Below are 144179 nucleotides of genomic sequence, written 5' to 3'. Positions count from 1 at the left end.
TAAATGCTCTAATGTAGATATTCCATTTGCCATTAGTGACTGACTTTAGCTGACTCTGACGACGTCATCAGGCCGCCTCCAAATGCGTTTTGACAGAGTAAGCCCCCCAAGCTCCGCTCTCCATCGACGGCTGCAGTTAATCTCGGTCGATCGTCAACGTTCCATCAGCATCATTGGCATCAGTTTGCCAGCAGAGTAGCTCCCCTCCAAGATTGTATCTCATCAAAGGCGCACGTTTTCGAAATTACCGTACTAAGTGGGCGTCTAACTGTGCCACAGTCGAGATACCAGTGCCAGTATAAAAAAAAAAACAAAAATCCAGTCTGAGCCTATTCCTTAGACTTTGTCAGTGTTTTTGTGTGCGTTGTTTACCCTTCGACCTCCCACTCCGGCAATCTTCCTCCGCCTCTGTCTGTACTCGCTCAGTCATATTTCAAGCGCTTTTTCAAATTTTCCACGCTTGCTTTATGCAATTTCTCTCCGCTGGCAGATTTTTCCATTAACACTTGCCAACAAGGAGAGAAAAGAATTTTCTGAGAGAAAAGAATCTTTAATTTCTTACATTTTTACATAAGAATTTTTGCAAAAATACCACCTATGGTATATATCGTTCAGAACACTGTGCTTAAAATAACAACTTTATATGGAAAAAAGGATATAATAATAATGAAGAAACTACAAGCTTTAAGTTAGAACTATAAATATATGAACAATGAAATTAGTGGATACAATTTTAGCTTATTTGTTTTTTTTTGCTTGCTTAATGCTATTTTAGTTTTTCACATGCAATACCTTGTAAAACCACTTAAATTAAATTAAATTTAATTAGATAATTAAAATTGTTTTAACGTAAAAAAAAGAAAAACAAATTGCAGTTTAAACTTTGTACTTGTGATAACTCCCATATCTCGCAGTTTGGTGTAATCTAGCAGCGGAAAGCCAATTTTCCCCCACGAATCGCATTTGGAAAATCAAAGTCAAATATGTTTTATTAAAAATATTTTAATGCCATTAAGCATTAAACATCAGCCAAGTGTATTAACCCCTGATGGGATCGAGCTGGATTTCGGGGGATTGTAGTCTTTGGTGGGGGGACCACACCGAAATGGCTTGCTCATGACCAGCGGCGAGGTCAGAATGCTTTTCCCGGGGCCAAAAAGCCCGGGGCTTCAGGCTCTTTGGCGTTTCGCATTTCGCGCGGCGTTTTTTTTTTTTGCGCCAATGGGTCGGGTTCAATTTTTGGTGCGTTATCTCTGGAAGAAGATGGAATCGGAAACAGGGGGTCGAGGAGGCAAACGATTTTCCTCGAGCAACGCACAAAGTTACACCGAACAAATAATACAAAATTGTTTGTACCTTTTTAATAAGCGAAATCTTTGCATCTTACATTTCTTCCTTTCTTATAAAACTTTTCTAAACTGTAAAACTTTACATTTTTATAAGAATATAATGCTCAAAGCTTCGGTTGCCGGCTAGTATGACAGGAATTTAGCTGTTTCATATTACAAATCTTACTCAAATTACTTGCACCATTTTTTGTTTGTGTAAAAAAAAATGTGGCTGCAAGTGTTGCATGTTTGGCAGCCCACTCGGCTGATGACCAGCTGCAGTTTTTGTTCCCCACAGAGCCGTGCACAGTATCTGGCTAATTTTCTTTAGCTTTTCCGCCCCGCCACTTTTCCTCCCCTTTGCAAAGATGTCTGCGTGCTGTGGCTTTGCTGTTCTAAAAATGGCCAGGACTAAGAAGACTCCCGCAGCTCACGCAACTCGTGCTTCACGATGTCCTCTCCAATGCAAATCTCAGCATCTAAATCGGAGCCAAAAAAAGAGGCTGCTAGAGAAGGCTAGAGAAAACGGGGATAGCAGAGTGCAGTCAAGAGACAGGAAAAAATGTCTGCAATGCTTAAATAAATAAAATGAAGAAATTGTAGAATCACGACTAAGAAGCAGCCGTAACTGAAGCAGCAACTGGAATTTCTGGCTACAGAGAGCAAAAGCTATGTCGAAAAGCCATATTTTAACGTTAAAGTTTAATTTAAACAAAAGCCTGATTCATTAAGTGTACTGAATCAAATCGCTTATGTATCTTGAATTTTAACTTTCCAAGGGCTACAATATTAGCCTGCCATATAAATCCTTGGATTTCTCTCTGTGTTTTTCCATTTCGGGACCCTTATTCCCAGTGGCTCTTGCTTTAGGTGCTGCTGGTATGATTTTCATGACAGTGATTTCATTAGGAGGTTATGCAAACAAACCTTCCAACAATCGCCGCTGATGAGGATTTTCTCTGCCTTTTCTCCCCATTTTCCTGTCTCTTGCAGATGAATGAAAATTGTTGCTCATAATGTGCCGTTAGAAGTTAGTATTTACTTGCTGGATAACGGCAACATTTGTAAGTGGTGCAGTGCTCGACCAGTGGCTAACCAAACCAACTGCCCAACCTCCTGTTCCTGTCTACTCTGCTTTTTTATAGCCGAATTTTCACAGAGGCGACGACGACGTCGACGACAACAACTCGCTGTTGATCTTATCGCTGCGTTTAGCATTTAATACCAAATTTGTTTTATGCAAATGAACCACAGCATCAACACTACAGTACTGCAACCAGCAACACTTGGTGACAAACTGCAACAGCCAAACGGCAACCGAAATCTTGTCTAAGAATTCCGCAGATTGTACAGAGAAAAAACATAAATAAAACATGTTATAAATATATATTTATAAAACAGGTTTTAAATATATATTTATATAAATTATAATATATAAATATTTAAACATCAGTTTTGTTCTCATTTTAAGTGGCTTTGGGGTTTGAACCCAGAACCCATTGCTTTTACGATGTTGATTTGTTTTTGTTACTATTTTTTTTTTAGTTTATTAAAAAAACTCTTATCTTGGCCATGACTTATCATGCTTCCACCAGTTTCTTATTCGATTAAAAGCGATTTCTGCAGCACAACGATACAATTTTCAATATTTTCAAACATTTTTCTCTGTGCAGCATTAGATCTGAGATTCTTTGGTGGTTGCTGGTGGTGCATTTTTTAATTGATGCTTAACCTTGAGGGCGCAGAATCGAGGTGCAATTGGTCGGAGATTATGTTTCCCCCATTTGCTGCACCTCGGAGTTTCCAGATTCCCAGCTGGCGATAAGAAATCCGATTTGGATTCGGAGCTGTGGCACCACTGGTTGCCAAAAAAGTGCGATTAATAAATCTTTTTATGAATTCAATTTATTTTTTACGATTTCTTAAGTGTGGCGATTAGCGGGAGATTGCAAAAGGGGGGAAAAGGGGGGGTCCTTGCGTGTTTCATATATAATCAATTTTGGGTGCTGCTGCAGTTGCAGCCGCAACTGTTTTGTTGCAACTGTGGCGCAGTCACACGCTCGGCTTATCTGATTAGGCTTCAATTTCTCAATTTACCAATTGATGTGGATCGGGGGGTCGGCTTGGGGGCGTTTCCTGGCCGCGTAATTTGTTGTTAACATTGAACTTTTCATGTTGCCACACAAACTTGAGAGTTGCAGTCGCGTTTTAGCTGAAAAAGATTATCGGATTGGAAAGAAATACAAAATTGGTGATAATATTTGTGAAAAATTATATACATTAGTTAAGATTGAGAAGTATAATTGTAGTTTTTTAAATGCTAGAATAATTCGTAACCTATCGGTTTCATAGTGGCTTACTACTATGTGTTTTAAGCTTGCCAAATTCCTTAACGATTTCTATGTTAGCTATTTTCTTTTAAAACCTATAACCAACGTTTTAATTTCAAGGCGACTTATTTCTACAAGTTTGTGGCTTGATTCTTTAAATCAAATTTTTGGTTTTCATTTTTCTCAACATGTTTACTAGTTTAGTTTGTTACAACTTCGTGTAAAAAGCTGACTTAAAACTAAACTTCTAGAGGTCATAACCTAGGCTTAAAGTTACTGTATTTTCTATTTTAGTTTTACTTATATAATGTATTATAGTATTCCCAAAATAATTGATATCTATTCAGCTTCCCATTTCTATGGTTGGTTTTTTCTTTAGTGATCTGAAGTTTGCCAGATCCAGATCGTGGTCCACTGAGAAGGAAACGGACAGGGTTGGGTGCTCCCTGGGCCCATGATTTTTCCGCGAATTTTCCTAGTGACAACGACAACACCTCTCGCGGTCGACCACTCTTTCCTTCCTCATGGCTCTGTGAGCTGTTCTTGCTGCGGTCGTGATTCAAATGCCAGCGCTGCTGTTTTCCACAGTCAAGGCCAAGCAACAAAGGGCCGGGCTAAGATCCAGTACCTCACAATGGGACCGCGGCAAAGAGCGGAGGCCATAAATTAATCAAGACCGGCTTGGGCTGGGTTTTTTCGTTTTTTCGGCCATTCGCTTGTCGTCGTTTGCATTTCACAATTGTCAGGCAGACATCCCAAACGATTTCGATCCGACGATCCTGGCTCATTTCCCAGGCTCTACTGGCGCACTTTTGCTTTTGCTCTGACTGAGATTCGTCCACTGACAGGCTTCGCTTTGCTTTGCTTTGCTTCGCCTCCTGTGCAGATGCTCTTCTCTTTGTTTGGCTGCAATTGACAGGCTCCTTCGACATTGTCGGGCTTCTGAAGATTTGTCCGCCGACCGGCCAAAGATAATTTATGTACATCCCCGGCTCTTTGCATACACAATATCCAACGCGATCCCATTCTGCCCTGCCCCCTTTATGCCATATACCTTACCTTTTTATACCTTTAACTCTTTGGTAATCGCTGGCGCACTTATTTTACTTTTACTTTCCCGCACACTTCATTTGAGGCTTCCTCAGTTGCTTGTTGGGACTCGATGACTTGAATTGGCCAGGAGATGGCTTCAAAATGCTCCGGCTACTGGTGCTCTGTTCCTGCATGTCTTTTGTGGCGAAACAGAAGCCGCCGTTTCACAGTGTCATTGTGATCATTTGTATTTAATATCCCATTGCTACAAAACTAAGTTCTCTATATTACTACACCGGTCACTTTGCAAGATTGTTGGAGATATTTAAAATGGTTACGTTTGGGCTAAATCATTGTTTAGTTAGGGCTATACAAATTTTGCAAAACAATTATAGGAATAAGACGTTCATGGCTTTTGGAATAGTAAAAATAAATATCTGACTATTAAATACAAAAAGGTAAACTTAATATTTAAACTAAATGTTAAATCAAAATATTAAATACAATGTATATTAAATTTCATGATTTAACAATAAAATATTTAATTTAACGAGGAAAATATTATATTTAAGTTCAGTACCATTTCGCACGATTACGTGTCGGTAGAAATGTAATGAAAAATGTTTAAGTGAACTTAATAAAGTTTATAAAAATGTGTCTAAAACCACTGTCCTTTTGAGCGGCGGCTACTGTGGCAGTCTTTGTCTTCTTCCTGATACAACCCCCCTCCCCCCTTTGCCCACTTAAGCTTCCTCTTCTTCCTTGAGGAACCCCTGGCCATCCGGAAAGTTAGCTCCCTTTCGTTTTTTGTTCTTTTTTTGAAATATAACTCCTTTGTCCTGTCAGTCAGGTCGCTTTCGTTTTCGGTTAATCCCCTTTAAGTCTCCGCCCCGTGTTTTCCCCCTTTTTGTCCTGCTTTGCATATATAAATTCATCGGTGTGCCAAGTGCAACGTTCCAATGTCCCGATCGCCAACACAAATCCGAATCCCAATCCCCAGACCATTGCCATTGCCACGGCCAGTTGTTGCAAGTTGCTAGTTGCTGCTGTGCATCTGTCGCTGTTAGGGTTAATGTCAATTGCAATGCCAGTGCCATAAATTCGTGGCCCGCGAGAAGCAAATGAAACTGGAAGAGAAGGCTTATACAGCTGGCCCTTGGTGATTCTGATTCTTGGACAAAATCTGATCCCCGCCTTCCATTTAATTAGCCACATCGTGGCGGATATTGCTCCTCGGCTTTGGTTTACTTTCTAAGCCGCCGAAAAGTGTTGACCAAATAATCATTACTGACAATCACGAAAAATCCACCAGCAACTAGCAACACACAACCTGCAACTAGCAGCAACCACTCGAAACAGCAACAACATTTCAATATCGTGAGCAACACAAACGAAAAAAAAAAACAATTTATACAAATCCAACTGGAAAAGTAACAAAATGCCAATTAATTGCCAAATAGAATGTTTATCTATAAAATCGCGACAGCAACAACGGCTGCGTGAAGGAGTTACAGCAGCAACAACAACAACAATAAAACTGTTAACTATTAGTAAAAGTTAAGCATTTGTGACCGTAACACATTTGCCAATTGCATTTCTTGCTGTGGATTATTTGAGGCGGACAAAACTAACTGAGTAATCTACACATAGGAAACTTTTGGAAGAAGTCATCTACTAGCAATATTCTCATTAAAATTAAAAGTTTAAATGTAATGTAAAGTCCTGGTATAGAATATTCAATTTTTTGTAAAAGGGTTTAAAAACTTGGGTCTACTTTCTTTTCTTGTGCTCAACGAAAATTTTCCACAGTGCAGAAAGCCAAACAAAGCATTTCACTGGTTTTGGGCAAAATGTAGCTGGTGTTCGATAGTTGCAAGTTGCTGGTTGCAAGTTGCAACTTGGGTCAGGCAGACGCCTGCAATGGTGACGATCTAAACGAGCAGCGTGCATCGTCAGGCGGCATCTTAGATGCTCTCACACAGATACTCGCACACACACACACACACATTCGCAGGGCACACAAGTGCAAATTAGAGACTCTTATACATATGCAAAACATGGGGCAGAGGAAAGTCGTGTCGCCAATGTCGTTGCTGCCTACACTGGGAAAAATTCAAATAAAATCTCTTGTTCTGCTGAAACCAAAACACTTTAAACAGCCATGTAAAAATAAAATGTAATTTTAACTTGTCATTTTCTCAGTACAGCGCTCTTTGTAATTTTAAGCTCTTGTATGGTTAAACTTTACAGTCATGTAAAACTGAATATTTTTGATACGAGTGTATCGCCGGTGGTGCTGCCATTGTAGTTTTTGTGGCTTGCGGATTAAAGAAATGGCTTCGTCTTGCGGCCAAAAAAGAGATGGTCCGAGTGAGACAGAGGCGTGACTTAACTGCAACTTAGATTTTAAATGCCATTTTAATAGCATCATTTGCACGCGGCTAGCTTGTTAGCCCCTTCGGCAGATCTTGAATAGACGGACTTATCAAGTGGGTGATGCCAACTCCAACTCCAACTCGTGATCAGAACCCGCTCTGCTAATGTATCGGAACATTCTCTAAGCAGACAAGAGTGTTTATATATAATTTAAAAATGTAATATAACATTTTGATACCATTATATTTATTAGTACTACTGCTTTATTGTTCCTCTTCCGCAGCTTGGCAAACAAAAAAGTTTCTTTCATTACACAAATGTTTATAATAGTGGCCGGCATATAGATAAACACAGTGTAGGCTGGGATCGTTATTGGGTTCCCCTTCATGCCAATTCAGAAATGAAGCTTTCTCTCCGGAGACAAAAGAAATGTACTCATCCTTTGTCGCCAGATCACTGATGTCCAGCCAATACCACTTAGCATCTACTTTCATACGGATGAACGACAGTTCATTCTCGTCCTTGGGGGAAGCCAGGTGACCGCCCATCTCACGACATGTGCTCGCCGCACTAAACCAATCCTTTCTGACGTGTCTTTCGATATAGAAGTTCCTTGAACCCAATTTCTCGAATTGCGAGTGGAACTGAGCATTTGTCGAGACTTTCTTCTTGTTCTCCAGAGAACACATAAGGGCATTAGTTACTTCCTGCAAGCTGGCTTCCATCTCTTTTTGATCCAATTTATCCATCAGCGTTTTTAATTGACTGTCTATTCTTGGCTCTATCAAATTAATTTGTTCATTTGTGTTTGCCAATAGACCTTCAATTTGGTTTAATATCTTCTCCGTTTGGTTGGGGTTGACAGAGCCTTGCGGCTCCCTATTTTTCGAAAGATGGCTAAGGAGTGGAGGCAGATCCACAAGACAAACATCACCGAGTTGTTTTACTGGATCGTACCATGGGAATTTGGGGCAACTGGTTCTGGGGACTGCTGCTCCAATCACGAATTTTTCGTAAGCTCGATGTGTTTCCAAAGTAAAGAACACGTATAACAAATATGATGCGCACTTTAACATAGTTATTGAGTATAAGTTGCGAAAGAAAATTATTCTGCCGAATTGATTCAAAAATTTTTTTATATATCTGCGAGATCTAGTGTGAAATCAATTAAGAGCTTATAAACCATAACGATTTTCGATTTAAGCGCCTTAGCGTGAAATGAAAAATAATTAATATGCTTGATAGGGATTTCTTTTACGATTTTAGTTTTTTAGACTAGACTTTCTGTACTAGGCGAAGTAAGGTTCCGTTTTTTTTTTTTTTTATTGAAAAAAAGGCTTTAAACTTTTCAACTTTGTGTGTCAGTTCTTGCTTGTCAAGGCAATTCTTGTCCGATGATTACATTTCCGGTCAAGAACACACAAGAAAAGTTATACAGAGATGATGCCCCTGACCAATTCACCTAAAATCGATCAAAAATCGTAGAAAAGACGGTGGACAAACGGTACGATCATCGTACGGTACTGGGGCATGTGCTATCGTTATGAGAACCAACTGCCTCCCGCTACCGCTCCCCCATCCTTTTTCCTTCTTTTCTGTGCAGCTGCAGCAGTAGCAGCAACAACAACATTAGAATTGCTAAAAGCCACTCAAATCACCAGCGGACAACAAGCAGAAATGTTAAAACGATCACGTTTTTCTGCAGCAACAACAACAACAACTGCAGTCTGGAAATCCTTGCGCTTGCGCTGGAGAAAAACAAGGAAAAATCTCAGCTGCCGTTGACATTCCATGATTCCCCCCTTTTTTTTTGTTTTTTTTTTTTTTGTTTTTGCCAAGAAGCTTCGCGCATGCTAATTTCTTTGGCTGGGTAGCCCAACGGTTTTCCAACTTTATAGATGGGGCCCTCGATGGCTAACTGTAAAAGGCAACGCAAGGCAAGTGAGCGATGAAGCATGAAAGTCCAAGCAGAATGTGTGTGGTTTTGATACCCTGTAGGCAGAAAAATTTATAATTTAAATCAACTTTAAAATAAGCTAAAGAATTAGAATTGGCAGGCTACACATGTTAATTCCATCGCTCACATTTTTTTTCCTAAAGGTGATATTTTTACTCCCCCTAGCTTTCTTCATAAACCCTACCCATTGTCACTCGATTCAAATGATTTTGGCAATGTATTGTTTTTTTTGTCATTGGTTTTATTTGCTACTATTTTTCTCTGTGTTTTCCTGAATGTCTCCAGATTTTAAAAAACGAAGCAGAAGAAGGGGATGTGAGGGGATATCTCGCAGGGTTCCAAAATGCAAATGAATGCCGATAATTCAAACGATAAGTTTGTCTTTTGTCTTGTTTGCAGCTACCGTTTGTTGTTTTCCTTGGGTTTTTCTTGGCTTTTTTGTTACCTCTGTTGTACTTGGTGTTGTTGCTGCAGCTCCCGCCTAGAGCCAACAACCATTAAGAAATCCGAAGGGAAGGACTGTGGGGCGGACGAAAAGAGCCAGGACCATGATCACGATTTTCAAGTTTCGACATTTGATTGAGTTTTTTGAACTAACGAATTTTTTTTTCGATACTTTTTTTTTTTTCTTGCTTTTTTCTTTTAGTTGGGTTTTTACTGTTTGTCTTATTCAAAGAGGTTTGATCTTGGTGTGTGTGTGAGTATTGTCGTGATTTTGTGGGCGTCTCGTAGCTCGTATCCATATCTTGGATATTGCTTCTAAAGAGCGTTAATTTGACACACAAGTAACCCAGGTTAGTTTTCATAGATGAAATGAAAAAATGTGTTTTGGCATTGGTTGCTATAAATGGGCTCACTATTTTCTTTGAAAATAAACATCGTATTTTTTATCGTTATCCATTAATCTTGTACTTATTCTTATTATATAAATACCATCAATCTTGACTCAAGCTCTTGTTAATTAATAATAATTTGTACTACAAATTCAATCAATTTACAAAATAAATCGTAGATAAGTTTATCAGTCGAGCAAATTTCCAGCCAAAAATTAAATGAACTTAGATTCAAAGTCGATCTGAGAATCCAGGCCCAAGGACCAGTACCGAAAGGAAACGAAACACAAATGTTAACTCCACATTTTGATAAAAATATGACAAGTTGGCTGTCATTAGTCACACAATTAACATATACAAATATCGTCGATGGGAAGGGACCGAGTGGGGATCCTCCGACCCGGTCCTCCAGCGATGATCACGTAAAAGAGAGGAGACACGCTGACTTCAGCAAATTGTCAATTACTCATGCGATGAACGAAAGAAGCTTGGTAAAAATTTCATTCAAATTTCAGGGGTTTTGAGGGGCTTTGAAGGGGTTTCAGAGGGTTTCAGGCAGGGAAACGGGGAATAGAGGAATCAGAGAGAAGAAGGACCAGCCCTGTCCAGTTGCCGAACCTGAATCGCAGGCTTTATTTACAGCAGCAGCTGGACCGCCTGTCGTCGACGACTGCCTTTTAAAGCATCATTAGCAGCGATAATTAGCGCCGTGCAAACGACAGCCAGGAGATTACCTCGAAAAAGAGACGAACACTTGGAAAAAAACCAAAATTATTGTTCTATAAATCTTTTCTTTGTACTATGTAGGTACTTCATAAATTTATAAATAATTAACAGTTGGGTAAAGTCAATTGAAATTAATAATCTTTAATTAATAATTAATAATCTTTGGTCTAGATTGTAAACTAATTTCATTTGAAATCCTATCGATAAATGTATTTTATTATGTGTTGCGAATTGATCACCAATTTACTCAAAATTGTAAAGTACATTTTAAATTATTTATTTTCCGTGCACAAAAAGTAAAGACATAGTTACCTCTTCAAGCTCCCGACAACAGCTATTTTGGCTAATAAATTCAAAATGTTAAACGTTTTTTTCGTCGATTTCCGTTTTGCGCCGCGTTGGCAAATTCGAAACTCGTGAGAGATTTTCTTAGTACTTGTAGCAGGTTGCTGAAAATGGTGGGCGGAAGGGGGCTTAAGGGGGGGTTGGAAAAGCTGTGCTTCAATTTTCATTCAACTTCAGCCCCATGCGTAACTTAAACGAATGGTCAGCTATTTGAGAGAGAGAGTTGCTGGCTGATGTGATATAGCAGTTGCAGTGGCAATGTCTTGCTGCGGCGCAGTGCTGCTGCTGCAACTGATTGACATGTTAATTAGTCGCTTACATGACAGCAGCTTGCTGGCAAGGCATTGCCCAAAATGCTAATTTACACATTGGGTAACCGCTGAGACGTGAAAAAGCGCGGAAAATGGAAAATGAACCCGGCTCCATCGTCGAGTTGAGCAATTTATAATTGAGTAATTTGCCAGCGACTGATTTATTTGCAGATCCCCAAACGGGATTAAAACTGTATGTGTATCCCGTGCAATGCGAAGCGCTGAGAAAATAAGATCAAATGGGCCATAAGATGGATTTATTTCGTGTCATGACAAAGCAGCATGTCTATACATTTCGAATGGAGGTGTTGAACTAAAAATGTACATTTTACACCGAAAAGTTATTATTATTAAACTTAACAATATAACAAATTATATTTTCGCTTAACATATCTGGGTAAAGCATTTCCACTTGGCACAAACTCATGACTCGTTACTAACTGTAATAGCCGAGGTTGGAAATTGCCCATTTTACGGTTGAAAAGCTTAAAAAATAAGATCAAAAATCTCAACAGTAAAAAGAAAACAGAAACAGTTCCTTAAATACATTCGCCTTCTTATGTTTTTAGTATCTTAATATGTTTAAGTACGCAACCTACTTTTTGTACACATTTTTGGTTTACGACCTTTACGGAGTCCAGGCAGCTGATCAGTGTACCCAAAATCCACTAAAACGTCGCGGAGAAGTCTGCCTTGTGGAACTATCGCCAGTGCTTGAGCACATTGCAAACAACAAGCAGAGTTTATCGGCCGAAACTCAGAAAAAACTAAGCAGGATTGAAGGTCGCGAAGAAGACACAATTGGAAAACTGAAGGCGGTTCAAATAACGATAGAAAGCAAATTGTTGGCAGTGGAGGCCAAGATGTCAGTTTCGGGCGATTTGAAGAGCCTGTCATCGTCCGTGCAGGAAACGCAAAGAGCTCTACTCGTTTCGCTAGAAAGCAACCGCGTGAAGAAAAATGGTCAAGTCCCCAAGGGTTTTCAGAAGATTGGCTCGAGGTACTTTTACATCGAGCAGAATATGGGACTCGATTGGTTTGGTGCGGCCAGCAAATGCCATCAGATGGGCGCTCACCTGGCGACAATCCAAAATCAGCCGGAACTGGATGCTATCAGGAAGAAAACCTCCTTCTCGAATGACTTTTGGTTGGACATCACCGACCTGGCCAAATGGGGCGAATATATTTCCATAGCCAGGGGGGAAAGACCACCTTTTTTTAAATGGGACAAAAATAGGCCCGAGGCTAAACTGGACCAGCGTTGCATTACTTTATTTAAAGGGAAAATGAGGGATGAAATGTGCAGCAAGACTTTATTTTTCATTTGCCAACTGGCGCAATAAGAATTAAAATTATTATAATAAATATTATAACATTAAAAGCTTTCATACGTGCCGATATAATAAAATTATCCGTGAATTTAAAACGTCTAAAGAAAGTAGGTCTTAAAATTACAAACATTTTCTGAATTCGAGAAAAATCGTCATGAAAGTCAATTTGGTAAGGCTTAAGGAAGATTTTTTTTTGTGGAACTTCATTAAATTAAAAAAATAATAATTTAACTGTCATTATATGAATAATTTTGCAAAGATTGCAAGAAAGATTATCGGTGCTGTATATGGAAATGTCTCATTCACTTGCGTTGCGAATTTTTAACTAAATTTCTTATACTTAAGATATAACTTTCGTAATATTTTCTCTTTAAGGAAAATTTGAATGAAGCATATAAAATATTAAGCTAATACACATTCGTCACTACATACGAATTCGATTATTACGGCTTATAACCTTGTTAGAAGGTGTGACAAACGAGCTTAGAGGTCCTCAAGAGTACCAAAATGAATCCAGAGTCTATAGATAATACAAACTCAAAATGTTTAGGTACGCATTCTATATTTTATTCGCATTCGTCGTTTTATGCGATCTATATAAAGCCCTTGCTGAAATCAGGAACCATCAGTGTCCCGAAATAACACCTCACGACACACTAAAAGAAAGCGAGGAAGTTTGTCTAGTGGAACTATCTCCACTGTTTGAACACATTGCCAACCAGAAGAGGATTGAAAAAGGCGGTGAATATTTATTTAATGAAACGCAGGGAGTGCTGGACAGGATTGAAGGCCATCAAGAAGTCATCAGGAAGCAGTTGATGGCCTTGCAAGACAGGATCGAAAGCCAACTTACGGAGCTTCTGGATAAAATGGATCAAGAGGTCAAAATAATGTCCCAGAAGAAATCCTTGGAGGAAGCAGTTAACGCCCTTCGCCATTCTCTAGAGTCAAAGGAAGTTCCCAAAAAAGGCACATTCCATCCTCAGTTCGAAAAGGTGGGCTCCAGGTACTTTTATATTGAGAAGAATGTCGGGCTGGATTGGTTCAGTGCTGCGAGGCGATGTCGTGAGATGGGCGGTCACCTGGCGGCACCTAAAGACGAGGATGAACTCAACCTCATCCGTCAGAAACTCGATTCCAGGCGATATTGGCTGGACATCAATGATCTGCCAAACAAAGACGAATACATTTCTTTGGCCTCCGGTGAGGCAGCCCCTTTTTTGAAATGGAATAAGGGGGAACCCCTTAAGAATCCTAATGCCCACTGTGTTTATATATATGACGGACACTATTATAAATATTTCTGTATTGATAGGAATTTATTCGTTTGCCAAGCCGAAGACCCCAAAGATCATAATGAAAATGATGATAATAACCTCGATAGCAAAAAGGGAAGCAATAATACGAATGCTGAAACTCATAATAAAAAAATATTAATGTACATATAAACATTAATATAAATGTAAATAAGAGGAATGAAACACAAAAAGAAAATCCTGAAAAAAATGATAAAAATGATGAAAAACTAAAAAACATAATAAAAGAGGAAGTCGACAGGCTAAAAAAAGAGATGGAAGAAAAACGACTAGAGGAAGATAACATGAGAAAAAAAATAGAGGAGGAAATAAGAAAGGAAAAGGAAATGCAAGATAGAAAAAAAGCAGAAGAAAGAGAAATAGAAGAGCAAAGAAAAAGACAAGAGGAAAAAAAAAAGAGAAGAAGAAAGAGAAATAGAAGAACAAAGAAAAAGACAGGAGAAAAAAAAAAGAGAAGAAGAAAGAGAAATAGAAGAGCAAAGAAAAAGACAAGAGGAAAAAAAAAGAGAAGAAGAAATGGAAATAGAAGAACAAAGAAAAAGACAAGAGAAAAAAAAAAGAGAAGAAGAAAGAGAATTAGAAGAACAAAGAAAAAGACAAGAGGAAAAAAAAAGAGATGAAGAAAGAGAAATAGAAGAACAAAGAAAAAGACAAGAGGAAAAAAAAAGAGAAGAAGAAAGAGAAATAGAAGAACAAAAAAGAAGACAAGAGGAAAAAAAAAGAGAAGAAGAAAGAGAAATAGAAGAACAAAGAAAAAGACAAGAAGAAAAAAAAAGAGAAGAAGAAAAAAAAAGGAAAGAAGAAGAAGAAAAAATAAGGAAACAGAAAGAAGAAAAAGAAAAAAGAAAAAGGAAAGCAGAAATAGATAAACAGCTACAGGAAATAAATCTTATGATATTTCCGAAGAGAAGGGTATGTTATTTTTATAAGTACTGTTAACTGGTACTGTTCGAATTTTTAAAAGTCTTTTGTAAATAAAGTAAAAGCTTATTTCCTTTATTAAATTATGGTGTATAATGTTAATGTGTCACCATCAAAAAAGCTATTTAGGACTTCTAATATATATGCGCAGAATTGAAAGTCTCCCGTTATGGCTTAATCGAAATTCGAAAAATAGCGGGGAAAGTAAAAAATTTCGGTTGGTGCTGTAAGGACCGGTGTTGCAACCTGTTGCAGGTTTTTTGGATGGTTGCATTCTTGTTGAAAAAAATCGTCTCATCGCACCAAAACTTGCTATGAACCCGATGCGGAAACACTGATTTTTTGCAAAAGGGTCCAAACTTTTTTTTTCTTGTTTTTCATTCACTGTTATATCCTTGCAGAGGGTATTAAAATTTAAGTCAGAAGATTGCAACGCAATAAAAGAGACATTTGTGGTCGTATAAAGTATATATATTCTTGATCAGCATTACTAGGAATGTCGATCCTGTCATGCCCGTCTGTCCATTCATCTCTCTGTCCGTCCGTTTCTACGCAAACTAGTCTCTTAGTTTTAAAGCTATCTGCATGAAATTTTACAAAAGTTGTCTTATTTGTGCATGTAGTATTCAAGTCGGAACTAGCTGTATCATATAAATAGGTACAATCAAGAAAAAAAATTTAAAAAAAATAAAACTGCTGTTTTAAAATTTTTTGTATAGCTTTTCGAAATAAAGTAACAGTTTGTTAATTTCAAATTGCGGTTTAAATTTTATTAAAATCGGACGACTATATCAGATAGCTAACATAATAACCGGAAAATTAAAAAAAAATTATTTTTAAAAAAAATTCTTTTGGACATTGGACATATATACACATGTCTTTTGACATCGGTATTTAAGTGCGATCGTTATGGTTGATAACCTTGTTAGAAGGTGTGACAAACGAGTTTAAGGTTCCTCAAGAGTAGCAAAATAAATCCAGAATCAGTTCATAATACAAACTCAACATGTTTAGGTACAAATTTTATATTTTATTCGCATTCTTCGTTTTATGCGATCTATATAAAGCCCTTGCTGAAATCAGGAACCATCAGTGTCCCGAAATAACACCTCACGACACACTAAAAGAAAGCGAGGAAGTTTGTCTAGTGGAACTATCTCCAGTGTTTGAACACATTGCCAACCAGAAGAGAATTGAAAATGGCGGTGAATATTTGTTTAATGAAACGCAGGGAGTGCTGGACAGGATTGAAGACCATCAAGAAGTCATCAGGAAGCAGTTGATGGCCTTGCAAGACAGGATCGAAATCCAACTTAAGAAGCTTCTAGATAAAATGGATCTAGAGGTACAAATATTGTCCCAGAAAAAATCTTTGGAGGAAGCATCTAACGCCCTTCGCCATTCTCTGGAGTTAAAGAAAGTTTCTGTAAATGTCATAGTCATTTCTCAGTTCGAAAAGTTGGGCTCCAGATACTTTTATATTGAAAAGAGTGTCGGGCTGGATTGGTTTAGTGCGGCGAGACAATGTCGTGAGATGGGCGGTCACCTGGCGGCACCTAAAGACGAGGATGAACTCAACCTCATCCGTCAGAAGCTCGATTCCAGGCGATATTGGCTGGACATCAATGATCTGCCAAACAAAGACGAATACATTTCTTTGGCCTCCGGTGAGGCAGCCCCTTTTTTGAAATGGAATAAGGGGGAACCCCTTAAGAATCCTAATGCCCACTGTGTTTATATATATGACGGACACTATTATAAATATTTCTGTATTGATAGGAATTTATTCGTTTGCCAAGCCGAAGATCCCAAAGAACATAATAATAATAATTTCGATAGCAAAGTGGAAAGCAATAATACAAATGATAAAATTCATAATAATACGAAACTTAATATAGGTATTACCATAAATATTAATTTAGGAAAAGAAAAGGAGCGAGAGAGTAACAAAAAATCAGAAGACGAAAAATTCAAAGCGGAAATCGAAAAACAATTAAAAATAAAAGCTGAACAAGAATGGAAAATAAAATTAGAGAAACAAAAAAAAGAAAAACAAGAAAGGGAAAAAAAAAGAAAAAGAAAAAAAAAATAAGAGAAGAAAAAAGAAAAGAGAAGACGAAAAAAAGAAAAAGAAAGGGAAAAAAAAGAAAAAGAAGAAAGGGAAAAAAAAGAAAAAGAAGAAAGAGAAAAAAAAGAAAAAGAAGAAAGAGAAAAAAAAGAAAAAGAAGAAAGACAAAAAAAAGAAAAAGAAAGCAGAGAACAAAAAGAAAAGGAAGAAAGAGAAAAAAAAGAAAAAGAAAAGGAAGAAAGAGAAAAAAAAGAAAAAGAAAAGGAAGAAAGAGAAAAAAAAGAAAAAGAGGAAAAAGAAAACGAAGAAAGAGAAAAAGGGAAAAAAAGGGAAGAAGAGGAAAGAAAAGAAAGAGAAGAACAAGACAGAAAGAGCAAAGAAGAAAAAAAGAAAGAAGAGGAACTCAAGAGAAAGAAGAAACAGAAAAGAAAGATGAGGAAAGGAAAAAAAAAGAAAAAGAAGAAAGGGAAAAAAAAGAAAAAGAAGAAATAGAAAAAAAAGAAAAAGAAGAAAGAGAAAAAATAGAAGAAAAGGAAAAGGAAAGAAAGAGAAGAAAACCAGAAAAAGAAAAGGAAAAAGGACAGAAGAAAAAATGTAAAGGAAAAAAAAAGTGTAAAAAAAATAAGAAAAAGAAGAAGAAGATTCCGATACGAATACAGATACGAATTATTATAGCTATGATTATTATCCTAGTCTTACATGGTCACTTAGTCCCGATTGGAACTATTTATATTACTGGTGGTAAACGTATCCAAATGGCATGTTATATACGCTTTGATAACTGGCCAGCTTCTATCCTCAATTTTAAAAGTAAAATTATCATTGGTAAATAAAGTGGAATCTTATTATCTACATACAATCAATAGTTTTTTTACGTTCATTTTTCAAAAGAATTTCCTTTCAGCTACAATACCAAAAAATATTGTTTTTGAATAACTTTTATTTGGAGCATCGGATTCATAGCCAACTGGGTTGCATTCGGCGTTTACTTTCAAGGAAAACGCAACCTGCCTACAAAACTGGAACTCTCCAACCAGCAGCTGCTCCGATTTTTAAATGTTTCTCATTTCGCATTTGCGTACTATGAGACAAGTTTTTCAATAACAATGAAAAACACAGCTTTTTCTTAACTTTTTGTAAATTTATTGGTTGGTTTAATACATTCCGATATTATGCTTTGAAAGGTATGCCCTCAGGTAATTTCTATGGACACGCTCATATCACATTTATCTCGATATATAATGCTCAAATTTTCTTCACAAATCACATAGGAGATAAGTTCTTCTTGAAATTATTTCTTGACCTGGAGGTATAGTGGGTATAGTACATTTTAATGAGTTTGAAAATACATTCTTTGTTTTTCTTATCTTATCTGCTTTGGAAAACAATCATACAAATTTGAGATTATAGCTTAACAGAATCATTTAAACTCTTGGAAAAGGTGACTAATATTGTAAGGCACCGAACAAAAACCGTCTCAAATCAGACATTAATTTTCTTTAAATGGCTTTGTTTTTATTAGCAAGAGAGATGAATGACAATTTTTTTTTTAGCAATGCTAGATGTTATTATCTAAAAATCATTTAATAATGTATTACCAGTGCTTTTGGGGAGATCCTGAAGCAGTTCGGGCTTGAATTACAGCAGTTTTTTGTCATTGCTAACTTTGTTTCTCTTATCAACCCGCAGTTGAAGAAACGATCCCCAAAAGTGACTAGCGAGTTAATCGCACTAATGGATTTTAAAAACCCTTGTAATTCTGATTAACTATTTTAATATTGGTATAATTCTTGAGTAAAGAGCCTCCCAATTAAACTAAGTCCCATCTGAACCCATTCACTTCAACTATATCATATTCAGCGCCCACATATTCGTAGTAATAGAACGGAGCAATTGAGAAATGCGGATACATCGTCAACATTTGCGACTCTTTTCGTCGGGACTCCTCTAATGTTAATGGTAATGTCTGTTGGCGGCACGGCAATTAAAAGGCACGCTCTGTTTGTTGATGTTGTTGCTTGGCTCATTGTTGCAACGGCAGATGAAGCATTGAAAATCAACGATGTCGGCAACAAGCCAGCTCCGTCTTAGTTCCAGGCCGAAACCTATGCTTCATCTTTGGATCGTCTGTCTTCAGTCTTAACTCGCCGGTCCTAGGTCCCTCTTGATTCAACTCTAACAATCAACAAATGCGCACGATTGCGATTGACTGAGGGGAATCCGAGAATCGAAAGAAGGGGCGGAAAAATGCGAGAATTGTGCGGTGACTGGGGACCGACAGAAAAGTGCAGGGCGACTATCGACTGTTGGGATCTGTGTACCGTAAGTGATGTTGGTGTCGCCACCTACATCTTGAATAGAGACAAGAGACGACGACAACCAGATCTCTGGCGATGCACTCAGAAAACTTTACTTCAATATGTTGCAAGTGAAATCCTAAATCATTTTCGATAATAAAAAATCAAGGTAAAAGAAGATGGAACAACTATTAGATACCCGTTAATCAGCTACCCAATTTAAAAAATAAAATCTAGGCTGGTAAGACAATCGATAACACTATCGATACCATCGATGGTCGAACCATTCAGCAAATATCGATAGTTTGGGCTTACCATCGATACTATCGCCCTAGAAAAATATATTGCGGTACTTTTCTGGGAACTTGGTGGCAATTTTAACTTTTTTCCAGTTTTAAAGTTAATGTTAATATTTTATTGAAGTTACAATTTGCTTTGTTAACCAACGTCAAATAGAAAGAAATAACTCGGAAAGAAGGGGCGGATGGAGTAACCTTATAAAAATATAGGAAAAATGATAGAAAACATCAGACACAGGTAATCTATTATTTTAAAAAGTAAAATAACTTGTTGTGCAGTGCAGCATTTTAGGGGGAGCCTATCTCTGTCAGCGGAAGTTGTTCAAGAACTTTTTTTTTGATAGTTACTGTTGCACATAATAGTGCATCATTTTCAAGTACTCAAGTACGAGGGCTAGACACAGTTCTTTGATTAGCCAGCCGGCTGACATGGAGATTTCACCTCAATCTCGCATTCCCTTATTTTTTGTTAACATGAGCGGAGGGCGTTTATTGGTATGGCAAAGTAAATTGCATTGAATGTTAATTTCTAAAAAACCAAAGCGCCGTTAGTGGGACAAAGGGGGGCAGACAATGGCGCTCCATTAATACCTGACAGGACAGGACAGGACGGGACAGGACAGGAACTCAAAACCGAGGCTCAAATAACGCTCAAAGCTCAAAAGCCACCGACAGGCTACATAAGACTTCGGAGGAGTGGGCGCATTAGTTGGCTTTTGTTTTGGGGCAAACCCTTTTCGCCTGGCTAGAGGCTACAACAATAAATAATAAAATGTTGACACGACAACGTCATAACCTTTGAACGTGAAAATACAGACCACAGACCCAAATGGGAGAGACAAAGTCGAAATATTTTGCGTGGGCTGTGGACTTTATCTCCTTCGCTCTTCTCTTTTCGCAACTACATTCAATTAGCCTCTTCCCTGAATAGTATTTTAAAGCAAGAGACCCACTGAGGTTTCGACCTTCACGCCACATTTACCCGATTCGATTCAAGTTGAGTTATGTCCAACTTGTAAACGTCGCCCGATAGGCATCTTTTCCACACAGTAGCGGCGCCCAAGGGGAGCAATTCGTATCCATGAATATATATGAAATGGTAAAGGCAAAAAGAAAGTGCAGAAAAAGCTAGTTTTAGTTTGCCTTTGGAAAGGATTGTCTCAGTTTGATTTAAAAGTTACATTTGAAATCCGAACAGGTCTTAATAAAATATGAAAATTTATCAGGCAAAAGTTGATTAACTAATCCGTTTGAAAGATTTTTTAGAGGTTGCTTAAGGTGTTCAAACTTTATAGCCAATTAGGCTTTGGTCATTTAAGCTAAGGTTAGTAAATATAAGGAAATTAATATTGTTAATTTTAACTTACCATATTCTTTTAAATTCGTATATTTATTATTCGCACATTACTCTGTACTGGGAAGTTTTAAACTGGCACATCCCTTTAATATAACAAATTCGGGGACTACGCACATGGTGGTCATAATTGGGAGCAGTAGTCGAAACAATGGCGGCTTAGATATCGCTGCAGGTGGCACTTTCGAGGCTTCGGCTGCAGTGCGGCAACTCACAAGTTGGCAGTTGCCAATTGGCAATCGGGCACACTGGTCGCCAAAGCCAAGCGGCAATTTAGCAATTGAGCAAGTGAACATGTCGCCGGCTCATTACAGGCAGCCAAAAATATCGCGGCTGCTGCTGGCTTATGTTTTTGGCCTGGCCTAATCGCAAACGAAATCGAAAAGCGAACAACCAAGGTGCACTCAATTGGTAAGGAAGGGGAACCCGCTACACAAAAATAAACATTTATATGGTTTTTAAAACGGATACAATTCCGACCATATAAAGTATATGTAGTCTTGATCAGCATCACTAGGGGAGTCGATCCGTCCGTCCGTTTCAACGCAAACTAGGCTCTCAGTTTAAAGCTATATGCCGAAGTTTGCTTTCTTTCTCGTTATATACATTTTTTCCCCAAAAATTCAAAATTATAAGGTTTTCTGTACCTACTAAATAGACAGAAAAATGTATATGTATATTTCAATTAATATTTTAATATAAATATTTTAAAATATCACATGGATCGCGTTTTCTGTGTAATATACTTTAATCATATTAAGCTTTTTCTTTCTCTGTAGGAAATAGTATGGCACTAGGTGCCGGAGGTTCTCTCTGCGATTTGTTTCTTGACTCTGCGGCGGCCTCACATCAAATCAAATTAAAACGACTGCCTGTCGATTCGACTGACTTTGATTTTCATTTCGATTTGCTGACAATTTTCAGCCGTCGAGCTTAGTTTTTGTGTGTCTTAATTGGTTGGTATGATAAGATGTGTGTTCATGTTGATGTGGCTGCCATTTGGTTGCTTGGATTGAGGTTTCACTTCTCGATGCAGATAATGGCAATTAGCTGCGAGGCGCGGGTGAAGCCGAACTTTATTCGGGGACACGCAAAAAGTGCCCGATCCCAGTTTCCTTCACCATCGCACCCGTTCTATCTCTTTGCATAATTCTCTCATTAGTCAGCCTTTTTGCCGGGCCGTTGTTTTCGAAAGTCGAAGTTCAAGTTTTTAAACCGCAACCAACAGCAGCAGCAACATGCAACAGGAGGCAGCAACAGCAACAGCAGCACAAACAGTACCAAGCCAACACCCTCGTCGTGAGTGGACCTCGATCTGACCAAATACGGGTGAAATAAATCAACGGACCGAGCACTAAACGATTCTGCCCCAGGGCAAATATGAAACATAAGCCAAATTAAGCAGCCCGCCATCGCTCACAAATCGATCAGAGCCAGCTTTTCATTTTGGTTTCAGCTTCGAATCAGCTATGTAGATTTTTCGTCCGTTATTAGAACAATCTGCGAGGTGTGTGGGCATGAGGAAATGTGTCAACGCTCCAAAAAAACAAAAACCCCAAAACTTAAACCAAAAGTGAGCCTGGAACTGGAACTCGCCTGGAGGCGACAAAATATTCGCCTTTTGTTATGTAAATTGTTTGTTTCTGTTGCACCCTGTAGTTTTTTTTTTAGAGCGTATGTGTGGCTTCTGAAAATAGATTAATAACTAAATCCTTAATGGTTAATGTGTTAAAGCTTACCTTTTCAGACAAAAATATTTTGAAATGTTTAACTTCACTTGTCAATGCTTAAAAATGTTTTTTCTTTTTTATTTGTATTTTGAAATTTGTTAAACTTTCGAATAACAGTATACAATATGTAGTTATAGGGAGGTTTAAAGTCGCAAAATTGGTTTTTCATATATTCACAATGCCATGGGAATGCAAATTTTTTTTTGCTGCCTCAAATATTTTGCCATTTTGCATTAATTTTGTCTGCCCCTCGAGATTCTCCTCCCGAAATTTTCGGTGGCCCAGTCTGAGGTTGGTCGCCCAACCGGTTGCCGGTCGCCTCATAATTCTGAATGCAGTTTGTCTGTCGTGGGGCCAGAGTTGTTGGTTATTGGTTATGCGGTTACTCGGTTGCTGTTTTGCCTAATACGTGACTATCATGTCATAATAGCGAATTATTAGAACTTAATGCGGTCACAAAACGATGTGAGCCCGGTCTGAGAGTTGAAGAGCTGATCGCCACTAGTCTGTTCCATATTTAACTGGGGCACAGGCCCATCATTTTTTCGAAACCTAAATGCTGTGGAAAATGCGTAAGATCTGAGCGCCTCCAAATTCAAATTGAGTTCCAAAATGTTTATATTAAATACAAAATTTATTAAATACTTTATATTTCCTTAAAAATAAATGTGATTTTGGAATACGCCATTACGATTGCGTAAAGGTGCGAACAATTTGATTGCTGCCTTAGGTTTTGTTGATCCTCCATAATTTAAGCGATTGTCGCTTTTTAAATTCCCATCGGCTTAACCCACCTTTTACCACTGGGCGTTGCTTGGCTTTCGCCAACTAACGATTTGGCCTATAAGCCCCCAGCTGATTAGTAAAGACGGCTTGAATAATTTCCCAGGTAGATCTCCACTTTGATCTCCATCGGCGAAAAGCTGTAATAACGGTGATCATTCGACTTTTGATTGAGCTCGCCACGATGGAAGATTAGCTTTGGGGGTAGATCGATCGAACTGTTCAAAAATGTCTTATGGTTGTACTCTCATAAAGCGTATTTAAGCCATTTAAAAAGCTTTTGTACTTATTTTTGTTAGGTCATGCAACTAATTCAAAAGCAATGGACACACTTAAAATTGCTGTTATTATTACGGGGAAATATAAAAACCTTAATAAAACTTTTGAAACCTTTTTTTTATAATTGTAAAGAATACATAACTTTATGATCGTTTGTAAATTTTGTTAGTTTTTTTTTTATCGTAATGATCTTTTAGCAGTGTTATTAAAAGTAATCGCAACTAAAACTGATATTTTCGGTGTCATAAATTGCTTTGAAAACTATAACTTTTGAGAGTATTTAACCTTCAGCATTTTACAGTTTGCTTTTTAGTGTTTAGCCGATGTTGATGGTTTTTTATGTCTTGATTAAGTATACGCCGCGTGCTTATTGATTTAGTTTCACTCGAATAACGTTTTTCACGCTTTTCTCAAAAAGTGGACTGAAAGGCAGCGCTGCAGCCATTAAAGCCATTACCTCGGGAACACCTGCACGATCTTCGATCTGCGATCTGGCTGCTTTTTGGCTCGAATGACTCGAATTAAGGCTCTCTGACACTTACATGTTCACACTTGCCGGATTGTTTGTTTTGTCCCTGTTCAGAGACTGATGTATTTTTTTTTTTTTTTGGTTTTTTTTGGGAGTTTTGTAATTCTTTATTTCGTGGCTTGGTATTTTTGACAACTCCACAAGTGTTGTCTGTCCTTATAAGGGATGGCCAAGAGAGAACCAAGCGAGGGGCCAGCAGCGATTGGGGGCGTCTCCTCGGGCTCATTTATTTAAAAACCGCCGAGTAGAAGAGGGGCAAAGAGGCGTTAAGTTTCATGTAGGTATTGATTTCCATTTGATTTGTCGCTGACTGCCTCTGCCTCTCCACTGTTTTCTCCTCCGCCAAGAGCCGTCCGACAATATTTCACAACATTTCACCTCATTAATCAAACAAACTGCAAGGGTCCGATTTTAACTGCGAACTGCAACTTCGAGCCTGCGACTTTCGACATATTTTCGGCAAGTGTCAGCGGTTTACAGTTAGCGTCGAAATCGGCATCGCCATCGGCATCGGCATCGGCATCGAGAGAACGCTGACTTTTTAATTGATTAAAATGAGAAATCGTTACGATATGTGTGCGCTGATTGTGCGGCAAGGATCTGATTTCAAGGAGCAGTTTGAGCAGCAGGATGAGCCCGCCATTGCGTTCAGATGGGAAATGACAAGTGGACGAGGATCGGCAGCAAAGCTGCACAAGGAAAAAAATTGCAAAGACATTTTGCATTTTATAATCCTCTTTTGTTGTTTTTTTTTTTTATAAATTACAAAGTATCGTCGAGACTCAGATGCAAGTTACGTGTAATCAGAATTTTGATTACTATGTATCTTTCTGAATAACTTGTGAATATATCTTAAAAAAAACTTTTATTTTCTATGTTTTACAGTTTGAGGTACAGTTCAATCTAAAAAGTCAAATACTTACATTTTCTCCCTGTGCTTGGCAACTTTCTATAGGGACACAGGAAATGAAATTCGATACTTTTGTGCATTTGTGTTATTGTTGGTTCTGCGAAATGCAACGCAGAGAAAGACTCGCAATAATAAGCAATAAAAATTCTTCGGATTGGATGGATTTTGTTTATGTGTCGAAGATTTACGAGCATCGGCGGCTTATCCACTTTGATGGGTCTGTATTCGGGCCCCGCAGTCCCCCAAATCAGCCATCCCGCGTAGCCTAATTGTGCCTTTGATGCAACTGTTTCGCATATTTGCTTTCTATTGAAAGAGTCGTCCCCGCTTGAAGACTCGACCTCTGGCCCCAAAATGCGAGCCGACGATCGCCGACAACTTTTGTACATTTCTCGGTAAATTAACTGAATTTCTGACCTCGCAAGGGAGAGCTATCCAAAAAAAAAAAAAAGAAGATCGAAGAGAGAAGTCCAGAAAGAGAGGCTCCAACGACAAAAGCGAATCGTTAAGAGTCCAAGGATCGCATAACTCGCACCCCTCGCCTCCAAAAACTGTTGCCATCTCTCTGCGCTGCAGTTTCAACTGTGAATATCCGAAAAAAGTCAAAGCAGAACCCCAAACCCAAACTCAAACTCAAACCCAAACTCGAGCCAAATGTTGCCCAGTTTCAACTGCTGCAGCTGCTCTTTGGTGGGGGGAAATATGCGCAAACTGCTTGATGTCCACTTAAAAGTGTCAACGTGAAATTCTTGCCAGTCCATTGCAAAAAAAAAATAAATAAAAACAAACCAAAAAAGCAGACAACTTTGTGAGTGTTCCCAGTGTTTTCTGTGTAACGAAGGGGCATTGCGGTCGACTTCTGTTTTTCTTCTTATATGGTGTCGATATTGGGGAGAAAAATCGTTTAATCGCTTATTATAGAAATCAAAATATCAGGATTCATAAGCTTTGAACATGAAAATTCTAAACACATAACTGTGCTACACAAATCCTTAACTGTGGAGAATTTCATTTAAAATAAAAGACACGTGTCTTACCCACATACGATTTACCTTGTGTGTTCAATAAAAATTTGTACACCACACACAAACATCAGAGAACTTTATTAGTTTTTTTTATCCTAAATTATTGTTATAGGCATACACAAATAGTAAACATTTCACTTCATTTCAGTACACATAAAAACAGTAACAAACAAACAGCTGAATAAATTTGCAACAACAAAAAACTTTTAAGAATTAGCGATGCACTTTTAAAGTATAATGTTTTTATTAAATAGACGTTCTATAGCTCAAGAATTCGCGATTTTTTGTATGTCCTTCAATATTATTTTTTCTTAAATAGTAAATAACATAAAGTATTTGACATAATACTCAGGTTAAAAGTAGATGCATTTTAACCAGCTTGTTTATGACACAATATTATACAAATTGAAGATTGTTTGGCCATTTTGCGAGTCTTCGCTCTATTCTAAAGGGAATCTTTAGTTCGTCTTCGCTTTTTTGTGGTTTTTGTTATTTGTGCTGCTGCTGTTGGTGCTTTCCTTCCTTTCTGTATATATATATAAATATATATATGTGTTTTTTTTGGCAGTTGAATTGCGCCTTTCGCCAAACCATTTTTGCTCATTTATCTTGAACTTTTTCTCCTTCATTTGGGGCCTCTGTTTCTGTTTCGGTTTCTGATTCTTCGCTGCATTTCTGTTTGTGGCTTCTCGGGGGCCACTGTTGCAGCATTTCGGGAATTTGGGTTGCTCCTTCTTAAAAAAATATATATGTGCTTGCCCGAATCCAAAGCCATGTGTGCTTGTGAGTTTTGGGGCATTTCTGTTGGTTTCATTTCGTTTCGTATCGTTTGGGCTGGCTTTTCGTTTTTGGTGGGCAACAAAAATATCACACGAGTATAATTGAGTTTGACACAATAAATTGCTCATCGCGGGACAAGAAGCTGCTGGTGCTGCTTCGGCCAATCCCCTCGACTGGCTGTTGTTGTTATCGCTGACCTTTAAAGCCGCCAGCGCGCTGATTTATAAATTGATTCTGCTTAACTTTGTGGCACAGCGGGTAGCGCTCCTTGGGCTACTTGTACACCTCTCTTTTCTTCGTGCCCGCAGCTTCAGCAGCCGCAGCAGCAGCAGCAACAGTTGCTGCAACACACCAGCAACACACACATCAGGCACATTCGCTGCAACAGTTGTCCAAGCTGACCAATCTGCGCTGCCTCTTTTGATTGTGGCACATTAACACATCTGATTGTGAGCCCGGCTCGATTGTGATGCCTAAGCGAATCTTTAATGAGTCCACACAATGCGAGATCATGACCAAAAGTCCGGGGGATCAGGTATATTTGGACAGTGAGAAAAAGCCGATGAAATGGGTCCTAAAATTTGTCCTGCAATTCCATTTGAGCAATTGAGAAAGACATTATTTAAAATGTAGTTATTTAGAGTTTATGATCTCAATTTCTTTAATACCTTGAGGCTATCTTCTTTAACATTTATTAAAATGGTAAACTGTTTGGGTTTCTATTATATATATATATTTTTTTTTTTCTGTGTTCTAAAATGTTGAGATCCCTGAAATCAAGACTTTTCAGCTGACAGTGACGACGGCACGAATATTTCAATTAACTGACAATCGTTTGACCGAAAATGAAGCCCACTGAGCTCCTTGCCACTGAGAAATCAAGAAATCGAGAGATCGGCAACAGCTCTTGAGGAACTGCCTTCGAGTGTCAGCAAAACTTTGAGAGAGACAACGAACGAGGCAGACGAAATCCGCTGGCGAAATGCGATAAAATGCAAATCTCTCTTGATGTTAAAAAGACGCCAGCCAGCCAACAATTCAAATCCAAAAACGAAACCAAAACCATGGATACCAAGATTCCAAGCCAAAAATCCAAATGCAAGCGACAAAACAATGGCAGCAAAAATGGCTTCGCTTGTTGCAATGTTGCTGCTGTTGCAGTTGCAATGCTGCTGCTGTTGGTGGCACATCAATGTCAAAGGAATCGACAGTGCTGCTGGGGGTGGTGGTGCGGTGGTTTCTCAGCGGCCAGCAGACAGGAGACGGGCTAATCTTCATCAGCCGCCGTTTGTAGTTGGCGCAAAGTGTAAGCTCACACAAATCTCCAGAGAAAGAGACGCAGAAAAAAATCTGGGAGAAAGAAGAGGAAGAAGTGAAGGAAGGCGGCAGGGAAATGAATGCAGGAAGATGGATGCAGCTTTATCTGCTCAATAGATGGACATTTGGATAGATTGTTCTTGTTTGGCTTTGACGTTCGCCAAGCAGCCTTGGCTTCGCTTCTCCCCCTTTAAAAGGCCCTCATTTCCCCGGATCCAAAGTTGCATTATGAGATTCTATCATCGCTTCATCGGTGTGTGTCCAAATTGTTTGGCCACAGTAGCAGATGCTTCGTCTTCCTATGTTCCTGATCAACACAGAAACAAAATATTGAACTCAAATCCGTTAACCGTTGAACCGTTAAAAAATTATACAAAATTTATACTTATTACACAGTTTGACTTAATGGTACCGACTCTGAAAGGATTTTACAGGCAGACTACTTATTTATTTTATTTTTTGAGGCTTAATAATAACTAAATTTAACGTAATTGGTATTTTCAACAAATCCAAGTTCTCTGTGTTATCAATTTAATATGCTTTTAATTTTATTTTGTTATTCTTTTTGCAGTTACTTGATGTTCTTAGAGTGTGGCTTGTGTCCGATAATAATAAAACAAATTTATTTAATATTTAATACATTTTAAGTTATACAAATGGAAAAATAGCCCACCAATGCTAAATATTCTGCAAGTTAAATTAAAAATGTAAGGCTTTCAATAACTTTCAAGAAAATAATTTAACTTAATCAAATCAGCAAAACATAATTTAATATTAACAATATCTTTTTTTTTTAACTTAAGATGACCCTATTTCATATTTTCTTACAGTGCAGCCGTCAAAAGCAGCTGAAAAAGAACAACTATTATTATATTTTAATGGCTACCTTTGTTGCAGTATTGGGATTGGGATTGGGTTCTTCGAGTGGTTGGATAGATGGATGGCCGTGTGGTGACTGGTTGTTTGGTTTGGCGGATGATTCTATTGCCATTATGGCGGCGAATGCGCTATGCGCTTGTTCCATTATGCGGCGTTTGCTTGTCAGTCTCTAATGGATTCTGGATCTTTGACTTGTGGATCAGCAAGGAAATACAAGCTTTTTGGCTGCGATTGGCCTCATCTTTGGTGGGTTCATGTATTTTTTTTTTTTTTTTTTTTTTTTTTTCGGCGCCAGTGCAGTCCTCAAACGTATCGAATTACATTTGGCGTCTGGTTTGGGTTTTTTTTTTTTTTTCTTAACCGTCGGCGCTCTAACCTTTGATGCAGCTCATCTGTGATCTCTTATTCAGGGCCTTTCGGTCCTCCGCAACTCCTCCCACATCAAACGGAAACGGAAATGGCCAGCTGAGATCTTGGGAGGAAAAAAAAGACCGCAGGAGGTTTCCTTTCGTTCGTAAAAATCTGTTTATTGTGATTGCTGTCTGTGGCGGGGGAATCCTTCTTCTTGTCCCGATCATTTCCAATCAAGCCGGCAATTAGCAACCCCCTCTTACCCAATCTCGCATTCATTTCGTGGCAGCAATTATTTTCGCATTTGTTGGCCACTTGCGAATGCTAATGCCAATGATGCGGCACTGAAATCGTAATCGGAATGGCAATGGGAACGGGAATGGGAATGGGTTTTGGGATTGAATAAGGAGAGGGAATGAAGCTGGGAACGAGCTTATTAGTGCAGCCATTGCCATTGCCATAACTTTGGACAATAAAACGCAGTCGGGACAGAGACTTCAAAGGATTCAAAAGTGTTAAACTGACATGCAAGATGAGAGGCAGACGCAGTCAGGAAAGATGGCAAAGATGAGGATTGTGAGCTTGTACAGAGACCAGGATGCGATTGGGGCGGATGAAAACCCTGGCAGCACTAAAAAAAAATGATTAAAGCTTCAGGATGTTAGACTTTAAAAAAGCTAATATATGATTGTTTTTTTTTTTATCTTTTTAAATCAAATTTGAATGTAATTTTTGTTTATATGTATTGCTTTTTATGACTTTTAATCAGAGGGGTCACGCTGTCGTAATCGTAAGCTTTGTGGTATTTTTTTTTTTTTTCTTTTTTTGTGATGCTGATAAGACATTATGTTTCCTTTTTCTATCGCTAATCTAAATGAAATTAGTTTTTATCTATTCCTTGACTCTAAACTGATATTCGTTGTATGAAAATATTAAATTTTACACCATAGTTTTTCTAAGTGGGCTGAGGTTAGCACCGATGACGGACCTAAAGTCCAGCGGATTGGATTGGGGATGTCGACTTGGGCACTGCCCCGCCAGTCAGTTTAGCGTCACCCCCTTTTGCTCGACGCCCCTGCTCTGCCCAAACTGACACTTGCAATGAAGACATTAGCCGCTAATGGAATTGTTATTAAGCCGCAGAAGCGCGCCTCTGGAAGAAATCTGCAAGCGGAAAGAAGGAGAAGAACAAAACCGCAGATCCGAAGAAAGGCTCGGGTTGATGGGATGGTGGATGCGATTCTTGTTCGTTCTCTCGCTGCTGCAGCTTTAATTTGCTCATCAGTGCGGCCATTCGAGTTGGAATAAAATTATTATTGTATTTCATTTTGAATTTCATATGTGGGATTTGGTCCTCCCCTACTCCGTTTCTCCGCAATGCAGTAATCACTTTATTGTGAGCGTGATGTATTGACAAATTATAAAAACATAAGACGGCAGGAGGGTAAGATGAGAGAGACTGGGGAGATCTACAACTGAATTGAGCCTTAACACGCATTCCGCAAATCACTTATTTTGCAATCAGAGGAAATCCAGCTTTACTGGCACCACTAGAACCACTAGCACCACCACCTGGCCCTCTGAAAGTGGGCAGGGCTTTGGACTTTGGTGGCGGAGCTGTCGAAGTCCCGATTTGACAGGCCTAGTGAAAAATGCCCGGCCCTAGAACAATGCCAAGGTTCGATCTACGTGCGCATACTTGGCGAGCCACTTAAATGGCTTTAAAAATAAACCAAGCCAGATCCACGGCTCAAGCCAATTTACACTGGCAAAAATAAATATAAAATAAATATTTATGTTTATTAAGCCGACGATTTTTTCTATTCCTCTTAGATATCCCATAAATTCATTAATTATTTATTTGAATTAATTTGATTCGAACAGACGAAGTCTTTACATGTTCCTAAGACAATTTCAAGTCTTCCAAATAAAATGTAAAATATTTAATCGATCTGATCATTATTCTCATTTTCTTTAAGTGCATTTAGGACATGGGCTTAGCCTGAGCCTTTTGCCTTTTCCGGCTGGGGCCCATAACAAATTAAGGTTTTTCACTTTCCATCTTTGTTGTTGTCTGGTGTGTACACACCCCAAAAAATGCGTAGCCTAAATGAATACCTAGGCAGCGCCAACAACCCATAATCATAATCACCATCATCATCATCATGGTCGGTTGTGGTTCCTTAGCCTCCATTTCTGGCGAATCCACATCCAGGTGGCTTCGCGTTATTTGTATTCGCTGTAATATGAATTGACTGCTACTAATTATAACCACGAGCGTTTAGATGCCCTTCTTTCGACTAAGGATAAAGCTGAACTTACGTTTCTGTAAAATGTGACCGAAAAAACAGCAAACAAGGCGAAAGCTAACTTCGGCAATGCGAAGTTTGCACACACTTTTATTTAAATTAAACATTTAACATTTTATGATACGGTTTTTTAACAGCTTTTTAAGCATTTATGATTAAAAACAATAAAGTTATTTTGATTATGAACCTATCCCTTGAAACAAATTAAATATTTATTCCTTTACTTTACAAATTGATTTAATAGTAATTTGATAATTTAATAAAAAAAATACTCTTTTATTTTAATTGTTAAATTCAACTTACTAAAAGACATTTCGATGAAAAGAAATTCACTAACTATACACTTTTTGCTAAAACCCAAGCCGAAACACCCAATCTTTTCGAAAAGGTATTAAAAAGGAGAGAAACATATTTTAGCAGTTCCAGCTCCGCATTGTTGATCTGCTGCAATTGATACGAGCGCAAGTCGAAGACTGGCAAATGGAAATAACTCAACTGGACCTCAGGATCGAGACCCGAGACTGAGATTCAGAGGGAAGCTGCGACTTGGGTTGCGACTGAGGCAAATAATGATAATGACGACAGGCAAGGGCGCTCGACGGGTAGGTGGTGATGATGATCCAAGGCGGAGGTGTGGTGCAGGCCAGAAATCAGCAAGAAATAAATGAGTTCATGCAATGTCTTTGAAATGAAGACAAAGTGGATGTCGGTTGTAGGTTGTTTTGGCTTGTTGTGCTTATGGTTGGATTCTCAGATCTTCTTGGGCCTGTGAAATTGTGCTGGGAATTGTCGGCAGAGTGTCTAGATGAGCCACATCCTATCGGATCTAGGAGCCCAATCTCCATTTCGTGTGTGTTTGTGGATTTCATGAGTCCACAAAAGCTCAGTTTCTTTGAAGCAGAAAAAATGCATTTCATTGAAAAAAAAACACCCGTTTTAATATGTTTAATGATTAATATTTAACTTTTCTTTTTAAATTTATTTGCTTACAGTGTAAGCAATGCCTCTGCAACCTCCTTGCGTGAGCGTGGTTGGCCCTTTTCCTTGCCTTGCTTGTAAAACTCCCAAAGCGAGAAAAATTGAACGCTCCTACAACCACTCATCATACCCACGTGTGGTCTCCTCTCCCTTTTTTTTTTTGCTTATAGCAAATTAATCACAAAAGTCCAGGGCATTTTTTATATTTCGTTTTCATTTATTTTATTTTTTAAATATTTATTCTCTTGCTTTCGTTTAGCTATTACAAACTATGGGCTTAGCAACTAGAGGATTCTTAGATTGGTGAACATTTTTACAGCTTTTTGCTAGAACGTAAGAAATTACACAAGTAGCATCACACACAAGTGAACATACACTACGATCTATAGCTAGGCATGTACATCTATAAGTTAACTGGTAACTAGGCTATACTTAAAGAGATTCCTCTTTCGCTTCATACGTCGATCCTCCCTCGTTTCTTTTTATTCGTTGGTACGTTCCCATTTTATTTCGGTTTTATACAAGGGTTTCATTTTGTTTGCTCCCCGATAATTACTAAAAACAACTTTTTACAATTTTCCCCTTCTCACCGTAGAATGAATTGGAATGGAAATGTGAGTCGCAGCCTGATCTGATCCCCTTTAAACAGGGATTGCCGGCTGCTTAAGTGCACTTGGTTTGCTCCCATAAAACTAGTTTAGGGTTAGTCCTACGCTACAGCTACAGCTAAAGTTACAGATACTTATATGGGATACTTAGGCTACAGATACAGATTCGAGCGAATTCGGTTCGAGTTCACTTGCTAGTCTAGGCTATAAATGCTTACAACTTATGGCTGTTCTGGCTCCTGCTGCTCCTCGCTTTTTGGCTTTGTGTGCAAGCAAGTGAGTTTCAGAGAGTCTTGTTGGCTTTGTGGTCGTTACTGTGATTGCAGTGCATTCATGCCCCAAAGTGCAGGAGTGAAGCTACTTGAATTTTAAAGTAAATTGTTTAAATTGCTTTACAATAGAAATATCCGTCCATGACGGACGGAAGGACCATCATAACTAAATTGCGATTCAGAGACTTAAAACTTTGTTTGTTCTGTGGTACATACTTTAAACCCAAACATTTTATTTTGTTTACCTCTCAGTGGGGCTTTTTTGCACTACAATCCTAACTTAAATTGTTTATGAAATATATATACAGTTATAAATGGGTATGATGTGTACGTATGTGTTTGTGTATGGGTGAGTCGGGATGGTGCAAGTAATACTATATGCATGTTTACATCCTCGTGCCCACATTTCCCCTCTGACTGGGCTGAGGGGCGTGGCCGTGACGTGGCAGCGAGACATGAGGCAGATGCGTGGGTGGCCCCGCCCCCAGAGGTGAAATGGAGGGCGACCTTGTGGCCAAGGGCGACAGAGATGGTGAGAATGATGGTGACATCGCTGACGAGGTGCTGAAACTGCCACTTGCCTCATGGCCAATGGGCGATCGTGGCAAATGGGTGGGGGCCAGACTCAAATGGGGTGGCAATCTCATTGGCAGATTAATGGCCCGCGGCGCCACATTGGTGAGAAGGGGGGGTGGTATGTGTGTTGGTGGTGCCAAAGGTGGCGGTTTCAGCACCACACTTCCCGACGAAGAATGTTTGCTCTTGGCGGAGGAGGAAGCTCCACTCCCACTGTGCTCCGATATAGTATCATCTTTTAATCTGGCTATTTCGGAGAACACATGCGCCAGTGGCTGATATTGAGGTCCCCAGTCGAGGAGGTAGTCCCAGTTGTAGCTGCCCGCCAGTTCCTCCTCGCTGTGGACTATGGAACTAAGGGAGCCACCCACGTTACTGCCTCCCACAACTACGGGCACCGGAACTGGAACCTCTCCATAGCTGCTCATCACACCATGACCATGGGTGATGGCCGTGCCAATGGTTCCTATCGAGCCCGCCGTGGTTCCCGCGTCATCTGCACTGCTCCCTATTTCCGAACCCGCTCCCGTGACATCGTTGAGCTTGGCGTAGATCAAGTTGGTTATATCCGATCTAGCGGTGGCATCGTCATCGTGGAACATGTGCATCGGGTGACTGGAACCAGCCATGCTGGATGCAGCTCCACCGCCACCGCTGGGATCGTGGTCTACGATGCCCAGACGAGCCAAGTACTCCTGGGTATTTTGCACAGATATATCCGAGATTCTGCCACCATCACTGCCTGCGCCAGCTCCTCCGTTTCGGTGATGCAGTGGTCCCTCGTTTATCATACGGATCTCCTCATCCTCTCCATCATCCTCCGCCGATCCTCGTCCGCTGGAACCCGACTGCTCAGATCCGGATAGCTCGGAGGTTGTGGCTGCCCCGGAACTACCGGCATGAGGTCCAAAGGGAGGAATCTCGTCGTATTTGGGAGGAGCGAATTGACCAGAAGCCGCTCCCGCCGCACCACCTGTAATTCCCCCTCTTATGGGTATCGTGTCGAAGGCACTGGGATCCACGTAACTATTGGAACTGCCCACACCCACAGTCTCTGTGCTCAGATGCGGTTTGACCACATTCCTCGGCTTCCGACTTCTCATGTGCATGAACAGAAAGATTCCGGCGGCAGCACAAAGGACCAGGAGAAATGCTACCAGTAGACCAATGGCCCAATCGCCCATGGAGCCGCTCGACGAAACACCAGCACTGGCCAGATTTGTGCCTGGATGGGCCAAAGGATCCAAGGCGATCTCGACAACAGCCATGCTGGACAGAGAGTTGTGGCGCCCCGAAGAAGCTGAGATAACCAAGCTGATATCCCGACTATCCATGTACAGTTGGTCATCTCCATCCAGTTTGAGTTTTCTCTTGATAAGAACAGCACCACTGCTACGGTTAACCTTGAAGTGCGAGTGTGGAGCACTTAGTTGGTAAACCACTCGGCCATCTGGACCACTGTCGCCATCAGTTGCCGTGACTTGACCCACTACGAAGCCCTGGGGCAAAGCCACCGCTGCCGGCAGCACAAATCTGTACGTACGCTCTGTGAACTGCGGAGTGAACTCATCCCTGGACTCGATTTCCACTCGCACAGCTACTCGAGCTTTTTTGCCACCCATGTCAGAGGCTTGGAGTTCCAGATCATAACGTTGCCTCTGCTCGTAGTCGAAAACGGAAGCGGATGTAACCAATCCACTTTCCGCATCCACTCGGAACAGTTTCCACGAACTTTCGTCGCTGGGAGCAGGAGCAATGCTGTAGTTGAGTTGTCCAAAGGGTCCCTTGTCCAAATCACTGGCATGAGCACGAAATACAGAGCTACCAACGGGTTCATTTTCGGCTAGGAAGTGAACATATTCAGAAAGCGGAAACTTGGGTTCATTGTCGTTCTCATCGTGGAGTTCCAATCTAAAGGGTTGCAAACTGCAAAGAGGTCTCGTGTGATGACTATCGCAAGCTCGGATAATGAGCTCATAGCTCTTGGCCCCCGAATCGTAATCTAAGCGGTTGTTCACAAAAAGTACTCCACTGACGAGATCTATTGTAAACATGTGCTCATCATTGCCAGAGGTTATGTCGTACACCACTTCTGAGTTCGGGGTGTTCTCCTGATCAGCATCGATGGCCTGTAATTGGGCTATGGAATATCTCAAAGGAGCTAGTTCGCTGATCTCAGCCTCGTATTTGGCACTGCGGTCGAAAATGGGGAAGTTATCGTTGGCATCCAAGATTGTAATGATCACCGAGATTCCGGAATTGGAGCTGCCAGAAACTGCAGATCCATGTGGATGGCTTAAAACCAATCTTAGTTTGTACAGATCGTTGCGTTCTCTATCCAAAGACTTGACCAAAACAATTGATTTGGACTGTAGCAATTCAAATTTGGATTCCTCATTTCCAGAGGCAATGACAAAGGATTGATCGAGAACATCCTGCCCCAGTTGGAGGACAACTGAGCCCAATGGAGCTGCCTCGCTGATCTGGGCCCTATATTGATTTTGCTGGAATTGCGAACGTCCTGAGCCATTGTCACTTGCCTGAACCCTCAAAAGTGTAGAACTTCTCATGATTGGTTTTCCTGCATCCTTGGCTGAAATTTGGACAAAGTAATCTCCGCTGGCGGAAGTTGCAGGCTGCAATCTACTCATATTGACCGAAACAATACCATTTGATGGGTGCACAGAGAAGCCATCCAAGTTTGGTTCAATTGAGTAAGTAACCTGGGAGTTTTTGCCCTCCGAATCTGCATCAGTGGCATTGACTGTTAGGAGCTCCAAGTCCATGTAAAGACTATCACTGATCTCGGCCTTAGCTGGCATAATGGCAAAGTAAGCCGGTGGCTGTTGGGCCAGGAATATCGGTGCGTTATCGTTTTCGTCATTCACCCGAATAGTGAGGATAGTGCGAGCTTCATGGGCTGTATCTGAGGCAATCACCTCGAGCTCATATTCTTGCTGGAGTTCATAGTCCAAATGTCGTTTCAAGATGAGCTTTCCACTATACCGATCTAGGGCGAATATGGACAGGTTTTCTGTTTCCAATGTTGATTCGCTGCCAAGACGATAAGTCAGAGTGGGATGAGTATCCACATCGTTGGCTGAAATGGAGGTTATTACAGCTCCAAGTTCAGTGGCTGGAAAATAAAGAAGAGCCAAATAGGGAAGAAATAAGATTAAATGGGAAAACAAAATCAAACTCTATTGCGGGGAAAACAAATTTTAATGGGGCAAATTTTTTGTATAATATTTAAAAGTTTTCAAACTTACCTTCACTGACACTGACGAGATTGTTTGGGGGAAAAGTGGGCTGGTTATCATTCACATCGACGATCTGCACCCTTATAGTGGCAGTGCCCGTCATCTGGGGGACTCCCTCATCTGTAGCGATGATTTTGAGCTTGTAGATGTCACGGATCTCGCGATCCAACACGATGTTGGTCTTCACAATGCCACTGAAAGCGGGTTCAATGACGAATGCATTGTCGTGGTTGCCATCGACGATATGAAATCTTAGTCGAGCGTTGGAGCCTGCATCCGAATCGAAAGCTTGAACCTGGGCCACGAAAGTTCCTTTGCTATTTCCCTCCGAAACGATTGCCACAAATTGCTTTTGCGAAAACTGTGGACTGTTGTCGTTCTCGTCCTCCAGTTCGATCACCAATTCTGAGAAGGCGGCCAGAAAGGGAGCCTCAGTGGTGCGAGCTACCACAACCACATGTATTTCATTGGGCTGGCTGTTGGTCAGGGCAAAGGATGACGATGTCAGGGCCCTTTGGGATCGGGTGGCATTGTTTGTATCCTCCTCAGCTGATTCGTCAATTTCCTGCTCATAGTGCATAGCTCTGCCACGATTCAAGGCTGACATTGAGGGCGTGGCAAAGCGATCAAAGTCGAGAAGGTGGGGTTTATTCACCCTTATGTCGCCTGACAGTGAATCTAAGGACAATATACCGTCTTCATTGCCAGCACCAAACGAGAATTGCACCTTTTGGCGACGACCATCGCTTCGAAGTGCCACAACTTGGATAAGTTTTGTGCCCGAAGGAGAATTCTCCATGATCTTGACCCTATATGTTTCGTTTTGGAAACGGAGAACCGGCGATCCTTGGTGCGATTCCCCTACTAGAATTTCAATGAGACCCATGCTGGACTGGGGGGGATTTCCCTTGTCCCTGGCCATCACCTCCAGTTGCAGTAGTTTTCCACTCTCACTGGCCAAGCTCTGTGAGGCACTTAAGGCTCCCGTGCTGGGATTTATTCGAAACTTTCCACTTACGGCTGAGTTTTCTGCCTTGAGGGAATAAACAACCTCTCCGTTGCCACCCAAATCGGCATCATGGGCCTGAACCTTCAGCAATGTTTGACCAGGTTGAATGAGAGCTGGGACCTGTCCGATATAGGGATATCGCTCGAATACGGGTCTGTTGTCATTGACATCCAGCACATTGATCTGCACCGGAACCGAAGCTGATCCCACTTCATAACGTCCTCCGTCCGTGGCCAAAACCATGAAGCTGTAGCTCGCCTGCAGCTCGCGATCCAGTTTTCTGTTTTGGGAAAGGAAGAGAAACAGAAAGGGGAAACCATTCAATTAATGGCCTGAACACGATCAGTCGGCGATGGGCGCCGCTTGCGACACTAATTAGGTATCTCTGGGAGCCTGCTCTCTTATTTATAATATATAATCGTAATCCCACCGACAATTAGCCACACGAAAGGAATCGCAATGGATCTAGGCAGGAAGAAAGGGAAGAGATCTGACAAGGCGGTTTGCACTGAAAGAAAAGCTTTAAAAGCTATTCAAAATATTTTAATATCGCTCCTTTGATATGCTATAACTCCCAAATGGTTATAGTGCGCTGGATAGGAACATCGCAATTGGTTATGTTTTTTTTTGATTTTCAATGATTTTAGTTACTTTAATTACATTATGTCCCATTTCTACCAGTGCATAGGGCTCGCGGGCTGAATGGTAATTAAGTCATTTGTTTGTGGTCTTCCCACTGGAGATGCACACTCGCATTAGCATTCGCCTGGCTTGAGTTGACTTGAGTTGGTTTGATCTGCGGCTTCAGTTGACTCGTCTTCTTTGTGGCCAGAAAACTAATCCCGGCAGTCAGGACGGCCTGCCTATCGCTATCACGCAGCTTTCGAGCTCCCCTGGAACATGTTTGCTGCCACAAATAATAAACCTAAATGATTACAATCCTTCGCTGCAGTTGCAGTTAAAGTCGCTGCAGACGGAAGGCAGTCGCCGCCGCTATTCCACTCCACTCCACTCCCCTCCACACCACACCACACCACACCACTCCATTCCATTCCGCGCTTGCATGTTGGCCAATAAAACGAATTTAGCAAATTACAAGCTCATCCCGGGCAGAGGGCCATTTTATGAATTGAATCAGTCAAACTGAAGTGGAGGAACAGCGAGTTGTCTTGTCCAGTGCGCCTCTGCTCTACCCTCTGTCTACCCCACCCCGTGTTTTAGGCTGGATGAGAAACAACAGCAGAAATGCTTTCAAGGGTCAGTCATCAGTCCGAGGTAGTTGTTTTTGATCATCAGGCGCGGACTTATGGTCGGTAAAGAAGGGGACAGGCAGCCAAGTCGGGGATTGGGTTATCTTTCACTAAGAAAAATTGTGGTTTACTGTGGAAAACTTCTTATACACTTTAAATTAAATTTAAAACTCAAAGCACGTTTAGCATCAGCTATCCAAAAATGTTTATAACATCCCACCTATAAATGTTATTATTTGGACGCATTTATTAAATATTTCTCGCAGTGCAGCGGTTAGCCCTAAGCTCTTGACTCTACTGGCTTGTCCATCGTCAGTCAGTCAGCTAAGGCCAGAAAAAAAAAAAAACGAAAACTAGCAACATCGGATTGGACAAGCGGCAAGCGCATTTTTGTCTTTTTACCCTGTTTTGTTTCTCGGTTGTGTAGACGACCGCAAAGGCAAGTTTTAAGTCCAGGCTAGCCAGCAAATCCAAGACCAAGTTTCAATCCAGGTTCCGAGTTTCAAGCTCCCAATACCACCGATTGCAAGTCCAAGTGCAAGTCCAAGACTAACAACAACGTCACGAATTGTCTCTCAGTCCGTCTGATAGTCTGCTCTACAATTCTGCTCTGTTTGCCATTACCTCTTCATGTGGAGCTGGAGCCCCCCGATCCCCCAATCCCCCGATCTTTATTCTTGACTCTGTTCTTTTCTTTGTATTTTTTTTTTGTGGCTTTTTGGCGGTGGCGGGGATTTTGTTTTTATTGTTTGCCGACAATCAGCGAAAGATAAAAATTGGTACATGACAGCGGATCGCGTTTGTATAAATGGCAACACTGACGCTACTGTCATTTCGAGTGCCCCCTGCATGGCAACCCTTCTTCTTTATTTCTCCCTCCGATTCCTCATGATCCCCGTAGGTACTCCTTCTCTTCCTCACCGATCTTCTTTGGCCGGAACTGAGCAGGAGCTATGTCAGACGGAACAAGCAATTGTTGTCATCATTGGTTGTCAATAAGCATAAATTTGCACCGGTGGGGGCCCAGAAAGGCCACAAAGAAAATGCAGAGAGAAAAACTCTCAATAGGAAATTAACAAACAAAAGCCAATTAAAAAAATATATATAAAATAACTGACAAAAAAAGAAAACAGAATGAAAGAATAAATAAATGAAATTAGGAAATATTTCATTATATTGAAATCATTTCAAAACGTTGTTTATAATGATTTGCAGGAATATCTAAGCATTAACCCCTATTATTTTTATTTGAGTAGGCCTGGCTTAAGCCATTTATTTTCTTCTTGTGCACAAACAGCAATCGAAGAACACACATAAAAGGACAACGACGCATTTAGGATCCACGTTGCAGCCCCACCTTAAGCTATTTATAGGATTGTCTGTAGGAGTAGAAAAGGGCAAAAAGTAGGCAAAAGTAGAAAAGTAGGAGGGGCAGTGATGACAGCAGACGGATTCGCAACATTGTGGCTGGATGCGTAGGACGAAGAGCTACGTCCTCGGATACATCGATTTCCATGCCGCATTAGCTGAGGAAATTACGGCAATGGTTTATGTCGCGTCCTTTCTGAGATCGGGCTTAGTGATAAGATAAAGCCAAAGCAATGACCCACAGATGCTCAGGAGAGGAACTAGGTACAATCCAACCAACTATGTATAAAACTTACCCAACGGTAGTAATTAATCCGCTCTGGCTGTCGATGGCAAACTGCCATTGGGTTTCATTGGCCAACGAGTAAACGAGTCTGGCATTCACGCCCAAATCAGCATCCACGGCATTGATTTGCACCACACTTGTGCCCAGCGGTGCGTCCTCCTGCACGCTGGCAATATATTTGCTTAGCTTAAACCGCGGTGCATTATCGTTCTGATCCTCAACGAAAACAGTGATGTTACAGTGTCCCTGGCGACTTTTCGGTTGCCCCCGATCCGAGGCCTGGATCTGCAGAATGTACATAGATTGCTGCTCCCTATCCAAAGCTCGTACACTCAGCTCTCCAGACCGAGCATTGATGCTGAATTTGTTGCCTTGATTGCCGCCTACAAAAATAGGATAGTATGACACAAAAAAAAATTGTAATTTATAATCATGATTTTTAATACGATGTTTTGTTGGTTAAGTTATAGAAATATTAGGTTTTTATTAATTCAACATTATATTGTAATTTCCCTACCTGTAATGCTGTAAATAAGATCGGAGTTGGGACCTTCATCCAGATCGCTGGCCACCACAGTGTGGATAACACCCGGTTCGCTGTTCTCCGGAATGGATAGACCATAACACGATCCTGGTCGAAATTCCGGAGAATTGTCATTGACATCTCCTATCGATATGTAAACAGTTGCCACATCGAAGTGCTGGCCATTCGATGTTTCGCCATTGCTGTCCGAGGAGCGCTGTTTTCTTACCGCCGAAGAGGCTGAGGTGGCCAGGCGGTTGGCATCCCTTACGTAAACGGGTAGGACATAACTGGCTTTAGACTCGCGATCAAACTGGCCACGCGTGGTAATAATTCCTCTTTGCCAGTCTACGTGAAACAGGTCGTTGGCCACGCCATTGGGAATCTCGTAGCTCAGGTTAGCTGTGAAATATAAGAGTGTATATTGAAAGTTTGAATAAAAAGATAAATAGAAAAGTTAAAAGTTTGGCCAAAAAATCTTAAAAATCTGTAAAAAAAATCCTCACCATTTTCTCCACCGTGAAGTGACTTTGCAGTGACCTGTAGGACGAAACTTCCACTGGGAACATTCTCCAGTATTGTGGCCCGATAAACAGCCTGCAGAAATCGCGGTGGATTATTGTGGCTGCCTTGAACGACAAGCTGAAGATTTAAGAAGCTTCTTTTTGACTCCGGTTGACCATGATCTTTGGCGCTGATAACGAGACTGAATCGTCCATTTTTCTCAACATCCTCGGCGGCAGGAGGCAGTGACTTAACCAGCTCAATAACTCCTGTTTGGGGATTGATTCTGAAGCGACCCTCGCCATTTCCACCCGTTATTTCGTAGGTGAGGCGTCCATTATCGCCAGAATCTTTATCAACGGCCACAATATGTGCCACATTCTCTCCAATTCTAGTTGAATCGCCTATGAAAAGCGTGGCGGATTTTCCGCCATTTGTATTCGGGGAAACGAACTGCGGAGCATTGTCGTTGGCATCCAGAACTCGTAATCTCACAGTCACCGATGTCTGCAGTCGGTCTGGCACATTCGAAGATTGATCCAAGGCTTGCACAATGAGCAGGTACTCTTGCACAGCTTCGAAATCCAAGGGAGCCTGCAGACTGAGGGATCCTGTCAGGGAATCAAGACCAAAAAGCGGCATTGCCTGCTCCTGGCTCTCGTTTAGTTGTGGAAAATAACGCAGCAAACGATACTGCAGTTCTCCATTGGTTCCAGTGTCCGCATCCGTGGCCGTAAAGTTGTGGATTATTGTGCCAAGGGGAGTGGCCTCGCTCACCTAAAAAACACACATAGAAAAACAATAAAGTTTAACAATTTAAACCTGCGGTATCAAGTTTTATGATCAGTGATTAAATTCGTTAAGAACACAATTTCGTTGCATAGGAACTTTCTATTTAGAGAAATTGGTTGACTTTATTACAAAGTGATGGTGCATATAAAAAAATAATATTTTACTTGGTATTGAATATTGTGACCATTCTGCTTTTCTTATTTATTTAAAAAAAAGTTACCGTTATCGTTAAACGAAAATATTAAAAATGTGCTTATAAAAGATAACTAAACTAAAAACAATCATAAATTTTACTGGGCTTAAATCCAAGCAAATGTTGTTTTTTAATTACCTGAAGATCAATGGGATCCTGTGACCATTCGGGTGCATTATCATTGACATCTGCCACTTCAATCTTCACCGTGATGGCGCTACTCTGCGGATTATTGCTGGCTGTGGTGTCCAAAGCTCTGATTTCCAACCTAAATTCCGATTGCACCTCTCTGTCCAAGAGACGAGCCACAACGAGGTTCCCCGTGTGACGATCGATGTCAAAGGCGCCCTCAATCAGGTCCTTAGTCAAGGGATTTAGAGTGTAGGTAACGCGCAAGTCCTCAAAGGACTCCTCCACACTATTCCGGCTCACATCCGCCGGACGTTCGCTGGGGCTGATGGAACCGACCACATGGCCCACGACGGCATCCTCGCGTACCTGCGCAAATACCAATTATAGATTATTTTTGTGGCATATTAAGAGGAATGAGAAGGAGGGGCGGCCGAAAAGAGGAGGATTGCAGACCTCTTGGGTCGCTCTACTTGGACCTGGTTGTTGTTCGGCGCGTATCTTAATCTCAACAACAGTGTTGAAAATCCAATCTTAAAGCAATATTTCATACTTCAAGATTACGAAGGCAGCAAACATTTAAAAATTTCATTCCCCCCACCCCAAAAAATAAGAGAGGCGAACAGAGCAGAGGAACCAGAATCTGGAGAGGAAGCCTGTCGTCCAGTCTCAGGTCCCAGGTCCCAAGACTCAAGTCCCCAACCAATGGCATTAAAAAGAAATTATGCATTCCGACCAAGTTGGCGGCCCCGAAAATCACTGCAGAAAAATGTTGTGAGCCATATGAGCAGCGATTTTTTTTTTGTGGTGGGGGTAAGGGGTAAGAATCTCCAAAGACAGAAGAAACTCCGCAGAAGAATTTAATATGCAAAACCGCAAAAACCGTTCCAAGAGGATCCTCACAAAACAAAAATGGAACAAAAAGACGAAACAAGAAAGGTTCTTCTCTCCTGCATTGGGTATCTTTTTTCATAAAATAAAAACATTGCAAATATTATTTGGGTCGCCAAAATGGAGACACAAAAATGACAGTCACGAGATTTATGCCCCGCCAAGATTACGCAGTTGGCTGCTTCAAAAGGCCGTTGGTGAGGGGGTTCATCAAGAGCAGTGCACTCAAAAATAAATCTTTTCGTTTCTTCTATCTTAGAATGTATGTGTCGAAAAAGTATACTTTTATTCTTGTTTTTTTCTTTTATTATCTGCCACATTATTAGTTGGATTGTTATTTGCTTTTCCACAAATATTACTCTTTTGGTATTTAAAAAAAAAAATGTATTTTTTACTTATATAACTCTTGATTTATATGTATAGTATTTTTGAAGTAACATTTTTTTTATATCATTGTTTTGTGATATTTTTGTTTTAAGCCTAAGCCTCCTGTTTTTCCTGAGTGCAACGTTAACTAACGACTACTGGAGGCTGCGGCTTGTTCATTTCGGTTTCGGCCAAATTATGCACAGAGCCCAACCACAAAAATGGCGCATGATTTGTTGTGTGCTTTTATGGCAGGATCTACAAGGAACGGAGAAAAAAGGGTATAAAACCCCCGGGGGTCGAAGGAAGGAGTGCGACTGGTGGAGGGAATTGCTTAATTACATCGGATTTATTTGTGGCAATCCGTCGCTGAGTAATTGGCATCACCCGACGACCGCGGCTTTACGGCGGAGTGCATCTCTGTTAGTCCAACGCCAACGCCAACGCAAAAGAACAAAAGCCGAACGAGAATGTGGAGCGGTATCAAAGCGAACGGCAAAAGGCCGACTGAAACGCAACGAAATGTGTCAATTTTAATTGTGGCCGATGCGGATTTAAGGGACGCACGAGGTCCCGACCTGGGGATCCTCGAGTTCTGTAGTTCTCTGCACTGGAAAAGACAAACCCCCTGCTCCCTGACAGACTGCCTTTGCTCTCAGAGAGGCAATTAAATGCATGTCAAAGCGTCGCAACCATCAGCGGTTGAAGCCGCGTTTCAGTCGGAATCTGAGGAAAATTGAGGAACGGAGGAACCCGGAGAACCGGGTACTTGGAAGTGGAGAGTATGCAAAACATGTGCGAATCGAACGTGATAAAAATGTTAAAGGGTTCCCAAGCGAAATGAAGGGAGAAGGAGCGGAGCAGATCACCATGCCAAAATCTAAGCAAGTGAGTTCCACGAGGCACGAGGCGGCTCCTCCTTTAACTTCCTCCATTCTCTGGTTCTCTGATCTCTCAACTGACGTCTCGAATCGCACTTAATAGGCCTGGCCGAGATCTTCCCCTTTCTGGAGGTGGAGGTGGAGGAGGAGGGGGTGACTTGTCACAGAGCACAGTGACAATTACGCGTTCGCAATGAAAACGCCGACAATGGAAGAGGCGATGCAGTGCACTGTGAAAAAGAATGGAGTATCATAGTACAGCGGTCTCAAAGGAACCAGTGGTCCCTCGAGCCGGATTAAAGCCCTCGAACATTTTGATTATGAAAATTTTCCCTAAGTCAGGGCTGACTTCTCTAGTTTATATAACACTTTGGTAATTCGGTAACCAAAAAGTGTTTTTGGCAAAGTGTAAGTTCGGCTCGCACAGTTTTAAATGCAAATCGCGACCCTTCCCACGTCGTGGCACTCTGTGACATCTGCTTCCGAGCTCTTTAAAGGGGCATGAGTAGGAGGGGGGGTAGGAGGAGGCCGAGGTGACCAGGAAGGGACTCTCGGGTAGAGTCGTGTTCTCGACCATTGTCACGTGAGGCTAAGGCTGCGGCTACAAATCATCCGCTGCAACAAAGGCGGCAAGGCAAAGGCACTTGGCTAAAAGCGAGGAAACTGGAAAAGGCGACAAACGCGCTGCTCACGATCGCAGAAAAAACGGTCGTGTAAAACTAGAAGCGTCAAATAGACAAAAGTTTTCCATGAAACCAACTTTGTTTCCTCATCTTCATCCCATCCCATCGCATCTCGAATTGACCCTCGCATAAATCTAGCACTCACCCTAAAGACCAGGCTAGAGCTGGTAAATGTTGGACGGTTGTCGTTAAGATCCAAGACCTCGACGCGCAGCATTCGCACTGTTTCCCTGGGCGGACTTCCGCCATCAGAGGCGGCCACACCCAACCGATAGATGCTTCTCTCCTCGTGATCCAATACCACTCGAGTTCGGATCACTCCGCTGCTCGGATCGATGCTAAATAGTCCGTGTCCATCGGAGTCGCGACCCTTGACAATCGAATAGGTGATCGAGGCATTCTGCCCGTAATCTCGATCGATGGCTCGAATGCGCACCACATCGGTTCCCGGTGGTTGCTCCTCCCTAACGCTAACCACATCCTCCTGAGGATCGGCTATCTCGGGGGCATTATCGTTGACATCGCTAACGTGGACGCGAACGGGAACGCGGGCACTTCTTACTGGGGTTCCCTGGTCACGGGCCTCTACCACAAGGTCGTAAAGCTCGCGGAGCTCCCGATCGAGCGGCTCTCGGGTTGTAATTTCACCTAAAAAGGAGAATATAAAGGTTATTGCTATTTCTCGAACTTAAACGTTTAACTTGGTAGTATTTCTTTTTAATAGTATGTTATTACTGATCTATAATGAGCTAAGTGCATTTTTCATAAAGAATTTCTTTCCTTTTAGGCCAAACATTAGGCTCTAACAGTTTATGTATTTATTTGTATGTCAAATATTAAGTTATTGAAATTTATCAAAACCATGAAAAACTGGCAAATAACAAACTTTAATATTGTGATCTTAACTTTAATTAAGAAGTTTTTTTGCCGTGCTGACAAAACTATAATATCCTATACTGGTTTATTTGGAGAAATACTTTTGCTGCACAAAGGCAGAAAGAGGGGAGTGAATGCATCGTTGCCTCCTAACTGGGTCGCCGATGATTAATGCCCCCGAAAGAAATTCATGTCATGCGAGTGCCAGTGCGGAGTGGAACTTGTTTTCCAGGATTAGCTGCACGAGATTTCCATACTTAATTTAAATGAGACGAATCGGAGAGGTGTCCTCTCTACAGTTTGAATACCGCTCGCCTCCAGCGGACACGCACATGGATGTGAGGCGAACTTGGACACGGACAGTGGCTGGATGTCAGACCAATGATATTCCATTGACGGATGAGCTGACAGCGTTAAAACTGTTGTTGCCCGAACACTAATGGTCAGGCATCGCATCGGGCACCGCTTTTGAGACCCGGCCGAGATCTCGGGTATCTTGGCGATCGCATTTTATCGCTTGGCAGGAACAGGTTTGCCATGCGCTTGATCTATGGGCCAGTGGTGAAGCATGAGATGCACTCAACAAAATGTAAGCGAAGTTTATTTAATTTTTGTAATGTTTCAAAAAGTTTTAAAATAATATTAATTTAGATAAAATCTAAAACAGTGTTCCAATCTGTTTAAGCACTACACTTGAAGTAAAAGAATACAAAATCGGTATACAAATTATTACAAGAATTTCTTTGCTGTGTAAGATATGTAAGCTGGATCTCCTTTAGAGTTTGAGAAGGAGTAATGAATGACCGTGGGTCATGGCTGGTGGCTTGACAGTTACCACCGCCACCGGAGCCGCGTTGTGAGTGAGTGAGTTGTTCGCTGTTAGAGCGGCCTTAATTTATAGCCAAAAGGAAGGATGCTCGACTCACCTGTGACGAGATGCACCTGGAAGCTGGAGTTGGCCGGCAGCAGGCTGTATCTTATGGCCGCATTCTCCCCCAGATCAAGATCGCCGGCAGTCACCACTCCCACAACGGAGCCACGCCTGAGGTTCTCCTCAATCCAGAATTCGTATTTCGCTTTCAGGAACTTGGGATCATTGTCGTTGGCGTCCAGAACTCGCACCATAACCCGCGTTTTGGCATGAGCAGCGGGCGTGCCATTATCCGTGGCCAGAACTGTCAGTTGATAGCGATCCCTGGTCTCCCGATCCAGCGGAGCACGCAAATAAATCCATCCGGAGTTGGGGAATATGCCAAAATGTTGCGCCACATCCGAGCTACTAATGGAGTTCGTGACATTATCGACTCCGGCATCCACAATCCTATAAGTGATCCTGGCATTGTTGCCCGTGTCCAGATCGCTGGCATTAACCTGAATAATCTGCAATAGAAGAGAGGCAGAGAGCCAAAAACAAAAGTTAGAGCACTGAATACCAATGGGGGAACGAGATTGGGAATGGGAATGCATCAATCATTTGGGACCGAGAGCTGTGTATCTGGCAAACCTCTGGAGAACTCGTTTCCGATGGCAAAGATATGAAGTGATTTTATGATCAAAACTAGTTCAGGCCTAAAGAACGCCGAACACCGCACCGAAAGGAGCTGAAGGGAGCACAAGAGTATAGTAGAATCGAATCACTGGAGTGGCTGGCACTTGGAAGCCAAAGCAAAGTCGTTGCTCGAAAGCCGCCGGTAGGAGTCGGTAGGAGCTCCTCCTGGGTGTTGAGATATTTCCAACCCGATATGACGGCCGCCTGACAAAAGCGTGACTTTTAGTGGCTGTTAATCAAATTTATGTGCCCCATTTAGTTTGCATTACACAGATTTATTTTTCAATAAAACACCCTCAGCAGCAGCCAGCCATCGTAATGAAAAGTAATCTTAAGCAAGAGATATAGTATTTAGGTAAACCCTAAACCCTGTTGAAATATCTGCTGAACTAGAAGTTTGTAATTAAAAGAGAGGCTAGAATTTTAAAGCCAGTTTAACAGATGAGTGTTACAGATGAAGAGTATATAATATCTATAATATTTACCTGTGCATTGATGGATCGCGATTCGGAAACATTTACGAAATATTCCTCTCTTTCGAAAACTGGGGGATTATCGTTAACATCCTGGACATCCACCAATATGGTAAGATTCGTTGAAAGCGATGGAACTCCTCCATCAGTGGCGGTTACAATTAGAGAATGCCGTTGCGAGGTTTCGTAATCCAAATGTTGTGATAAAACCAAATGTCCCGATCTCGCATCGATGGCAAAAAGTCTTTTTCCCGAATCTTTGACCAGACTATAAGTAACTTGTCCACTGCTTCCCGAATCCTTATCGTGTGCATGGGCAGCATAGAGGGGAGCTCCCAGTTCGGCATTTTCCGGTACTGAAATCCTAACCATACTGGCCTCGAATTCCGGAGCATTATCATTGACATCCTCCACTTCGACGTTGACCTGAGTGTGTCCATAGACTGGAGGTTCTCCTAAAGTGGCTTGGATGTTCAGTAGCACCTGGGCCTTGGCTTCATGATCAAGGGGCTTGGCTATGCGAATATTTCCAGAACTGGCTTCTATGCTGAAAAAACCATCGGGATCTCCAGAGTATATTGAATACCTCACAGGACTGCGCTGGGCTGTAATTTAGAGAGATTAAATATGTTAGCTTATACTTCTTTAACCAAATTGATTCATACATTTTAATGAATAAATCTTAGAGTTGACTTTTCTTTACTAATTGCATACATATTTTTCTTTGTGCATGCCTTGTTACTCACAAATAAAAAAAGAGAATTCAGGTTATCGTTCTCAGTTTGCGAGCAATGAAAGAGGTCTGCAATTATTTCTGCCTCATCCTTCTGTTTGGGCAAGTGGAGTTGAAGGAACTCCGAAAAACGAAATTAGGAGCCGCTGCTGCTCATTAAAAGCCATTCAAAGGCCTCGACAATGAGTTGCAGGAACAATAGAACCGTTTCGGAGGCGAAGGAAGGAGCTCTCGTCACCGATTGACACATGAGGCAGGTTGGAGTGGATGGGACACCACATGAAAGGCATGAGGATGAGGCATGAAAGGAAGTGCGCAGCGAAAGCAGCAAATTAAAGCGCAAAATCATTTTGCATAGCCAGCGACGTGGATCGTGGATCGTCTGGGACTCCGACTTGGTCGTTTGGACTGGTGGTCTGGTACTGGCACTGGCACTGGCACTGGCACTGGCACTGAAAACCGGCCCTTGTATCGTGCTCAGAGTTCAGCTCAACTCGATGTTGAGGACGTCGTTGATGGGTGCAGATTTCTGCCGAAATTTGCGTTTGAAGTGTTTTGCTTTGGCTTTGTTGCTGAGTTGTAAAAAGCCCGAAAAGTTTTAAGCTTTGACAGCATTGTGTGTGTTGGCTGAGGCTGCTTAAACTTACAAAGACAATATTTGAACTTTTAGAAAAAGTTTTTTTTTTATTCTTTAACATAATTTGAAGGACTATATCTTTTATATTCAATGTTCAGGATTCATGGCTAGCAATGTTTTATGTTGACGCTTCCCTTTTTTTTTTTTTATTTCCATCATCCTTTTCAGTTTGCCTTCTTTTGTCCTTGTATCTGTCATATGAATGAATTTGTTACCCAAAAAAAAATAGTTCTAAGGATAGAGGGTTTGATATATTTCTTACCAATATCTCCACTCGTGGCTATCACCGAACCCACGACCGTGCCCCTCGGAATGTCCTCCTTGACATAGTAATTGTATCGGGGCTTTTCAAAGATCGGAGGTCGCTGCATGGCATCGATAATGCTCAGAAAGACCACGGCATCGGCACTGCTCCTTAAATTACCACCGTCAGTGGCCGAAATATTCAGCATGTGCATCGGTTGAGTTCGAACGGACAGCATATCCGGACGAGCAACGAAAATTTCACCGGAGGCTCGATCAATCCGAAAGATGCCCGCCTCATTTCCAGCCACAATCCTGTACGAAACCTGGCCAAAGCTGCCCGAGTCCGAATCTGTGGCCACCACAGCGACAATCGGGGCACTCGAGGCTTGAGTTGGGCCATTGGAGGATTCCCTCAACGATACATTGTATTCTCGGGGATAGAAAACGGGACGGTTATCATTTATGTCCGTCAGTTGCATTTTGATAACGGCCGTAGTGCTCAAACCACCTCGATCGGTGGCCAATACGGGAAATTCGTAGCTACTTCTTCTCTCGAAGTCAAGTTCACCGGCTATGCAAATCTCCCCAGAAGCGGAGCGTACTTCGAATTCGGTGAGGTGCTTGAAACCTTCGCCTAGGGTGTAGTTTACCATGGCATTTACTCCACAATCCGGATCGCTGGCAGAGACCTAAAAAATAAACAGAAATGAAGAGCAGTTAGTAGGGTTGATAAATAAAAAAAGATTTTTATATAAAACCGATTTAAAAAAAATAAATCCCAAACCCAAGTCATTAAAAAATTGGAAGCACACATAGCTCTTATTTAGGGCTTGCATATTCCAACAGGTACAAATGAAGTTGTCAAAATTTTAATTTGATTTACAGGCAGCTGCTGCCGTTGGCTTTTGGGCCTCCGTTCCGGGGCTTATCTCCGGACACTGTTCAGGGCTTAATTTGGCAATTTGTTATGCTCGGGATCGAGAGTTGGAGGCTCTCCGCCCCCGAGGCGGCATATCAGGCGAGTGTCAACTTAAATTTGAGCCAAACCAACGGGGTGAATCACTGGCAGAAAGGTTGCAGATCGTGGAAAACCGTCGGGAGCAATGACCCCCGCTTAATGGCAGCCAATTAGTTGGCATTTTGCGTAATCGACATTTCTGTTCGCTGTCTGTGTAAGGCAAATAAAAAGGAGCTGCTGGGAATGGCAATTGGAATGGGGATAGTGTTTTCTTAAAAATAGCCATGCAGAGCGGGGGCAGGCATCGATCGCATTTTGACGCCAACAAACAAGCCAAGAAATCAGCAATTAAAACTGTCATTATTTCACTTTAAATGGGAGCCCGAGGTAGCCAGAGGAGAACGTTCCCCCACCACTCAAGACAAGTTGCAAAACAAACGAATAATGTTAAGCTGTGAGGACAAGGGACACTGGAAAAACAAAGCGCTTATAGATTTAAAAAAATCATGGAATCAAAAAGGAATTTTTAAAAAATTCTCTTAAATGTAAAAAATGTTTAAAAATTTAAAAGTTTTAGTGCTCATAACTAAATCTTCAATATAAAAGCGCGAATTCTTAAGAATATGAAGATTTTCATGGAGTGGGCCCCAATAAAATCATTAGCAAACGTGAATTTTTTAGAACAAAGAATAGCTTACTTGTGCTAACTTTATTTTTTCTAAGTGCAGCTCCAGCCCTTCCCCAGCCCGTCAGTTTAGAGTCCAGACTGATATGCATTTAAAGCGAAACGTGTCCAGCACCCAGCACCCAGTTGCTGGGCCCCTCTCGTTGAATTTCATCGCTAATTACACTTTTTTTAAGTCTGGGGACTGGGGCCTGGGTCTGAAACCTGGCGGAGATCTGCTTAGATTGTTGCTGCGACTAAAGACTTTCATTAAGCTTAGTTGGGCAGCAGTTTAAACCCGTTTAACCCGGCCGGTGAAATTGTCGCCAACCAAATGGACGGGGGCACAAAACTGGGACTGCGATGGGATATGGGATGGGATGGGACGTCGTCAGCCCAGAGATTGGCAATTTTATCTGTCAACAACATGAAAGTTCTGTGTGCAACTGTTTTCGGTGGAAAAGACGCGAGGATCTGAATGAGGAGGCGGCAAAGGTCCGGTGCTAAATAAGTGCACGCCCACACGAATCGAAGAGGATTTAGGGATCGTGGGCCTGGAATAAAACAGACAGAGGATCTGCACTTCAGAAAATTTATTACAGTATTTCCTAAATTTTATATACGAACTTTAAATCCAAAGGAATTTTTAACAATGGAGTTTTCTAATCAATAACAATTTATAAACAATTTCATAATATGAACAATTTAACTAACTCTGTTTTATTTTAAGTGTGATCTTAACACTGATAAGTTAAAGAGCAAACGGAGGACAGAATCCTTTGGCTTGCGGTTATGTCAACGGCAGTGAAAGGCAAATCAAATCGAAGACAGTGACATCTTCCAGGCAGTCAGAAAAACCAAAATAAATAAAGAAAAAAATAATACAAACAATACAAGTTCGTTTGCACAACTCTCTTTTCTTATACATATGAAAACTGAAGAAGTCGAGAGTTATTCATCTTTGTCAGCACGCATTTCTCACACTCTCCTGCAGGTGAAGATGCTAAGAAGGGGATCCAGGGGCAGCATTCAATGACCAATTATGGCCTAACAAGGCCTACAGTTCAGACTCTGAGACTCTGCGACTCCAACTCCAAAAGACAGCTTATGCTGCTGTTGATGTATGCAAATAAGCTGTCAAAAGTAATTTCATTCAATTACCTTATTTAACGTACAAAAACCAAAACGAGCAAAGACAGAGCGATGGAGAAAACTTGAAAGAGAGAGCGCGGCGGGGAGTTGGCTCAAACCAAAGCAGTTAGCAACAAAAGGATGAAGATGATTGCTAGAATACAACTTTAGCATCCATGCGGATGTTCGTGGTTTCAGTTGGATTAGCCCATGTGCACTGAGAACTATATATATTTTTTAATATTTATTAACGATTTCTTAGTCATTGAATATCTTTTCTTTAAGAAAATTTGAATTTAAAACTTATTCAACCAGAGAAACTATTTCAATGGAATATAATAATTCAAATGAATTTTTATTATACTATTATTACAAGATATTACAACATGTTAAACAGTTGGTGGCTACAGAGAAAATCGTTTTTAAACCGTATTGAATTTGAAATGCTCATTTTCATGCACAATAACCTCTGTGCCAAAGCCATTGCATAAGCAACCGAGTCAAGTCACACCACAGTTCTGGCTAATAGAAGTTAGCCAAATGTCGGTCGTGTCTCTGGTGCGGATTATCACCGAAACGAGTGGAGTGAGTGGCACAGACTCAAACTCAAACTCAAACTCATAGTCTTCTGATTCCGAGGCCAGCCAGCAGTTTTGATAAGACATCCCCGGATCAGGGAACTTTCAGACTGTGCAACTCTGGGCCTCTCAGACTCAGAAAACTAACTTGGCGAATCGCAGCGTGCGGCAGCTTGCATATTTCTTATGCAATTTCCGGCAGATGTGGATGATTTAGCTGGCCCCGCCGCAACTAGCAATACGAAATGTGGCTGATGAGAAATGGCTACGTGCTCACAAGTGCCGGGTCCGACTTTATTTCTTACTTCGTCGGCTAGTTGGGGCACTTTTCGGAGGCCCCTCCGAAAACAACACACGACTCAATAATCGTCATCAATCCCCTGCCAATGCTAACTTGGTGTGAAATCCAATACATCCCTGCCGATTGAGGTGATGAAAGTGTTTGCGATGTGGGCGGCGTCGCTGAGGTTTCAATGTTTCATTCCATGTTCGGTGCGAGCAGAAAGCGTGAAATGGTTGTGGTCTTTAAAGAGATCACTCTCCTCACACTGGAAGAAATATGGGTGCAGTTTTCGTGTACCTTGATATTTTTATATTAAAAAGGGAACCTGAAAAATGTTGAATTAATCAAGTTTTTCTCTTTATTTCGTTAATTTTTTGTGATGCTGATAAGATGGGCAAGCAATTACATTTTTCTCTGTGCGGCATACTTTTTTTTTTAACTACAGGGTGATTGACCAGCAATCGAATTAGTTATAAAGTCATTTAGCTGAAGGAGGGCTTCGTTAATAAAGTCTGCTCTGCGCACCTGGAGAGTCCTCTGCGGCGTGTGAAGATTTCACACATTTGCCTTGATTAGTCACGGACCTGAGTCGCACCTCCCCGAATCCCTCGATATTTTTGCGGGGTCTCCAACATGGCAGCTGATTTATGTTGACGCCTTATCAGGGCCCCTCAATATTTATTGCAATTTTTATAAATTATTTTTTTTAACTCTCTCAAAAGATGCGCGCTTGCGCGAAGCGTTGAAGATTTATATGTGAGCAGATGTGATGGGAAGGAACCACCGGGAAAGTGGTAGTGATGGTGCAGCGAAATGTAGGAATGATCTATTTCTGTTTACTTTTCTGTGGCCGAGGTTGCATTTTCCTTCCCCCGTTGCCCTCTTGTTGAAATGCATCGTCAAACACCAAAAAGCAATTCTAACAGTTGTTGCACCGCTGCAGCACCACTGCAGCACCACTGCACCACCATTGCACCACCGCTGTGCCGCTTGTCGTGTTATTAGGAATTTTTAATTTTCCGGTATAGATTTCTGACTTGTTCGCCGGTGCGTTCTCTTTGCTGTAATGTCTTTTAAGCACTGAGAAAAAATGTGCAAGATTGTTTTGACTTGGGATCATATAAAAAAGACTATTTCCACTGACTCGTGGTTTCCGATTTTCTATAAATATATTGTGATATATCTATTTAACTGACTAAATAATATACTAACTCTTAAATTTTCAATTAACATTTTGTCGATTTTTATTTATCTGTTAATATCGTAAAAAATGAACCTATTGAGCAGTTTTGGTATAAAAATGTATAATTTTAAAGATTTTACTAAGAAAGTTTAGACAGAGATTAAGTAATATTGCTATATTTGATTACAAATTTTAAAACTATTTTTATATCGTGACTTTTACACATTGCGATTCTTCTCTCTGTAGTTCTGTGCTCCACCTTGTCTTTTGAGTGGTGCAGTGGTGCTGGGGCATCATCAAAATGCATCTAACAAGGTTGTTAGGTGTTAAATAAGTGTGCTTAAAAATTTATCTTGCACATTTCTTCCTTCATTTGATTTATGTTTGGCTGGCACTTGGCTGCAGCTGTCTTCTTAGCCGTTGCCCATTACCCCGGCCGATGCCACGCCCCCTGCCTTACGGTTACATTTACGGTTCAACTTTTTAAGACTGCGCCTTTCCCTCAACTCAACTTGGAGATTCAAGAGCCGAACTCTGGCTAAACTTTTGCTTTCGCCGCAGCGAGAAGAAACAGCGTCTATTGATAAATCAAAATACCAATAGATCCGTGAGCAGGGTGGTGCAGAGCGGTGCAGAGTGGGGGAGATTAACATTTACCCGCTGGCCGTGGACTTGACTGCAAATCTGCGAGGCTGCGTCTGCAGAAATGGCCAAAAACATGCGAACACAACACAACAACTGCGCAGGGATATGGAAGAAAACGCTTTGGCAACGAGTGGGGGAATGAATGCGTTTCTTGTGTTTCAAATGCCTCTCCGATTTTTTGTGCCGCAGCTGCAACAAGCTGGCTTCACTACCACCCGCCTTGGCCCCAACCAGCCTCCTCTTTCCCAAATCCCAGCTCCATCCTCTGAATCCAAACTCTGAATCCGCAACTATGACTACGATGATGGATCGTTGCACAAGTCCCCGAACGTAGTTCGTTGGAATGTGCGTCGGTTGCCGGATGAGTTTGGTTAACTGCCCAAGACAAAGTTCACGAACTTAAATCGGAATCAGTTCCTGTTGTGTCGCTAGAAACATCCATTAAAAGTAGCAATTTCTTACTAGTTTCATTCTTACTATTAAATTTACTTTAGAATAACAGATAATTTAAAAACTTCAATTGTCAAAGTGGTGCCGTTTGATCATTAAATATTTAATGTATGCTACTTACTAAACTAAATACTAAGCAATGTAAAACTGTTATCTTTAAAAGCATTTTGTTCAGTCTTTGATAAGTTTATATTTAAGCTTATTTAAAAGAATTCCCATTTTTTATTTCGCCTTGAAGCCCAATATTTAGTCTCTGTAAAGCCTCTGTACGAGTTATTGTCCCTTCTTTTGTTTCCTTTGTAATCGGAGGCGCTAATCATGGGCTTCCTCATTAAACTGCAGTTCCTTCGGAGGCAGATGCAGTTGCAGCTAATTAAGTTGGATGCACGCTCCAGAGATTCTGTCCTTTCAACGTTAACGAGTTGCCCTTTTTTCCACACCCGGCCCCTTGTCACCACCCACTCTTCTGATACGACTCCACCCACACAGGGAATGAAATCAAGAGCGACAGGAAGTCATGCTCATGACAGCAGGCAACTTCTGGCCCTCGAAGCGGCCCAAGAAATGTCGTCTAGTCCGGGCAATAAAACATTCTAATTGGCGCCGCTTGAAAGAGAAAAGGAGTATGACTTTGGTCACACTCTTTGCGGCTGATAGATGTATGGTCACACCTCCCCGAAAGTGTCGCCACTTCAGAATAAAGTGTTTCGACAATAGAACCAGAAAATGATATATTTGGTTTTATCAGAGTTCCCAAGCGATACCAAAACTTTCTGACTGTTAAACCCTATCAACCCATTATGAGGAATGTAAATAATTAAGGTATCTGAGCTTTTTTTTTTTCTGTGTAAATTGCTAGTGCCTAAGCTAACATTTGCCAACTGCGCGACTTTCCCCAAGTGGCACCCAAAGTAGAAAATTGTCAATGAGTTGTCGATGGCCAAAAAGCGCGCTGCACCACAACTGGGCCACACACAAAGTGGTGCACACCATCAAACCAAAACGAACGGCCACAAGCCCAGTTTGCAGATCGGATCGGGCCTTTAGCTAAAAGCCAGGCGATAAGAATCATGATCCAGCCCTAGACGCGACTTGACTCCATTACCCGGTGTTGCATGTTCCCGCAAAGTGCAAACTCCCACCACGATCGCTGAATTTGAATTTGAATTCGATTTCGACCGCCCACACATGGATCGTCGATCGTCTCGATTCTGGATTCGGATTCGGATTCTCGATTTTTGATCGTCCGTTCTCTGGGCCAATAACAATCACAGTCTTCTCACAGTCCGCGCCCCGCATTTCGCTAGGATTTTGCATAAATTCTGCGCCGAGCCGGAGGACGGCCTCCTCGGCAAATTGAAAATGTGAAAAAGAGCGCATAAATTTATTGAGATTGTGTAAATATTTGCCCAGAATTGAAATGTGCAATGGACAGGCAAAGAAATTTAGCAGAAGAGGAAACACTCTCTGCGAAAATGGTGGACCAATAAATAAGTCTGCGTTATTGTTTATGTTTTTGAGTAATTTTTTTACTTATTTGATTGGCATATTCTTATTTTGACTGTTAAAATTAATATAACTGACTTCTAAGCCAATATTGTTTTAAATAGTATTTATAAGATTTATATTTAATATGTACAGTTTATATTTAACTATGTGTTCTATTAAGAAGTTGATCTTGAACTGAACCTACAAAGGTATAAAGAAAGATACAAATCTTTGAGAGGAAATAGCCAATAAATAAATCGTCAATTTTCCACCCCACTGAAAGTGGCTGACCAATAAATAAGCCAAAATTTTTGTTTATTTCGTTTTGGTATAGCAGTATTATTTATTTTATTTCCATTTAGCAATTTTTATACACTTAGCTGCACTTGCAGCAATTCGATTTGATTTTCTTGTCGCCGACTTTGGTCACTTTCGATCTAGGATTTTGGATTTTGGCCTGCAACTCTGGCTGTGGGTTTCAGTTTCGGTTTCACTCTTAGTTCGGTTTGATAAATGCGCACGGCGAGCACGTAAAGTGGACAACTCTCTGTACATGGCAAGTGCCTGGATCACGGATTTGGGATCTTGGATCTTAAAGCGGCTAACGGTACCGGGCATACTTGTTGTGGTCCGTGTGTCCAATAAGTTAATCAAAAGTTCAACTTCAACTGGATTCGTTTCGTTTGGTTTTTCTTGTTTTTGGCTTTGTTTCGCTCACTGGCCCCATGCAATTTGAATTTGCGTAATTTAAAGCAATTCCAGTTAGAGGCGAGACGCACCCACACACCCCACCGAGAGCACCAGCACCAGCCCCAGCACCACTAGGCTCCCTAGCCACTGGGCCACTCCACTGCAGAGCCGATCGATCCACCTCTTCCCAGCGGGGCCAAGAGCCGCATAAATCAAATCGCAAAGTGGTCACAGCCAAAGTCGAGGCGGTGGTAAGCGGTGTGGAACATATGAGTGTTTGCGGGAATGTGGAACGCATGCGGTGCACAGGTAAAAATAACATTGAAATTAGAAAATTATTAGGCGAAAAAATGTGTTACTTAAGGAAATGAATATGTTGATTATCAGTAGGGCTAGTAAAACAATCGATAGCAACATCGATACTATCGATGGTCGAAAAATTTAGGAAACATCGATGGTTTGGGCTAAGAAAATATCTTAGTGAGATAGTCGGCCTGCAAATCATCGGCGTCCAATGGAATAAATTAAGAATTAAGCTTTGCTTTTATTAAAATGTTGTTCAGAGATTCTGACGTTCCGGGAATACCCAAAATATCTAATATATCTTGGCCTCTATCGATAGCTAAAACTATCGATAGTGTTACAGACTGAGCATTTTAAACATCTAGAAATCGTAAGAAATAGATAATACCCATAAACTAACCATAAATTCGGTGTCTAATGGTGAAATACATTTTCTTGTAGCGTGTTTTCATGTGAAACATTACCTAATCACTTATGTATTTCTCTATGTGTGGGCTCGCCCGGCGATTTATGCGATTTTAAATATCGATTTTGTTGATTTTTGGTTACCTGGTAGCAGGTGGGACTTGGAACTCCAGACGCAAAACTCAGACTCCGAAGTGGATTACTCGGAAGCAGGCCAAGCGATAACCGCCGAAATTAATTATGATTGTGGTGCGGCGGTGCAGGGTGGTGCGGGGTGGTGCGCGGCGTCTGGCCAAATTGAATTTCACTCCATGGCCCGTCGCCGAAGTCGAAGTGTTTTTCAATGTTTATTTGAAATATTTTGCGCCATTAGGCAAACCGCGAATTGCCAGCTCGGTTTTCCTCTTTTTTCACTTAAATGCATTATGCAAACTCTGCAATTAAGTTGCCAGTCTCCCAAATGGTAGTCCCGTTTTCCTCCGGTGGTTTTTCACTGAGTGATTTATGTTTATGGCACTGGGGGCGGTGGGAGGAATCTACGGATCGCAAGGGGGAAGTTTTTCGGTATAGGGGCGTGAGTTAATTACGCGCTAACAATGACAAATGTTGTCTGGCTAATCAGCCCCAGACGTGACGGGGTTCAATAAACCTAAAAGTGGACACACACACCACCGCCTATGTTCCGATTCCAGGGATCTGAGGAGCCTCATTGTACATTCCATTGGCCAAAGAAACCACAAGATACACGACCGCAAATATCAATTTTATTCCCGCCATCAAGTGATGAAGTTGTGTGTGCTGACAATCTTCTGATTGCCAACCGCAAACACACGCGGAATCACAATCGAAATCAAAATCATCATCATACCTGGGTCCACCGGGCTTTGACCACAGGAAAACAAATGAAAATTGCGTTCGTAATGAAATTGCAAGAAAACAGTGCAAGAAAATTCTGTCTGGATTTTCATTAAAAACCGATATAAAATATTCTGATGAATATTTTGTAAGCGAAGTATGGATCCAATTTGTATTTTAGATTATAAGCGTTGGTCTCTATTACTTTTAATAATTCTTTGTTTTTTTTTTTTTTTTTTTTTTGTAATGGTACTTTGCTTTTCTGTTTTTGGACTGTGTAGCTTTAGAAATTCTGCCCAGCAACCGCAGACGCAGGCTACCATCTCCGAAGATCACTTTCACTGGGTTTTGTGTTGCCAACTGCAGCTGCTGCTGATACTGATGCTTCGGCCGCTGGCGGGCATAAATGGGCTTCGGCTTTGTATTAATGCAAATATCTGTTTGGGGTCTGCCTGCGTTGGCGACCCCCTGCCAGTCGAAGTTTTGTATTTTTTTTCTTCTTTTTTCTTGTGTATTTTCCGAGACCCACTCTTCTGTTCAGGCGATGTCCATGCCGATTGTCTGTGCCTCTAGCCGTCTGGGTTTCTGTTTCTGGGGCCAGCCAAATTTTGGTTTTTTTTTATTGTGTTTTGGGGCCCCGTTAGCTACAAACGAGTTACAAACACCTGTCATTACCCCGGGAAAATGCCGGGGCAGAGTCAGATGGAGTTTGAGTGAGAATTGCATAAGTTCGAGGCTCTCGAAGTGCGGCTCCCATTTGGCCGCGACTTGTTTATGAAAATGATAAGCGGACGCGAATTTATGGCCAACAAGCGCAGCCTCATAATTGATATACGCCGTTCTCCCATCGCAATTGTCTTGGCCAGTGTTTTTTTCATTTTTCGTTGTGAGTGGGAGGTGAGACAGAATCTGCAGCGAACACAATCCCACAGTTTCAGCCTCCTCATCATCACGTACAACAAATTACGGGGAACGACAAAAAAAAGATAGTGGAACGCTCCCAGTGGAGCGTTTTGCTGCTTATGCAATGCCCCCGAAAAACTCGTTGCGGTGCCTAATGACGGAAATATTATGTGCGTTAGGATCATCGCTCCCCCCTCTTTCCGAATCTCAAGCCATTTTAATAAACCATTTTTTCAATTAGGCCGCTGGAGAGCACTATAAAATAGCAAAATTGTAAGCACCAAAGACGCATTGGTAAAAAGCGGGCACATTTAATGGAAAACGAGCTAATTGGATACCCAAAACCTGTCTCAGATCCTAAAGCTTAATTTGCAATTTGCAGTCATAAAGATACGCCATAATATATTTCGACTGTCAAAAATGCTATGCTAAAAAAAAAAAAAAAAATAATTATTTCACAACTCAGTGGAAAATAAAAATCAGATGAATATAAAAATTGCTATTAAATATTATGTAGATAAAGACAATTGAAGAGTTTTGCTTTCACTGACTTACACTTTTTTGCCTAACTAAGCCAATAAACTTATTTTATATAAGTTTCACAGAAATCGGTGCAGTATTTTACTGAAAATATATAACAGACAATTTGTCAAAATTGTGCATTGAAACGATTATATTACTTTAAATGCGATTGTATAACAGTCAATACAAAACTCAAATTAAATTTATAAGTCGGGGTCACAGACTGGTTGGTTAAATCAACTAACTGGACTAAGCCTAGATTCCGCCACGATAATAAATCAAAACTTGAAATTAACTTGGCTGATTGACAGTAATTGCGATTATGGAAAAGTGGAAATAATCGAGGTGATCAATGTAAAAGGCGAGCAGAGTGGAAAAGCGAACCAGTCTTTAGTCGTAATAGTTATGAAGATGCTTTCAAATAGATTTTGACAGTTGGTTACCAAATGGCATAAAGCTGATTAGCATGTGGGAATTTTGTGGAGCCAGGAAATATAGATGAGGTCAGCATTACATTTGAGTTAGTAGTCAGGACACCTGAAACGTTTAATACGGGAAAGTTGATTTAAACGGGAAATCGAAGGAACAACTAGGCGCTTCAATTGATTCAGGCACACTACGTTTTTTAGCTATAAGTTTTTGTTTTTTGTTTCGGCAAACTTTCAATTAACGAATTGTACTTTCTATTTGCTGCATTTCGTAGTGCAATGCAAATGGCCTTTATTGCTTAACATTCGGGCCAAAAAGAAAGAGCAAACAAAGCGAAACCAAACTGCAATCCAATCGCCTTCGCCTCGCCATCCCAAAAAGTTGACTTCGAGTTCGAGTTGGAGGCCAATTTTGGTCAGCGATGCGTGACTTGGACCATGTCGTGTTGTTTTTGCAGTTGTTGTTTTTCCCGGGGCGAAGGAAGCGAAGAAGGGGGAATCCCACGGACAGCACCCCCTGTCAGGAGATGCCAAAATGCCAAAAGAGCCACAGAGTCTATAAACAAATTTGGTCAAGCCAAAATGGAAGCCTTTTTCGAAGTGATTTATGCTAATTACAAGCAGCTTCAGCCCAAAAGCGACAGCAGCAGCAGTACAGGAAAGGGCGTTTAGCAAAAAAAAAAAATTTTCCGAGCTTCCAATAGCCAAGAAGCTGAAGCTAAAGCCATGATGCCAAGTAACCAAACTACAAACTACATACTGCAGACAAAAACTAAAGCCTGAAACAAAAACAGATTGTGCCACATGTGGGAAACTCGACAGCGTCGACTCCAAGTATAGAAAAGTAATTTACTTTGTGACACGCCCATTTCGATATGAAGGTTTTTCATGGCTCGAGACTCTCGGACTCGAACTGGTCACAATATATAATTAAAATCAAAAGGCCAGATGTTCCACCAAATGGAGAGCGAAAGGAATGCGCGCTGGGTAGATCAGCTCCGCAAAAAGATCGATAGAACTTCAGCAAAGGTTTATTCTTAGAGAGCAAACAAAGGAGCTTTTCGCTTTTCGCGGGATTCGAACCGAAGCAAGGGTGCAGATTGCTAGTTATTAGCTGAGGAGAATCTGGCAAATCCCTAAGTCCCGGCATTAAGCCAATAAGTTGCAGCCACGAAAATTGCAAAGTGCAATGAGGGAGAGGTGGAAAAAAAAAGTGCCTCGAAAATTAGCAGGAGCTCAGGACCATGAGCATGGAATTTTTATGTTGATCTATACGTCACCCATGATGACACACTGTAAGAAACAAAAAGGGTTCTAAGGCCCTTAATTAATAGTTAATTTTTGGCCCTTTTAATTATTTATTTACCACCAAAGTGCGACAAGGTTGAGCTTACATTTATTGTACTAGTCAAAATGGATTGAACATATTTAAATATTTAACATATTTCGTAATCTTATAATGTTACTTTGATTCTGAGTCAACAAATAAATTTAAGCACTTACAAATTGTTGATTTCCTATTATAACAGATCACAGTAGAAAGATCAAACCCTTTTGATTTTATTTTTCTTAAGTGTACCATCTCTTGGAATGTCTTAAAGCCATGCAAAGCCATAAACCCGAGTTACGTGGTAATGGGGAATCCATTGGGGCAGCACCCGAGCCAAATTACTGTACTTGCGATTGATGGTCAACGAAATAAAATGGCAGATTGAAGGTAAAGGGCAGATATATAGTACATAGTGTAGAGAGGTAGTCAGAGGGACTGATGCAGCCCATAAATATATCAATAAACGGAAAGAAAGTGTTGCAGGGCAGGTGCACAAAACAGAGGAGAACTAAGATCGAACATAAAAATGGTTTCAAATTGAAATTCCTCAGTCGAGTTTGAGAGATCTGCGATAATCTTCCCCAACCGCCGCCCCCTAGAAAACTAAAAGCCCATATGGGAAAAGGCAGAGGAACAAGAACGGATAGAAGCGCAATCGATCGCTGGTAATTACCTCTTGCTATCGATCGATGGGGCTAAACAACTTTTCTAGATGATTTTTCGAGACCAGACAGGCAAAAGGGGGGTGGGGGGTGGAGTAGTTCTCGCTTCATAGTCTCAAGTGTTTGATGGTACTTAAAAAACTACATTAAAAAATAATAACAGCAACCTTTGCCGAAGTTTATTGAAGCCAGATAAGTGATCTTGTAATCATCGGCCAGCCAGAAAGAGCAGAGTCCCAAGAAAACAATAAGACATAAAGTCGAGATGGAGAAGAGCCAGAAACGAAAAGTATTAAAAGTTGTCGGACTCCGTGGAGTGTCTCCATCTTGAGACCTATATGCCGTATCTTCAATTTTGTGTGTGCCGTGTGTGTGCTGTGTGTGCATCGAGAGCCGACTGCAGTGGGGGCTGTAGCAGATGCCAAGGTGAGTCCCTGGGCATCAGGTATAAAGTGTGTATTTGCCATAATTTGCCATAGCGGACACATGCGATAAAGAGGCCTGAATGAAAGCGAAGTCGATTTGGGGCAGCAGGATCGAGCGATTCGGACTCCGACATCAGAGTCCGACTTAAACTTCAGCCTCTGACAACGGCACGTCATCATCAGCAGCATCGTCAAACTTGATGGGCACTCACTGGGCCAGTCGGGAAAAAGTTACACCACGAAAAAATATTTGGGGGAAAATACTTGCTAAAGTTGTAAACTGCAAGAGGGCATACAAATTGGGTACATATTTAAGGCTTAATTCAGGGTTGCTTAAAACTACTGTGCATTTACCAATACAACTGAAAAAACACACTCACGAATGTAATGAATGTCAGTGTAGTGTCGAGAAAACAACAAATTTGTAAACAAATTTCATTTGGATTAGCCATTAAAAAAACACAATGTTAATGTTTTTGGCTTGACTTGGTCTTACTTGAAACACAAAGAAGAAATGAAACATTGTTAGCATTGTAAGCACTGTTTTAAAAATGAGTGTGCTAAATTTTTGAATGTTTGCATTTGATTTGAAAGAGTTTTAAAATATTTCTAATAGTCGACAGACACTGCTAGTGAGTTTATGTGGATTAAATTCATTCTTTTCTGCTGTGCATCGGTAACATTACATTATTTTTGGGGGCTGAATAAATATTTTTGCTCCGTCAGATAGCAATCACAGCTCGGATACACACACATTTTGGAATGTAGGAAGTTGAGAGGCTGAAAGGCTGAAGACGCTGATGATGGGGATGATGGAGACGTAGACGGCGCTCTCATGTGCGCTAAAATTGAACAAAATCATCAACAGTGATCGACATGTGAGTCAAAGTTAATAACAAAGGGAGGGCAATGCGGAAAAGGAAAAGGAAGAGGGTTTAGGGTATGTCGGGAAGGGAAAAAAGAACTGGAGCCTGTCTGGAAACTGAAAATACGAAGAGCGAAATGATTTTTAATAAGCGATAAAGCAAAACTGCTTATTGGCTTGAAGGAGCCCCAAGAAGACAAAGGCAGGAAGGTCTGAGGTCTGAGGACTGAGGACTGAGCAACAAATATTTATGGGGATCTTTGGAGGGCGGAAGATGAGAGCGGAGATGGGGTTACCCGAAGGGGGGTTCCAAATTATATTGAAAGCAAATCGAAAAGCCAACAGCGGCTGCTGCCGAGGGAACTGTTCGTTCGTTCGTTCGATCATACTCATCATTTTTGAAATTGCTTTCAACACCAGTTGGCAAGGTGTGGTACACAGAGTGCTCCCTTCCTTTTTCTTTCCCTTTTCCTTTTCTTTTCCCTTAACTTGGTGCGTAAAATCATCAACAGAGACGCTTTTCTGCGAAGGGGGGTGGTAAGTAAGTATGTTTTTTTTATATGTGGGGTGTTGCCCTCTCGAAAAGAACGCGCGGTTCGTTAGGCGGTAAAATAAGTGGGTGATACCCGGGATACCAGGGGGTTTTTTCCCAGTTCCAGACGCGACTTCTGTGATAAGCATTTTGCGTTAATTTGCGCGAATGTGGCTTAATGTGCGCTACCTCCTAAAAGGCATAAAAAAATCAAAAGAGGGTGTACGATCGCACGATCCCCACCCCTTTTTCCAGCAGATGCCTTATCTTTAATTGGGGAAAGCGTTTCAAACCTTTTTTCGTATTTTAAGCAAATAACAATTAACCAGAACAAAAGACTCAGACAACGAACTTGACCAAGGGGAACTCGGTGTTTTTATCTCTCAAAGATCTGCTCAGCCGAAAATTGATTGACAGTTAAGCTAAATCATTTGTGCTGTCAACCTGCCGGGAGGGGGCATATATATTCAAAAGAACCCGCCACGAATCTGCACATAAATACACACAATTGACAATGATAATCAAATGTTATGCTAAAAATCTATCGGATGCTTACTCAGCTGCAAGGAGAAGCTTATGAAGAGAGGGTTTTGGCAAAAGGGGGGGAAAGCAGATCAAGTCCAAGACAATGCGTACAAATCGTTGACAAAAATGTATAGTAGCAAACGGCCCGGGAAAAAAACAAATACAAGAGAACAGGAAGGACAGAGCAGGGTCCAATGCACTGTTAAAAAGTTGAGTATAATATATAATCAGTAAAAATGTTTTAAACGTGCAGTACAGCTCAGCTTGTATGGTAGATGTTTTATAATTTTACGTTAAAATCAGAACTTTAATTACTTTTGGATTACTGCGGAAACTACTTTAACATTGCTAATAAAAGATTTTGCATCTGTTTAAATGCTGAATGGTTGGTTAACCTAAGATATGTTTAGTTCGGAATAAATAAATTGGTTTTTACGAGCTTTTGGTTCGGTGTAGCCTTCGGCGTCTTGTGGTCCCGAGTCCCTGCTTCCATCCCAATCCAATCGCAGCATTTGCCAGTTGTTTTCTGTTTTCTGTTTCTGTCCCATAGCCCCAGCCGCCCAGCCTTCAGGTCTACATACAGATCCAGGTCTTGTTCTTCTAGTGACTGTCTTTGTTTGGAGGCCCCGCGAGTCAAGAAATGCGGCGCATCCTTGCAGCTATTTTGCATACCAGACTGGGGCCCTTGCCCCTTACCCCCCCCCCCCGAAACCCCTTTCCCATGAAATCAGTCAGCCATGCGGCTTCCGAGCGAAAAAGTCCAAGACCAAGTCGAAGACGATGCTATCCCTACGATAAGAAATTAAATTAACGAGATATGTCAACGATGAATTCATTGCCATGGCTTAAGCGCAAATGCCGCCATTCTTGAGCTGCCGCCCCGTTTCCCCCATCCTGCAGCCTTTGTCTTGGCTTGTCCTTCGCTTTGCATTTTATTCAGCGTTCCATGGGCAGCGATTAGCCTCGCTTTTTGGCATTCGCATTGAGCTTAGACCCACATGGACATTCAGTCAGTCAGCAGAGGGATACTTCTACTGCAGGTAGCCCAGGTAATATCGAGGAAAGGGTCTGTCGTTGTTGGCATCCCTTTTCTGTTTTCACTGCTTCTGCTTTTGCTGCTTTGCTGCTTTACTCCTTTCAATGTCAATGTCTGCCACAGGTTTTTCTGCCATTCTTCAATATAATGACATCACAAAAGCCTCCAAATGGGGGGGGCTTTACTTTGGTCTGGCCACGATTTTAATCACATTTCTTTTGAATTAGATGCGAATTTAGCCTCAACTGTTTGTGCGCCTTTTCATGAGTCAATCACTTGGCCCTGTGACTTTTTTTTTGCCTCCTTTGCTCCTTTGCATACCCCCCAAAGAATTTCCGAGAAGAGCCAGCCACCGCTGTGTGGCTGCAGTTTTAGCCTCAGCTTCAGCTACAGCTTCAGCTTCAGCTACAGCTTCCTCCCGAAGAATGTACATTTTATTTTCAATTCAATTTAACAATTTCGCGACCGTGGCCTTTCGCTTTTTTCTCGGGAGCAGAGAACGCGATGCAGAGAACTGTCAGCGCAGGTGAATTTATGTGCGCAGACCCAGCTGGACACTAAATCATCGGGCCTCTGGACCGGAGGATCGCAAATCTCGCCTTGCTCCTGTCGCCGGTTCGCTGATTGTTGTCCCCGGATTCCCGGCTATTTCTCTAGGTGTCCGTCCCACCGCCCCCTTGATAAACTCTATAACCTGGCCCCGTTTTTCGATTTTCGAGCCACATGTGCGAGAGGAGCGGATGGCGAAACCACGCGAATAAACCAAAAGCAAGCTACGAGGTTAACATCATTATTTCACCTTCTAATCAAAATCAGCAACATTGTTGCCCCATGCATGCAGCGGAAAATCGTTGCACAGCAAGAAACTTTATTGAATATACTAGCCTCTTATTATATTATCTAGCAATTTTTAACTACAATAAGAAGTCAGTTAACTAATTTTCAAAATGCATTAAACGATACACCACTTATTTATATGTTAAAACTGTTACTAACAATTTGTAATACAAATAGTAACTAATTTACAGTTTCCAAAAAAGCTAACATTTTTTACTCAACAATATTTTTTATATTTTTAAAATTGTTCTGTTAAAGAACTTTGAAACAAACTCATAGTGGAATTATTAAAAAGTTTCCAGCCTATATACAAAATATTTTCACATTTATGTACTGTATATATTGTAATTAAATAAATTTTTCTCAATTTCTTTTTCGATTGTATACTTTTTTCAAAACTTACTTCCACATTAAATTTTATGTTTTCGCGTAACCTTTGTATTAGTTTTATGTCCATATATCCGCTGCTGTTGTCTTCTTTACCCCTAACTTTTTTCAAAACAACTTTTTTGTAGTAAACATTTGTTGAGCTATGTAATCATATATTTTAGTGCACAGAATCACAGAGTATCCAGGGGGCAAAGAGAGTCTGGTTGGGCGGGTTTTGCTTAAAGCTATGTTTTCGTTTTTTTTTTTTTTTTTGGGTAGACGGCGGCGCCTTTGCCCGCTAAATGTCAGAAATCGTTGGGCCTCTCACGCTTCTTGGCGCTGGGTGATAAGCTGTGATCACCTCGTGCCTGCTTATTGCCATTTAACGGAGGGGTATTTATTTTTTTTAGTATTTTTTGAAAAATAAATGGCTGACCCAAAGCGCGAACTGTTCAATTTTGTTGTGGCAATTTGTGTCATATTGTGTGGCATGATAAAGACATTACTGAATGAGGGGCTAATGCTAGCATACACTGAACCCATCAGACCCCTCTATTCCTTTACACTATATATATTTTTTGTACCCCTTTCCCCGCACTTCATTAGCGAGCAATTTAATTTGCACACACACGCTCAACTCGCCAACTTTGAATGCAACTTGGATGCAGGAAGTGGTTGCCTAGTACTCGTCGTACTCCCCCTTATTTGCACACCCCCTTTTTCGGGCCCCCTCGGTTGCTATCTTCAAGATTTATCAGCGAGGATGCCACAGCTGGAGTTGTCTTCTTCGTCTACGGCTATTTAGGCATGAGCATGGTCAACAATTGTACAGGTTTCCTGCCTTATAACCCCCCTGATGCAATGCCCCTGCTTCAAACTGTTTGTTGGTTGGTTTGTTTGTCTGTTTGCTTTTGGTTATATTTACTAATTGAATCGACACCAAAAATGTAAATGCAACAACAAACAACTCGCAAAACTGACAATGCCGCAGGATGGGGAAAAAGGGAAAGGGGAAGGTGAAGGAGGTTTACAAAGGAGGCACGGAATTGGCAGACCAGTTTCCACCTCGGAGCCAAAGGCAGATGCTGCAGTTGCAGTTGCATTTCGCAGTTGCAGTTGCAGTTGCAGCACATAGCCAGCCCCAGCCAAAAGTAAACAATGAGAAAATTTATGTTAGTCAAGTGCGTTTTTCAGCGGAAAATGAGAAAAAATACTCGCCAGGGTCGCTCGTATATAAAACTATCGCGCGTAACGAGGTTTTAACCTCTAAAAGGGGATACAGTGAAGCACACTAAGATGGGAAATACAAATAGTCAAAGTTATGTTTAAACAAATATCGGTAATCCTAAAACTACATTCATTTGCGGGATGTTTATCAATAAATTTAAATAGATTTTGAATTTAAAATGAAATAATATTCAATTTTTCTTTATTCTTTAATCAGGGACTGACCATTTCCTCTATTTAACATTTTGTTGCGATATAAAACTAATTAATAATAAATTTATGGAAATCATTTCTCTGCTTTTTTTGGGAGTGTTCTGCAGACAGATGTCGCGATTGCAGTCGAAAATAGAAGAGAGCAGCAAAAGCAGCCGCCTCGACTGGACTAGAGATAATGCCAGGCGCTGGCGGATCGGTTCCGATTGGATCGACGCAGCTTCTAACTGTAAGTCCAAGTCCAAGTCTTGGCCTTGGGGGTATATTGGGGAGGCCAAGACACGCAAAACAGGCATCAATCATGCGGCAACTCAACCGCTGACATGGTGGAGCGGTTCGAGGGGGAGGAACATCGACAATTTGAATGAGGCAGGCGACACCTCTGGAACGGAAAACAGGTCTTGTCTTGTCATAGGCAAATCATATCTTTTTGCCCGCAGAGAGCCCCCAGGAACCTTGGCTATGGAATATGGAATATGGAATAACAGTTTCCCCCGTGGCCAGATAAGGTTCGCCTGCCTAATGAGGCGGCGGCTAATTTTGAGTCACTCGTCTCCAAAGAATTTTCCGGTGGGAAGCTTTGATTCTGATTCTGAGTCTGAGACCACTGCCCACAGAACTCAGAAACAGGAAGACGATGGAGCCACTCTCCTCTCGACAGTCACGCGAAATGCAAATGCAGGTTGACAGTGGCAGCTGAAGAGGAATTCCGAACTTGGCAAGGCGTGTAAAATAGCCAACTGCAAATAACCCCTGCAAACTCCACCCTCTTCATTCTACGAGTTTCAAAGCGCAAACCCAAAAAGGGTAAAGTGCCAGAGTACGGAAAATCTGCTAGAATTTGCCATTTTTGGTCTTGAGTTAAACATTTAGCTATTTGGTTTCTTTGTCTTGTACTTTGCCCACAACGCAAAATATCGCAGAGGAAGTTTATTCTCCTCGAGTTGGTTAATACAAACATGGCCGAATCCAAAACGAAAATACCCAATGAAGAGACAACCAAAAATTAAGCATAAGACTTGAACAATGCTCTGCAATTTGCTGAACGAATTCGAGTCTAAATGACTTATTGGGGTCGAGTTGCTTTTTGTTTGGCTTGGCTACTTCTTATAATAACAAGAACCTCACCCGCAAGTGATGGTACACTCGAAAGAGAAGTGGCCCCTGAATCTTCAAAGAGAAAAGTTATTTTGATACACTGATAAAAAATATGGAATAGTAAAAATAATTATTTTATTTGTCTATTGAATGCAAAATATAGTATGTGATATGATGGTTAAAATCAAAATTTAAAATTTATTACATATTAAATTTCATGAATTAGTATTAAAATATTGTGTGGAAGCATCAGAGATTTATAACGGTATTACCATGCTGAAAAGTTTGATTACTGGTAAATCTTTTTAAATTGTTGTAATGATAGAGATGTGCGTTTTAAAGTGGGTGTTTTTAAAGTAATGGAAAACGAATAAAATCGAAGACATTTTTCACAGTGCTGCAATGGGTAATGAATGACCGATTGACTGAGTGACAGCATTTCAGACCCCGAAGAGGGCCATTTAGTCACGTCATCATCATCATGGCCATGGCATCCATGGCGGTGACCGACCAACAGCCAACCCAAGAGGATCCAGCGGACGAGGGGCGTTGCAAGAAGCCACGATGATGGCGTCCCAACTGAACCACCACAGGCGGTGCAATCAGAAGCCCAACGGCACCACCACAAAAAGCCAAGCAAAGTAACTCGGTATTGTCTTTCCTGCACGAGAATGTAAAACAGCAGCGCAAAAAAAAAGACCTGAAAATAGCAGCAAAAATTGACGAGAGACGAACCAAAAACTAAAAAAAACAGAAGACAGGAAGGGGGTCCCCGAAAAATGGCTTCCAATTTCACAAACTTGGACTCTGTTTTTTAGGTCGGCTCCTAAGATCATCATCATTGGCCCTCAGCTCTCACCTCATAAACACGGAATTGGGACGACTGTGGCAAAGAGGGCGTGGCCTTGTCTTCAAGAAATGGAGAATCATCCAAACAGGGAAGAAAGAGAGCGAGAGAGAACCATTCTCAGCAACGAATTACCAAATAAACTTGAAAAGTGAATCGAAAGTAACTCAGCCAGCAACTCAATTTACAATTTCCCATTAAATTATTCGTCTCCATTTTCACTATTCACTTTTTGAGATCAAAGGTAGTCCCTAATTTATGTGAAAGTGAAAAATGTTCGAAGCATACGTAGACTAGTGAGTGACAAATGCCGTATGCTGATAAAGCGTATAAAATGCTTTTCGAAATATATTAAGGCCTTAAATTAACTGCCCCAAGATTTGGCTGCTGATGCTGGAAACTAAGAGCTACTGCCACGGCAGCTTGTTCACTTTTACCAGTAAGCTTTCTGGTTTTATGGCTTCCAATCGAAGTGAAAACGTGGGGGAGTTATTAAAATGAGTCGTGAGTGAGTTAAGCTGAGAATGATTAGTGTTTAACCAGGTCTTAAACGAGTTTATGACTCATCAGGATCACATTAAACCGTAAGGAAATATAATTGTTAATTTAGTGGGTACTGAAGAAACAAAAAATTGCCAACAAAAGTACACAGGAGAAAAAAAAATGTTATAATCTAAATAGATTCGATTCTCTTATTAACTAAATAATGGATATTTGCAACATTTTGCAAAATTATTTTTTACTATTAATGTCAAAATATTAATAATTTATCGTGTATTAGCTATCATGACTCACGCAACTCACGACGAATTCCCTGAAATTCAGTCATAAATCGTTGTTGTCTCCTCCTTTTATTTCCACTGATGGATTTTAGGTGGGTAAAATCTTAGAAAGCGACACCGATGACTGCGACAGCACTTCATCAAATGACACGCCCACACAAGCTGTGGGCTGCCTACGATCTTCACTATTTACCCATATCGAATACGTATCCCATGGCTTACCACTGCTGCTCCTGAAGTGAGCAATTACCGACAACTCATTTCACTAAACGACAAATGGTTCACCCACCTCGAGGGAGAAGAAGAGAAGAGCTGTCAAAAACGCTGACAGCAAAAGTTTGCCAGAAAGCATTTCTTCAGGCCACCCCTCTCAATCCATAAACCGCGCCATTAAAGCCAGATTTCTGTGATTTAGTTACCCGAAAAAAAAGAGAATGAAAATAAAGGCCCAGAGGAAAACAAAAAACGAAGACAAAGATACATAAACGTCCACCCACTTGTTGCTGTTAAAGTGTCAGTTACAATGGCTGCAGCCCATTGCCAGTGGTAAATGGTAGCAGTAAGCAGTTACCAGTTACCTCGGCGTAGTAACCGCTGGGAACTTTAGCTCTCTCGCCTCTAAATATTTGGCATTTCAAACGGGGGGGACCGAGAAATAAAGTCGTTGTATGAGGATCATGTGTTTTTGGTTTTTTGTTTTTAGTTTTCACAAGAAGCAGGAGATTCTCTTGATCAGCTCAAAGATGTTACAGCAGCTCAAATTACAGTTTGCACACCCCCAGGGAGAAAAGTCACGGTGACTGGGAGACTGCAAACTGTGACTTAGCCAAAGGAAATGGCAGCTCAACTAAGCCCTGCAATTGCTGTTTTTTGTAGTTGTCACTTGGAAAAATATTAATATCAAAAGCCATGCTATTGAGCAAACAAATAAGTAAAATATAATAAAGTAAAGTTTAAAAACAAAATTTGTATTTAAATTCAATAAAGTTTCAGCCACAGTTTCAGCCAACAGAAGTCAAGAAAAATGTCAATACACCATTAGATTTATTAGCTGCCTCAATGATTATTGAGCAGTTGTGGTTCCACATTCTTTTTTCACAGTGTTTTTAGGTATTGTCTTAACTGCCACTTGAACAGAAAGGTCTATGAGTACTCCTTGCTTTCTGCCTAACTTCTGCCCGAGGTGTTCTTTTATTTCTTGTCTCAAAAAAAAAAACACTGGATTTAAAACTCTGCCAGAACTTACTTTTCCGTTGGTTAACGGGGCTTGTGGTTGTTCTCCTCCGCCTTCTCAGCGTGACAGGCGACACTTTTATGTGTCACTGGGTTAGTTACGATCTTTGAAGTCCACAGTGTCCAAAGACACACAGCGAGACCTCCCCGGGGGCACCACTAACTATTATTTTTCGGGCAATTAAAATATAAGCTTCTAACTCTATAGGGAATTCTCCGCGATTCAAGACTCTTTGCTCCCTTGGAATGCCTTTTCTAATTACTTGCTCATAGTTCGGGTGTGCATTCTTCATTCACTCATTACACGCATATTAAAATTTATTGCAAAATTTCTATAGTCATTTCTCATAGAAGACGAGTAGCCGCCGTCGTCGCAGTAGGATCTGCAAAAGCAAAAGCAAAAGCGTACCATCTGCTGATGAGGAGGAGCAGGAGCAGGAGCGCCCTCCTCACCTGTCGTCCGAACCGATCCGATCCGATCCTCCAGCATTTTTCCACTGCCCATTGCTTGTGCAGTAATTAAAGCGATTCAATTTTCTGATTAGTTCGCCATGGCCATGAACGCCGCACACTCCGTTTGGGTTGCCAGGTGAGTTTTCAGGGAGTTGCCTGGACTGGACTTTTTAACTGGTCACTCGCGGACTGGACTGGACCATAAAATGCAAAAAGGCAGCAGCAGCAGCAGCAGCACTTGCTGTGAGAAAATGTTGCAGTTAAACTTTCCAAGCTCTCTTGGTTTGGTTTTGGCTTTTATCAGCGAATTATGCTTGAACTTCTCATGTGGAAATTCAATTGATTTTCATGGTGAATGCATAGCTAAATGTGTATTTTACTGATGATTAATTTCCATACCAAATAGTCATGCGATTTGTTTTATTTTTATTTTTATTTTTGTCCCACTGATATAATATCTGTATTAATGTTCTAGTCATAAAATAAACCGGCATTTAACAGCGCCTAAGACTCATATTTATTTAGGCAATTAAAGCTATAAAATCCTACTGTCTCAAACTTAAGTATTTTTTCCAGCTTTACTTTGAAATTAACAAACAATTTTACTTCTGTCAGGTCAAGATTTCGTACAATAGATTTCAGTGGGAAATAAGATCATCAGAGCTAAAATATATAAATTTTGGAGCGATTTGGCTATGTGAGAAAATGTCGATTTGAAAATGAGCTCCTTTTTGTCATGAAAGATTTCCCTTTTGATCGCTTTTAATTATGAAATTCTCTTCTTTCTGTCGCTGTCGCAGCTTGGTGTTTCGCTGAATGACATTTTTGTGCGCTCGCCTTGTTGCATTTCAATTCACCGAATTCGAAATTACGATTTTGCTTCGATCGTGTCACCCAAAACGGCACCATGGTTGCGTAATCATGTCCAGAGTGCCCAACTCTTGACTTTGCCTTTTCCGATTTCATTCAGGCTCGCTCGCTCTCCATCCAAAAGGCAACTCATTCATTGGAAAAACTGTGAAAAACTCAATCAATAGCAGAAATGCCGATGCGTTGCTAAATTGCCATTGCCATTTTCCTGTCCGAAAATTGAAATGCCGATAGCTCAAATTTCCAGCGACACTTTTGGTTGGCAAAAAAAAAAGTGGAACTTGCCTCTTGGTTAATTTCCAAATTTGAGTTCGAGGCAAGCAATAAATTACGCACAGTTCGCTATGGTTCGGCTTTGGTTTATTTTTGTTTCGTTACTTTGTTATCCCAGCTGAGCACTTTGGCATTTGGCCTCTCCTATCGGGGTCTTTAATAAGCATTTGACTTGGCCTAGGTCCCTCCTTCCATTGTGGAGAATTTATTTAGCGGCTTTTCGGGGCGTCAGAAGTCAGAAAAAAAATAGAAAAAAATCTACCGATCGACAGCAGCCCGGGCAACTTTTAATAATTAATTGAAAATAATAAATTTATGACAGATTTTCGACTGGCGCTTGGCAGACCCCTTTTTTTTCCTCATGTGAGTTTGTTAATACCAAAGGCTAACGGATTTTGTGGATTGAACAACGAAATAGGCGAACACATTTTTAATTAAAGCATTTGTTCGATTTGGCGGGACAACCTGCTGTTTTCCGCTCTCCTAACAGGACCCCCATTCTATTCATCTTGTGGGTGTTTCGATTGTGGAAGAGTGGCTGCAATTTATGCTGGGGGTCGTTCAACGGTTTTATGTGTTTAGATCAGAAGCATGAAAGATAAAAGACTTTTTCTTTAAGTAAGTAATGAGTCATTTCTAGAAAGAACAAGCCTAAGGAAGAGGGTTTTATATTATCAAAATCAACTTTTAATTGCAATTAAAAAACTAGCTAGCTTTATACACTTTTCTTTAAATTCAAATAAAACTCTTTCGGGCTGGAAAACAAATAAATTTCCCTAATTATCTGGCAGTCAACAAAATTTAGCCCCTCGGCACTCACTTACTCACTTTCTTTGGTTATGAATAATTTGTGGAATGGAACTTGGAGGTCTTCTCTGCTTATTTCCATACCGCTTTCGACTCGCTTTCCATACCGCTTTAATCAATAAATGACAAATCCGAAAGGGTAGAAAAGGGAGGAGGAGTTGGGGAATCCATTGCCCTCGAGTCGGGCTGTCCAAATGTTTCTGTTGGCATTTAGGGCCAATCAATTTTCTCCAATTCTTTGCTGTTGCTCTTACTGAGCTTTATCTCAACGCAATTAATAGAAGATTATGCAAATTAGTTGGAGATATATGATAATACGTTAGATGCGTACACGTTGCCGTTCATTTCTGCTTGCTGTTTGTTTCTCTCAAAGTTTATTGGTTGAAGATGACCCAATATTTCGGTTTTACATTAGTTCTCGGAGTTTTTTGAGGGATGGGGAAAAAAAGAATTCTTCATATCTAAATCTAGTTCAAAATTGAAAATTGTATTGGGCCGCATTTGTCGATTAGGCGCGTAAATCGATAAGCGAAAAGCAATTTCCGATTGGGCTGAGTTATATGCCGCACGATTTATGATTCGCGGGGGGTGGAGTGCAATTTGCAAGAGCCAAGGTGCTAGAGATGATCATCATCGTTCTCGAACTGGAAGTGGAAGCGCAGCTTGGAAGCAAAAAAAAGGCACAAGTAGCAGCAGCTGCTGTCGAAAACTGAGGCAGGGCGAATAATATAGAATTAATTAAAGATGGTAAAGATAATTGATTAGGCACAGGCGATTAATTCATGCCTCGTTTGCCTTTCAATCAGATAGTAACGAGTGAAATGTAACGAGTTTAACATGGTGACTGGAGCCTCCTAAAATCAATCAACTTTAATAAAAGAGAATTCAATAAAAGTATATATGAAAAACAGTACCTATTATATATCTATAAAGTTTTTTATAATTAAGCCAATAGCGAGAATGGAAATGGATTTTTTAGATTTGTTTTTGTTTGGTGTGGAAAAAGCGGCAAAATATTTTGTTTCTTAAAACGATTTACCCTATATCATTTGCTGGGCGAATATTATAGAATTAATTAATGATAGAAAAGATAATTGATTACTAACAGACGATGTATTCAATAAGATAGTAACGAGTGAAATGTAACGAGCTATTCAATCTTCCTAACTGATAAAGAATTCAATAAACTAATATATTTTTAATGAATTCTCTTTTATTTAAGTTGATTAAAGCTAAGCTTGTTAAAAGTTGATTTGATTAGAATAGCCAGTAACGAACGGAAAACGACGAGTTACAAATTTATCATTTATAAATACATTTTACAAATCAGGATCATTTGAAAAACCATCCCATCGCAAACATCTTATTTTGTGGCTCAAATCGAGTGGATCGTTAAAACTGCCCAAAGTCGAATTCCTCATTTGGCGGCCATCTTGCCGAGCAACTTGTGCGACTGTTTAACTAAGCAGCTTCCTGTCCATTTTACCCCCTACCCAGTTATTTTTTTGCCGGCTGGCTCATAAAACTTTGAAATTATTTGCTGACTTTTTGTTCTGTTTTCAGCAATCGGCAAACTCCACTGGGCGAAAAGGGGGGGACGCTCCGTTCCGAAAGTTATGGGACGCTTTGAGCAACTTGTGTGGCTCCTGGGGAAAAAACCAGGGGCTGGGAGAAATGCATTTCCATCGGCAATGTTGTTATCTTTTTACTGCAAATTATAAGTTTTCTTTTTTTTTTCCTACCGCTGACGACAAAAAATGGACAGCGGCTGCGAAGAAAATAAAGAACCAGGGGAATCGAGCAGCAGGAGCAGCAACAAAGGAAATAAAGAGTCAAAGACGATAATTAAAAATCTAATTGTATGCGCTACCGCTGACGACTCGCCCAAAGTCGTAAACTTACAAAAAAAAAAAAAAATCGCCAAGGAATCCAAGCGCGAAACCTTGGACCAAGTTGCATGCTGTGAACTGGCAAACATTGTCAGTTTGTCAGGTGGTCAGATCCTAAAGCTGCAGATGCTACAAAGTAGTTAAGTCGCCAGCGAACTTGGCCTTACCTTAATTTTAAAAGCTGGTTTTTATGCTGCCTGGGGGATCGGAAATGGGCAGCCGAAAAATAAATCTGTTAATAGATTAATAACTCTAAGTACTCATATCGAAGTAATTCCCAAGTTTATGGATTTGGTTTACGAGAAACTATCATCAAAAGAAAACCGCTTTTGTTCGATTTTCGGCCGTGCAATTTGCACATTTATTGCTTTCCATACCTATTAAAAAATATTTATTGTACCTCTTTATATCATAATAAAAATTTAAGGGGGTGTATACACTTATCGGGTTTTAAGTACTTTAAAATACGACCTATCATCAATCAAATTTTGTTTATGAATTTTCGTAGTATATATTATTTTTATTTTATTATTTAAGCGGTTTTATACACCATGTCTGTTAGTTAAATATGGCAAATAATTTGTGATGTAATGAATCATGCCCAATTCAAACGAAGAATACAAATTTTGTGTTGTGTTGTAAAATGTCTTCCTTACTTCTTAGTTGTGGCCCTTATCGCTGTGGCTCGTTTAATCTCTGTGCGTTCAGCAAACCGCAGAATGGCTGATGTCTGGGTCTGTCGACACCCAATCCGAAGTTGAGAAGGCTTTAACGCCGCTTTGATCTTCTGCAGCCGAGCACAAAATCAATTCGTCTATTCCCTTCTAAGGGAGCTTGATGAATAAAGGGGGTTTCTTCGCAGCCACTTGTCTCGTTTTGCTTTACATGTAAGCTCACGTTGTGAGTTTCGCGGTTAGCGCTGCGATTCGAGCACTCCTGGTTTCATGGGTCTCTAGGTTTCAGTTTTGTTCTCCGCTGTCGTCTGGCCTTATTTCCGAATCGAGAGTTGAGATTCGAGAAACCCGATGCTGTCTGGGGCCAGACAAGTCGAACAAAAGCTCCAATTGATGGACACAATCGCAGACGGCGACAGAAATTCCCCTGGCTCTAATTACGGCATGAAATTTTTTCGTTCGCATTATAATTTAATTGTAATTTTTGGCCAGACATTTGTACCCACACAATCGGCAGGCAAGCCGGCAGAGAATAACCCATCATTATAGAAGGTAGAATTTCTCTACTTTGTGGAGATAAAATAATAATTATATTGCTTGCCCCTTGGCTTGTTCTTTAAGACCCTCTTCGTTTTGGGCTCCCCATTCCGGGGTAATTTCATTTTTAATGTTCTGCGATCCCCTGCATTTGTTTGCAGCATGATTATTGCGATGATGGAGCTAATTATATAGTGCAAAGGGAAGACGCCAACGGTGAGAAAGGAGTTCCCCTCGAGTGGAGATGAAATGTGGTTGTCCGGTGATTTGAAATACGAGGCATACGATTGCATAACCTCACAGCGGGAGAACGGGATACCCATCCTGATCACACATATATGTATGTATATGTCCAGTTCCATTTTTATATGCATCGATTGAGACGAGCGATAAAGAACGCAGGCCACAACTCTATCGATAGCAATCGATGTCACATTTAATTCATTGTTATGGCCATCATAAATCTACCCCACAGGGGCGTGGGTTTCGAGGGGGATCGGTATTGGGATCTCTCTGGCTTGGCTGCTGTTATTAAGGCCAGCGTTAATAAAAATGTCAACGCGGCCATAAAGCCAACTCTGGAGCCACAGAGCCCCGTCGCCATTAGGGCGGCTCTATTTCTCTATCTTTGGCTCGATTTCTACCTATTCCTATCTCGGGTGGATCTTCTCAACCGCCCCCGACCGTTTTCATTAGTAGAATTTAAGGTGCACATAAAAGCTCACGCACAGATGCGTTTTCACTGGTCGCTCAAGAGTGGGTGCAGCCAGATGTGCATAAGCCTGGTACTAGGATACAGTGCACAGTGGAACAATTAGAGGGATATTAAATTTAAAATTATATTTAATTTAAACATTTAATAGAAGAGAATGAGCGCCTTTGTCTTTGTCTATTAAAATTAAAACATTTTAAATTATTTGTTTGCGGGATGCTGAAGAATTCGCGTCTCAAGTAAACTAAAAAAGTTGTCATTGTCCGAGTAAATATGTAAATATAAAAAAATTCCTAATATAGGTTTCTAAAGTGCACTAAACGGACAATTGTTTACCTTTCATCTTTAAAATCATTCTTAAGGTTGTTTGCTGCACTTGATAAAGTCCGAAAATGTTTGTAATCTCTATAAAGAAGTTAATACCTCGCTTGATTTCAGCTCGTAGAAGCACAGATAAATGTCGGATATGGATGAGTTTGTAGATGCATCCTATATAGGGGTAAAAGGGTGAGGTGGTGTGGTGGTGACCTTAGCTCGAACCGCTTTTGAGTGACGTGGAACAGCGAGTGAACATGGCACTAATATGGCTGCTTCACCGAGGGGAGTGCAAAGGGGCGTGGCCGATCTGATTTAGTTTCTGTGGCAGTTGCTGCTGCTGCTTCTTCTTAATTCTCTGACGTTCTTGTGTTTCGTGTCGGCATCGTTAGCTCACATCATTTGTTTGACATGTTGCTTTGTGTGTTGACAAACGTCTTGACAGGCGACAGGCAGCCACAGAACAACAACCAACAAACAACAAACAACCAACAACCAACAAAATAAGCAACAAAGAGCTCAACAAAAGCTGAATCCGAAACAAAGGGGGAAAAGAGTTACAGTCACCCAATACTCACGCCTAGTTAAGCAAATTCGTATGGATTCATCGCACAGCGTGGACTTACCTGTAAAAAAAGAAGATATAAATGAGATCAGGAAATATAAATAAGACAAGGAAATACTAAAAAAAATATATAAAACTTAAATATACTGAACATACTGAACATAATCAAATCTTACTTTTGTGGTCTCAAATGAAGCCACATCATAATTTTTGAGATACAAATATACCCAATATACTGAATATACTAAATAAAAACCCAGGATCTATGAGTACCATATTCAAACCTCCATTTATATCTGACTTTTGTGTACTCAAACGAAGCTAAATCCCAAATTCGGAGTTACGAAATTCTCTTTATGGCCACACTTACACTCCATATGATTGCGATCAGAATGTGCACTTTAATCACAAAAATACTATAAACCCCGATATTCTGGACATCCACGACTATTTCTTTGATGTTTGGCAACATTCGTTCGGTTGGGGTTCTTGTGCTCTGGCAACAATGTTGCCAAGGCGTGCGCGCAACAAATCAAATGCTGACCATGCAATGCCATCAACATCAACAACAACAACAGCAGCACAAACACCAGGCAACCAACAAGGTAGAACATTTATGAGCAGCGCCAGCTGAATTCACCTTATCCCAGTTCGGTCCCCTCTTTCTCTTTTTCCCCTTCTTCGACCCCACCTGGTCAGGTATTTCCTTTAGCTGACAACGGTAACCAACACATGCGAACAGCTACAGCAGAGCTGCAAGCAAATGCGAGAAATGCAACAAAATTAACATCATCAGACAGAAATAATCTATAATGAACATAAATCTCCTTTCAGCGTGCTGGAACAGAAAAGTGGGGACTTCAGGGAGAGTAACATCATGCTGACTCCTTTGAGGAAGTTCTTTTGGTGTTGAAATGAAATGCTAGAACCAACAACTGCAAAAGGGCACTGTGAAAAAGCTACAACATAGAAGCTGATGATAGGAAGTGGGTTTTATTTGAAACAATTCTTAAATGTATATATTTTTTGAAGAAGTGATATGTTGTTGAATAGGGTAATCTTTGGGATTTCTTGTCTTGTGAAAAAATAAACACTTTCTCAAACGGACAAAGAGAAATGTTACACTTAAAATTAGTGTTCTTATACGACCATACTGCTTTGACTACCACCTTGGCTTTTCTCACTGCATTCCGAGTTCGATCCCCATCCCCAACTTGTTCCTCTGCTTTGTCTCTATCCCACTACATTTGCCCTCTCACTCGATCCATCCCACTGTGCACGTGTGTTGTAGCTTTTTCTTGGCCATCTTGTGCTTCTTCTTGGCCACTTCTTGCATCTTCAGCTGCAGCATCGGCATCGTGTTGTTGTTCGCGCTTGTTCGTTGTCGTGGCAGCCACCGCCGTAGAAGAAGAAGAAATATTTTAGAAATTTATGCGTTTCTGATAAATAGAGGAAATGTCTGCAAGTCAGCAAGAAGAAGACGATGGCAACAGCACCAGCACCAGCAGTAGAAGAAACTCGGACAAACGGACAGAGCAAATTATTAGAAATATGCGAGTTTAATAACCAACTCGAGCGATCTCCCTTGCTCTTCTTTTCAGCCTCTCTCTCTTTCTCGCTCTACTCAAAATTTATTAAGTTGTCAACTGGCAAAAATGTTAGCAATTTCTGCCCGTATGCTGCTGCTTTTTACAGAAAGAAAGAAGTTAAAGTCCGGCTCGTTTTGAAGCTCCGCTGGTGGGCCTTGAGTGTGATTACTCCACCCATTCTACAGCCGTCTCTCTCTACGCATCTGGCCCCATCTCTTTCACATTTATATTTATCTAGTTGGTATTCTATTCGCTCGCATCGCGAGTCGCGTTTAATGAACTTTAACAAATGTCAACAACTATGATTTGCTATTCCTCTGTCTGATTTTGGATCCCCTCCAGTGGGGATTAGTCTCTCTGGCTTAATTTGCATATTTAATTTGCTTTATTTTCGCATATGGCCAAAAGCAGCTGATATTTCCGTTTTCCATTTTGGTACAACTCTTCGAGGTGCCTTTAATTGCCTACGGAATGGAGATAATAAAGTAAATAAATTAGCCAAGATTCAAGAACCTAGAATGGCCACCCACTAGAGACTAGAAGCAAAGTCAATATTTGTGCTCTTTAAGAAGCTCAATTTCAAGCTCTTTGGGTAGACGAGAGCTGCGCAAATAAAACGCCACGGCAGGCAACTTGTTACTCCAAACACAACGAAGGACTTGCCTGTTCAACGAACTCGAAATTAAATGTTTGCTAATTTGCTTGATTTTCGAGGGCACACTGGGAAAATATTTGAGTTTTTTTTAAATATTAAACATATGTGTAAAACCTTGAAGAAAATGTACATTTTCAATTATATATAAATATATGTTTCTAAATGATTTAAAATTTGTTAAAGCATTATCGAATTTCGTTATGATTGTGAAAGTTTTAAGACTTTGAGTTGTCGAAGTTAGCTTCCATTCTTGTTATTATATTAAACCTTTTATAAGAAAAAACTCTGTTTAATTTCAATAGGCTAAAAGGAGTTCCGATAACTTTTTTCCCAACTTTATTCTTATCCGTGCGACTGTTTAACCTTCAGCAGCTTGGTTTTTTGAGGTAAACCACAAAGGGAACCGGGCAAACATTAAAAAAGTATCAGCAGTAAGAAGGAATCGAAAACCGACAAGGCTCAGCTTCGAATGCTCCAGAGAGTTCCCACTTTCGGTTTCAGACCTCGTTGCAACATACTAAAAATAGCCGGAAAGCCAAGTGAGCCACTTAAGATCGGTGGTATTGCGGTTGTATCATCAGGAGCACCACCTTGACTCCTCTGATTCCGATTCCCCAAGCAGAACCAGAGCTCATCCCCAGCGACATCGATTGTATTTCGTTTTTTTTTTGTTGGTTTTCGCAGGAGTATTGTACGCAACTCGAAGCTTTTTAATTGTCGACTATGTTTGTGGCCAGTTTTTAATGAAATTCGTTTGACTGGTTGTTGCTGTGCTGTTGCTATGCTGTTGCTGTTTTTTTATGTCTGCGGTTTGGTTCTGTGACATTGCAGCGTGTCCTCCAAATAATTCATTAACACTCTGTCTTGTTAAGTTTAATTTGGGATAGGCAGTCCCCCCTTCTCTTTGGTTAATTTTGTTCTTCTTTTTTATGGAAGTAATATGAAAGTAACGATTTCTGTTGTTGGCAGCTCTTTAAAGGAAGAAAACCTCTTAATCCGCCAATCCCAAATGTATAAAATTTCAAACATGCCAAAAACGATACACTTTCCTGTCCATCAACCTGCGCACCTCTCTTCTGCTGCCGCCCCTGCTTTCTTCTGTTCGTCTGTTCTTCTGAAGAAAGAACCAGAGAGAAAAGAGAACCCGCCAGAGGTAATTTGATATTTTCGTTCCCTTTTTGCTGTTTAATGAGACGAATGCACAGAAATTTATGATCCGGTAAGCAGGCGCAGTTTTGTTCAGCATTCAAATCTGGGTATCTGCATAGGTCTGCCCCTTCTGCCCCCCCCCTTTTTGCCCAAAAAGTAACACAGATACAGTTAGAGCGGCCCACTTGATTGATTGATGGCAATTGACGGCGCTGTCCGGCTTCGGAGTGATCACAATTCGACTAACGAGAGAGCCCCACTGGGGGCAAACGGCATAAATCCACTAATAAACAGTAACCACAGGCTGGGGCAGCGTGGCTGCGACCACAGCAAATAAATTTGTCTGCAGAAATGAAGCCACAAAAAAAGGAATTGCAGCCGTAAAGGGGAAAAGACGCAGATGCTGAGACGAAAACTCCAGCAAATGTGCATAAATAAGAGTTTAAATAAGAGAACTCGGGAGACGCTTCGACACCCCGAACTTTGCAGCCTGACACTGAGCACAACAGTTACTTTTCCAATTCATCCACAGCGTGGATCAAAGCAAAAATGCAGAGAAAAAAATGCTCATTACTATCATAAATTTTAAATAGTAAAAAAGACTTTGATTTTAAATATTAAAAACATATTAAAGTAAGCTACAGAACAAGATAGAATAGAAACTCGCTATCGGCTAATTTCAAGGAGTTGCTTAATGGCTGAGAATTTTTCCGATATTCATGTTTTAAGACCGTTGAGTACATAGAGAAATCAGAACTTTTTTACTAACAAATATTTTTATAAACTATTTAAAATTTTTTGCAGAGTGTACACCTGGTCGTTCAATTTGCCAAAGCCGAAAAGAATTTAAAGCTCGACACGAGACTTTTGCAACTTCATGCCACATAAACTATAAGGAAAGCAGGCTCTGAGATCGCAAGCTGCAACCTCTTGCCTCGACTCTTGGGAATTCTCTCTTATGCTTATGCCTCGGCTGGCCAAATTAAAATGTTCTTTCAACTACGAACTTTCGACAATAAATTGAATTGAACAACAAAAGGCAGAGGCTTGCGGCGGGTATCCGCGTTTCGAGAGTTCGAAGCGGTTCCTCTGGGTTCTTTGGGCCCTGGTTAAAGACATTTGTCATGTCATTTGCGGCGGGGCAGGAAACGACATATGGAAGAAAATCGAAGAAGAGGAGGATCCCTGCCAGAAAGGGATGAGTTTATCGATGCAGCGCAGCAGCACACTGCCGCAAAAGAAAGGAATATTTAGAGGAGTTATCCTCAAGGGTGTCACAAAAAGAAAAGTGTGGACCAGCGAATTGAGGCAGAGGAGAAACGCGTTATCGCTTCACAAATTAACAATCAGCGGCAATAAAAGTTGTGCGTTTGTTTATGGTGAGCCTGCAAAAAAGGGGCAGAAGGATGGGGGCTTGAAAACACAGATGAGGAGGCGTTCGTCGAGGCTCCACAGACTCTCCAGAGTTATCCTTATCGGGGGCCATTCGCTGGCCTTAACAAATTCAATTAAGCATTTTAATATCCGAGGCCACGGAGGTGTTGGACTCCGGACACTGAAATATTAACTTGATTTAATTTATGAATTGCCCGCCAGTGGCAGGAAGTCGAGATGTGGTAATTTATGGAACTTCGGGGCAAAGCGAGACAGACCCCCAAACGAAGTGGGTCAAAGTTGGCGAAGCCAGGAGTTTCGAGTTATCTGAAGTCTGAGCTTTCCATTTGCCCGGTGGGCTGTAAAAGGGTTTTGATATTGATATAGCAGAGAGAAAAATATATGTACCATAAAAAGTTGACTGATTTAAAACATTAATTTGCTTAACTGCTTTTTTCTTGAACAACATAATTTTGTTAATTTCTTTTTAATATTAAATAATCTTTAAAAAGATAAATATTCCCTCATTTACTTGTTGAATGCTTTAATGTTGAATGCTTTTTATTATTAAATTATCCAAAAGTTGTATAAATTAAACTTAAATAGATTAGAAAATTAATACGTGCGAAAAGTATTTTTTATGACATTTTTCCTGTAGTGTAAGGACGTAATTCAACTCCTTGCCTTAAGGGGAAGTTGTTCTGTTGGTCTCTGACTTTCCTCAAGGGCATTTACAGCACAGAAAAGTGGGCGGGGCTGGGAGGAGTTCTGGCCCGAGTCCCGTACCCATTTTTTCTGCAATTTCCCTTTTGTTCCCTTGCAAATTGCAACTGCAATTACATGAATTTCGAGGCTCTACAGTTATTCCTTAGTTCAGTTTTTGTCGGTCCTTTGCCTTTCGACACGTTCTGTCCGCTTTCAATCAGTAATTTCGGGCTCCGCTGTCTTTTGTTATGGCTCTTAATCAATAACAGTGCGGATATGCCCCGCTACCCCCCTCTCCCTCGGTTTTTTTTTCGGCGAAGCCTCAGGTTGTCGTAACAGACCATCAGCATGCTACAATGTTGCAAGTTTTATTGAGGCGGCGGCACCCAGAGAAAAGAGCTTATGCGCTGATATCTCCCCATCCCAAGATGTTTTCCACCTCTTTTTCGTTAATGTTACACATTCAAGCCGGACGAACAAAGAAACGCTTCAACAATGTTGACAATACCTGAAGATGGATTTGATTTATGTTCGGTCAACACGGATTGGATCTCCGGTAGCCAGTCGAGATAAACACTTCCCATGAGCACTCAAATCAACTAATCGTCGTAATTTTTTAGCAGTCGCTGGTTTTTGTGCTGTGTGTCGTTTTAGGTCTTTGCATAAGTCGCCTAATAATCGGGCATAATTCATTATTTATATGTGGCTCTGGCCCAAACATAGATATCTTGATAGATCTTTAGATCTTTGCCCACCACCGACAAAGTGCCAACAACAGTGACGAGCGACAAAAGACAAAAGACCAGACAAGCCAATGACTGTTTAAAAATTCAACGAAAATGTGCGTTTGTTTTGTTGCTTTTGCTGTTGCTATTGCTGTTGCTATTGCTGTTTTGTAGTCCGCTTTTCACATATCATTTTGGCATTAACTTCTCTTCACGCACACGTCGATCGGGCCAAGTTATAAAAATGATTGACAATTTAATTTGCAAGCCAAAAACTCTTGTGGGGATTTATGAAATACTTGGCTTTGTATGGGCCGTGTTCTACACAGAAAAATATGCAAATCCGTTTGGGCCATAATCATCATCATCGCCCAGCATTCAACATTCAGCAACAATGGGCCAGATTCGATGTTATGAATGTTGGGCAACCCACACGAGAAATTTTTTTCGGCCACGAGCTGGTCAAGATTTCTTGGTTTTCGGCAAGTGTGCACTTGAACAAAAAAATTGCTTAATGATGATTAAGGATTCAAAAATCTGTAATATTATTTAATTTTAATAATAGAATCACTAGTAAAAATACGTAGTAAGTCCAATTATTTCATACTTTATTTAAATACTTTTCGATTTGATTTTAATACAAAGCGGTTTTTATTTGAAATATGGAAATTTTAAATATTTTTGTAATATTTTATTTTCAGAACAATTTTGAATATCTGAAAATGTAATTTAAATTCAAACCACCTAAAGCCTAAATTTTAAATAATAATGCCAAAAAAAGTTATATGCACACTGATGGGTTTTGAATTGTTGTGTTAGCCGCCCATTTAGCCATATTGAACTATGGATTAACATGGGAAATAGATAAACATTTGGATTATAATTCTTCAATGTCTACGTGGCTGCATATTAATGAATTTTCCTTCGAGTGTATAGAAAAGAATGAAGAACAGATTCGGAAATCTGCAAAGTTGGAAGCACAGCTCTCCGCCGGTGACGACAAATGAGACGGGAGACAAAAGACAGGAGACAGTAGACAGCAGATAGGAGAATGCTGACTGCAGGCTGCAGTCTACAGGCTGCAGGCTACAGTCTTCAAGTTAAAGGCTGCGGGGAATGGCAGAAGGGAGCCCGAGAAGACTGGCCGAGATGCACGTATGCAGATTGCCGGCCATTCCAAACCTCGGCGAAAAAAAAGGTGGAAAAAACCAAAAAAAAAAAAAAAAGAAAAAAAGGAGGAAAACGGGAGGAAAAAATTAAATCCCCAGCTGGGACACAATGTTTGGGATCAAGCTGGGTCGGGATTTGGGATTTGGGATTGGAAAAAGCTTTGCTCTGTGTCTCCGGCTCGCGTTGAGCTCCCCTTTTTTATTTGTCTCTGAAATCTTGTTTGCTTAAAAGTAAAAATAATTAACTAATTAAAATTGTGAACCCGCTTGTTGTTGCGAACTCGGTACATTAGGGCCAAATAAGCTGCCAGCCTTTGGCTGCTGACTTTCTTCTTTTTTTATTTTGTTTTTGTTTTTCCTCCCTGTGGTAAATACTTTTACAGGCAGCCAACGATATGCAAAAGCTATCAACGGAGCATCTCTGGCCGGGAGTTTTCAGCTCTACAGACCTGGCTTTTGCTTTTGCTTTGGGTTTCGGTTTGGGGCTTGGGGCTTGGGGATTGGGCTCTTGGGCCTTGTAAGCTGTTGATATGCTTATTTAGAATCGCACGTTTTTTCCCCAGAAGTTGTTAAGAGCCTCGGCTTTTAGAGGGGGCGGAGCGATTGCTTTGATTGCCATTCGCATGCAGATGAGCTGCAGAAGAATTTGAGGCCGAAGACAGCCGCAAAGACACGTGGCTTGACCTCAGACTTTGGCAGCTCATCTTGGCTGCGGACTTTGACTTCCACTTTAGCCCATCAATCAACACACTTTCGGTTTTTTTTTTATTCGTAGTTTGTCCCCTAAACGAAGTAAAGCTCATAAATTGAAGAGCTGGTGGAGCTCACTCGACGTATTGATTTTAGCCGAGAAGTCTGGCCTGATGGGCAGCACGACGAGTTATTGTTTGAAAAGGGCTAGCACTTGCATCTCATCAAAAACAAAAAAAAACAGATAAGCTATTTGTGATTGACGGATGAAATCAGGGGCTAGAATACGTTAGCAATAGAAGTTCGACTACGCGATGACCTTCGGAACGGATGCAGATAGTGAATGGCTCAGACCTTTCCAAATTATATTTTAGAATTAAATACTGGGTAATAAATTATTCAAGCAATAACTATTTTAAATGCTTAAGTTGGACTGACGTATCCGCTTAATGACTACAGAATTAATTTTTTAATTTGAATTAAATAAACACCATTGTGTTGTAGCTTGTGATGTATCACCAGTTTCATAATAAACAAAAACTTCAGTTTTTTGAAAGTAGGCCAATTAATTAGTAATAGTTAGTACTTAGATTTAACAAACACTACAATTTGTTCAATTAAAGTTGTACAATTCAAAGTTCTTTTTAAATTTTATGACCTTCATAAGATTCATAAAAATAATACTTCATTAAATTCAAGAATTTATTGTTAGATATTAAATTTTGACCTTAGAAATATATACAGTACATCTCGTTAGCCCTCTAATATGGGTGCAACCTCTTTGTTTGCTGCGAATTCCACACTTTGGCATCGGCCTCGCGTACCGCACATCTCCTTTTTCCTGGCTGTCTCCGTGACTTGGAGGAGCTGTCTTCCTGTAGTTCCCTGCCACACTCCTCCGATTCTCCACTCCTTTCTCTCGGCCCAGAACTTTGAGCTCTTGGCGGCTATGCAAATGCAGTAGCCAATGCCCTCGGGTTGTTGTGATGTGTGCGCGCGCGTTGAGCATTTCAGATCCCAGCTTCTCCATCTCTGTCGCCCCACACTCCCCCTCTCTTTCGCTCTTTCTCTCTTTCCTTCGACTGTGAGTGTGTTTTTGTGTGTGTGTGCGCTTTAATTGCACGTTTAAAGGCAGCCACAGAAGCGGTATTTACTAAATATGGCCACAGAGGCAGTCACAGGAGCAAATGCACACTGGGAGAAAAATGAGTTAAGATCTTGGCAGGATCAAGGCACTCAATTCGTTGCGTATTAAATCTGAGCAATGGCTCAAAAAATTTGAAAAATATGTCTTTTCGGCTATAAGTATTTTTGGTATGGTTTGGGTGTCAAAAAATGGTGATAATAAAAATAGTTCATTTGTGATTTTCTTTGAATACAACAAATCTTTAACATTTTAAAGGTTAAGTATTCATTTTAATACATTTTTTCCAAAATTAAAAGTATTTTAAGAGCATTTTGTGTCAAAATATTATTTAGAATTTTTTTGTTTTGAAAGACATTTCGGTGGCCGTTTATGTAGCTTGAATACTAGACCTTGGCTTTGATGTTTTGCCGAGAGAATGCTGTACTTTGTACCCCAATATATTCTCTGTGTATCAGATTGGTCAGTGGCATCCACAGTGTTGCACGCGTGTCTGGCTGCCTGTTGTCGCGTTTGGCCCGCAAATTGATGCACATTTGATGCGTCGACGTCGGAGATTTTCTGGGTCCTTCTCTCTTGGCTCACATATATGCAAAATGAAAGCTCTTTCTTATGTTTTCCCCCTTACACATTTTTTAAATCCCCTTCTTACCCCTCTTTTTCCCTGCTTCAAGCCTATCAGTTAAGGTTTATTGATGTTTTGATAGCGATCAGCGCTCTCGGCTATTTGGACCGTGTTCTTGCTGCTTCAGCTCAATGGCTCATCGGCTGGCTTCCTTATGGTGTTTGTTATGGGCCAGGAGAGGCGATTATCTCCGATGCTTAACTTGGCCCGCGAAATTGTGTCAAAAATTATGTTGTCGTGTGACGGCAAATGGCCATTCAAGGCTCTTATCTCGTTCTCCCCGCGCAACTTAATTAAAATATTAACTCAAACGCTAGAGGGAGACGGAAAGTGGGTTCTTGAAGTTTATTACGGAATCACACTAAGAAAAAAAGCAGAAATCGTATTAAAAAAATAAAAAAAAAAACCGGCTACGGCCATGATTTTCCAACCATTTTGTCTTGGCCCAGAGATAAAGACAGAGAGAGAGAGGGAGAGAGAGAGAGAGCAAGAGAGAGAGAAAAATATCTCGGCTGAAACTATTTTGCTTCAAAGCCGCTGAATTTCTGAATGGTTGTAAGTAACTTGAGATAAATTCGCCTCACGGCGAATCCGAGGTGAGTTTCCTGAGTTCTCTCTCTGGTTTTCTCTCTCTCTTCGACTCTCTCTCTCTCTGGACTGGCATTTATGGAATGTGAGCGCTCAAAAATGCGTTAAAGGTGTTTATAAAATTAAAATTGTGCAAAACAAGTCGCGTAAACACAGAAAGAGAGAGCGGGAATTCTCTCCGGAGAAAAAAAATAGAGAAACTCTCTCCGCTGAGAAACACCTAAGAATATGGACACACATAAAAGGGCAACGCATCGGTGTTTAGAAAAAAGTGAATTGAGCCAGCACTGGCAAAAAAAATCATTAGGCTTTAAACACTCAGAGAAAACTAGCAAATGTTGGGGTTAATACAAATTTTGTGTTTTTAATTTTAACTAAATTACTTTCATATTTCGTTTGACTTTTTTCGCAAAATAATTTGATATCTGAAAATTGAGTTTACGTTTAAACCATATTAAACTTAACACTCAAAACAAATAGGACCGAAATTAAATATTAAACTTTCCACATACATTTAAATATTTTATATGCATTTCATTGAATAATATATTTGAATATTTAATTTGAATATAAACTACAAAATTTTTGATTCCATTTTTATATCAGTGAAGAGACAAAGAAAATTGGTGCACACAGAGCGCCGCATACGCAATCAAGGAAAGGTGGGGAAAAGGGGGTCAGGGGTACGGCGGGGGCATGCCGGTGGTACAGGGGGGCAACCTGCCACTTGCACCCTCCGCCAACCTCCTTCCTTCACTTAAAACCAGTTCAGTGTGAGTGCGTTGGTGCGAGTGTTTGTGCATTAGAGGAGCGACCACATAACTTGGCCAAATGGGCAGATCGTGTTCCCTTTGGGCCCCACCGCCCCCCTCCTCCTTCCTGCCACGACTCCGAACCACCCACCCCCGCGAAAGCCCAAAGTCGTAATTGTGGGAGCTACCCCAAAATGAGATTTACGTAGATAAGCCAAACAATGCGAAATTACAACACCGAAGAAAAAATGTTGTTGTGAGCCTTGTTAATTAATTGATAATAAAAATAAGTGCAAAATAATAGAATAATTCGTAGAGATAAATTATTATATGAAATAAGATAATTCAATCCCTGAAGTTATTTTATCCAATTAAAAACGTTTATATAAAATAAATAAATCACGGCAATGAAATTTTAAAATTTTTCTGAGATCGTATTATTTTATCAAAAAAGAAAGTTCATTCAACATATTTTACGATTTAAAAGCATTACAAAATCGTGGTTTAAAATGGATATCATATTTTATTTTTAAAATCAACTCCCCAATTGCGCATAATATTACCCCTAATAAAGTGATTCACAATGAAAATAAAACATTCCTCTAATAAAAATTTTCTCTCTCTGTAGCAGCAATAATATCTAATTTCGTTGTTCGGGTAACTTCTACGCTGGACTGATTTCGAACTTGTTGGCAGTGCGAGGTTTTGGCTGCCAATCCGTTGGCTTTTGGGTAGTAAAAAAGGGGATCGCCGGAAGGGGCCAGAATGTCTTAGGAATCTGCGAGTGCAGTTCCCGTTCCCACATTCCCTCACTCTCCCTTTCGCTCTCTGCCCCCCATGTAATTGCCTGTAATTTAGTGTGTAACTGCAACGGCAACAACAAATCTAAGATGACAAGAACCACACGACGAGCAAATTATGTTGTCTTTTTGCCACAGCAAAAAGGAAACTCCAAACTACTAACTCCAAATTGGGCGGAGGAGTTAAGAGTGGAAATGGAAGGGCGGGGCGGGGCGGTTGGTATAGGGTGCCGCATTTTTGTACTATTTAGTTTTTCTCTTCGTGTAATTTGCATAATGAGATTTTAATTTTTACGCTCGCATAATAATTTCCAAATGGGGATGTGTAATCCCCATTGCTGCCACTCCCACTTGGACGCAAGTTCGTTGCCTAAGTCTTTTGTTTCGTGGCCCAAATTAAAGTGTAATTTGGTTAGCCATTAGTTGGTCAGACGCGCCAGAGTCGACGACGAAGTCGGAGTCGGAATGGCGGCATTTGATCTCCTCTAATTAAATAGCATTTCCGCTTCTACGGCTAGAAAATAATACAGCGGCAGTTAAGGCAACAACAGCTGCCTGGAATGACCAAGAAGCAAAAGGTGTGGCCTGGCAAAGAGGAAAAAAGGTTCATCAATGTAACAGAGGCTGACCAGAAGAATTTTAAGCTATTTCTTATTATCTTTGAGCCCTGGCATATATTTTGAATTGCTTAAAAGTACTTTTAAATTGAATGTCTTATTAACAAATTATAAAGATGACAGTCAACTGAAAACAAATCCATAACATATATAAAATTCGTCATATTTTTTTCCAATTTTAATGAATTTTATATAAACTCTTTGACTAATAAGAAGTTTAAACTTAACTCTACCGCAAAAAGTTCTTCCAAATTAGTGATGTCCATTTCTTTTCTTCTCCCGATTCCGCACAGTTTCTCCCTCAATTATCTTCGATAATTGCAAATTCCTTAGGATGGCTGCACAACTCTGTTCCGATTCATTGGGGCCGAAAACAATGATGGGCAGCTGGCCAAGTATTTTGGCTTCTCACTAAGAGCGAGTGGCAGCAGTTATGCCAAGTAGTGCTCTCTTTTAGCCTTCGGGGATTCAGAAACTTTGTGCAAAAATGTTTGGCCGTTGACTTAGAATTATTGGTTTTTTTCGGACAGAAAACTCTTTTGACTTGTATTCGTCTGTGATTCTTTCACCAACTTTTTTCCGTTGATCGGTTTTAATTTGCTTTAGGTGCGGACCCTTAAAAAAGTTAGCTGGAAGTATGGCTCGTTGGCCAGAGCTTCATTTTTTTCCCCTTTTTTCATATAAGAAACTCCAATTTTGCGTTTTTTTTTCGAATTGGGGCTGGGATTTTGGGTCTTTTATTGTCTTCACGACCACAGATTGGCTTCAATATGCGTCCGAATAACAAGAAGATCAAGAAAAGGGGATCGCGGGCATTCGAATTTAGTTTTTAGGCCCTCGAGTTCGGGCATCGGACTCATTTTATGATTATTGAGCCGCCAAATCGCACCAGATACTGAACAAATCTCTTAGTATGGATAGTTATCCATCTCTTTCTCAATTCTTTAGACTGCCGAGTTCAGACCTCATCATTTCAGTTTCGGTTTCGGTTTCGGTTTTGGTTTCTGTTGTTTTATTTTTGCGTGAGCCATTTATGCGTTTTGTATTTCGTATTTTGTTTGCTTGTGGTTAATTTTTTTGAAGCTGGCTATCAGAGGCAGCAAATCTGCTTTTCTTTTATTGTAATTAAAGAAACGTGACTTTTTGTCAGATTCCATCAAATCTCTTCGTTGTTGAGAATTGGCGTTGTTATTCCAACTTATTGTTGTTTCGTTTCTCTGTCCCGGTGTCCGTTAATTTGGTCTCTCTCACGTTGTTGGACCTGTGATGAGATGTGATTTGATTCGATTTGATTGCCTTGGGTTGCGGAAATGATCTAAGCCGACGGGCGAAATTAAGGTATCTGCGTAGTTAAGCTATAATTAGCCATGGAGGGTCCCCAAGATTGTGATAAGTTGACCAGCCAAGCAGATTTAGACAGTTAAAGAAGGTGTTTGATAAAGCTTTTGTTTTTAACATAAACTAGATAAAATTTACTTCACCAAGTTAAAGCTTAGGCGCATAAATCTTAATAACTGACCGTAAAATGACTAAGAAAATATTAAGAAGAGATTACATTACTTTGACAACTATTCTAAAATTAATAATGCTAACATCAATTACTTCCCAACATAGCTTGCTTAGTATGTAAAAATATCATTGAAAGTCTAATTTCAAACTGATAGTTAATTCTATCAAATAAAATTTGCTACTAGGGTATTTAATTGTTCGGCATGTTTTTCCTAACTTTTTGTTGTTAACATTGCGCTGAGTTGAAACTCGTGTTGTTGTTAAATTGCTGAGAAGTTTGGAGTCGCGGCTACATTTTCAGTCAGTTGGTCGCGAGCTTATTTTTCCAGCGTTTCGTTGTCGGTTTGTTTTTTCCTTGTTTTTCTGAGAGACAAGAGAGGTCACATTTGATAGTCTGAACAAAAATCTTGTCGACGTCTCGAGACGCTCTTGTACCTACTATACATATAGTAGAATGGGTGATAGCCGCCGCGAAGGAAAGAGCGAACAAAATGCCTTCGTTAAGCGCTTGAAACGGTTTTAGGCCTTGTCTCTCTGTTGTTGATGTTTTTTTTTTCGAAACTTTTTTCCCTATTTTTTTTTTTGAATGCCCATTTTGTTTCTGTGAGCGGAGAAAAATGTTATAAAAATGTAATTACCCGATGATGAATGGATTAACTACAAAAGAGTGAGAAGCCTGCATTGCTCAGGGTGCGGATGAGGATGGTAGTGGGGGGAATTTGGGAGGTATGAACGGGAACTGTTTGAAATTTGTGTGTGCCCAAAGAAGTTAACAAGAAGTTAACAATACTTGAAGATTGACAAACAATATCGGGTATACCCTTTCCAAATTTTTTAAACCAACATCGTCCGTTTATTTTTTGTATTATCTTTTTCATTCTTAAAACTTTATTACAAAAAATAAAATTGGTACAATCTATCTTACTTTTTTAAACCCTGCAGACGAACTTGATAAAATAATTATTATCTGAGACTTGAAAAATAAAAGATTTTAAATACGATTATTTTCAATACTTCAATATTTTGCATTACCAGCTTCATCACAATTTTTATATACCCCTTCCTCATCCAATTGCATCTCGTGGCATGCACCGCTTCCATCTAACTCCCCTCCCCCTCACGATTCCCTACGGATGTCGAAGTCAATGTTTAAGGCCCGATGTCTGATGTCTTATGGCCAACGTCTAACGTCCAACGTCTAACGATGTCTGATGTCCGATGTCTGATGTCCGATGTCCGACTGACTGATCTGACTGGGAGCGGGTAATTGATGCATGAGATTAGTTTTGGGGCCCAAGTACGTGGAAAATCCATAAGCAACGCTCGTTGTGTGTGGATTCGAGGCTGTTGGTGGCGAGACAAACGATTTTAATGACCCACCCGGAAAGTGGGTCACCCACCGATGGAAAAACGGGAGTTGGAAGCTGGAAGTTGGAAATACTAGTACTGAACTAATGACTCACCTTAAGTATGCACCTGCCCACGGGTTCGTTTTCAGCGACGGAAACATTGTAGAAGCTCTGGTCGAAGATCGGTTCGTTGTCATTTACATCGTGGATGGTGACCAAAACAGTGGCGGATGAGGAAAGTGGCGGTACGCCGCCGTCCCTGGCGATGACCGTTAGCTGCGGCACCGGTTCCGTTTCGCAATCGATATGTGATCGAGTGGTGATCAGGCCCGTTTGTGGGTCAATCTGAAACCACTGGGCATGGGTGTCAGGTGTCTCGGCCAGGGAATAGCTCAGAGCCGAGTTCAGACCCTCATCGCGATCGTGGGCCAAGACTTGGAGAACCGAAGTACCCGGATCGGCCACCTCCATCACATTGGCATGATACAAATCCTGCTCGAACTCGGGCGGATTATCGTTGACATCGGTAATGCGCAGGAATATCGATTTGGTGGCGTGCAAAGGGGGCGTTCCCTTATCGGTGGCTATCACACTTAGGGTATAGTTGGAAACCATTTCCCTGTCCAGCGGCAGCTTGACTATCACCAAATAAATACTGTTATCCCTGGTGGTCAAGGCAAAGTGCCCATCTCCTCCATTGAGAGTGACATTGACATTGGCATACTCCGTTTTCGAATCGGGATCATGCACCGAAATTCTGGCCACAAATTCCCCCGGTTGAGCAGACTCCGATATCTTTGGCGATGCATCATCACTTAGGAAAATCACATTTATGGTGGGCTGATTGTCATTCACATCGGTGACTCTTATGGAAACAAAGGCTGTCGTCTCCAGAGGCTGTTCGCCATGATCTTTGGCCACCACCACAAGTTCGTGCAGCTCTTTAGTTTCAAAATCCAATGCCTTGTTGATGTAAATAGCTCCTGTCCTGGAATCTATGCGAAACATTTGCTCCTTGTCGCTCTGTCTTCTATTGATGGCATACTCCACCAGACCATTCTCATCGGCATCCGTATCGGATGCATAAACCTGAAGGACACTCGTGCCCACAGTGGCATTTTCTGGAACTGTGGCAAAGTATCTGCTTTGATTGAAAATCGGTTGATTGTCATTCACATCCTGAATGGTTATGTTGACAGTCATGAATCCCCGCAAGGGAGGACTTCCACCATCTAGAGCTTCAATGAGTAGGCTATAGCCTGGTGTGGTTTCCCTGTCCAGAAAACCACTGATCTGCAGATCCAAGTACAGCACACCATCTCTTTCGCGGTGAGATGACAGCCTAAAGGCGTCATTAACATTCCCCGATACGATATTATACCGCTGGGTGTTGTACGGTTCCAGATCAAGATCCCTAGCCGGCAGCAAGGTTCTCTTCACCTCCCTGGGCGTGTTCTCTGGAAATTCGATGTGCATCGAGGGCTGTGGAAACGTGGGTGCATTGTCGTTCTCATCCTTGACCGTGACCACCACTCGAATATTACGACCGCTCAGTGGAATGGCCACCAGACTATAAGAAGCTCGAGTTTCTCTGTCCAACTTCACTTTGGTGCGGATCTCCCCTGTGGCCCGATCTATGGCCAAATCAGTTTCCACGCCCGCCTCGGCCACAATGATATACGGCGGACCACTATCAATCCCATCGAAGTCCCCTATATAACCGATCTGATGATCCACCGCCACGCCTTCAAAGACCTCCAACTTTCGCTCCCTTTCCTTATCACTGGAGGCAGCCTGAGTAGAGTGTCCCCAGAGTAGGATCACCAAAAGACATAGTAGGCCTTTGCTCAGCATGTGCGAGGGATGCAGGGCGGGTGGCGAAGATATCGATTTGATGTTGCAACGTCTCCGGCATCGATGGAACATGGTAAAGTCCTTCGGCTGCTGGTGGTTCCCCATGGATGTCCTCGTCGTTACTGCCGAATCCATTGCTGCTTTCATGGTTGATGCATCCACTTGTGGGTGAATTTTCGGGTGAAAACTTAAAGGAGCTAAGAACGTCCCTGACAGAGATAACCTCCTTCTAGCAAGGCCATGGCAAATCTAAAATAGAAGAGAGTGAAAAATATATAAGTTTATGTTTACGCCATTGATATTTTAAGTTTAAATATGTATGCAACTTAAAAAACCTGCTAAAAATTGTAAACTAAATATGGAATATCAAAGTTTATGTACATAACTTTAAAATGATTTTTCATTTGAAAACTAACTTAATGAATTTAAAAGCTACCTATATATATATATATGTATTTCAAAAAACTTTTAAGCCTTAAGGAAATCCTCAGTTTTTTCCAAACTTAAACATAACCATAGGTTAGTATAAATAGGATATAGAAAGTCTAAGTTTAAGTTTTTGTCAAAGAATATCTAATATTGTGTATACCACTTTAAAACGTTTGTTAATTTGGAAACTAAAATTAATGAATTTTAAAGTTCCCCTGTATAAATTCATAATTTATCATGTATTGAAATAATTTTAAGCCTCAACCAAGTCCTCAGTTCTTCCCAAACTTCAGCACCAACTAATTCAATATTTTGTGGCGATGCAATAGTGACAAATGGGCTTTGACCATAATCCCCCGCCCACACCACAAGTTTTGCGCCTAGACAAAAAGCCAACATTGAGAACCCCCAAGAGAAGAACGCATAGTTGCAGCTAATAGACTGATAACTGCCCCAATGCGCTTAGCTCCGCCTGATGACTGCTATGATGCTATGATGCTACGATGCTTCGATGCTACGATGATGATGATGGCGAGGATGGAGAGGCTTACGCATGGTGGAGGCATTTTCATTTGGCCATTTGGGGGAATTTGAAATGCTAATAGACGGCCGAGAAAGATCAGGAATGAAGACAAAAGACGCGGACGTTGCCGATGCCTATGCCGAAGTCGATGCCGATGCCGATTCTACCTGCGTGCGAACGGTTCAAAGGCTAAAAGGGTCTCGGGCCTGCTTTTTGGACCTCTGTGTTATACTGGTTCTGGTTTTTGGGCTCTCGATGAAATATGACTGGCACACAAACACACACACACATTCCAAGAGAAATCGAAAAAACAATTCCTCTGCCAAAGTTGCCATTGCGCTGGATGACCAGAAACTCTGGACTCAGAACTAATGCCATGTGGCTGGAATTGGAATCGAACTGAGGGAATGCTTCGTCCGAGGTCCGAGCAATTCGTGGCGAACAATTTAGTTAACAAGACCATGACTAACACTTTTTTCTTTGAGTGGCCAAAACAACATTTGTTTCCACTGCAATTTGGAAAGATTTTTCTCGCGCGATAAGCGAAAATACAAAAAAGAACAAGAGGGATATATAAAATTATGATTATTGTTTTGGGAATGCCTTAGAAAATTTCATTTCGTGATCAGATAGAGATCTTACAACTGCTAGCGCTTGAGAGTACAGACCAGATGATCCTGTTCAATCAGCCAGCCAGCAATTAAACCCGAATTAAAGAGTCTTGGGAAACGAAGAGATCAGGCTGGGCGTTAGAAGACTGACGGATTCTTCCCTTTCAAATGATTGACACACAACCATCACATCCCCGCAAACAAAGAAAGATTTCTGCAAGCCTTTCATGTCCATCGAGAAATGCCGCTACCATTAGGCCTCTAATAACTTTATAATGATCATGTCCCGTGTCCCATGTCCCACGTCCCTTCCTTCCATGACTTGGGGCGTAATTTAATAAACTGCAACTCTGTGATACGCAAATTACTCCAGGAAAAGACGAGTTGAGCTGCCGTTGCGGAAACGTCATTTTGATTTGCACTTGTCATAAGTTTGGATGAACTGCTAATACCCGAACACATTAGAAAGCCCGTGGAGCGGTTCCCGATTCCCATTCCCATTGCCATTGCCATTGCCTTTGCCGTTAGTATCCAAGATCCCTGGCGCCCCAAGTTGGACAGCTCCCGTCCAGAGATCTCTGCAGATCTGGGATCGTGGAGCAGTCCGATTTGAGTGCCAGCTGGCGGTCGGCCGGTCGGTCGCCTTGCGTGTGGCTGCACCTGAGATCTGAGATCCGTTGGAAATGACCGTAGCTGTGGGAAATGACCAGTGGATGGAACAAAATGCTCCCATTTTGCACTGCGAGAAAAGAGTTGTAAACGACGATTTGCACAAAGACCTTGGCGCTATTTTTTTTTTCCTTCCGAAAAGATTGAGTCTAAAAATTCAGTGACACCGACAAAATGTTTGTTGCATTTTTCTCATAGGCATTTTTAGAACAATGGAACTTTTTCGTGTAAGTTGAAATTATTATTACCCATTATTTCTTTTGTCATAAAACTACCTCAGACAAAAGAATCAAAATTTGAGAACCAGTCTGTAATGTTTCACTTTAATCTGCAACATTTCTTTCTGTTGGCTAATGAAAAAATGCATGTGGCAGAGTTAGTGTCTTGGGGTTCTGTGCACTCTGGCAGCATCTAATATCGAGTGACAAAGTTGTAATTATATTTGTGGTTCCAGTTCTTGGCCAGAGTTCCAGGGACCAGGGACCAGGGAACAATTTCACGTTGCCAGCCCAGGTTTTGGCCATTAAAAATTATGCTTTTTCCCGAGAGAATTTAATTTTCTTGTCTTTCTTTTTGTTTGCTTTTTTTTTGATGTTTTTACGAGCGCACAAAAGCTCGTAAAAGCGTACCAACCAAAAAGGGGAATACTGAAAAATCAGAAACAAAAACAGAGCGGCATCAATAAAATCTAGTTAATAGCAAATAAAAGCAACAACAAATACCCATAACACCGCAGAGCGGTATTAAACGTACACAATCATAACAATAACAGCGTAAACTTTACAGCCCAACTAATTAGGCTGGCCAATGAAAAAAAAAATAAAAAGAGATAGGTGATGAAGAAACGATGAGGATCGGTCCAAGTTTTTTAGCAACAAAACTACTGTAAATGCAAACAGGTATTTAAAATGAATATTTACTATTAAAAATCGGACATTATTTGCTGATTTTTACTACAAAAGTGCTTTATATTTTATAAATGCCTTTGTTACTGATAATTAAAGTCCACATGTAAAATCATTTAAAACTCCACAGCGGAAATATATATAAAATATTTTTAATATAATTTTAAAGTGGAAACGATTTAAAAAAAAATTAAGAATGTGCTTTTGCTTACTCTTGCATTGCATTTTTTTACAACTGAGATATCCATACATCTCGTATGATTTTAGCTTTAAAAAGGCAAATTGGAAATCTACAGCTCTCGTGATTATGCTACAATTTTAAGGCCTCAAACCGGCAATCAAATGGTAAACCAAACTGGAGCACAAGATTTGCATGTACATAGGGAAAACAAGGAGAATCGGTAGCCGGAAGAAGTGTTTTGTAAACGCTTAATCACTGACCAAACAACAGGCGACTAAAACAAAAATAAAAGCTTTTAACAGACTTCATTAACATGCACATTACACATGTAGCAGAAGCAGAGATTTTCTACTCGAACAATTAAAAAGAGTCGAAGAAGAAAATCAACTTGTTTGGGTTGATGTTGATGTTGTTGTTGTTACTGTTTTTGCTGCGGTTCCGCTCGTGATTTAACTGCAAATTATGCAAAATTGTTGTCTAAAACCAGAGGCTAAGTAGGTGGTAAGTAGACGCTTTAAAGCGTGTTTAATTAAATGTTGAGTAATTTATGAAAAAAAGACGAGGGGGGCGGCGGCTGCGGACTGACTGTCTGAGTTTATATGGGCCAGTCTACCAGCTAATAAGTTATTTCAAATGAGTTTCTAATTGTCCGACACACACCAGACGGCAGGCTATAAACAGCGAAACTTTAATTGTCCGCATATTAATCGAACTCATTTAGATGCAAATCCGAAAGATCCGACTCCGAGAGATTTCAAGCCAACCAAGCAAAACCAAAAGCCGCGAAAGCGTGAAGTAAACACGAGTGTTTTTCTGCTAGGAAAAGTGCGAAAATGCAAGTGAAACCAGGGATTTTCGATTTCATTTCCATTGCGTTTTTCATTTCGATTTTACCTGGTTTCTTCATTTCATTTCACTTTTAAAAGGGCCTTGGTCAGTTGAAAACAAGCAAGTTTGACACTTTTTAATTGCCAGTGCGGAGGATTCCCGATTCTGTCGAGGAATCACATAATGAGCGCTAATTAGTAGCAAGTGTCAGGAAAAAAAGGAAGGACGACAGAGATGAGATGTTTCGGTTCATATCTTATCGGCTGCCATGACAGCCGCAACATCTACCAGTTGCAGATGGGAGTACAAAAATGAAAAACGTTCTCGTTAGAGATTGTCGCAAAAAAAAAAGGAGAATCAGATCGTTATACTCTAATATGCCAAAACACTTGTAATTTAAAGTATTGTTTATGGATGATAAGAACACAAATAAATAGAAACCCTGCCTATCTTGAACCATTTGAACTGCATTTTTAAGCGCACTTCAATAGTTAAAATGGCTCTTGTGGCTCATTTTTTTTCCAATGGTACCCTACTTATCCGTGGGTAGCCCATCTCCGCAACAACTATGGGGTATTAATAGATTTACACCGGAAGTCTGTCGTCCATGGCATCATCTCCTCGTTGACTCAGATTCCAAGTTTTGTTTGGATAGCATTAAGCAATAATTGCTGGTTGGGTTTTTGGCCATTGTTTGGCGCGTTTTATGGCCACCATTAGGGTATAAAGCCAAGGCGCAGCCCCCAAATGCTAATTCCCGATACAGTGTTCAGAAAGCGGTTCATTAACCCATGGCAGCACCCGACTTTTACTGTAAAACACAAAAATATTTCTCAATCAGCATCCGATTTCGGAAGGCAGCAAAATGTATAACGTTCAGCTCTCGCTTATCTCCAGTCGTAATATTCTGGTTCTATAACGAATGATGACCAATAAAACAAATCAAATTATGTAGGCAACATGTTTATGGGTCTGACAAACAAGTGTGAGTATTTAAAACGAATACCCTGTTCTTTGAACGGACTAAAAAACTATAAAATATCAATAAAATATTTCAAATAATTTATAACTTTATCTAAAGTTTCATTTTGAAAGTGCTTCTTTGTTATTAAATAAGATACACTTTTGTTAAAAATGATTTCGTCTAGTCTAAAATGCCTTTTAAAGCAGATAATTTTATTTCTGCTCCTTCTGTTTTATTTTCTGATTAATCAAATTGATGGCATTCCTCATTTTATTTTGTTTTAATGATGTTTACCCGTGCAATATCAGGGCCAGAGCCATGTGGCCATAAAACGGCATCGAATTTTAGATTGGTCTGCGCAAGATGCTCGAATTAAGATGGTTTATTGTGTTGGCAAATATTTATGCCCACCTGGCACGAGATCAAGTCGAAACCACAACCTGTTCCATTCTTTTCTCAGCGCGAGAAGTGTCTTCATCCATGGACGATGGACGATGAACATATTCGCCGACTAATCACAGGCCAAGTCACATTCGAATGTCCGCGGTGCCAACTCGCATGAGGCTCAACAAAGAAATTAGCGCGAGGAAAATTCCCCTAAGTCCCCGTTAAAAAGCGGGTGTTAGTGTTTACAGCAGGTGCGTGTGTTCCCATACACAACGAAAAACTAATATTATATTGTGCTTGGGTACCATTTTTTTTATCAAAAAAAGACATTCTCGAAAATTTTTTTTGCTTTATTCTAATATATAGTCATGTTGTTAAAATAAAGTTTACTCATTTTAATGTTATTCCATAAATAGGAGATTGATTAATCTTCAACATTTTCCTATGTACAAAAAAATTACACATCAAAACAAAATCAAATTGATTTCGATCTGCTGTTTTTTTTTCAGTGCAGACCTCGGCCACGTCTAATGTAATTTTCCCGGCAGATCGGGCTGAATGTGTGTGGTCCGCTCTGATGGCTTTTTCTCCGCACACACGCGAAAATAGATTAAAGAGTAATCTTTGTTTGTACAGCGCTAAGCATTGCGGCAATTAGTGGGGAAAAAGGGGGAAAGCCGGCGGACATTGGAGCAATTTAAAGCGCATTAAACTGCGTTTTGCAAGTTTGTGTCCTCAGTCTTACGATTGTGCGCCCGCACCTTTGCACGAACACCTGCCGCCGTCTAGAGATAAGACGATGAAAAACCTACAGTTTATGCCCGTTAGGTCTGATAAAGCAAATGTTTAGAAGGGACCGGGGCTGGAGGAAACTAACACACAAAAATGGGAAATGAAAATTATATTTTATTCTGTTCTCCCTTCTCTCTCGGCTCAACTTTGAACTCGGCGGTCTTTTGTTTTCCAACTTCAAAAGGAAGTGTAAATTAGGGGCCATAAAAACTAGGCCCTAATGTTCCGACTGCTCCGGCTTTTAGCAGCATGAAAATTGAAATAGGCCCCCCGGTAAAAAAGATGCTTAATAATTTAACAACGCACAGAAATTTAATTGGAATGGCATTAAAAAACCCGAGCACGCCTTGAACTTCTTACATGAAAATTGTCAGATATAAAATAGTTTCATGTCGTTACTGAGAATAAAGAACGTATAAAAAAAAGTTTACACACACAAATTGAAATAAATACATATTTATTTGAAAAAATATATGTTTATACTTTTTAATCTACGAACAAGAAAAATCTAATAACAGACATGTTGTGAAATTATGATCTACTTGAGTCATGTTGTATGTGTTTATACGTCTAAAATTGTAATGTATAACTCGCTATTTATTTCCTCCAATGGACTTTTAAGTTTTTGTTTCTGTGTAGTATTTGGTATTGTCATAGCTGTCTTTTCTTTGGAGTTTTTTCCAGGAATCACAGCTGGGCGACACTTTGCGCACATTTCCATTCCCTTCACGTGTCGCTCCGTATCGACGGAGATTAGAGATCGATCGAGCCTCAATCGTCGTCGCTGGGCGACGTGTAAAACAGGTAGAAGAAAAATCCCAACCACACCAACGCCAAGAACACCGACTCTATTTGTTTTTCCACATTTTCCTTGGGAGCGAACAACACAACACAAAAAAAAAAACCGAGGCGAAGATGAAAAAGAGGAAAACTCGAACAGTGGTTGGAGAAATGGAATACAAAGTGGAAGACGACGACTGGGAACTTGAGGCAGAAACACACAGAAATAGATAGAAATACAAGCACCCAAGAGGAGGCGGTTCACAGAGAGTAGAATGTGTGTTTTCCTCTTCTGGAACCGAACCTCATTCTCGGGTCCATCGCTTTCGATTACCAATTTGACTATTTCAAGTTGTTTTCGCTCCTGTTTCCCCAGCACAAAATAAAAGAAAAATATCTAATAAGGCCCGAGCCCAATCTACGCCTTTCCAAATTCTGGGTGTTTACTTTAGTTTTTGGGCTCTTATCTTTTATTTTTAGGCTTTTAAAAGGTTAACTCTTAATCTTAAGCCTTAATGTTTTACCTATTATCTTTCTCAAAATTATTTTTTCTTTTTCGTATATTTGTATACTCTTAGTTGACTTTTCATTAAAACATATTTCTGGGTTTCAAACAATAGACGTGCTTATGCTTAAGTACATTTAAAATCAATTGCTGAATTGCATTCTAGAAGTAAGAAAAATAAATCTCAATTGATTGACTTGGTATTTTTTATTTTCAACTATGTTTCAGAGTATTGGTTATAATTTTTTTAAAGATTTTGTTCTATAATATTTAGCCAGAGTATTATCGAAGATTTTTCATTGTGTAATGCTTCCATTTGTTCGCAATATTTAAATCTTTGCTTGTTCACTTCTAAGAAAGGTTAATACTGTTTTTGGTCTTTACCCGAGGCTTAACTCTGTTGATTTTGGTAAATTCTCTTACAATTATAACTGTCTTTTTTGACTTTGTCCCCTTTTAAGTATGGGCTTATTTTTTGGGTGGTACTTTTCATCTTTTCTCTTACATTTCTTGGCCTCTTCTTTGCTGCGGTGCTGTGCTGCTGCTTTTGAGCCGCAGAAATGCTACGGCTACGGCTGTTGCCAATATTTTTCACCAAAGGCGCAAACGACGGCAGCAACAAATACAAAAAAAACAAGGCGAAAACCCGCTGCCACAAACACAATGTTGTTGTATCTTTAGCCACACGGCCGAAGCGAGCCAAAAAGAACTCGTTTGACTTGTTGAACAATATTTCTTTTCGCCTTTTACTCTGTATATATTTGTTGTTGTGCTGCTGCTGGTGCTGAGTTGTTTTGTTTCTGTATTCGCTGTTGGGTTTTCTTGGCTGCCTTTTTGAAACACACTCTTTTGCTGATTTGTGAAAATTCTAGGCAATTTGAATATTATTGGAAATAACAAATTTTCACAAAACTTTTCTCACTCGCGGCGAAAAAGCAGCGACGACGGCGACAAAAAAACGGTGACGAAAACAAAATTAAAAACGCGGCGAACGAAGATTTTCAGGGGCTTTAAATAAATTGATTCCTTTTTATATCAACTTTGATTTGTCTGCACTGCACTTAAGGATTTTCTTGCACTCTCTTTCGTATATATATATATTTTCTTAGATTAATAAATATTTTAGCCGGATTTATACTAGCTCGAATTCCGACGGCGACACGAGGAGAACGCGACTGAGAAACGAATTTCCTCCGCTCGCTGCGATTCTCCAATGTGACTGCGACGAAAACACACGAAAGACTGGCGAGTTCCGAAGTCTGAAGACTGGAGACTGGAGCCGGGGCTCTCTTCTCTCCCTGTCTCTCTCTCTTTCTTCAGGATGCCCGAAAACCCACCTCGAAACCCACCTGTGGTCAAGAGATCGCTGTAATGAAGATCATTGAGAGGTGGAATAGTTTCTCCCCAGAGTGGTTTGGTCGGTTACTCCAAGAGAATTGGAGAAGAATTTCAAAAGGTGCACACACAATACACAAAATAAAATCGACGACAGGTCCACAATTAGCCAGGAAAGAGAGCTATCTATATATATTCTCTGGCTGCGAGAGAGGGCCTTCTACTATAACTACCCATTGTTTTTGTGGCGAGTCCAGGCTCTTCTGGCATGTAAATTAGCTGCTCTCTCTCTCACCTGAGCATTAAAACCGGTTAGCAGTCATGCTCACCTGTGTGCCAAGTTGTTGTTGCCGAGTGCAGTTGAAGTGGTGGCTCTACACAGAAAAAAATCGATATGATATGAAACAAATTTTTGGGTCAAATATAAAAATGTTATCATCTAGCAATTGGTAGAACTAAAATAAATTCAGCCATAGAAAAAAAATTTAAGAGAAGCGGTTATATTTGAACATTATCCACTTTTAGCGAATTCAAGAACATTGTATAAATAATTTTTGGCTGGTTAGTTTTCAATATATATGTTTTTTGCTCTGTACAACAAAGTGCGCTGATGAGATAAAGGGGATGCAAGGGGGTAAAGTGCGGCGTTGAGTGTTTGGTATGCAGCCCCGCTGCCCCGCCCCTTCCGCTGTCCCCATCCTCCGCCTCTTGCTCCTGGTTCATCCCATTGTTTTTTTCGGGGGTCTGGAAATTAGGCAGGAGCAACAAAGTTGCGTCAACAACGAGACAATGCAAATGTTGCGTAAGTTGTAACAAACGAAAGAAAAGGAAAAGGGGGCTGAACACTGGGCTATTCGGATCCCTATGTGGATAATAGCTATTTCACCCAAGATTTACATTTGAAATTGCTAACCAATATGTTTAGATTTGCGTGAACATAGTTTGTAACAGCTAAGAAAAGTTGAAACTGTTTATAATCATAAAATATTAAAAGAATATTAGTTTCTTTGCAACTAAAATTCTTAGTTTTAATATTGCAAAAAATTACGCAAATTACTAAATCTGAAATATGAAAACAAATGTTTCTACCCGTTTTTTTGGGATTCTGATACCGCGCCCTATTCCGCCGAACTCTCGAGTATTCGCCAATTCTGCAATTTGTCTGGGAAACTTACACGAAAAGTGCGTGCCACATCCCTGGAACCAACATTGCCGCAAAGTTGCAGCAACATGTGTTGCTCTTTTATTGGGAATGCTGCGCGTTGGTGGCTTAAAAAGCAAGTGGGAATGGAATCGGCATGGTGGATCACGCCAGTTGCGGGAGGTAAGCCTCAACAATGGATAATGGTTAACCATTTGGTCATTCGCCGCTTGTCAAAACCGTAAATGACGTCGCTTATATGTCGGTCCGCATTTGCCACTTTTCAAATGAAATGAGTTAACAACAACAACATGAGAGTAACAACAATCTTGACAGTCACTTGAAAAGCAAAGAGTGTTATGTCTGGTTGCACAAAAAGAAAGCTAAGCGAACAGTTTAAAAAAATATATATTTAATTTATTTTAAAATTATTTTTTTTAATATATTAACATTTAAAATCTATTAGTTATTATTACTTCAATGGCTGAGTGATTTGTTATACAACTTGAAATAAAGTAAATCAAATTTTAACTTGGGTATTCTTGTTTTAGCTTAGAAAGAAAACATTTTTGTTTTTAAATCCATCTCTCACCTAATTGAAATTTGATTTTTGTTGGTGTATATACAAAGCGATCAGAGATCTCGATTAGAGCGAATGAAGCTGGCCACTGCCGCCACCCACACGCAGGCCAAGATCAGAGGCGTACTTGAATGTGGTTGAGAAGAGGGGGGTGGGCTTAGTAGAGGAGGCTAAGAAAAGGGGACTCAGTGCCCGCCCGCTGATTGCAAATCAGTTAATGGCAACGGACACTTGGGAGGAGGCTCAGCCGGAGTTGATTTGATGGATTTATGGATGGAATTCGATGGATGGACGCTTGGATATGGTGGATAATTTGCAGCAGCCATTCGCCATTTAAATTCGGCACTCCGGTGTAGAGATTGGATTAGCAGATCACATCAATCGATCAGCGGGCATCTCCAGCTGCTTCCTGCTTTGTCGACATTTCGGGGCCCAGAACAACAACGTACAGCATTTCAGCATTTCAGCTTTCAGCGATCAACGATCGACGTTCAACATCGAGGTTGTTTGCTGTGCAGCAAGCCCACACACAAAACGACAAAACGAAGCGAATCGGAATCCATCATGCGAGTAATATGCAAAGTTACATAGCTGCAACATCCTAGCCGGCAAAAATATGGAGGAAGAGGACTGAGCACTGAGCACTGAGTACTGAGGACTGGGCTGGGCCATTCATTCGCCTTAAAATCAATAGCAACATTGTCGTTGTTGTTGTAGCCGCGTTTTTCTGCTTTCTGCTGTTGTTGTTGTCGTCGTCATCATCCTTGGAATCGTCATCATCAACAACTGCAAAGAACATTCGCCTGTCAGCGGCAACATCATAAATTGTTGTTTAGCCACATGTTGCAGGCCGTGGAACTGCGACTCCAACTGAGAATGAGACTTGGACTTGGATTTTTTCTGTCTCCTCGAATACTCTCCCTCTTGCAAAAATCTCTTTTTCCTTAAATCTGTCGCCTTTGAGTCCTAGCGCTTTATCTACACACTTCCGAAATAGAAACTATCAAAGCCCTATCAATAAAAATGTCGAATTCCTTAGCGATAATATCGAATTCTTCAGAATATGATTTTTATTGGGTTATGTCGTTTTAAAATCGGTTCTCTTGTTTTAAGATCCCAGGTCCTTCTCTACGCACTTATGGAATGGAATCTATTAAATTGGAATAAACTACTCCAACCATAAAGTAATGGGAAATCAAATTATTCAGAATCAAATTTTCAAATTGATTTGTTAGGCCTATCGTAGAAAATATAGAGGTAAAATGAGGCCACTTAGAATGCTAAGGGAAAAGGATTTGAAAAAATGTAAGGAAAAGCGTCTTTTTTTGCAGTGTTTTGTCAATATTATCATATATATCAAAAAATAAAAGGCTGAACACTAAACCTAACAGTATATCATCATCATATCATTTCGCTTACGGTGTAAACTGGTACCATAAACCCATTTCAACTACATTTATTACTTATCGTCACAACATTTGTTCGTATAACTTAATCAAAGTTCAATCAAATATATATAAATTTTTTAATAGCTTAATTTAACTGAATGTTAAACAAATTAATGTATGCGACACCATTTGTTAGTAGAACATTTCGATTAACTGTATTTTCGCGAAATCAACGTATCTTAAAAATAATAATGTGTATTTTAACAGGGTATGTAAATCTTCACTAACCAACTTAAGTAGTTCCTCTGTGGCCTTTTTGCTGCTTGTTGATTTTCTGCGTCCGATAGTAAGTTTTATTTATTTGCCTGCGACTTGTGTCCCATTTGCCCATCCCAAACTCCTGGAAAATCCCGGTCTAATCCTTTGTTATGGCCATGCACATCTAATAGATGGAGCTGCTGGAATTCCTGCTCTGATCTCGACCTGTCAATAGGCTCATCATCAAATCATAATTTGAATGCAGAATTCCATTCAATACCGTAAATTCCACCCCCTCCTCTGATTTTTAAACTAAAGGGGGCTGAGAGGAGAAATGTCAATAAATTTCGCTATTTTATTTCGGTAGCCGACGCCGTCATCGTTGTTGTCGTTGTCGTTGTCGCTCTGTCGACCCCGGCGTCGTTCATTAATCTGTAAATTATGCGAATTTTTAATGAGACGCGCATTTTGTTCGATTTTTCATGCGTTCGTACGTCTCCTTCTCTGAAGATGTCATGCACTTCAAAAAATGTATGTGAAATGGTATTTTAAAATACTCAGAATGTGGAAGCACAAATAGATATTGTGAAAATATTTAACATTTAGAAAATTCTTGTATAAACCATGAATTTTTAAATAAGAATTCCCCATTTGTTTAACCGTTGATACTATGAACTTCCAACAATGTATGTGAATTTTTTATTAAATGAATCGAAATGTTAACTTTTCAAAAACTACATAGACCAAATAAGTAAATATATGTAAATATACGAACAATTAAAAACTTACAATTTTGTAATTGATACTATTAATCTAAAAAAAATAATATATTTAATTAGACATTGACCGCTTGCCTAGCCTTTTTTATTGCCAAAATTAAGCAATTTGGCAATGTAGCAAGTTTATAACATTTAAATAAAATGGCTTGAATGAGATATAATAAAATTAGATTTTGTCTGTGTAGGGGCTCGCGGGTGAGAAAGATCTCTCTCGGATCATGGGAGTTCCGCAACTTGTTTGGCCTTCTGTTTTAGTTTTAATTGAAATACGCTTTCGATATAAAAGCCGGGTTTAGAATGGCACGACTTGGTCGCCAGCTTGGTTTGGACTTCTTCGACTTCGGCCAGTCGGTTGATAAGGCGGCGTTCCACTTACATGAGCAGCCTGATCGTCAGAACAACTTGGGTGGGTTTCAGCGCTGTGCTAATGAAGTAGGACTGCTGTGTCGATCTGGTATAAATAATAGCACGGGAAAATTAATTCCTAAATTTGGCTAACCTTTGGCTCTGGCGCTTAGTCTTTGATCTCTGGGTCGGATCTCAAAAAAGACAAGCTGAATCTATAAAAGCGCCATAAAATACTAATTGACTCCAACTGGGGATTAATTCTTGCGGTGAATTTATGTTACACAACAAGCGAATTGAATACTTGGCGGTTTTATGCGAATTTTGAATTTGAAATCTCATCGATTTGTCAAATGACTTATGAGGGAAACGAGAAAACGACGAGGGTTTCTTCTGATTCTGATCGATTCTTTGTCACCGAAATTATGTAAACGCTTCCCATAAACCAAAGTTATGAATAAATTTGCGGCATTTAGCGAGAGTTCTCCGGAAACCTGAGACAAACGGCAGCACAAGTTTTCTAGCTGGTTCATCGAACCTCTAAAAAGTTCTCATATTAATACTGCGTGATAATGGACTGCCAGGGGTATATTATAAAAGTTAAATACGAGATAATCAAAATGTCTTAAATTTAAACAACTTTGAAATTTAATGTGGATTTATTATAATTTCAAGTTTATTTAGGCATATCCTTCAAATAAAAAATGAACTAAATCGTTAATAAAGTTCATTAAAAGCAAGAAATGTTACATACATTTATGTAATTAACCGAAAAGGGTAATATTTCTCGACCTTTATTTCTTGTTTTTCAAAACGACTTAAAACTTTAAGAATTCTGTCAAGAGAAATTCTATGGTCTGGAAACTTTGCCGTAGAATTTCTGCACACACTTGGCTTTGGTTCTTCTCAAACTCTATCCACGCTTTGCATTGCAAATTTCGTTGTGTCTTGAAGCAACCTGCGATCTCCAGCGTTCTGTGAGCATTATCCTTATGGAGCCGCGGATATCGGTGGCTGCTCATATGCATATGCCACTCACTGAGGCAAAAACTGCAGCTGAATTCGGAGCTGACCCCGCCGCATCAATAGTCAATAGGCATCAATCTCTAGCAGAAAAAAACATGTTGCATATTCCACCCTGTTTTTTTTTTCTACCTTTTTGGAGAGTGCCTCCTTTGTGGGATTTCTCAGCGGCTATATGTTGTCGCCATTTACCAGTCGTCTGTGTATCTGTATCTGATGCTGGCTATCTACGCTCCTGCTGTGCCTTCCGCTTAAGTCTCAATGTCGCCTCCTCCTCCTGGCTGCATCTCCACACTGTGGCACGCACGTTGCAAACTGATTTCCCATATTTACTGACAACTAGACAAATTTCAGGCATAAGTCAGGCCAGGACAGGACGGACAACGAGACCAAGACCCTGGTCCAATGCCTGGTCAATCCCTGCATTTGCATAAGTTCGCGCATTATGTCCAAAACTCGCATTTGTTCTTGGTACCAGCCTAGCCACTCCTCCTCTGCACTTTTTCTGCTGCTGCTGCTGCGTTTCGTAGTTGCCGCATAAATTATCGTCGAGCATTAAACAAAAGTCTATTGAGCATTCCGCGAAATTGCGGTTGCAGTTAGCAAATAGAAAGAGAGAGTGCGGCTTGATTGGCCATGATCATGTCCACGATTATGGTTGAGATTATGACTATGACTCTCTATTAGACAGAGAAAAAAATATTTGAGGTCCCCTTAAAAAGCAGCTTATATCTAAAGGTCGTTAAATATTTTAACGAAATCCAAAAGTTTTATTTTCAGTTCAATGTTTTGTTTTCCAAAAAAAATAATATTTTTAATGCATTTTGAGAATAAAACAAAAGATGTTTGAAAGGGATATATTAAAATTATTAATATATTATATATTATTATTATATTATTATTATATTTAGAGATTGAAACATTTTAATATTTTCTTGCCGTGTAGGGCTCGATAGATCCCATCTGATTCGAACGATTTCCCATCGTTTAGATGAATCGTTTTGTCTGCCATTAAATTTCCATTTCCATTTTGATTCGAGTTTTGATTAATTGCCCAAACATCAACAGCCTGGGCAACGACTTCATTAGCCCGCTGCCTCCAGCCGGTGGAAAGTGGATCGTAGATCGTAGAATACAGATCATAGATCGTGAATCGTCCGACTGCCTGATTCTATAATGGCATTCTAATCAGCGGGTCGCCAACAACTTTGGCTAATTAAGCTACACAATGACAACGTCCCTCCGTCTCACCAACTTCCCAACTTACCAACTTACCAAACTCTGCTCCCGATGCTCGCTTGCTGCTTTTGCATATTAAATTTCATTGATGATCTACGGATCCATAGAGATGCATTTAATTTTTCATCGCAACGGGAGATTTTCACACGTCGTCTGCAAGTCCCCAATCGCCGGAACATCTTCGCAGCATCTGCGTTGGTTCCACTTGGCGTATGATTAATGGGCCAGCATTTAATTGAGTTATTGTTGCCCCGGTCCCGGTCAGTACTTGGTTGCGGATTAACCCAGCGACCTTGTCACCAGTTCTCAGTAAATTTATCAGATAATAAAACTCGGGAACTAAGTAATTCAAATCGCTTAATATATAGCTGCTTTAAGTAAAGATTCACAACAAATTTCTGCGATAAAAGTCAACATTTTCAAAATGTAATAAAATGGACCAATTAAAAATGAAATGGTATGTATCATTTTATTTGGATTTAATTAAAATATAAAATGACATAAAATCCTTTAAACAAATACAGAAGAGATTCTTTAAGTCCCTTACCCCTAGAAAAATCATCCATAGCAACTTTGATCGGGTTCGGCGATAATTCTTCATAAATTGTAATCAAATTAAAGAGGGCCACGCAATCCAAGCTTGCCGAGAATAGAGCTCGAGCTGAGCTCAATGCAAAAGTACGCATAAGTAAGGATTACATGAAGGCCAAGTCCAAAAAGGCCCAAGTCCAACTGGGGGATAAATCCGGGACTGCTGTTCTGCGGTTGCTTCTGTGGCTCTTTGGTCGAGTTCGAGGCAACGAGCCAACAATGGCGCATAATTTTCAGTTTCTCAGATTTGACCTCTCAATTCGACGCCGAGGGAGAAGTCCGAGCAAGTTAACCAGCTAACTAAAGCGGACCACTGTCCATAGGATGTGAATGTGCGAAATAAGTGCACTTGGGAAAATGAAACTTAGGTTCTTAAAAATAAATTAGTAAATAATAATAATAACTAAGATTTTCATAAATTTTTTTGAAAAAAAAGCTCATCGCCATAAACGACCTTATAACTTTGAAAATCCTAGAAGAACCTTATTTTAACATGGCCCCATTTTAATAATTGGTCTTTTATCAAAAATTCTAAGACTAAACATTGCAAAACAATTTTAAATTGCATTTTTTTCTGCTACCATCTGATTCTTTTCAGTGGAAGCGAAAAGATCACAGAAGGTAACCAGGGAATGCTTATTGGGGCTACATGCCAATGCACTGGCAAAAAATAGCCATCGTGTTGGGCTTTCAGACCCCAATTGGAGTTGTGTTCCCCTCTCTAATCCCAGCTCCGCTGGCTCCGTTCGTCAATTCAAATTAATCAGAATTAGGCAATTACAGAAATTACAAAAATTACATCGTAATTTTCTGGGCTCTTCACTTTAAAAGCTTTTGAAAAATTGCGCATGCGTATTGGGAGCGAGTGAGCCTGAGTCCGAGCCCCTCCACAAAAAACCCTCCAATTCATTCCGCATCTTGTTTTTGTGGCCTGTTCTTTTTTTGCCCAGCCTGTTACTGTGGCTCAGGAATTTATCGCAAGTCAGTCGTAGCTTAGTCTTAGCCGAGTACGAAGCTGGGACAGTCTGTGCGATAAACGAATGCCTTGTGGGAAATGGAGTATTGTATTTTGGGTTTGATGAATGCTTTTGTAGAGGATTAACACCGATACGGTTTATTATTAGATTAAGTATTGATCTTATAATACAAATAATACTTAAAAGAATGATATTTCCTCTCCATCTGATAAAATTTGAAGTAACTATATCACAGAGTTGGTAAACATTCGTGTTTTTAATCACTTAAAACTTGGCCCAGTCAGATGGGGGATCCTGGTCGATCGACAGTTGATGATCATCCGCTATCCATGCCGCTTAGTCACTTGCTGACTTCTGTCCACCGACTTCTTGTATCAGCAGCAGCTGCTGTTGGATACACCGAGTGAGCTTCGTATCGGCAAATCTCTAAATTGCCACAAATTAACAGATAATTCGCGATGGCCAAAACCCGAACGTGGAAAACAGAAAAAACGAAACGCCCAAAGACAGCGACTGCTAAACAGATTCCGTTTGACTTCAGCGCGCAAAGGCGACGCTAATAGATACTTTGCGTGCTCACACTCACACTCGAACTCTGATTCGCATTCGCATTTGCAGTTTTGTCTCTGTGAAAATGCAACAGCAGCAGCAGCAGCGCAAGATACAAATGCAGGGGGGAAACTGAAACTAAGACTGAAGGCAAAGGCTCTGCACTGAGAACAAAACTGAGCTTGCCAATAGCTCAAAACATTCTTATTTTATTTAAATTTACCAGTAAAAATAAGTAAGAAACAAAATCGATGTCCAGATTAGAATAAGTTTTCCTTTAATTAAATAATTATTATTAAATAACAAACTTGAATAAAAATTCATAAATAGTTAAACCAAAATGTAGGTACTTATTTTTAATATTTGGAAATAATAATGTAAAGAGTTCCAATTTGTTTAATACGTCTATAATAAAGATTGTCATTGTATTTCCTAATGATTTGATTCCTTAAGTCTAAACTTTTAGTTTATTCTGAAGATGCTTACAAAAAGACAAATTGGCTCTACATGATTTCAAAATAAATTCCTTAAAGGACGCATCTTTTCAGTGTACTATGCACCTGATTTTTTTTTTCTGTGTGTCACTTGCCTTCAAGCTGGTTGCACAATACCCAAATCCAATTTTCGAATTCCCACATGCGTTCATTATCGGCCACGGATTCGTATTCGTATTTGTATTCGTACTCGGATTCGGAGATCGGGTGCTGGACCTGGTCTTCGAGGTGGATACCAGACTGGGGAACTGTTAAACTGTGAAACTGAGGAACTGGGGGACTACTTGGGTACGGGTAGTCAGCTGCGGGTGCGCGCGTGCGCATAACTCATTTCGCACTTTGTCCATTTCATAAGACCAATTAAAGCGCCGCGAGCCAGAGAAACTCAATGAAGCTGAGTCGCCGTGGGGCGCCTTTTACCTGCCTTCACGCGGGGACTTGGCCATCGCCTGTGCCATCGCCTGTGTGCCTGTGACAATTTTCCATGCGAGCACGGCTGACGTCGGATTAAGTGGAAAATTTGACAAATGCCCCGGCGAGGAGGAGGCTGTGATAATCACCTGATCCTCCGATCCTCGTCGGTCTTCCCTCCCTTCCCTGCGTACAAATTTGCGCATTTGTCCGAAGCAGCGTGAACATTTCGCACAATCAAGCGTTGCCAGCACAGGGGAATCTCTTTCTCCCTTTCGGAATCCAACCAGCATTTTTATGCGCATTTCGTTTTCGTTTCGTGCCCGAACCGCCAGCCACGAAATTATGTCAATAACTAAGGTCATATGCATAAATTCTGAGCCAGCAGCCGCGGATATTGGACATCGGACGATGGGCAAACGGGCTCTGGAGACCCAGAGACCCATAGAGAACTACAAACGAGCACAGAATCTGTAACTGCATACTAAATACTGAAACCAGTGTACCCTGCCATGAGCGTACTCTAATTACTCAATGAAAATACATATAGAAGACTTAAAGATCACCAATTTTGATTCCAAAAGGAGTATTTTTGTTTCAAAATCAGGTCAGCCCCAAAAAATCAAAAATTTTAGTACTTCATATAAATATTTTTTGCTTTGATTTGCATCCATTGGGGCTTTTGGTTATTTTAAATATGGTAGTATTAAAATTATTTAAAGAAGTAAAAATGTAATTTAAATGAAAAACCATATTTATGTTAAATAAAATAGATTTATAGCAAATACAAACTATTTTAATACCAATGTTTTCGACACTTTTTAAAATATTTGTTTATTAAATCATGCCAATTAGTATGAGTTATATTTAATATTCATTTATTTATTTTTACTATTTCATTTTGAATCAGTGTAGTAATTAAGTACGAAATCGAGAGTTTTTCAGAGTATTTTGTCTTCGCACGAATGACTGGTAACTTGTCCTGAAAATTAAGCTTAACTCGTTTGGCTGCAAGTGCACGTGTCTCGCATTTGTTGTTGCCTACAATGGGGCTAGTTTACCAGAATGAGAGTCTGTGGAAATAGAGAACGCCTCCACCTTGGCCTCCACTTAAACCATAGACCGCATGCTAATAAAACGATATTTTATTGCATTTTGGCGGCTCATCAGAGCCAGAATGGAGTTGCGAAATCCGAATGGTTATAATGTTTAGTGAAGAGGGCTTTATTGGCAATAAGGATATCTGGCATCTGCCATGGCTAATTGCCTTGGGAATCGTGCGTGACCTGAAGACGCCTGTTCCCCGGTTACGCATACCCCGAGATTAAATGCCCCATTTGCAATTGACTGTCTGACTGACTGAGTGGCGCAAAGAGCGGGCAAAAAGTGGGCTAGGTGGGAGTATCTTGCTGTTGTTGTGGAAATTGCCGAGCGCAGATCAGGACTTGCAGGTCCCTGACCCAGTAATTGGATGTGAAGAACATGCCAAAGCGCAGAAAGCCAACCAGCAGCAATCTCGGAATTGTGTTCAGATGGGGGGAGACTGCAGAGACAAGCTGGGGCAGAAACTAGCCCAAAACACGATTAACCCACATCTTGGACGCGATCATAAATTATTATGCAGCTGGGAGCAAGCAGCGAGCTGTAGGCAGAAGTCTCTCAATTGGGCTGGTCGCGTGACTCCTGAATTGGGGGTAGATGCTGGCCAAAAAATGACCCAAATTGTTAAGTGTAAATTTTATTTTAAAGCAAATAAGTTGCCATTATCATAAACCAATTATTGCTTGTAAATGATTTTTTGTAAATTTAAGTTTTAAACTAAAGTCGATGTGTATATTTTGCTAATCTTTAAGCACTTGATGATGGCAAGAAATGCTAATAAAATATGGCTTAAACTGATTAGAAACGTCGAAACTATAATTTAAAACAAAAAGCTTGCCATTTTCATCATATTATATGGCTAATAAATGGTTTAACAAATATAAAGTTGTAACCTAAACCATTAAACCCATTAAATTCCATAAATTACTTAGTAAAATCGTAAACACTACGTATCCTACATGTGGTCGTGAGTGGACTGATCACGCATTCACCTCCGAAGCGGGGAATAAAGTTTGGAGGATGAGGAGCAGGCACATTTTTCGGCTGATTCTGCAGCTTCAATTCCAAGTTGCAGCACACGAACATGACTTTCTAGCGGATTTCTTGCATGAGCTTTGTTGTGGTGAATCGCAGGAGTTTTTTCGAGGGGGGTTTCTGAAGAGCGGGGTAGCTAACCAAACCATGCAACTATTTATGTGTTGTTGCCGAAGCTTGCCTCTTCTCTACATTTAATTATTTTGTTTAAAAAAGTTTTGACACCGCGACGCGCATGCAGATTTACAGTCCGACTGGGATTGGGTCTTTTTCTCTATGTTTTTTTTTTTTTTTGTTTTCTGGTTTTTGAAAGCGGGAGTGGAAGTCACAGGAAGACTGACAGCCTCGGCCAGCGGCTTGTGGCATGTGTGGTGGAGCAGGGGCGACAGCCGTGACAACAAAATGTTCAAAAACCCCACCGAGGGAAAACATTTTGCCACTCAATTTTGTGTTTGCTGGACGAGCACGAGCGGCAGATTGGCTGGTCTTGGGATTGGGATTGTTAGTGGTTAGTGCCGAGTATATGTATATCTAGATTAAGGCGCGACAATAAGTATTAAGCATTAAGTTGTCTTTGCCACGGCGGCGTGTGAAGTGCCGTCTCCGTTCCGACGACTTTGACTCTCCGGGTCAACTCTTTTGTACACACTAGTACGACACTCGTACCGATGTGACAATACAAATCGCTGGAAGAGTGGGTGGGTGGCTACATTGCAGTTGGCAGGAGAGATTTCCTAGGAAAGAGGGAGGATTTTGTTTAGCTTTGGAGTAATACGTCCAGCAAAATATATGCACTTAAAAAGCAAACAATTAACTTAAAATTGGGCTCAAGGAAAGCAAGCCTTAGTTTAAGCGTTACACTTTTAACTTAAAACAATGTCCCTCCTATTTTTAATTAAAAGTCGCACCATCATCCTTTAACAAATCAACCTTGCTCTGACATGGATTTGGTGAGATTAGAACAATAGAAAACTGAAATTAATAATTAAACTGAACAAGGGAAATACATTCAGAAATAAGTTAACTTACTTTCCTGAAAACAAAGCTTAGTGCATGGACTTACTCATTTATGATATTTTTGTTTTATGCACCAGTAGTTTACTATCCTAAGCTAGAAATTCAATTTTATTAGTATTAAGTTAAACAATTCGTTAAAAATAAAAAAATATTTACAAAATTTGTACTTTCTTTTTAGGTTTTGTTTTATCAATAGTCAACTAGTGCGGTAAGTTAAATCAAACAAATTTTTATTCAATTCTCTCACAGCTGAGATCACTCAACAATATATCTTTCATGCTTAATTACAAGTTTAATACTGAACCATTTGGTGTGTTTAATTAGATCAACCTTTGCCGTGAGAGTTGGGTCAAATTCCGCCCACCCCTTGGCGTCTGACATTTTCCTTTTAATTTATGCCACCAACTTGGGAGATTACACAGATTGCGGGTTATGCAAATTATTTTGCCACCGTCGCTGCCACAAAGGCTGCCGTTTGCTGCAGTTGTTTGTGTTTGCGTTTACGATCATATTGTTGCTGTGTGGTTGTTTTAGTTGTAGTTGTTGCCTGCCCACTGACAGCCAATTTGGCAAGTCAACCGCGGGGGACAGCGCGGCTAACGCGGCGTATGAGCGATGCCATTTTAACGGCGGCGTGTTAAATATAATTTTAATTATTAGCCAGTGAATGTCTGTGCATTGTTTTGCGGAGTGATTAACAAATGCACAAATTGAAATCAAAATCAGATTGGACGCAGCACGCATTCCTGGCCATTCGATCGCTGGACCGTATAGGAATTTTAATTGCCACGCCACCGAAATCGAGTTGTACACATGAGCCACTGCCTCCTTTTATTGAGGAAAAAAACGATATCTTAATTTTAAAAGAAAATTTTTAAATTTAGGATTTGTAATGAATATATCATGAAGACGACTTGAATTAATACTTCTTTTTATTTAATTAAGAACTGTTGTGTCCGTTGCATCCAGTTCTCAAGAAATTAGTTCTGGCTTCTGTTTTTTCCTCTGTGTAGCACCTGCAGTCCGTTTTTCTGCTGGCTGGGAATGGTGCCAGTTGCTCATACGACACGGTGGCCGGTCGAACTGGGCCCCCAGCTCCCCAGCTCTCCAGCTTCGAAGTCAAATCAAGTCAAAAAGTTAATTACAGTCAATGCGGCAAACGATTTTCATGCACTTTTGACACCGCCCGGTACGTGACACTATGAGGGGCAACAATTGAGAGCCGCAGAGTCGGCTCAGTTGAGTCAAAAAAAAAAAAAAAAACGGGGATCAAAGCAAAGGCTAAATTGAGACGAAGCAAGGCACTTTGTAAAATATAAGAGCAAATGGTGTATGTTCAAACAAATATCTGACTTTGACTCTTCATAGATATATTTATATATTCATATTCATTAGAAAATTATATTTACTAAATACCTTAAAATATTCTTTTATAATATATATATATTTCAAAGCAATTCAATATTTTTCAAAGTGCAGTACGTCGATAGATCGATTCCATGAGTTCAATCTGCACTTGGTTGCCCCAGATCCCAGATTCCAGATCCTGGAGTCTCGTCTGCCCTGGCACTTACGCAAATGGCCAGATTGAACCGCCAGTCTGCCCGTCTGCTCGTCCCTCATTAAAACTTTCTTTGCGCTGTCTGCTTCACAATTACCCGAACAACTTCATCTGTTCGATCCGTGGAGATCGGCGGCTAATGACAGACCCCACGAAAATGTCTGGCCAAAGCAAATAGGAAACCATTGGCCAGCCATCGGTCAGTGGGTTAATTTCGGCCCACAAAACAAGAAAAGCACAGAAATCAATTGGAGAATCCCCTGAAGATGGCTTGCAATTAATCATAGCTCGAGGTTGGCTCTTCAGTGAAAGTAATTTTGCAGACGACCAGAGTTATAGTTTGGTTTATCGTAAAGCCCACTAGGTGGTCTTCGAACACATGGGCACTTTCACATGTCGCAGAGTTTGCCGAGATGAAGAAAAAGGGTGCGAGTGAAGAGGGAGGGAGGGAGGAGGAGAAGGCGACTTCCCCGAGAGTCGAACATGCAAATGCCCCATCAATCAGCCACCTCGCCCTTTCCCCCGACACAATTGACACAAAACCCGGCTACTGTGCTGCCGCTTTTGCACATGGCAATCAACGCGTCAAGCGGCCAGGAAACGGACTCCGATTCCGACCCCAACTTCAGTTTCAATGGAAATCCCTGTCTCCAGCACAGAGAGAAAATATAGCTAATAACCACTTGATTATTGGTGAATACATGGAAAATCAATATAGAATCTAAATCACAAATACGTTTTGAAAAACAAAGTTACCATATTTATTGATCAATATAGTGAATAAACATAAATATTGGGCAGTCTTCAATCTAATACTTTTCGTTATTCCTTATAACAATAAAAGTATTAATACAAAATATTCTTAAGATAATGTTACCACCTTTAACGATCCAAATAGTGATAACAACTTATCATTTTTCGATCTAACAACAAAATCAGTCTACATTTTGTTTTTTTTTTCGTATAATAATAAATGTATTAACTATGCGTTTAATAAAAATATTCTGAAAGAAAAGTTACCACATTATAGGAAATTGCCATAATCATCTTCGATCTAACACCAAAATCAATCTACTGTTGGTTATTCCTTATAGCAATAGAACTATTTACTATATAAAATTCCTTTACTTGTACGTTCTTGTAAGAAAATATTGGATGTTTATTCGCTGTGCAGCCAGCATTTCCATTCCATCTCCATTTCCATCTCCGTCTCAAACTCCATTCCCATTTCCATTTGCTATTTGGCTTGCAGCAAAATGTGTGAATTTCTTTGGTTTGCAGTAGGCAGCAAACCATTTTTGACAGCTGCCTTCGAAATAGGAACGACCGGACGGCCAGCCAAGGAAAATGCATCCATCCTCCGTTCAGAATCCACTAGCAGCAGTTCTAGGAAATCGGCAGACGATATTCTTATTTGTGGGTCAGCCTCTGGAGCCGAAAAGCGCAGACAGAACTGCAAATGGGCAGACTCCACCTAGAACGTCGGGGCTTATTAGCTGCACGCTAATTTATTCCGGCAAACAGAAGGCCAGGCTCCTGTTGTCGAAGATTCCAGAGCCAAACCCTCGATCGCAGACGTTCAGGCGCCAGACAAATGCAAGTTGTGAAAACTGGCGTTTGCCTGAAAATTTCTGACCACATCTGGACAAATGAACAATCTAATAAGTGCCTGAGGAAAATCAATTTCCTATTTGTTTAGAAACGAATAGGTTTAATATGATAACGAGAATGGAAGTTGCTAGCTGCGATTGCTTAATTTTGGTTCTCTGGCAGAGCATTATAATTACATTTCCATTATCATTTAAATAAGTAATGCTAGTGAAATCAGTTTTCATAATCATTAAAACAAGCAGTTGTAAATTACTTATTTATTTTAGAAAGTTATTGTTGATGACAAATTACTTTCGTACTTTTGACGAAATTATGATAAGGAAAAAACGTTATGTTTGAAAAAAGTATTGCTAGTAAGAAACATTTTATTATTTTGAAAAAAAATAAGACAATTAAAAAAACATATTATTACCTATGGGAAAAAAATCGATGCTAATGATTATTTTTTATTTAAATTGCAATAAAAAAACATAAATCAACGCTCAAATAAATCAAATAAACTTAGCAAGCTCATCTGAAGCTGACAGTAGGCTTTGAGCAACAATTCTTTTAGTCTGTCACAGCTGCCTTAACAGTCCGCATTATTGTCATCATTTGTACTCATATCGTTACTAGAATCGATCCTGAAAATATTAAAACCACTAAATAAGTTCGGAAATTGTATATATTATTCTCAAGTTTTTAATATTATTATTGCCAAAATGTTGCGGTCTTGCGTATCCGAAGCGATCAACTGGAGTCGCTGTTTCACGCGAATGTATTCGAAGGAAGTGCGCTTTGGATCTGGAGTTCGGGCACTGATGATCCGGGGAGTTGATGTCCTGGCAGATGCGGTGGCCGTGACAATGGGTCCCAAGGGTCGTAGTGTCATAGTGGAGCGACCCTGGACATCACCGAAGATAACCAAAGACGGCTTTACTGTGGCTCGGGCAATTGCATTGAAGGATCAGCACATGAATCTGGGCGCCAAGTTGGTGCAGGATGTGGCCGATAATACAAATGAATCGGCTGGAGATGGCACGACCACAGCAACTGTTCTGGCTCGAGCCATAGCCAAAGAGGGTTTCAATCAAATCACAATGGGTGCCAATCCCGTGGAGATTCGTCGTGGCGTCATGATGGCCGTGGATGTGGTAAAGGAGAAACTTAAAGAGATGTCCAAGGCAGTGGAAACGCGTGAGGAGATCCAGCAAGTGGCCACTTTGACGGCCAATGGTGATACGGAAATAGGTCGCCTCATTGGCGAGGCCACCGATAAAGTGGGTCCCAAAGGAACTATCACTGTGAAGGAGGGAAAACGTCTCAAGGATGAGCTGAAAATTATCCAAGGCTTACGCTTCGATAATGGCTATGTCTCGCCCTTCTTCGTGAACAGCGCCAAAGGTTCTAAAGTTGAATTTGCCAACGCCTTTGTATTGATCTCACTGAAGAAGATCACGGCCCTAACAGAGATTGTGAAAGGTCTGGAGCAATCCCTGCGGCAGCGACGTCCTTTGATCATCATAGCAGAGGACATAAGTGGCGAGGCTCTGAATGCTTTGGTTCTGAACAAGCTAAGATTGGGTCTTCAGGTCTGTGCAGTCAAGTCGCCCAGTTATGGACATCATCGCAAGGAGCTTATAGGTGATATATCCGCTGCCACGGGAGCTACTATTTTCGGGGATGACATCAACTACTCCAAGATGGAGGATGCCAAGCCAGGCGATTTGGGTCAGGTGGGCGAGGCTGTCATTAGCAAGGATAGCACCATGTTGCTGCAGGGCAAACCCAAGCCAGGATTGCTGGAAATGCGCATTGAACAGATTAAATATGAACTGGCGGATAAGCAAACTAAGCCCGAGCAGCGTGAACGTCTCAGGCAACGCCTTTCCGCCTTAACAAAGGGCGTGGCAGTGCTCCACATTGGCGGTGGGAGTGAAGTGGAGGTGGCTGAGAAAAAGGATCGCGTGGTGGATGCTCTAAATGCCACTCGAGCTGCCATTGAGGAGGGTATTGTCCCGGGTGGCGGCACCGCCTTCCTGCGCTGTATTCCTCATCTGCGCGAACTCAAGATGGAAAGCGCGGATCTGCAAAAGGGCGTCGATATCATTTGCAATGCCCTGCGAATGCCCTGCCAGACAATTGCCCAGAATGCAGGAGTGGATGGTGCCATGGTGGTGGCCAAGGTTTTGGATGGCTCCGGGGACTATGGATACGATGCCATGGGCGATGAGTACTGCAGAATGGTCGAGAAGGGCATCATTGATCCAACGAAAGTGGTGCGAACTGCCATCACGGACGCAGCCGGTGTGGCCTCGCTTTTGAGCACCACCGAGGTGGTGATCACGGACTCCAGGAATGATGATCTTATGGCCAAGTTAGCAGGAGCTGGCGGTGGAATGGATGACGGGCTGGACATGAACATGGGTGGTCTGGATGAACTAGCAGCCCTGAGTGGATTGGGAGGAATGGGAGGCATGGGGGGAATGGGTGGAATGGGTGGCTTGGGAGGAATGGGCGGTGGATTCGGAGGCATGGGAGGAATGGGTGGTGGTGGTGGCATGAGCGCATCCACCAGCGATGGACCCACTGCCGAGGAAATGAACGAGATGGTCAAATCTATCCCCGGCATGGAGCAGGTGGAAGTTCGCGACATCGACAGTGGAATTATGTAGTTCAATCATTCCTCCTTTAAAACTCATCTATTTGGTTAGGCTTTAAATTCTATGTGTTTTAGCGGCCAAAATCTATTCCATTCTGAAATATAAATTGTCAATTGTGTGTTAAAAGAGCTCCTCCATTTTCTACGTGTTTTTTTTTTTTTTTTAAGATATTAAGTGGTATGGTAAAGTCCTCTTTTATCTTGAAAAGAGTCACCCTTTACATTTTAGATAATCTGTTGAAAGTGGTGTAATTTTCAAGCATTTCGATAATTTTTCTTTTTTTTTTATAATGAACTGTTTCCAGTTTGCTTGAAAATGCCGTTCCCTTAAAAAAAAAACTTAAAAAAATAAGAAAGTGAGACCGATTTCGGGCGTTTTCCCTTTGCCATTTCCTTAACCCGCTCTTTTTTTCTGCAGACGGCTCCAATCGACTTATTATGCTGGTCTAAAAAAAGCCTTGCTTCCTTCACACTTTCAGTTTTTAATTGCACTAGCCGAAAATTTGGAACGGCGACCGGCAGAGCGAATCCAGCTGCAATGCGATGATCATTTGCATAAAACAAACAGCAATTTCTCACACATGTGCGGCTGTTCCTCGGCCTTTTCACCCGCTAGCTTTTTCAGAGTTTTCAGTGTTTGCGGATTGCATTTGTTGGCCCGCAGCTAAAAAAGCGATTCGTTACATGAGAGTCAATGTGCAAAAAGGGGGGCATAGAGCTACAGCTAGAGCTAGAGCTGGAGTTGGAGTTGGAGCCTCTACAAAAGCGTCACATCAAACATGCATCAATAAATAAATAATTCCAATTTGCAAATTTTTCATCGAGGCCCCGCAAACGAACCGAAAATGGTGGACCCATCGAGCGTGGGCCACAGCCTCTTGGACTGCACCACACTAAACCCCTCGATCCTGGTCAGGTGGTTTGGCGTCGGAAAGGAAATTGTTCATCTGGCGAACATAGCAACAACTCCATTCGCAAGTCGGGGAAACTGAGCTCCAAAAACTGAAAACCAAAAACCGAAAACAGACGAAAGGCAAATAAAAAGGCTATCGCTATCGCTCTTGGCCAATCTGCATGTGCAGGCCCACGAAGCATTCAGTATAGAGTCAGCTTTTTGTTTTGCATTTTTTTCTTGTTTTTTGCGTGTGAGGCTGCGGACAATGACAACAATGAGTAAAATCATGGGCACAAAGTGCTGTCCCCCCCCTCGCCTGTCGTTAACTTTTTCTACACGTCGACAAAATAAACAAATTTATCTTACGGTACGAGCAAAAAGTGATTATCAACTATAAAATCTAGTTTACACTTGCAATGTTTAGAGCTGACAGGTAATCAAACTCGTTTTTTGAATTATCCCAATAATCATGTGTTGACTTGTTAAGAAAAATGCATTAAAATATTTCAATGTTTATTGGGTACGTTAGTTGTTTATTACTTTTATGACGTTTAATTTCCTATTAACAACTCAATTCATTTTATTTTAAGATTCACCTTTTACTCGATCAACTTTAGTTTTTATAGTATTTCAGGTTTCCTTGTGATCTGTATAAAGTTGGTTTTAATGGGGGAATGCTTTTTTAATTTGCTTTACAATAAAATTGGTTTGACATACTTATTTGATTTTTGTATTTAAATGCTGCTTAAAAATCTGTTCAAAAATAATTATTTTCTTTACTGGTGTAATTCTTAATAGACTTTCCTGACAGTGTAACCGCCAAAAGGCCAACGAGTGATTGGAGCACAGCAAATGGCATTTTTAGCTTTTGACATTTCACGCGTGCAACTCCTCACAGTTCGCCGTCATACACGGCGTATGTGCGACTTTTCGCTCTCTCCCGTTATGGTATTTCCCGATCGCGACCCCAAAAACGGGCGGCGGCACTTTAATATGACTCGCGATCCGAGATCAGACTGCAGGCTAATGCCATAGATTTGAGTGGCCGACTAATTCACGATAATTTGCACTGATCGTCGATTACAGATGGGGCAGCGGCATTCGGTATCCCAGAATTTAAGATCCCAACATCCACTTCCTACGCTCACTTCTCACTGCTCTTTACTGCAAATGCATTTTTAATTACATTGGCAAACATTTGCGGGTACTCTGGGAGGCGAAAAACAATGCACTGCATGCACTGGCAAAATATTTGTGATCTATTCTTACTATTTTGGTTTTCTGCTCAAAAATGATACAAATAAATTGTCAAAGCTGAATGTCTGTGTAATAAGAAGTTTTATGCATCATATTAATGTGCCAAAAAAACCTAATTATCATATTTTTCTCTGTGTCCGGATGGCAAGGGGATGGCGTTGCGAATGGGATGGGTTGGCCAGAGGACGGACCGGGGATGGACTGTAGCTGGTGATGAGGCAGTGCATCATCCACTTGGCCATTTGCCTGATTGCGGTATTTTGCCTCGGTCACTGGATGGTGGATGTTGGATGCTGGATAGTGGATGGGTGGAAAAACATCTCACCAGAAATAGCAGGCAGCAAATAGCATATGGTAAATGGCAAATGTCCGCATCGAATACTGAGACTAAAGCGAGTATATGTTCGCAGTATCGATTTCAGGCTACCGCTCCCAGTTGCCAGTTCGCAGTTCCTTTTGAATCCCGAGTTTCCTCCTAAGCGATGCTCCTCCATCTTCATCTGCTGCTGGCCGCTTCTTCTTTTTCTACGGCTGGCGCGTAAATTTTCATGTCGCTTTGCGATTTGCAAGCATTTAACAAAGTCAAAACAATTTTAATGTACAGACGGGGCAGTTAATTAAAATAGCAACGATCTGTGCTCGGGTTGGCTGTAGGTTGTAGAGTTGGCCATATGGGCCTCAGTTTGATACCCTGCAGGGTGCCCCGGCCATTACTGTTTGTACCAAAGGGAAGTGGATGGGCAGGGTGACTGACTGACTCCCTCGTTTTGTTTATGACCTGTAGTCCTAAAGTTTTTATTTTGGATCATTAGTGGATGGCTTTGAACGAAGTGATATCAATCTAAGGCACTTTTACTGCTAGGGCATACGAAAAGTCTATCATTTATGGCTGAATAGGATTCGGGTATACACAATGAAAATTTGTTTATTAGTATAGTATAAAAATAAAACAGAAGTCAGGAAACATTTGTTTTTGTTGATTACCATAATCAAACAATCTCTGTAAAACAATTAGATTCGCCATCATTCTTAATAGTATGTAGGTACATGTATACACCTGATGTAATAACCTTTTAAATAAACCTATTTCTGAAAAACAGAAACTACGATGGACAAAAATTACCCTAAAACCCTTTAAATAAGCCAAGCCCTATCCGGCTTAAAGGACCAAATTTAAAGGAGAGAAAGTTGGCCTGTACATATTATTTTTATTAAATAGAAATACATTTTTGTATTAAGTTTTTCGCTGTTCCCATTTCTTGAAAAACGGAAATGGTGAACATAGGAAACTATGGTGAACAAAAATAACCTTAAAATCCTTTAATTAAGCAAAGCCCTTAATCCGTCTTGAAGGACCAAATTTTAGGGATGGTCCGTAAATATTATTTAGATTTTAAATATATTTTTATCTGAAATTTCTGGCTGTGTAGCTGGCCTAGACGGCGGACACTTGTCAGGTTGTTCGAGAGATTGGGACAGAGACTGTGGGACTGCAACTGCAACTGAGACTGAGACTGAAACCTCGAGAGCTGCGCTTCCCATGTTGTTGCCTTTGACAAAATCAAATTAATTTTAATGCCTCCTGGCCGCTTTGCTGCACATTAATTGCCAGCCAACGAGAGAAGAGGAGCTTACTTACTTACTTACCTCTTTTACCTCTCGTTTGCCCATCTCTCAATTGGCTCCGCATTTTGGCATTTCGACTGCCGACAGGTTTATAATTCAATAAAATTTGATTAGGCATTAATTTGCAATGTCGGCTAATTAATGAGCGCAATATGCAATGCAATCTGCCCGTGGTGATGCTTCTGCTTCATCTTCCGCCTCCGTGGGTTAAGGCATATTTAACCCCCTTCCGCCCCTTTCACCCCTTTGGCCATATCATAACCATATTTGGTTTGGTGTAAGCACATCTAATGCCAACTTTTAAGTAAGGAAAGCACAGTATTAAGTGGCTTTCGCCGCCGCTTCCTTTAGTCGTGTGAAAGGGGGCGTAGTGGGGTGGTGGGCGTGGCAGCTGAGGAGGCGACCTACTGCAGATTCCTTGCCCAGTTCTTGTCCTCTCGCTATCTCACTCTGTTGTGTTCTGTGGCATAATGGGCCAATTATTACTGCAATTTGCATTAGACCAACACACCGAAACACGGTTTATATAGATATACGCCAAGATATGTAATCCATGGGAAGAGGAAGCTCAAAAGAAAGCCAACAAAGCAGGCAGCCCGCTTTGCAAAATTCTTTTGTGGAGCGCGTTGTTATTATGAAACCGTTTAGAGAACGTGTTTGTGAACAGCACAGTAATTTGGTTAGATTACCAGCCTGGCGACTACGATGATGATGCGAATGATGTGGATGCGGATGATGCAACTGCAACAGCATCAGAGAAACTGCATTTTCCACCGGCCAAGGGAAACCAACATCAGCGGCAGTATGATCATGATCTGCAGCAGCAACTGCAACGCGACGAATGTGGGCCAATCTATCACCGCTCAAAGTCACACCAACAAAATATTGACTGCAGTCGAGTTGAGCCTACACTGGTAGAAAAGAGGTGGAGACTATGATTAAGTTTTCGTATTGTTAAAAAAAATTGTTACTCTAAAGTTTTGAGTAGACCATTGCGTTTGGGTTGGTTTCAGACTATTTACAATACAAATTTTAGAACGATTAATTTTAGATACTTTGAAATAAAAATCTATAATAACTTTTACTAAAAATTTTTATAAATAATAGTAGAAAGCAACTAATAAACGTGATTTGCGGCTTTTCAGTTTGTTTTGCGATTTGACAAATAGTGGAAAAACATAATTGTTCGTCTTAATATAGATTATGTATGTGAGATCACTCCCAAATATTAATTTTGTTGTTTTTAAAAACTCTTACTCCAAATTTATAACAAAGGGGAAAATTTATGAAGCTACTTTTGAGCAGCCCTCTGTTTAAATTATTCAAAATTTAAAGAAATCCAGATTTTTCAAGTTTTCATTATTCGTCAAGGGAAATCTTGTGCTTAGCACTCTTAATATTTTTTTTCTGCATGTATAACTTGAGATGGAGTGGCACTGGGACTGGCACAATCCCGTTTCGCGCGGCACGGCAGCGTGTGAATAGAAACGTTAGCGGAGGCACGTTCTGGACGCTGGCTGATAAAAGTTGATTGCAAATTTATAGACGAGCAGATTGGCCATAAACTCATGTCCGAGCAGCGGCCGTGAGTAGTTCTATAGTGCCAGTGCCTTGGATCTTGGATCTGTGAAACACAAATCTAAATATCTGCATCTGAACTTGGGCTGCAGCTGTACCTGCCGATCGCATCGATCAGAGTCAATCTCAATCCCAGTCAATCGTCATGGCGATAAGCGCGCTGTCGTTGTCAACACGAGAACAACTTCCGCCAGTGCTCAATCATTCAAGAATCGAGCACAGTGGAGCTCTGAGCTCTGAGAATCGAGAATTGTGATCCGACAGGCAAGAAAGTGAAACCGCCCCGGCGGAGATTTGCTTTGACTCGCCTCTTAATTGAATTAATTAGCTTGCGCTTATGCAAATGCCTTGGCTATTGCTATAATGCATTCTGCATAGATATACTATATATTCTGCATGCCATATGTGCCAAGTGTCAATATATCGTGAGGCCAAGTTGTATTCGCCGTGTTCTGGCGCACACATGTTCATACCTCGCAGCCATTATTCTTCAAAATGCGCCGCAAGCCGAGCTCAAAGCTCGACTCAAGCAGCCGCCGTTTGTTTCTTCACACAACACATTCGTTCCACAATGAGATACCCCCTACGAAATACGAAATACGAAATACCCATGCCCTATATCGGGTCCAATGGGTCGATCACGAACTTTGTCACACGCAAGCTGGGCTTTTTGAATAGCCAGGGAAGTCACGAGAACGGGGAAATCGATGGAAGGGAAGACCCCTTTTATGGCTAATGCCAGCGGTCGAGCTATGAACATTGTTAACTTTTTTCTTTGGTGTTGGCATCAACGGGGTGCCAAAGATAATGTATGAATCAAGGTCATCTGGCCATATAAAGCTATGGACTTATCCATTTATCAACTAAATGCTCGTGCAGTTATAAAGCCAATAATTAAATTAATAAAATTATATTTATATACAATTTGTTGAGTTTTAAATCTAAAGTAAATAAAAAGCCTGGTGGTTTAATTTTTTTCAAGACTTTTTATCACAATTTAGATTTTTTAAATTGAATTTTTTGAACTATAAAATGTAATTATGTACAACTAAAGCTTTAATTTTACAAGTCAACCTAGTAATAAGTTATTAAAATTGAATGTAGAGATATTGTTTGAACAGTTTGACCTAGTTTTAAAAATATTATCTGCGGCCATTACAATGCTACTGTTTTAATATTTTAAAAATTTCCAAGTGTATTTCGTATTCAAAATAAATGAAATATTAATACAAGGTAATTGGATTGTGCAACTTGCATTATTTAGAGTATTCCTGTTTCGATCTATCCCTTTAACATTACCCCAATGTTGTTGCTATTCTGCTGTTTGTTTGCACTCGTATTTCATTTTATCGCGCAGTGAAGGAGGGGAAATGGAAATGGGAGGGGTTGGTTGGTGCGAGGGGGCAAACGTAACGCCAACACACTCCAAAGCCGCTGCCAAGTAGACCTTCAGACGCCAAACACTCCAACGCCAGCTTCAGTCGCAAAAGTCGCAGCAACATAGCAGCCAAAGCAGCCAACGCAGCCACAAGAGCATTCATACGGCATTCAGCATTATTCAGCCGGTCTGTGGGACAGTTGGACAGGTGGAAAGGGGGGCTTAAGGGGCCAAAAAGCCCCAAGAAAATGGGGTGGGGGGTCCAAGGTGCCAGGGGCGTAGACAGTTGGACTGGCAAGAGAGCTCGACGCTCGACAGCTCGAGTTTGCAATTGCGCACTTCTAAAAGCGGCCGAGGCGCAAATTTCGATCTGTTTTGCATGGCACACATAGAGAAAAAACAGCTGAATACATTATAATGTATATTGACAGGTCTAATGTGCGAAGAAAATCGACAGATTCGCTTTTAACACTTCCTAATTAGTTCTTTTACTACTGCTGTTACTGCTGTGCCTTTTTTGATCAACCCAGATTTTGCCATTAAAATCATTAATCATGTCCATCATTTTTTATCCGTGCATGCACTCAACACCACACACGGCGGTCGACTACTCGCGTCTCACAACTTGCATCTTGTATCTCCATAAATATAGATACTGGCACCTTTGCCTACAGCTCGCAGCTCAATTGCTTAGTGTTTGCCCTCCGCCGATTTCGTTTTCATTCACCTGTGCAGTTGGGCTCTCGAGTCTGCGAGAAGTCTGCGCTGCGGATCGGGATTGACACCTGACAAGGCGGCAAAGTCGAAAAACAAAGCGGATCTAAAGGTTGCAGATTTAACATCCGAGATAACAAAAGCTTCACTGTGAAAAAGGGTAGATACTAGACTAGTAAATAGTTCTTCATTATAGTTAAAAACATATTCAAATTGGCTTTTAATGGATTCCAGACCAGAGGAATTATATCTCTAAGTTAATTGGATAGATAAATATTTGTTTTGGATAAATGAATTTTCCAAAATGTATAGTAATGAAAACAAGATACATTGAAATCATAAAGTATGAAAAATATATAACTGAATCGATTATAAATATTAGTTTTTCTTTACAGATCTCAGTACCGTATACCATTTCCTGAGGGCCTCAATAAATAGTAATTTATTCACTCATTCATATGCACATGCACCTATGACCGTATCTATATAATTATATAAGCCCGATTTGGTTCGCATGTGCAAAACCACTGGCCAAGCAGTGCAGGCGTTGAGTTATTGGGCCCAGTGATGATTCATTCCATTCATTTGCCCGATCGCTGCTACTCACCCATCGATCGCGAGATTTATGGCCATGTTGATAGGCAAATTTCCGTTGCGCTCGAAACACAGAAATAAAGTCGCAGTAAAACGCGATACTGATGAAGATATAGTGTGTGAATACGATGATACTTAATCTAGTGACAGATAATTAGCAGGGAAATAAACAGACAAGCCATTTATTATTATTAGAGTGTTATTCACTAGGAATTCATTAAAAAATAACGCGCTTGAGTCCCCTTAAAATAATACTCCTATTGACAGTTATCTTAACTACATAATATAATTTACAAAAAGTAAAAGAAAGGTTATAAATTTTGGGGTGATGTTGAAACGTAATCTTCTTTCGACAATGCACATTGTGCATATTAACATAAACATAAAAGTAATAATTTTATTGTTGTAAGACCCCGTTGTGTTAGGTGTTAGGAAATGGGTATCTGAAAAAATACGACCCTCAAATATATGTATACTAACCAATTCAAATTAAACTCTTAAGTTACTATTCCCACTATTATGGTTTTAAGTAGGTGGTATAATACATTTTATTGTATTCAGCGTATGCATTTGCGTACAAATCGAATGTCGGATATTGGTTAGTAAGTATTGCATATATGCAGATACATATTTGTTTATCGCTACTAAGTCTGCTATCAGTCTACGAATGCATGTGTGATATTTGGTATCGGTAATTGGTAAATGGTATTGGGTAATTGGTAATTGGTAATAGTTAATTAGTAGTAGTTAATTGTTAATCAAAGGCATGTAAACAAATGTGAGTTGCAGGAAATCAACAGATCAATTAAAACTAAACCTAGCCAGCTTCTTGTACAACCTGCGTTTCTGCGTGTATCCGTCTTTTAACTCGTAATACATCCAAACAACACATATATAACGTTGAAATAAGCAACATTTGTAAAATAAATTAGTGGGACCCCATCACAATCAAGCTTACAAAATAATACCCATAGATTATGCACATAGTTCCCAGGACAGATCACAGGAATCCCTTGCTTAGCGTTTTTTTTTTTTTTTTGGGGGGGGGGAGGGGCTTAAGGAAAAATGAGTGTGCTTATATGTGTCATATATAGTAATATCCTTATGCGGTTCCTACTAGGTGAATATATTCGATATATATACGTATGCGGAGTCCATCAAGTGCTCAGGCTAATTAATTGCTATCGACACTGTTCCAAAAGAGGAGTAAATTCAAATTCGGGTGGGTTCGTCAGACAGTCTCTCGATACATATATCCAATCGGTTGTTGTTGTTGTTGTTTCTTAAAGATTCTATATCAAAAACGTTGTCAAGGGGAACACTGCGGTCTATTGGTGGTGAATATCATAGGTAATATCATAGGTTGGTGGTGGTGGTGGTAGTTTTGGTTCTGGGACTATCGAACTGATGCTGACGAACTAAAATCGGATCTCGAGTCTAGGCGTTATATATTTTAGACCCTGCGGTTGCAGTGCTCCTGCTGCAAATTCACGTTGTTCATTACCGCACTCATGTCCACCACCACCGAATCTGTCATCGTCATCACGCACTTGCTGCTCGTCTCCAGCTCAGTCTGCCCCTCGAGAAGTCCCCCCTCGAGGTGTCCGTGTCCATTGGGGGTGCTGGCGGGCATGTCCTGAAAGGGGAAATAATCAAATTAATATAGAGGAATTTGTTGTTAAGACGAATGAAAATACACAACGTTCTCTTTTATTTACAATTTTATTATTTTCTATATTATTATACCCTTGCGAGGATATAATAATTTCAGCCAGAAGTTTGCAACGCAGTGAAGGAGACATATTCTTCATCAGCATCACTAGGAGAGTCGATCTAGCCATGTCCGTCTGTCAGTCTGTCCGTCTGTCCGTCCATTTCTACGCAAACTAGTTTCTCAGTTTTAAAGCTATTTGCATGAAACTTTCCCAAAAGTTGAAAAGCCAAACCATAACTTTTCATTCCGGCATCCGATTTTCAAGGGGTATATCTTTAAAGTCTTGTGGCTTAAGCCTCTAAAAATCTGCGTTTAAAGTTTATTTTAATATTGTGAGTTGTTTTTTTTAACGATATAAATCCATTAATTTCCGATAAAATAGCTTTGCAGAAAAGTGACAAAAAACCTGCAGTTTTAATTCTATAACTTTTCTTTTAGGCATACGATATCGAAGTGGTATAACTTAAATGTCTCGGGGCTTAGTTCTCTAAAAAACTGCGTTTAAAACTTGGTTTGTAATTTCTGGTCGATTTCTTACAATTTTTATGATGTTACCCCTTTCTAAATTTCCAAAAAAAATCGTGTTTGCAGAAAAATGACCAAAACCCTGCACCTCTAATTCCATAACTTTTCACTTCAGCATCCGATTTTCAAGCGGTATATCTATAAAGTCTTGTAACTTAAGCCTCTAAAAATCTGCGTTTAAAGTTTGTTTGAATATTGTGAGTTGTTTTTTTTAACGATATAAATCCATTAATTTCCGATAAAATAGCTTTGCAGAAAAGTGACAAAAAACCTGCAGTTTTAATTCTATAACTTTTCTTTGAAGCATCCGATTTCGAAGTGGTATAACTTAAATGCCTCGAGGCTTAATTCCCAAAAAAAACTGCGTTTAAAACTTGGTTTGTAATTTCTGGTCGATTTCTTGCAATTTTTATGATGTTACCCCTTTCTAAATTTCCAAAAAAATCGTCTTTGCAGAAAAATGACCAAAACCCTGCACCTCTAATTCCATAACTTTTCATTCCGGCATCCGATTTTCAAGCGGTGTATCTTTAAAGTCTTGTGGCTTAAGCCTCTAAAAATTTGCGTTTAAAGTTTATTTTAATATTGTGAGTTGTTTTTTTTAACGATATAAATCCATTAATTTCCGATAAAATAGCTTTGCAGAAAAGTGACAAAAAACCTGCAGTTTTAATTCTATAACTTTTCTTTTAAGCATCCGATTTCGAAGTGGTATAACTTTAATGTCTCGAGGCTTAGTTCTCTAAAAAACTGCGTTTAAAACTTGGTTTGTAATTTCTGGTCGATTTCTTGCAATTTTTATGATGTTACCCCTTTCTAAATTTCCAAAAAAATCGTCTTTGCAGAAAAATGACCAAAACCCTGCACCTCTAATTCCATAACTTTTCATTCCGGCATCCGATTTTCAAGCGGTGTATCTTTAAAGTCTTGTGGCTTAAGCCTCTAAAAATCTGCGTTTAAAGTTTATTTTAATATTGTGAGTTGTTTTTTTTAACGATATAAATCCATTAATTTCCGATAAAATAGCTTTGCAGAAAAGTGACAAAAAACCTGCAGTTTTAATTCTATAACTTTTCTTTTAGGCATCCGATTTCGAAGTGGTATAACTTAAATGTCTCGAGGCTTAGTTCTCTAAAAAACTGTGTTTAAAACTTGGTTTGTAATTTCTGGTCGATTTCTTGCAATTTTTATGATGTTACCCCTTTCTAAATTTTCAAAAAAAATCGTCTTTGCAGAAAAATGACCAAAACCCTGCACCTCTAATTCCATAACTTTTCATTCCAGCATCCGATTTTCAAGCGGTATATCTTTAAAGTCTTGTGGCTTAAGCCTCTAAAAATTTGCGTTTAAAGTTTATTTTAATATTGTGAGTTGTTTTTTTTAACGATATAAATCCATTAATTTCCGATAAAATAGCTTTGCAGAAAAGTGACAAAAAACCTGCAGTTTTAATTCTATAACTTTTCTTTGAAGCATCCGATTTCGAAGTGGTATAACTTAAATGCCTCGAGGCTTAATTCCCAAAAAAACTGCGTTTAAAACTTGGTTTGTAATTTCTGGTCGATTTCTTGCAATTTTTATGATGTTACCCCTTTCTAAATTTCCAAAAAAATCGTCTTTGCAGAAAAATGACCAAAACCCTGCACCTCTAATTCCATAACTTTTCATTCCAGCATCCGATTTTCAAGCGGTATATCTTTAAAGTCTTGTGGCTTAAGCCTCTAAAAATTTGCGTTTAAAGTTTATTTTAATATTGTGAGTTGCTTTTTTTAACGATATAAATCCATTAATTTCCGATAAAATAGCTTTGCAGAAAAGTGACAAAAAACCTGCAGTTTTAATTCTATAACTTTTCTTTTAGGCATCCGATTTCGAAGTGGTATAACTTAATGTCTCGAGGCTTAGTTCTCTAAAAAACTGCGTTTAAAACTTGGTTTGTAATTTCTGGTCGATTTCTTGCAATTTTTATGATGTTACCCCTTTCTAAATTTTCAAAAAAATCGTCTTTGCAGAAAAATGACCAAAACCCTGCACCTCTAATTCCATAACTTTTCATTCCGGCATCCGATTTTCAAGCGGTGTATCTTTAAAGTCTTGTGGCTTAAGCCTCTAAAAATCTGCGTTTAAAGTTTATTTTAATATTGTGAGTTGTTTTTTTAACGATATAAATCCATTAATTTCCGATAAAATAGCTTTGCAGAAAAGTGACAAAAAACCTGCAGTTTTAATTCTATAACTTTTCTTTTAGGCATCCGATTTCGAAGTGGTATAACTTAATGTCTCGAGGCTTAGTTCTCTAAAAAACTGCGTTTAAAACTTGGTTTGTAATTTCTGGTCGATTTCTTCCAATTTTTATGATGTTACCCCTTTCTAAATTTTCAAAAAAATCGTCTTTGCAGAAAAATGACCAAAACCCTGCACCTCTAATTCCATAACTTTTCATTCCAGCATCCGATTTTCAAGCGGTATATCTTTAAAGTCTTGTGGCTTAAGCCTCTAAAAATTTGCGTTTAAAGTTTATTTTAATATTGTGAGTTGCTTTTTTTAACGATATAAATCCATTAATTTCCGATAAAATAGCTTTGCAGAAAAGTGACAAAAAACCTGCAGTTTTAATTCTATAACTTTTCTTTTAGGCATACGATATCGAAGTGGTATAACTTAAATGTCTCGGGGCTTAGTTCTCTAAAAAACTGCGTTTAAAACTTGGTTTGTAATTTCTGGTCGATTTCTTACAATTTTTATGATGTTACCCCTTTCTAAATTTCCAAAAAAAATCGTGTTTGCAGAAAAATGACCAAAACCCTGCACCTCTAATTCCATAACTTTTCACTTCAGCATCCGATTTTCAAGCGGTATATCTATAAAGTCTTGTAACTTAAGCCTCTAAAAATCTGCGTTTAAAGTTTGTTTGAATATTGTGAGTTGTTTTTTTTAACGATATAAATCCATTAATTTCCGATAAAATAGCTTTGCAGAAAAGTGACAAAAAACCTGCAGTTTTAATTCTATAACTTTTCTTTGAAGCATCCGATTTCGAAGTGGTATAACTTAAATGCCTCGAGGCTTAATTCCCAAAAAAACTGCGTTTAAAACTTGGTTTGTAATTTCTGGTCGATTTCTTGCAATTTTTATGATGTTACCCCTTTCTAAATTTCCAAAAAAATCGTCTTTGCAGAAAAATGACCAAAACCCTGCACCTCTAATTCCATAACTTTTCATTCCGGCATCCGATTTTCAAGCGGTGTATCTTTAAAGTCTTGTGGCTTAAGCCTCTAAAAATTTGCGTTTAAAGTTTATTTTAATATTGTGAGTTGTTTTTTTTAACGATATAAATCCATTAATTTCCGATAAAATAGCTTTGCAGAAAAGTGACAAAAAACCTGCAGTTTTAATTCTATAACTTTTCTTTTAAGCATCCGATTTCGAAGTGGTATAACTTAATGTCTCGAGGCTTAGTTCTCTAAAAAACTGCGTTTAAAACTTGGTTTGTAATTTCTGGTCGATTTCTTGCAATTTTTATGATGTTACCCCTTTCTAAATTTCCAAAAAAATCGTCTTTGCAGAAAAATGACCAAAACCCTGCACCTCTAATTCCATAACTTTTCATTCCGGCATCCGATTTTCAAGCGGTGTATCTTTAAAGTCTTGTGGCTTAAGCCTCTAAAAATCTGCGTTTAAAGTTTATTTTAATATTGTGAGTTGTTTTTTTTAACGATATAAATCCATTAATTTCCGATAAAATAGCTTTGCAGAAAAGTGACAAAAAACCTGCAGTTTTAATTCTATAACTTTTCTTTTAGGCATCCGATTTCGAAGTGGTATAACTTAAATGTCTCGAGGCTTAGTTCTCTAAAAAACTGTGTTTAAAACTTGGTTTGTAATTTCTGGTCGATTTCTTGCAATTTTTATGATGTTACCCCTTTCTAAATTTTCAAAAAAAATCGTCTTTGCAGAAAAATGACCAAAACCCTGCACCTCTAATTCCATAACTTTTCATTCCAGCATCCGATTTTCAAGCGGTATATCTTTAAAGTCTTGTGGCTTAAGCCTCTAAAAATTTGCGTTTAAAGTTTATTTTAATATTGTGAGTTGTTTTTTTTAACGATATAAATCCATTAATTTCCGATAAAATAGCTTTGCAGAAAAGTGACAAAAAACCTGCAGTTTTAATTCTATAACTTTTCTTTGAAGCATCCGATTTCGAAGTGGTATAACTTAAATGCCTCGAGGCTTAATTCCCAAAAAAACTGCGTTTAAAACTTGGTTTGTAATTTCTGGTCGATTTCTTGCAATTTTTATGATGTTACCCCTTTCTAAATTTCCAAAAAAATCGTCTTTGCAGAAAAATGACCAAAACCCTGCACCTCTAATTCCATAACTTTTCATTCCAGGCATCCGATTTTCAAGCGGTATATCTTTAAAGTCTTGTGGCTTAAGCCTCTAAAAATTTGCGTTTAAAGTTTATTTTAATATTGTGAGTTGCTTTTTTTAACGATATAAATCCATTAATTTCCGATAAAATAGCTTTGCAGAAAAGTGACAAAAAACCTGCAGTTTTAATTCTATAACTTTTCTTTTAGGCATCCGATTTCGAAGTGGTATAACTTAATGTCTCGAGGCTTAGTTCTCTAAAAAACTGCGTTTAAAACTTGGTTTGTAATTTCTGGTCGATTTCTTGCAATTTTTATGATGTTACCCCTTTCTAAATTTTCAAAAAAATCGTCTTTGCAGAAAAATGACCAAAACCCTGCACCTCTAATTCCATAACTTTTCATTCCGGCATCCGATTTTCAAGCGGTGTATCTTTAAAGTCTTGTGGCTTAAGCCTCTAAAAATCTGCGTTTAAAGTTTATTTTAATATTGTGAGTTGTTTTTTTAACGATATAAATCCATTAATTTCCGATAAAATAGCTTTGCAGAAAAGTGACAAAAAACCTGCAGTTTTAATTCTATAACTTTTCTTTTAGGCATCCGATTTCGAAGTGGTATAACTTAATGTCTCGAGGCTTAGTTCTCTAAAAAACTGCGTTTAAAACTTGGTTTGTAATTTCTGGTCGATTTCTTCCAATTTTTATGATGTTACCCCTTTCTAAATTTTCAAAAAAATCGTCTTTGCAGAAAAATGACCAAAACCCTGCACCTCTAATTCCATAACTTTTCATTCCAGCATCCGATTTTCAAGCGGTATATCTTTAAAGTCTTGTGGCTTAAGCCTCTAAAAATTTGCGTTTAAAGTTTATTTTAATATTGTGAGTTGCTTTTTTTAACGATATAAATCCATTAATTTCCGATAAAATAGCTTTGCAGAAAAGTGACAAAAAACCTGCAGTTTTAATTCTATAACTTTTCTTTTAGGCATCCGATTTCGAAGTGGTATAACTTAAATGTCTCGAGGCTTAGTTCTCTAAAAAACTGCGTTTAAAACTTGGTTTGTAATTTCTGGTCGATTTCTTGCAATTTTTATGATGTTACCCCTTTCTAAATTTTCAAAAAAATCGTCTTTGCAGAAAAATGACCAAAACCCTGCACCTCTAATTCCATAACTTTTCATTCCGGCATCCGATTTTCAAGCGGTGTATCTTTAAAGTCTTGTGGCTTAAGCCTCTAAAAATCTGCGTTTAAAGTTTATTTTAATATTGTGAGTTGTTTTTTTTAACGATATAAATCCATTAATTTCCGATAAAATAGCTTTGCAGAAAAGTGACAAAAAACCTGCAGTTTTAATTCTATAACTTTTCTTTTAGGCATCCGATTTCGAAGTGGTATAACTTAAATGTCTCGAGGCTTAGTTCTCTAAAAAACTGCGTTTAAAACTTGGTTTGTAATTTCTGGTCGATTTCTTGCAATTTTTATGATGTTACCCCTTTCTAAATTTTCAAAAAAATCGTCTTTGCAGAAAAATGACCAAAACCCTGCACCTCTAATTCCATAACTTTTCATTCCAGCATCCGATTTTCAAGCGGTATATCTTTAAAGTCTTGTGGGCTTAAGCCTCTAAAAATCTGCGTTTAAAGTTTGTTTGAATATTGTGAGTTGTTTTTTTTAACGATATAAATCCATTAATTTCCGATAAAATAGCTTTGCAGAAAAGTGACAAAAAACCTGCAGTTTTAATTCTATAACTTTTCTTTGAAGCATCAGATTTCGAAGTGGTATAACTTAAATGCCTCGAGGCTTAATTCCAAAAAAACTGCGTTTAAAACTTGGTTTGTAATTTCTGGTCGATTTCTTGCAATTTTTATGATGTTACCCCTTTCTAAATTTCCAAAAAAATCGTCTTTGCAGAAAAATGACCAAAACCCTGCACCTCTAATTCCATAACTTTTCATTCCGGCATCCGATTTTCAAGCGGTATATCCTTAAAGTTTTGTGGCTTAAGCCTCTAAAAATTTGCGTTTAAAGTTTATTTTAATATTGTGAGTTGTTTTTTTTAACGATATAAATCCATTAATTTCCGATAAAATAGCTTTGCAGAAAAGTGACAAAAAACCTGCAGTTTTAATTCTATAACTTTTCTTTTAGGCATCCGATTTCGAAGTGGTATAACTTAATGTCTCGAGGCTTAGTTCTCTAAAAAACTGCGTTTAAAACTTGGTTTGTAATTTCTGGTCGATTTCTTGCAATTTTTATGATGTTACCCCTTTCTAAATTTTCAAAAAAATCGTCTTTGCAGAAAAATGACCAAAACCCTGCACCTCTAATTCCATAACTTTTCATTCCGGCATCCGATTTTCAAGCGGTATATCTTTAAAGTCTTGTGGCTTAAGCCTCTAAAAATCTGCGTTTAAAGTTTGTTTGAATATTGTGAGTTGTTTTTTTTAACGATATAAATCCATTAATTTCCGATAAAATAGCTTTGCAGAAAAGTGACAAAAAACCTGCAGTTTTAATTCTATAACTTTTCTTTGAAGCATCCGATTTCGAAGTGGTATAACTTAAATGCCTCGAGGCTTAATTCCCTAAAAAAACTGCGTTTAAAACTTGGTTTGTAATTTCTGGTCGATTTCTTGCAATTTTTATGATGTTACCCCTTTCTAAATTTTCAAAAAAATCAGTCTTTGCAGAAAAATGACCAAAACCCTGCACCTCTAATTCTATAACTTTTCATTCCGGCATCCGATTTTCAAGCGGTATATCTTAAAGTCTTGTGGCTTAAGCCTCTAAAAATTTGCGTTTAAAGTTTATTTTAATATTGTGAGTTGTTTTTTTTAACGATATAAATCCATTAATTTCCGATAAAATAGCTTTGCAGAAAAGTGACAAAAAACCTGCAGTTTTAATTCTATAACTTTTCTTTGAAGCATCCGATTTCGAAGTGGTATAACTTAAATGCCTCGAGGCTTAATTCCCTAAAAAAACTGCGTTTAAAACTTGGTTTGTAATTTCTGGTCGATTTCTTGCAATTTTATGATGTTACCCCTTTCTAAATTTCCAAAAAAATCGTCTTTGCAGAAAAATGACCAAAACCCTGCACCTCTAATTCCATAACTTTTCATTCCGGCATCCGATTTTCAAGCGGTGTATCTTTAAAGTCTTGTGTTTAAAGTTTATTTTAATATTGTGAGTTGCTTTTTTTTAACGATATAAATC

The 144179-nt window shown here is 40.1% G+C and overlaps 6 protein-coding genes across 6 annotated transcripts; 4 read left to right on the top strand and 2 right to left on the bottom strand.

Annotated features, from left to right (window-relative positions):
- Window positions 1-6932: 6932 nt before the first annotated feature.
- Window positions 6933-8157, bottom strand: LOC128253554 (accessory gland protein Acp29AB-like). The gene has a single exon (XM_052982017.1). It carries the CDS (start codon window positions 8140-8142, stop codon window positions 7330-7332), a length of 813 nt encoding a protein of 270 aa, XP_052837977.1. The 5' UTR covers window positions 8143-8157; the 3' UTR covers window positions 6933-7329.
- Window positions 8158-11782: 3625 nt separating this feature from the next.
- On the top strand, window positions 11783-12628 carry LOC128253555 (accessory gland protein Acp29AB). The gene has a single exon (XM_052982018.1). It carries the CDS (start codon window positions 11817-11819, stop codon window positions 12579-12581), a length of 765 nt encoding a protein of 254 aa, XP_052837978.1. The 5' UTR covers window positions 11783-11816; the 3' UTR covers window positions 12582-12628.
- A 472-nt stretch (window positions 12629-13100) lies between these two features.
- On the top strand, window positions 13101-14212 carry LOC128253553 (accessory gland protein Acp29AB-like). Its single transcript, XM_052982016.1, has one exon. It carries the CDS (start codon window positions 13112-13114, stop codon window positions 14015-14017), a length of 906 nt encoding a protein of 301 aa, XP_052837976.1. The 5' UTR covers window positions 13101-13111; the 3' UTR covers window positions 14018-14212.
- A 1565-nt stretch (window positions 14213-15777) lies between these two features.
- Window positions 15778-18189, top strand: LOC128253596 (accessory gland protein Acp29AB-like). Its single transcript, XM_052982108.1, has 2 exons — window positions 15778-16830; window positions 18146-18189. The coding sequence occupies exons 1-2, from the start codon at window positions 15813-15815 to the stop codon at window positions 18187-18189; spliced, it is 1062 nt and encodes a 353-aa protein (XP_052838068.1). The 5' UTR covers window positions 15778-15812.
- A 14701-nt stretch (window positions 18190-32890) lies between these two features.
- LOC128253592 (protein dachsous) lies at window positions 32891-107471 on the bottom strand. The gene is made up of 12 exons (XM_052982103.1): window positions 106735-107471; window positions 96916-98904; window positions 50816-51488; window positions 49196-49788; window positions 48088-48541; window positions 46431-46933; window positions 43474-43833; window positions 42353-43127; window positions 41841-42248; window positions 41334-41706; window positions 37420-38699; window positions 32891-37286 (listed from the first exon to the last, which is right to left on the bottom strand). Exons 2-12 carry the CDS (start codon window positions 98800-98802, stop codon window positions 33961-33963), a joined length of 10632 nt encoding a protein of 3543 aa, XP_052838063.1. The 5' UTR covers window positions 98803-98904; window positions 106735-107471; the 3' UTR covers window positions 32891-33960.
- A 16737-nt stretch (window positions 107472-124208) lies between these two features.
- LOC128253551 (60 kDa heat shock protein homolog 1, mitochondrial) lies at window positions 124209-126443 on the top strand. The gene has a single exon (XM_052982014.1). It carries the CDS (start codon window positions 124366-124368, stop codon window positions 126316-126318), a length of 1953 nt encoding a protein of 650 aa, XP_052837974.1. The 5' UTR covers window positions 124209-124365; the 3' UTR covers window positions 126319-126443.
- Window positions 126444-144179: the final 17736 nt, after the last annotated feature.

The sequence above is a fragment of the Drosophila gunungcola genome (assembly GCF_025200985.1).
Source record: "Drosophila gunungcola strain Sukarami chromosome 2L unlocalized genomic scaffold, Dgunungcola_SK_2 000052F, whole genome shotgun sequence".
NCBI classification, from domain to species: Eukaryota; Metazoa; Arthropoda; class Insecta; order Diptera; family Drosophilidae; genus Drosophila; species Drosophila gunungcola.
The sequence above is the reverse complement of the archived record's forward strand: the minus strand, read 5'-3'. Positions and strand labels throughout refer to the sequence as shown.

Bases quoted from the DNA above. Each gene is read 5' to 3' on its own strand.
- LOC128253553 (XM_052982016.1), top strand. From the start codon at position 13,112: ATGTTTAGGTACGCATTCTATATTTTATTCGCATTCGTCGTTTTATGC.
- LOC128253596 (XM_052982108.1), top strand. From the start codon at position 15,813: ATGTTTAGGTACAAATTTTATATTTTATTCGCATTCTTCGTTTTATGC. The intron at 16,831-18,145 runs TAAAATTAGAGA...CAAATCACATAG, and splicing joins AGCTGAACAAGAATGGAAAA to GAGATAAGTTCTTCTTGAAA.
- LOC128253555 (XM_052982018.1), top strand. From the start codon at position 11,817: ATGTTTAAGTACGCAACCTACTTTTTGTACACATTTTTGGTTTACGAC.
- LOC128253592 (XM_052982103.1), bottom strand. From the start codon at position 98,802: ATGAAAGCAGCAATGGATTCGGCAGTAACGACGAGGACATCCATGGGG. The intron at 51,489-96,915 runs GTGAGTCATTAG...TTTATTTTTTAG, and splicing joins TGGGCAGGTGCATACTTAAG to GTCTCTGCCAGCGATCCGGA. The intron at 48,542-49,195 runs GTAAATATTATA...CTTCTATTGCAG, and splicing joins CGCGATCCATCAATGCACAG to ATTATTCAGGTTAATGCCAG.
- LOC128253551 (XM_052982014.1), top strand. From the start codon at position 124,366: ATGTTGCGGTCTTGCGTATCCGAAGCGATCAACTGGAGTCGCTGTTTC.
- LOC128253554 (XM_052982017.1), bottom strand. From the start codon at position 8,142: ATGTTAAAGTGCGCATCATATTTGTTATACGTGTTCTTTACTTTGGAA.